Source organism: Anabrus simplex, chromosome 1, assembly GCF_040414725.1.
Source record: "Anabrus simplex isolate iqAnaSimp1 chromosome 1, ASM4041472v1, whole genome shotgun sequence".
Taxonomy (NCBI): Eukaryota; Metazoa; Arthropoda; class Insecta; order Orthoptera; family Tettigoniidae; genus Anabrus; species Anabrus simplex.
Genome location: NC_090265.1, coordinates 30,253,449 through 30,365,749, shown reverse-complemented (window position 1 = coordinate 30,365,749; position 112,301 = coordinate 30,253,449). Strand labels below are relative to the sequence as shown.

The following is a 112,301-nucleotide window of genomic DNA, read 5'->3' as shown; positions in this document are numbered from 1 at the left end:
TACTGTACAACACACCACGTAACACAGCGCTCAAGCGCCCGGCCATACTCTGGCCAAAGATTGTCTAGATTCTCACCCTAACCCCATTCACCAGCAATATTACAGCCATGGGATTAAATATTAATGACATAGCGCTCAAGACCGGTATCGGTCGACGGGCTAAAAAGTTCTCGCATTGAGCCTACGGCTCAATGCATCGAACATGGGGATGGCATGGCATGGCCTGTTCACTCAGTTACAGCTGCATCGAACATGGGGATGGCATGGCATGGCCTGTTCACTCAGTTACAGCTAAGTAGTCAGCGTGGACACTCTCGCTGCTACTATAGTCGTGTAGTGATAGTCCCGACGAGGAACTCTGTAATTTTCTAAGTATTCATAAAGTGAACTTGTATTTTCTTCGAGTGTGGGAGAACGAATTCTTCCAAGTATTCTCAAGTGGACTTGCAATATTTCGAGTGTTAAGGAACATTTTCTAAGTCTTCATAATTGAACTTACAATATTTACGGGTGTTCGAGACTGGAACTTTTCCAATTATTCATGAAATAGACTTGTATTATTTACGTGTGTTAAACTCATAATTGGACTTGTATTATTTACGTATGTTAAAGAACGAATTCTTCATAAATTGAACCTGCAATACTTGCGAGTGTTAAGAGACTCATTCCTCTAATAAACAGTGATTTACAAACTTTGATAGTGATGATCACTGAATGTGCTCAAAGTTCCCGTAAGCATAAATTTGTGATTTTGCCGGTACTGGTTCAAAGACTTATAAACTTTGCCGGTGATGAACTCTAACTTCATTCAACGTCTTTAAAACATAAATTTAGGATTTCACCTGTGTTTATTCAAAGACTTGGATACCTTGCCAGTGATAGACTGTAAATTTATTCATGTGGATGGACTTGTGTTTTTCGTCCATGTTCACTCAAAGACTTGTACATTCGCCAGTGTTGATTCAAAGACTTATAAATTTCGCCAGTGATAGATTGTAAATTTATTCATGTGGATGGACTTGTGTTTTTCGTATATGTTCACTCAAAGACTTGTACATTCGCCAGTGGTGAACTTTAAATTTGGTCATAGTTTCATGAGAAGGGATTTGTGTTTTTTTTTTTTTTTTTTTGCCAGTATTTATTCAGAGACGAAGACTTTTGCTAGTGGTGAACTCTGAAATTATTTTCCTCGTATACAGAGACATATCATTTTTACGAGTGTTAAATTTTGAAAGTCTTGATGAATAATAACCAGTGACTTCGCTAATAGGTTAATCACCCAAGGTTTTTATGAACTCAGATTTATCAGTACTGCGAGTGAGCTTGGAGACATCAACCCTCTCAGTCACATTGGACTGAGGTAGTAAATGATTATATGCAACATCACCAGGATCATCGGGGTTCAACCTGGGCCTCGAAAGTTCGAGGCATCTCTACCTTCTACCAACCCAGACAGTCCAGCCGCTTCTGTACAGAGTCCCTGGAATCTTCTGGAGCGTGATCCAACCTGCTCGGCTTGGTGAACTGGAGAATCCGACCCATATTATAGGACTATGTGGAAGACAACTTATATCTACCTGGAGGTGATGTGCAATTTCATGTCTTATATGAATAAACTCATGTTCAGTCAAAGACAAAGTTTTCTTGTAGATAGGACCCTACCTCCTGTACCGAGCCCTAGCTACTAGTCACCCAGTTTTTGCCCTGAGAAATATATACTTGCTTACTTTAAAATATAATCTGAGAGTCGGGCTCTTTTACCGGTACAGTATATTATTACATAATACAGATTCATAAATATATATTTATGATACAATTTCACAGTTTAATATTCAACCACAAACAACTAATATTAAGAAATCATCCTATTATTAAAATGACTCTCTTGTATGACTAGCATCAAGGCATGCACTGAGCTTCCCACGACAAAACAACCGTACGGCAAAAAAACCGTTGCAGCGTGAAAGCAACATCCACGGCAAAAGAGCCGTACGGTCTTTTTGCCGCACGGTCGAAACCATGCAGTGTGAAAGGAGCCTAAGTGAACCGACTGACGCAATAACTTAACCAACAGTATGCTGAATCAGAAAACCAGTGGGCTACTGTACATCTCGGGTAGCCTATACAAAATATGACGTTAAGATGGTTTTCCGTAGTTTCTCCATTTTCACACCAGGAAATGCTGGGACTGTACCTTAATTAAGGCCATGGCTGCTACCTTCCTAATCCCAGACCTTTCCCATCCTGCGTCGCCGGAAACCTTCGGTGTATTAGAGTGACTAGCATTTGAGCTATGACAATTATTATTATTATTATTATTATTATTATTATTATTATTATTATTATTATTATTATTATTATTAACAACTACGTGAGATTTTTACTGTAGTATTACAATATAGTACTGCACAACTACCTATTCTTTTCTGCATTTCTTTTTTTAACTTACTTGTTTTGTACTTACCGTGAATAGGCCTACAATGAAATTTACAAGTTCTTTGAAATCATATAAGAAACGACTTACCGAGCACGATAGCTGCAGTCGCTTAAGTGCGGCCAGTATCCAGTATTCGGGAGATAGTAGGTTCGAACCCCACTGTCGGCAGCCCTGAAAATGGTTTTCCGTGGTTTCCCATTTTCACACCAGGCAAATGCTGGGGCTGTACCTTAATTAAGGCCACGGCCGCTTCCTTCCCACTCCCAGCCCTTACCTGTCCCATCATCGCCATAATACCTATCTGTGTCGGCGCGACGTAAAAAACTAGAAAAAAAAAAGAAAGAAACGACTAGGCAAGCAATTGATAGGGAATCTCCCACCTGGGTGATAGTTCTAAATGCAGATCATTGATTATTGTGTGTACAGATGTTTTCTATTTAATTTTGTCACTGTGGAGGAAAGGCCTTGTAACATCAACACTCGATGCGAAGAGCAACCTGAACCTTAAAGATAGACGACGCACAAGAAAGGAGTTCATAGTGTGAAGACCAGATGGCAGCAGCAAGCAGCGAGCACTGAATGCCGTTGCTGCCGTCTTACCACACCAGTACATACTACGCAGATGCAGTAGGAGCGATGAATCTAATGTGCCGTGAATCGGATCACTGTATCGATTCAGTAACGTGAACGGAATCAATTGAATCGATTCAGTAAAATGAATCGAATGTCCCATCACTATACCATACGTCTGGCGAGGATCACGACCACTGAGCAACAGCCTCCTCGCAGATTACGATCCTCAGAGTTGAGGGAACGATAAGAGTGAGAAAGGGTCATTTTCAGTCTGTCGGTGTTTTTATTTAGGACCTACCGGTCTGTCCCGGCCCAACTAAAACCCTGTATCAACGAGCTAGAATAACATAGAGAGGCGGAAGCGCTGCCTGGGTGAAGCTAATAAAACGAAAGTCCGCCATGTTTCCTGTGGACACACAAGCAAGGGGGCATGGCCTTTAAATGACGAAAAGTGTATAAAATACGCATTTTAGAATCACTGGGGGAGAATTAAAGACCGTTGCCGATAGCTTGAAGCATTAAAGCGAATACAGCCACTTCATCATATTGCGGCACGAGGCCAACATCACGATCAGTTGATTGTAGGGTAGTTCGAAATCATCGCACAGTGACATACGAATAGGCCTCGAAATCGGAACAAGAGCGTTACCCTGCTTGGCTGTTGTGGTTAAGCGTAAATTAGAATAAAAGTGATGGACATAAATATTTATGACAGGAAGCCTTAAAATCATAGGGACCTACAATAGGTTACAACCTCATTCTGTTAATATTTTTAAAATTATTGCATCCTCATGAGTACTGTGTTCTCTGTTTACCCTCCCGGGTTGGTTTTTCCCACGGACTCAACGACGGATCCCAGCTCTATCACCTCAAGGACAGTGTTCTGGAGCGTGAGACATTGGGTCGGGGGAGACAACTGTGAGGGACGGCTGCACCTGCTATGCTGAACAGGGGCCTTGTGGGGGAGGAGAAGGAAGCGGCCGTGGCCTTAAGTTAGGTACCATCCCGACATTTGCCTGGATGAGAAGTGGGAAACCACGGAAAATCACTTCGAGGATGGCTGAGGTGGGAGTCGAACCCACTTCTACTCAGTTGACCTCCCCAGGCTGATAGAATCCCGTTCCAGCCCTCGTGCCCCTTTTCAAATTTCGTGGCGGAGCCGGGAATCGAACCCGGGCTTCCAGGGGTGGCAGCTGCTCACGCTAACCAGTACACCACAGAGGCGGCCCATGAATACTTTACCACAATAATCTTTTAGTGTAATTATTTATTATAATATAGGGGGGATATCATGTTTCTCCCATTACCATATCATACTGGGATTACTAGCTGAAAGTTAGGCTTGAAAGTTGTCCATTATGAAGTGTGGTATAGTTTTAAAAACCAAGACAACAGACATCTACAGTAAAGGCTGTATACATTTCAAAAATTTTACGGCTGGCATTCTTGAAAGCGAGAATCTATGTTTTCACTTCTTGAAACTTAGGGAATTAAATTGGCATGCACGATCTCCCTGTCACCTCAACATATGCTCTCGCGTCAATTCGCTTTGTTTTGACAACCGTTAACATGGCTGCCCCTTATCAACTTGCTTCAAGCAGGGAGCGCTGCTGACAGGCATACAGCCCCTCTATGTTATTCTAGCTCGTTGCCCTGTATAGAACGACACGGCCTAAAAATACACTCTTAAAAATCAATGAACTAATAGTTATCGGCTATAAAACAGTTCTGAGTAATTATTTTCTTTCTATAGACTAGTATTTTGCAGTTCCATTGTTCCTATCAATGCGCTAGTTCATGGAGGTTTGTGATCTTCATCTTCGTACAGAACCTAGGGAAGTTTTTCATTCCCCTCTCCAAATGGGAGGAGCGGGCCACCTAGAAGGTAACGCCTTCTCTCTGGCCGGGAGATTTGGCGGGTTTGGACGATGATGGAGTTTTTGAGAGGGGGAATGGGGCTTTGATGTGGTGAAGGAGTGGGGAGGGGGTTTCGACCTCTTGGCTAAGTGTTTTATTGATTCTTCAGTTTGTACAATGGGGTTACAATTTACATATTTTGTGGTTTTACAATTTGTTTTTGCAGTGTTACAATGACTGTTTCACGTTTTTCGTTTTCCTTGCTGAGTTATTGGGACATTACATGATTACAATATAGGATTTTACAGTTTGTGTTTTGAAGTATATCCCTTGCCCCCGGTTTTTTTTTTTCGGATAAAGTGCGTGCCCTCTGTAACTTACTCTCTCACCACTGTATACTCTGAGCTGGTGTTTGGACCTTGCGGAGAGAGGAGCGCATCTTTCCTCCACCACCCCGCTCCAGTCATCGAGCTGGCGGAAGGGAAAGAAAACAAAAATTCCTGGGTGAGACAAGTTACAGACTGCCTCCCTGTCAGAACAAGTAGACTACTTTCGCCTTCTAGCGGGGCGATCAGCGAAGCACTCATCTGCTGTCATCATGCAGCTAGGGTTGCCATAAGGTTCAGGATGAAATTCAGGACACCAACATCGACAAGTTAAAATCATAGGCTCCCATACCACGGGAGCACTTGCCCCCATACATATAGTGGTACGGGGACGCAATCGTGGTTTGCTACCGCAAGAATATCTGATATGGGAGGAGCGGGCCACCTAGAAGGTAACGCCTTCTCTCTGGCCGGGAGATTTGGCGGGTTTGGACGATGATGGAGTTTATGAGAGGGGGAATGGGGCTTTGATGTGGTGAAGGAGTGGGGATGGGGTTTCGACCTCTTGGCTAAGTGTTTTATTGATTCTTCAGTTTGTACAATGGGGTTACAATTTACATAAACGAGTGTTCTTTTTTTTTTGCAATTGGCTTTACGTCGCACGACACAGATAGGTCTTATGGCGACGATGGGATAGGAAAGGCCTAGGAGTTGGAAGGAAGCGACCGTGGACTTAATTAAGGTACAGCCCCAGCATTTGCCTGGTGTGAAAATGGGAAACCACGGAAAACCCTCTTCAGGGCTGCCGACAGTGGGATTCGAACCCATTATCTCCCGGATGTAGGCCTAAGCGCCTCTAACCGCAACGAGTGTATTTGGTTAATTCCATTACCAAAATACACTTGTTATACGATGTTAATGTTAAAAATCAAATAGAGAAATAATAAGAAATCATACGATACTTTATGTAAAACACTTTACAGACCACTCCGAAATTATATAATATTCAATGTTATTTGCATAGATTTTTTTAAGTAACGTGGAATTACTCATTTCTCAATAACACGAATGAATGAAAACTAAAAACAGTATTTATTTACCTTCGATTAAAGATATTTATGACACAGAAGTGCCCTGATGCTGATGCCAATCATACTTTTCTGAACTTGACTCTCTTTTCAGCAACTTATCAAAGTTTTAAAAAATAATCATGAAATACCTGCCAAGATATTTCTTTAAAATTGTATTGCAGAAATAATATTGATTTAACAGATTCTACTTTCAGTCTGTATCTGTTATCTGTCCATTGTGATTTCATTAAAGAAACACATCTTTCTATACATGCATTATGGCCAGGTAAACAGAAATTGGACTGAGCCAGCTTAAGCGATTCAGAATATTGCTCACTGGGTTTACATTGCTTTAAAAACTAAACGTTTTTTTTTTTTACTAGCTAACATGGATAGCCTATATAATCATCTTCATCATTATTAAACACGCTGCTCCCAGGCGGAAGTAGATAGCGTCAGCGTAGGACAAGCCTGTTACCATGGCAATGTCAGATAATGACGTCATACTCTGCTTCAGGATGACCAAAACAAATCCATTCCCTTTCAAAAAATTGAGCAAAATTTTAAATAATTTGCTCTGATTATTAAAATTCAGGAAATTAAGGGACTTTTTAAAAATTCAGTCAGGACGTCGGGACACATGTTCAAATTCAGGACAATCCCGCTTCTTCAGGACGTATGGCAACCCTACGTGTAGCACATATCAAATAGAGATTATTGTTGATCTAACACAATAATAACAGCGGATAAACTTGTTATGATGTTCATGTTCAATCGTATTTCTTAGGGTAGGCATTGCCTCAGATGATTCCAAGTAGTTTCGCCACTGCGAAATGGACTCTGTTATGGAGGGTAGCCTATAATAGAGGCAGAGGGAGACCAAAACGACGATCGTTAGACTCAGTTTATAACCATTTCTACTATTTCACATGAATCCATCTGGACAGTGTAGAGACGTAAGGTGGCGGTAGCCGCACGCTTCCGGCTTCAGAATCCTGCTGCTGATTGCCAGTCTAAATCTATATGTCTGTGCAGCACTCTCTATCATAGTATTGGTGCTAGTGAAGCCGGAAACATGCGGCCGCCGCCATCTTACGTCACTAAAGAGCAATTGTAAACTTGAATGTTACTGCGTTACGTGCAGACTTGTTTATTGTTGCTTTTTAATGCACATTTTAATTAATGTTTTGGAAAACCACCCTGTAGCAGAATGGTGAATACTTACATAGCGTTTGGTTGTAGTTTTTCCTATTCATGAAGAAGATCCTGTACAGTAAATCTTGAACTAGGTACTGTTTACATTTGTGGATAATAGAAGAATATTGTAAATATTCAGAAATGCACAGATAAGCAGGTATTTCGTTTTATCAACGACCCAGGAATGTAACCCAAAGTGAAATCCATCCAATTATGAAATGAAATAATAGTTTAACGCAATCGTAACCTCTAACATGTAGCGGTGTTTTAATCTTCAATGTGTAGAAAATTGCTTGCCCAAACCTGTGGTGTAGTGATTAGCTGCCACCCCCAGAGACCGAGATTTGATTCTCGGCTCTACCACGAAATTTAAAAAAGTGGTACGAGGTCTGGAACTGGGTCCACTCAGCCTCGGGAGGTCAACTGAGAGAGGGGGTTAATTCCCACCTCAGCCATCCTCGAAGTGGTTTTCTGTGATTTCCCACTTCTCCTCCAGGCAAATGTTGGGATGGTACCTAACTTAAGGCCACGGCCGTTTACTTCTCTCTTCTTTGTCTATCCCTTTCAAACTTCCAAAAGTGTCGCGCTCCAGAACACTGTCCATCAGGTGGTAGAGGTGGGATCCCTCACTGAGTCTGGGGGAAAGCCAATCACGGAGGATAAATGGATTAAGAATGAATAATAATAATAATAATAATAATAATAATAATAATAATAATAATAATAATAATAATAATTGTACCGGGAGGTACACCTCTACGCCACTCACTTAAATCTTGCGCCTAAAAGAACTCCTCTTCTGGAGAAATCGTGAACTTGAAACTACACCTACTCAAACCGTTACTCAGAATATGTCACTACAGAAATCTAATAAAATTTTGTTATTTTGAAGTTTCATGTACTGTATGAAATTCTACGTATTTTGTTTACCATTTATCAAAAAGTTGGGACTTTTTTCAACAGATGACACTGCTAATAAACTATGATCATGCACCCTGGTGCGAAGTGGAAGAACTTTGATTTGAAGAAGTTTTGTTTTCATAAGTTATTTTTTTACTAAATTATGTTCATTCATTTTTGGGTTGGCAATATTGATCTTTTCTTTCCGCCAGTTTTGAATTTAGCCAATCACGAATATCTGTAATTAATTTTCCACCTATCGCAGGCTTCTTCTTCGATTCTGAGTATCACTTTTGATGGGGTTTTTTTAATTTCAATATAGGCACCTGAGCTAAGGCTCTTCTTGGTGCAATACAAATTAATGACAATGGCAGCTATATTCAAAATCTGATTACAAAATAAAATACAGTAAGTATATAATTTAACACGATGTAATAAATAAGATAGGACAAAGCTTCCTAACCATAATTACCATACTACTTCAAGTATTTAGTTACATTACTCTTGAAGATAGATAAAGTTGGTAACATTTTTATATTTTTTGGAAGCGAGTTATACATAGTTATACAAAAATGCCAAAGAGAATTTTGACCATAACTAGTGGAATGAATCTGATTGTAGTGAATATTATAAATAATTCTTGTTTCATAATTATGAATCTGTGAATTGGTAATTACTGATGTGTTTGAGCGGACCAATTTGTTTTGAATTTTATAGATCATAATTATAGAAGCCTTTATGCGGAGGTTTGGAAGTGATAATATATTGCTATATATATACAGATATTTAGTCGGTGTCAGAATGGGCAGTTTGAAAATTATCTTTAGTTCTCTCTTCCTAAGGACCTCTACCTTTCCAAATAATTCTTTATTACAGCATGCCCAGACATGTATCATATAAGAGATGTGGCTTTCAATAAGAGCATAATAAATACCCTTCAACAACCCACGAGAAAACTTATATCGCAATCTACTGAGGATACCAATCACAGGGATAATTTTATTACAAATAGTCTCCACGTGATTACTCCACGACAGATTTTCATCTATAATCAGTCCTAAGAATTTAGTACTGTGCACTTTCATTACTCTTTGATTGAAGAAAAGCAGATTTTTATCCAAATTTAATACATATAAAGGTTTGTGAAAATTTATGAGGTTTGTTTTTGTTAGATTGATAGTTAATCGGTTGGAATTAAGCCATGTTTCAAGTAACCGAATATCCTGCTGCATATTTTGTTGAAGTTCATGATTGCTACAGCCTGTATAAAAAATATTAGTGTCATTAACAAAAATGGATAGTCTTCCATTTAATTTAAGGTGACCAATATCATTAATGAAGATAAGAAACAATAAAGGCCCAAGCACAGAACCCTGAGGCACAACAATTGAGATCACCTTCACATTACTCTGATTATTATTACATGTAACAAACTGCTCCCTATTAGAGAGGTAATCAACAAACCAGTCCAATGCAATACCTCTAATGCCTGCTACTTCTAATTTATGTAATAAAATTTTATGATCAACTGTGTCAAAAGCCTTTTTAAGATCTATAAATAAACCAGCTGCTAACATACCCGAGTCTAAAGCTTGTTGTAGTTTAATAATAATATCCTCAATAGCATCACTGGTACTCGAGTGAGGTAGGAAACCATACTGAAATTGATTATTTATTATTTAACAAAAAATCTAATATTTTTTTTTAACCACTTGTTCTAAAATCTTAGATAAAGGAGGTAGTACCGAGATTGGTCTGTAATTACTTACATCAAATTTATTCATGCCTTTATAGATTGGTACAACTCTGGCGATTTTAAGTTTGGCTGGTACTTTACCCTCTGATAGAGATTTGTTAACTAATTTTGTGATGTGAGGTATAATAAATTTAGAGAGTTTCTTTACAAGAATATTACTAATACCAAAACAGTCAACACTACAACTGTTTTTATGATTATTAATTATTTGTTCAATTTCATTTTCATTAGTAGGGGTTAAAAATAAGGAATTAGATGGGCCAGGTTCAAGGTGAGGGTATTTACACTGAGGAATATTCTTAGCTAAAGACAGACCCATATCAGTGAAATAGTCATTAAATATAGTAGAAATTTGACTAGAATCAGTCACCAACTTATTATTTACTTTCTGTTGTATTTCTTCATTGTTACTGTTATTAGTTGTTAGAATATTATTAATAACTTTCCACTGATTATTTGTGCTGTTTAACTTATTGATATAATAATTCTTTTCTAGAACTCTTTACATTCTAGTAACCCTGTTACGTATGTCTTTATAGTCTTGTATTAACTGCTGTGAAACATAGCCACATCCCATACTAAATCTCATCTGTTGTCTTTTAATTTTATAATATAAATTATTTTTTGTTTGATTAAATTTAACAGCTCTGAAGTAAACCATGGGAAAAAGGGTCTAACTTTCTTATTTAAATTAAGACTTTCAGTTTTAACTAAAGCACTACTTTCTTTAAAATATGTCATTGATTTATTTGTTATGATATCCGAGCTATCCTCTTCATTTATAGTTAATGGCGTTTGAGACATGTATTTTTCAATAGATGGAACTTGGTATTTTGTAGGTTGCATTACATAATTTCTTTGTGTATTCATTTTGGGTGTAATATTAATATCCAAGATTAATAAATTGTGATCACTCAGATCATTTATTATGTTACCGTATATATTTTATATTTGCAGATTCTGTTTATGTAAAAATGATCTATAAGTGTACTAGTTGTCAATGAAATTCTAGTAGGAAAGACAGTGTTACGTGAACTCTGATTATAACACCCACAGAGATTCTGAAGCTCAGTAGATATATGACTATTTTCTAATTTATTTATATTAAAGTCACCAACAGTAATACAAAATGTTTTACCACTTTTATTCCAAATATCTTCTAAACATTTTAGAAATTTTTTGGAAAATTTGGTATGAGGGTTATATACTGCTACTAAGTGAATGTCATTCACAAAACCCTTTATCTCGATTAATAATATACTATATGAACTGGCATTACTTTTAATAGATAATAATACATTAGCCTTATACGGTTCCTTTATATAAATGGCAATTCCACCACCCCTATTATGTGATCTAGAGAAAAAGAGATCATCATATCCATTTAGATTAAAATATTTTTCTTCCTCAGGAGAAACCCATGTTTTAACAATTACAATGATTTCAGGATGTTGTGCTTCCTGTATTGTATAAAGTAAATTACTCCACATATTACGAATACTTTGGGAGTTGATGTATAGAATTCTAATTCCATCTTTGTTAGTAAGCTCCTGTAGTTCACTTAGTTGGAATTCAGAACCTTCCATAAAGAATAACGTGGATTATTCATGTACATACAAGTAAATAGCCTACCTAAGTCCCAAGGGGAAGAGAGAGCTAAGACATCATCTATGTTTTTGATATGTATAATGCTAGAAGTATCATTTCTCCTTACAAAAATTCTCCCATCCCTTGACCACACATACTTGAAGCCTTTCGCTCTAAGGTATTTAGCTCTATTAAGAAGACCTTTAGATTTAGCTGTTAGGTGGTCATTGATGTAAATAGTACGGTTAGTGGCATTAATAATTAAGTCCAGTGGATGAAAGTTGCCTAACATTTTTCTTTGCAACCATAAGATCATCTTCTTCCATCTATTCACGAACTTAACCACAATAGGTCTAGGCAGAGATTTATTGGATGTTGGAATTCTATGAGCAATGTCAATGTCTGTTTTATTGATTACACAGCCAACTGCTGACCCAATATCCGTGACTAATTTATATACATCTTCACTTTGTAGTTCTGGTATACCATGAATTTCCACGTTATTACGTCGTGAGTATTGATTAAGTTGATCAATATCGTCACAAGATTTGGATTTCATAGTTTCAAGTTCTAGTTGCAGTTCCTTTATTTTTGTATCTTTTTCATTTACTACCTTTCTAAGATCTTCAATAATCTTCGTATTGAAGTCGATGCTGTCCTTAAGCCTATCAATTACTTTATCGATTAGTCGCTCAAGGATACAATCGAAGAACGTAGAAGTACTCAGTATTTCACGAACAATTGATTCTAGATTGTCAAGTCCACTTTCAGCAACTCGGATGTTAGTTTCGTCCACTTCGAGACACTTTAACTGACCCTGTGTATCCATCATGCTGCTGTTCTTGTTCTTATTCTTTTGCTTTTGCTTATTCCGTGACATAACCTACAATTACACTACCACAAAACGAGAATAAGAAATTATATAATTACACAGCACTTTAAGGTTAGCCAGCAGAACGTGATTTTTCCTTTCAATAGTCACTAGGAAATGTACATTACTATATCGTAGGAAAACTTCAAACTCCTTTAATTACCCGCCACAAACACTATTTTAAGAGACAAACATACATCACACAATATTAGAGCCGCCATGTGGGTGTGTCTTCATTATTCATGAAAGGTCTCGAACTTTCCCCGAGGGTTTATAAACTGTGGATTTTTACGTCTCTTGGCCATTTGATCGTCATCTAAGTGTGTGTGTGAAGCAGGAGGCGGGAGGCGGCTCTTTCATCAGGCAGCAGTTCTTCAGCAAGGTAATGGCCAATTAACATCTATATTTCTTGCTAGCTCCGCAGCTTAACCCGAGGGAGAGGTCCGAAACTTTAACTATGTAACCTACTTTCTGAAAATGTAATTTCTGCCGGCTTATGTAATAACTGCATAATATATTAACTGTAAATCGGGGATAGAGAGTGATGTACCCTCTCGAGCTCCCCTTCATGTTGGTTTGAGGTGACTGCGTTCTGTAACTGGTTTTCATCCTTTCCGTTATTCTTATACGAGTCACCTCCATAGTTTGGGAATAGCCCCTGTTTCATCGGCCTAGTGCCCTTTAGGTTCTAAGAATTCATGTCTAGGAGTGCAAGCATTCTCCTCCTTTCATTTTGTGTTCGGGCCATTTATTTAACTGTTATTTCTTTTATTCGAAGGCCCTATAGGTTGGGTATTTGATACCCCTGTTTCAATTTGTAAGCTGGGCCATGGAAGGCCAAAAGGTGTAAGATATTTTTGATGTTGCCTTGAATAGGCTTGAAAACTGAGAGCCTATTAGCTCTTTTTCAAAGTAAGATTTTCTTTTTTTTTTGCTATTTGCTTTACGTCGCACCAACACAGATAGATCTTATGACGACGATGGGATAGGAAAGGCCTAGGAATGGGAAGGAAGTGGCCGTGGCCTTAATTAAAGTACAGCCCAAGCATTTACTTGGTGTGAAAATGGGAAACCACGGAAAACCATCTTCAGGGCTGCCGACAGTGGGGTTCGAACCCACTATCTCCCGATTACTGGATCCTGGTCGCACATAAGCGACTGCAGACATCGAGCTCGGTAAAAGTAAGATTACTGAATGCCATTTGAAGGCTTGATATTGTGAGTTGGGAGCCAGCGCTCCATGTATTGAGGGATTTCTGCCCTGGTATAAATTTGTACTCTTTTGTAATTTTGAGCTGGGAACTCAAAAATTGTAAAAATAGGGGCTTGTAGCCCAAGAGCGTGAAAATTCTGAAATCTTGGATGCTTCTAAGTCTTGTTTTTAAATTGCTATGTCATTGTTATCTCACTAAATGAAAAGTTGTTAAAGTTTGTTGTTCCTTTAAAAATATAACCTTTGCTAAAGTTTTAAAACAATTCGTGATATTGTAGTTAGACCCATTAACCCCGGCACCTTCTTTCACCTCTGCTGGTCCACAGGTAACCCAATAATAATAATAATAATAATAATAATAATAATAATAATAATAATAATAATAATAATAATAATAATAATAATAATAATAATAATAATAAAGTACTATGATACGGGTGAAGATTTTGTTTTGGTTATGTTAGTAATTGAATAATAGTGGTCTCGGTCAATCAATCACTACTGATCTGTATTTAGGGCAGTCGCCCAGGTGGCAGATTCCCTATCTGCTGTTTTCCTAGCATTTTCTTAAATGATTGCAAAGAATTTCGAAATTTATTGAACATCTCCCTTAGTAAGTTATTCCGATCCCTAACTCCCCTTCCTATAAACGAATATTTGCCCCAATTTGTCCTCTTGAATTCCAACTTTATCTTCATACTGTGATCTTTCCTACTTTTAAAGACACCACTGAAACTTATTCTATACTGATGTCCTCCCACGCCATCACTCCACTGACAGCTTGGAACATGCCACTTAGTCGAGCAGCTCGTCTCCTTTCTCCCAAGTCTTCCCAGCCCAAACGTTGCAACATTTTTGTAACGCTACTCTCTTGTCGGAAATCGCCCAGAACAAATCGAGCTGCTTTTCTTTGGATTTTTTCCAGTTCTTGAATCAAGTAATCCTGTTGAGAGTCCCATATACTGTAACCATACTCTAGTTGGGGTCTTACCAGAGACTTATATGCCCTCTCCTTTACATCCTTACTACAACCGTTAAATACCCTCATAACCATGTGCAGAGATCTGTACCCTTTATTTACAATCATATTTATGTGCTTACCCCAATGGAAGATCTCTCCTTATATTAATACCTAGGTGTTCACAATGATCCCCAAAAATAACTTTCACCCCATCAACGCAGTAATTAAAATTGAGAGGACTTTTCCTATTTGTGAAACTCACAACACGACCTTTAACCCCGTTTATAATGATACCATTGCCTGCTGTCCATCTCACAACATTATCGAGGTCATTTTGCAGTTGCTCACAATCTTCTAACTTATTCATTACTCTGTACAGAATAACATTATCTGCAAAAAGCCTTATATCTGATTCCACTTCTTTACACATAACATTGATATATATAAGGAAATATAAAGGTCCAATAATACTTCCTTGAGCCATTCCGCTCTTAATTATTATAAGGACAGATAAAGCTTCGCCTACTCTAATTCTCTTGAGTTCTATTTTCTAGAAATAGAGCCACCCATTCAGTCACTCATTTGTCAAGTCCAATGGCACTCATTTTTGCCAGTAGTCGCCCATGATCTACCCTATCAAATGCCTTAGGCAGATCAATCGCAATACAATCCAATTGACCTCCTGTATCCACGATATCTGCTATATCTTGCTGGAATCCTGCAAGTTGAGCTTCAGTGGAATACACTTTTCTAAACCCAAACTGCCCTCTATCAAACCAGTTATTAATTTCGCAAACATATCTTATATAATCAGAGAGAATGCTTTCCCAAAGATTACATGCAATGCACGTCAAACGGATTGGCTTGTAATTTTCAGCTTTATGTCTGTCACCCTTGCCTTTATACACAGGGGCTACTCTAGCAACTCTTCATTCATTTGGTATAGTTCCTTCATGCAAACAATAATCAAATAAGTACTTCAGATATGGTACTACATCACAACCCATTGTCTTTAGTATATCCCCCGAAACCTTATCAATTCCAGCTGCTTTTCTAGTTTTCAACTTTTGTATCTTACCATAAATATCATTGCTGTTATAGGTAAATTTTAATACTTCTTTAGTATTAGTATTAGTATTAGTATTAGTATTAGTAATAGTATTAGTATTAGTATTAGTATTAGTATTAGTATTAGTATTAGTATTAGTATTAGTATTAGTATTAGTATTAGTATTAGTATTAGTATTAGTATTAGTACTGCTGACTGAACAATTCTGCCTTTTGAAGATACTCGCATACACACTCCCCTTGTTCATTCATGATTCCTGGAATGTCCTTCTTGGAACCTGTTTCTGCCTTAAAGTACCTATACTGTACATACTCTACCATTTTCACTAAAATTTGTACGGCCGCCAATTATGCTTGCCAGCATGTTATCCTTAGCTGACTTCTTTGTTAGATTCTATTTCCTAGTCAGTTCCTTCAATTCCTCCTTACTTCCATAACCATTTCTAACTCTATTTCTTTGCAACCTGCACTTCCTTCTTAGTCTCTTTACTTCTCTGTTATAATATAGTGGATCTTTACCACTCCTTACCACCTTTAAAGGTATAAAACTATTTTCACATTCCTCAACCATTTCTGTAAACCCACCCTAGAGTCTGTTTACATTTTTATTTACAGTTTTCCACCGATCATAGTTACTTTTTTAAACTCACCCATGTCTGTTTTATCAGCCAAATGGTATTGTCTAATAGACCTAATTTTAATACCTTCCTTTCTTTCACATTTATATTTAACTACCACAAAAACAGCTTCGTGATCACTAACACCATCTATTACTTCGGTTTCTCTATAGAGCTCATCTGGTTTTACCAAGACCACATCCAGAATATTCTTCCCTCTAGTTGGTTCCATCACATTCTGAATCAGATGCTCTTCCCATATTAAGTTATTTGCTATTTGTTAGTCATGCTTCCTGTCGTTCGTATTACCTTCCCAATTGACATTTGGTAAATTGAGCTCACCCGCTACAAAGACGTTCCTTTCCTTATCGTTTCCCACATAGCTAATTTTCTTATCAAATAAGTCTGAATCAGTGTCTGCGCCACCTTTTCCTGGTCTGTACACTCCAAAGACATCAAGTTGCCTATTATCTTTAGAGATGAGCCTTACCCCTAGAATTTCGTGTTTGTCACCTTTAACTTTTTCGTAACTTCTTCTTTCACCAGAATGATTACCCCCCCCCCCTCCAACTATTCCTATCCTATCTCTACGATACACCATCCAGTTCCGTGAGAAAAATTCTGCATCCATTATATCATTTCTCAGTCATGATTCAACTCCTATTGCAATATCTGGTAAGTATATATCTATTAAATTACTTAATTCTATTCCTTTCTTTACAATAATTCTACAGTTGAGCACTAACATTTTTATGTCTACTTGATTTCCAGTTCCCTGTTCCCTGCCTTTAATTATTTTAATTATCTCCTGTTCAGTATTCCCGTTTCGGGTACTATTTTACATCAATGCATTCAGATAGTGTCGAGACGTAAATTGGCGTCGGCCGCACGCTTCCGGCTTCAGAATCGTGTTGCTCATTGCCAGTCTAAATCTATATGTCTGTGTCTTGACATCACAACAGGTGGTGGTGGTGATTATTGTTTTAAGAGGAAGTACAACTAGGCAACCATCCTCTATATAACACTAATCAGAGAAAAAAGGAAGGGGTCGGACACTTCGAAAAAATGAATGTATCGGCCAAAGGAAGACAAGGGCCACGAAGGGCGTGAAAATGAGAGACTCCCTAGGCCTCCATACGTAATACCGTCGGGGTCTGAAAAGAACAAGAGTTGACCAAGGGGGGTCGGATAGGATAGATAAAAGTGAGAAGTCTGGCACAAGTAAGTGGAAGCAATGCCAGGACTCAGCTAAGGGCTCCGTGGTTGCCAACCCATGCTCCAACGTTCAGAGCCCCTGCGGCCCCTTTTAGTCGCCTCTTACGACAGGCAGGGAATACCGTGGGTGTTATTCTACCGCCCCCATCCACAGGGGGTGACATCACAACAGTAAAAAGTACGTAAACCGTGCGCTATATTTCCATCAACGAGATAGAATCAAAGAGAATAAGTGGATAAAATAGCATAGAAAGAAGCGGTGTGGACAGGACGACTGCGATCGACGCGACAACTTACGGTGAATTTTTCTTGTCTTCTGCTGCGTAATGACAGTCTAATATACACAGTCTCGAACCTCCTTAGCGACGAAATGGCAACCTGTTGACAGACGGAACGACACCAGCGCTCGTAGCGGGCAGCAAGCCAGTAATGTTCTCTACCGAAAAGCTGATTGCACCTTCCCATGTAAATTGTAAACTGTGACCACCTGAACAAGTATATTAATCTATATTTTACGAAAACACGTTGATACACTATACTACTTATTGCTACAGCGTGGTAATAATACCGAAGGAAAACAACAACAGTTTATTTTCGAAGGAACATCTGATCACTCGAATTCACCACTTCCAGCCCACGTACCGATTTTCAAATTTCGTGGCAGAGCGGGGAATCGAACCCGGGCCCCCGGAGGTGGCAGCTAATCACACTAACCGATACAGCACAAAGGCGGTCTTCTCCTTAAACATACAGGAAATTCTTAACAACAGGCAAATGCTGGGGTGTGCCTCAATTAAGGCCACGCCCGCTTTCTTCCAACTCCTTGCCCTTTCCTATCCCATTGTTGCAATAAGACCTATCTGTGTCGGTGCGACGTAAAGCCAGTAGCCAAAAAGATCTGTTTTACCAACTCTTTATGTTTTATTGTCTCCAGTTTACGCTGCTGATCGAGTTGCAAATCTATTCTGGTCGTTCCCAAAGTTGTTAACAGAATTTCAGCTCGGATATGTGTTTGTGATTGCTGATGACGCTGGGATGCTTTAAGCACGTTATTCATGTCATCGAATCCTACACCGTTCCACACCCCCTTTTCATTTGAAAATAGAACGCAAGGCCAACAGTAGAGCTTTGATGTTTTTGACAACCACATACTGCTCTGTAGGTATTAACGTGTCGAACACAACGTTTCGTTTCAGTTTTAACACCCGGTATATTAGGCATTGGTCTGCCACCGAAAATTATATTATTCTTCTCTTGAAAAGCCCTCGAACTCATGCCCTGGATTAAGAGAGATTGTAATATGAATCGGAGGTAAGGCTTTTTGCGGATGATGTTATTCTCTATAGAGTGATAAATAAGTTACAAGATTGTGAGCAACTGCAACGTGACCTCGAAAATGTTGTGAGATGGACAGCAGGCAATGGTATGTTGATAAACGGGGCTAAAAGTCAGGTTGTGAGTTTCACAAATAGGAAAAGTCCTCTCAGTTTTAATTACTGCGTTGATGGGGTGAAAGTTCCTTTTGGGGATCATTGTAAGTATCTAGGTGTTAATATAAGGAAAGATCTTCACTGGGGTAATCACATAAATGGGATTGTAAATAAAGGGTACCGATCTCTACACATGGTTATGAGGGTGTTTAGGGGTTGTAGTAAGGATGTAAAGGAAAGTGCATATAAGTCTCTGGTAAGACCCCAACTAGAGTATGGTTCCAGTGTATGGGACCCTCACCAGGATTACCTGATTCAAGAACTGGAAAAAATCCAAAGAAAAGCAGCTCGATTTGTTCTGGGTGATTTCCGACAAAAGAGTAGCGTTACAAAAATGTTGCAATGTTTGGGTTGGGAAGAATTGAGAGAAAGAAGAAGAGCTGCTCGACTAAGTGGTATGTTCCGAGCTGTCAGCGGAGAGATGGCGTGGAATGACATTAGTAGACGAATAGGTTTGAATGGCGTTTATAAAAGTAGGAAAGATCACAATATGAAGATAAAGTTGGAATTCAAGAGGACAAACTGGGGCAAATATTCATTTATAGGAAGGGGAGTTAGGGATTGGAATAACTTACCAAGGGAGATGTTCAATAAATTTCCAATTTCTTTGAAATCATTTCGGAAAAGGCTAGGAAAGCAACAGATAGGGAATCTGCCACCTGGGCGACTGCCCTAAATGCAGATCAGTATTGATTGATTGATTGATTGATTTGATTTCACATTCCCCTCCGCTCTCCTCACTCGCGCCGACAGTTGTCATGCTTTAGAGACTCAAAGCAGGGAATGAGCACAGTCAATGCATTCCCTTCTAAGTCGGCAGAATCGCAGTAGTTCCTTTAATTTATATCTGTGCACGTACATTTGGTGTAATTTTTACAAATAACATAAGGTAAATTAAGTGGTATAACTCACTGTACGATATTTCACTTCAGTTGAAAACACAAACACAATTAAACCTTTTTCTCACAAGTTTTATCGCATACAAATACTCTCGAACGGAATGAGTCGTCAGATGCATTCCCTTGAGCGGAGCTTCCCGAACCCAAGCGAGTAATTACGAAGGGACCAGAGTGAAGCTATGGTCGAGCCTGACGAACGACTTTGATACGTGTAATCCGCGAACCTTTTCTTGAGCCCTAGTTCCCATTTAGCGCTATGCGCAGCTCTTGGGGACAGGCGTATGTTTACAACTCTCAACTGCCCATGCATCACTGTCACGTTAAGTTAATTATACATTGTATAAAACGACACAAAATTTAAAATAAACACTGGCTGCAATAACATACCGTACTAAAACTTTTTTCTTTGTGTAATAATTTTCAAGGGGATGACTCATTCCCTTCATTCCATGGAATAACCGCCCCTGCTAAACATCAACACACTCTGGAAAACTGGGAAGTTAAAGCAATTAACAGACATGTTATATAACTTAAACATCCAAATTTTAGCACTTCAGGAAACCAGATACACAGATGAAAACCCTTTTGACTCAGGAAATTATATAGTTTACAAAGGCAAGCCATCAATCTTCCTTTATAAGAAGCCATTACAATTTGGCACTAGATTCACTGTAAGAAGAAACATTATTAACTCAATAGTTCAATACTTAACATTTCTTCACCTTCTGAAAGAATTTCAACATTATCCATTAAATCAGGAAACAAAGCTTATACATTGATTAATGCCATTGCTCCCGCCAATAACTACAATCGAGAAGTTCCACAAATGATGGAAGACTTCTGGGAATTGCTAGAACAAACTATAACCACAATTCCAAAACATCACATAAAATTCCAATGGACAGATTTTAATGCCCAAATTGGTATAGCAAAGAAATTCAGGACCATTGTAGGACTATACCCAGAGCACAATACGACTAGTAAAATGGATAACGATTAATTGACTTTGAAAATTTTTTATCTCAAATTAATGTCAACAATTTTCCGGGCGCTTCCGCACAAGAAAAACCTGGAGATCACCAAATTTTCACTAGGGAGAATTTCAAAGGGATCGTGTGGCTATTTCCAAGGACAAAGAAATTATTTTGAATGTTAAAGAAAATAATTATGGACTCTGACTATATTTATCCTTAATCAAGGTAAACTTTCAACCAAACAGGTCCAAACCAAGAATAACAAGTACCCTGCGGATCGATCCGCAATTTCTTAGACAGAACACCAGTACTTTCGTTGAAAGTATCCCTATTCGCTATCTTTCGAACTGGGTAGAACTCAAAGACATACTTTTGAAGTTTTCTCAAAATTTTCGCACACCACCCAGGAATCGCAAACATAGGCGGTTGAATGAAATCTGCGACAAGGCCATAAACCTTAGAATTAAACCCTGGCAGAAATGGAATTCTCATAAAACTGAATTAACCTGGCGGGAATTGACTAAAATACAGAAACAAACATCAAAAATCATCAGCTGTGAGAAACGCAAATATGGTCACTACAGATTGGCAGAAGAATACAGACAACTTCTACAAAACTTTTCGATAAAAAATATCACATTATCAGACATCTGGTCTTTGCTTCAAACGCCCGAATGGAAGATTAGAAACGAGTAATCAAGAAAATTGCCAACTTCTAGCAGTGTATTTCAAGGATCGTTTAGAGTGTGAATCCCCTAGAGAACAACTCACCTTAGAAACACCCTCATCTAATCAAGATTCAAAATCCCCAACATTAGAAGAAGTGAAAGAAATAATCCATGGTCTCAAAAATAACAAAGCCCTCGGGGAAGATGACATCATTGCGGAAATTCTAAATATAGAGGGTGAGAGCGTAGCGCTTAAAATCCACTCGATTCTTGAAAACATCTGGATGACTGAAGAAATCCCTGAAATTTGGAAATGTGTGCTAATCCATCAACTACACAAAAAAAGGGGATACAACCAACATCAATAATTACAGGGGAATTAGCTTCATACAAGTTGCTTACAACATTTTTCCAAAGCCTTGCTCACTATACTTGAGAAACAGACCACCTAATTGGTGAATACCAGGCAGGTTTCCGAAAAGGAAAATCTTGCACAGAACAAGTCCTTAATCTTAAAACTATCCAACAAATACGCAAAACCATACAAACTGTCATTACTTTTGTAGATTTTAAGAAAGCATATGACTCTATATCCGATCTAGAAAGCCAAGAATAACGGCCGAGAGGATTCGTCGTGATGACCACACGACACCTCGTAATCTGCAGGCCTTCGGGCTGAGCAGCGGTCGCTTGGTAGGCCAAGGCCCTTCAAGGGTTGTAGTGACATGGGGTTTGGTTTGGTTTGGTTTGGTTATATGACTCTATATACCGTCAAACACTTTTCGGTACACCAGAAGAATTTCAAGTGGATAAAGAAACAAGGGCATTAATCAGACAAACATCAACTGGCACTACTTCAATAGTTAAATTCCTAGGCGAAATATCTTAGCCTTTTACTATTAACACCGGGGTCCGTCAAAGAGACGGATTATCTCTGTTAATGTTCAATTTCGTACTTGAGAAAGTAATCAGGACCTGGGAAAAATAAATTAAAGCAGTAGGCTTAACCCTTGGCAGACTACTTAAAGATAGATGTCACTTGCACTGTTCCGCCTTTGCGGATTACATAGCAATTCTTTCAAATAACAGGCAAGAAGGGATTCATTTCATTGAAAAATTACATGAAATTTCTATCAAAACGGGACTTCAAATCTCGTATGAGAAAACTCAATACATGGAAGGAGCTCCACGATATTTAGATGGACAACTTATGATAACTAAATTCGAAAAAATATGTCTGGCGAACCAATTCAAATATTTGGGAGAAATTATTCAGCCCTCTGTTTTAAACCTTGAAGCAAATAAAGAAAGAATTTCCAAGTTGCAGATAGCTTTCAGGATCACTTGGAACAGGTACAATAAAAAATCGATATTTGGAAAGCAAAACTTTAATACAGTAATCAAACTTGAAGCGTTATATGCTTCAGAAACATTAATCATAGTTGGCGGATCTCTAAAGACATAGAGGAACAGGAAAGAAAAATGTTAAGAACAATTTTTGGCTCAGTTTGAATGGTACCTTACTGCGTCATTAATAAATAGAAAAGTGGATCACAGAGTGAGAAGGCACATCTTACCAAATTAATCCTGTCCTCTTCTTACCTGGCTAGTCAGCGGCGAGTCCGCGGACCTTCGATGCCTTGATCAAATACACTAAATAAAACTTATAAAGGGGCCGGAATTCGTCAAAAATAACACAGTCGCCTCAAGAATTTGTACACGTAAAATACAAAAACACATCAGTGGCCATGAAGTGCCAACCTAATCAAATAATCTTGTCGAAATCCGTGAATAAATTTACATTATCACTTATATATATCTTGATAAATTCGAACACATTCACTTCTGAACTTGTCGTAACGAAACATCCTGATACACAAGATTAGGAACAGGAATTCTTCGCATAAAGAAATTAAATCTAACATTACTCTCTTAAATTCGAGATACAAATATACATGAACACAAATACAGGACTACATATTTCCCCAAACGCACTGAAGTTAAGATGAGCCCGCGCTCATATGCACAGACGAGTCTAGAACTCGCGACCCCTAGCTAGCACACGAGCTATACCTCTAACAAAACATAATCAGTTGACAAACACTCAACACAAATATAAAACCATACACAACAAAATAACACGGTGTAAATCGAAAAGTCATTGCACCTGAAACAAAATTTACAAAGAAATGCACTCATCATGCGGGTTTCGTGAAACAGGTCGTCGTCCATCGTCTCTGTGGGTGAAAATATCGACATTCCTTGAGGAGAAAGAGGTGGCAAGGTCTCCGGGCCCTCGGGTACAAATCTGACTTCCGCTACACGGCCGAATCTTTCAAACAGCTGACTTATGTCATGTGGCTGCCTGGCTGGCCTCTCACCCCATTCCATTGAGCTATCAGCTGGCCAAACAATCGTCCCTTCAAAACATGGGCATCTCCCAGGCTCTCTCTGTCTTCCGATAATATAACAAATCATTACTTCTTGTATAAGAGTCACTTTCCTCAGACTCTTAAGGTTTGTTCCAACACGATTCCGAATCGATCCTGAATCTGCTCATGCGCAGTAATTCGACGGGCGTTCCAACATAAATGAGGGTCGGTTCTGACTGGTCCTGTATTCCCAGTTTGCTGTTCCAACTCAATTCGGAACTGGTTCGTAACGGTTCCGAACCGGTGAAAACGATTCTCGGTCTAAAGCGAGAACTAGACGTTCTGGTCATGCGCACTAGAAAGTTTGTTCCAATAAGAGTTCGAAACGCAATCTGCGTATTTAGATCTGCACTGCACTTCCTCTGTAACACTCGCGGCCGAGATGACCCTACAATTATTGAGATTTTGGAAAGTAAGGAAAGTGAGTGATTTAGATGGTGACAGTGACCTCTATGAGGAAAGCTCAAGTGATGAGAATGAGTTAGATATGAACATTAGCAGAAAAAACAATGAAAATTATTAGGTACGGTATCTAACAATTCAAGCTTTATAATTAGGTTAGGCCTATAATATTGAAGCCGAGGTTACGAATAATGGAAGCCTTCACCTTCCACCATTCCAAGGGCCTTCATGGCCTGTACGGAGATGACTGTTATAATACTGAATATTTTAACTTGATTGCATAACGTTTTTTCACGAGATTTTAATCCTAATGTAAACATATCAATATAGGTACCTCCGTCCAGACAAGTATTGCGATTTGCTGAGCTCCGATAAATGTCTCGTTTTCGGCCAGATTACGGTCACGCATCTGTGAGTTTGAATTCGGAAGTTAGTGGGTTCGAACTCCCACTGTCGGCAGCCCTGAAGTTGGTTATTCGTGATCTCCTATTTTCAAACCAGGGAAATGTTGTAACTTACTTTCATTAAGGTCACGGCTGGTACCGGTACCTTTACAAAATAAAATAAATTCTGCCTTCTGTAAATCCTCGCATGTAAACTTGCCTTGTCCATTAATGTTCCCTGGAATGTCCTTCCTGACGCCTGTTTATGGAGGTCCCACCAAGATATGATCTCATATCGCTGGATTCAGAGTCCAGAGTGCTAACCTTTACACCGTAGTCGCTTACCCAATCAACTATGTCTATGCCTACTTTCAAGCGTAAGATGCTCTGGTTATGTGGGTTGGACCTTGTCTTTAATTTCCTTTTTGAATTGCCCAGCTGTGATACTGAGGGGATGTTTTTCCAATTTATAGGAAGAATAGGGGAAGCAGGGGTGCTGGGGGTTTCTTATTAGATATAAATAATTTTGCAAGTCATTAAATATTAAAATGTAATAAAAACGAAATTTTATATATTAGACTTCACATCAACAGCACAAGCTTTTCTTGAGAGTAAGCTAGTAAAAGGGGGACAGTGTGGAGAAATATGTACAGCTATATTAAAATGGGAGACAATTCGCAGGTGGCGTTCCTAGTGACTTGACCTGGAAATTCGCGCTAAATTTAAATATCAGTGAACATGTATATAAGGAAACGGATAAATAAATTACGTCTAGAAAGAAAGTGTTACTAAGACATTAATTTCAAAGTTGCTAAAGCAATTCTGGATAAATGAATGAAGGATTATTTAACAGGTTATTATTTAAAGACTGAAATTAGACTTATAATCAAGATGTGAAATGGACTGCTGTGATAGGGCTTGATCTTTCATTTATGCATTAATTTTTTAGTTCTGGCATTCCTGCACGAACTTTCACGCTAAATTTGTCTTTTTTCTCACTTAAAAGCATTGTATTTCCGCATTAAAGTACTTGTCAATAAAAATATCGGTGTATTCCTTACGCACATGATTCCATGAATTTACATTTAAGAGCTGGACAATTTTCCTTTTATCTTGAAGCCTACTAACAGAAGGAGAATCTATAAATTTAGCCTCAAAAACAATCAACTTTCCCTATAAGCAATACTTGCCATTACATTAGGGTAAAGCAAATTTACATCATCATATTGTGTCAACAAAATATGTACATTTCTTAAATCACCCATATCTTCTTCAGTGCTTGACAATGCATTACGGCATTCCAAATGGGGTAACTAGAAACACAACCAGCCACACACATATGTAAATGCATTTTACTTAATTTAATCAAACCCACAGATCACACCTACAACAACACATCGGTATTGAAGGTTAACTGCTGCACTATACAATAAAATATGCGTATTATATTTTAAGTCAGTTAAAATATTGGTCGCGCAGGTCAGAACTTTAGGAAGTACTATAAAAATATATTTGTCACTGGAGGAATATATCTGCAAACACAATATTTACTTACATTTTCTTGTCACGAGGTAAACGGAAGAAAGACCGCGAATCCTTCTGCACTTCATAATTATTGCAGCCAAACACAGCACATACATTTCCACTCATATTGAGAGAAGATATAAAGGAATGACACGAGCTACTATTTACTTATGTCAACTTAATGCAAACGCATAAATAACCTCAAAAACTTCACAAACAAATACACGTACTCTTATGACAGAATCAGCAACTCCAGGTCACTCCGCTAGGTAGGGCTCTAATTGCTGTCCCTCGATATATCGCAGAGTGTCGCGTATTGTCTCTACTGTATTTGCTAAAGGCCGGTCTCCACTGATTAACATTTAACACCAACATGTTAAATTTAACATGTTACAATTGGGATGTATATTGTGATTGTGTCTTCCAATTGACTTTGCATGTTAACTCAGAATGTTGAGGTTAACACTTTTAACATGTTGGCGTGTTTTCCACTCCGAGCGGATAACATGTCAAGTCAATTCGTTGTTCGTGAGATGTCGGCACAGCTTCGGAAACTTCCATGCTGTTTCCATTCCAACGGATGGCCTAAACGACACAAACGACGTACTTCTCGTGAAGTACGATTATAGTTACAACACTCCGCAATACTCATTCTCTTTGTTATAAGCTACAAATACAGTACGCGCACGTATGTCGTTCTCTTTGCACTATACCGGTACTAAAATTAATAGTCAGAAATTGAATGGAGCAAGGAGATTACTCTCGACTTAATTAATGATACAATAGAAAGGCCTTGTTTGTGAGATGTCTCATCAAAGGAATACAGAGATAAAGCGAAGAAAGCCGACAGTTTCCAGGAACGCGAAATTATATATAATTGTTCCCGCGAGTGCATCGAAAGAAAAGCGTCCCTCCGCTACCAGTACGGTACAGTCGAGAATTGCAACAAGTTCAGAAAATTCGGGGTCGGCAGCGTACGAAGTTTATACTTCAAAGTGGTTTACTTTTGAAACAATGAGCAGGATGAGGTGAGGAAATGTGCCCAATAAAACTGCATTTCTAAATCATAACAAGAAACAACAGTGGCAATAACAAAGGCCAAATACTCTTCATCTTTTTTCATTTTGCAAGTTGCTTTACGTCGCACCGAAAAAGATAGGTCTTATAGCGATGACGGGATAGGAAAGGCCTAGGATTTGGAAGGAAGCGACCGTGGCCTTAATTAAGGTACTGTCCCCTTCAAATTTGGTGATCTTGAGAATATTTACGACAAGTTAACATTAAAAGTTTTATTGTTCGCCGGGAACTATATTTGTCATTTGTGAAGCAGTCAGCGAGCTCCAAACCAGTTTTTTCGTCATTCAGAGGGGCGATGTATTGATCCACGTTCGACCAAGGGCAAGGTAAATCACGTGACGAGCCTGTGTTTCCAGCCTGCCACGCGCGGACGACCTGACTGCCAGCAAGCTTCTCGAACAGTCATAGCCAATTATAAGAGACCCCGGGAACCAATGATCGTCTTCAAAAGGTACACGCCTCCCAAGCCAAGGATATAAAAAGCCATGTTCAATGTAAATCGCTCTCTACTCTGCTGTACTCTACTCTGATCTACTATGCTGTACTCCACTCTGATGTACTCTGCTCTACTGGTGTTCATCGTGACCACGTGGGAGTGAACTTTGCCGTACGACCAGACGTCCGTTCTCCCGAATTTAATGGAAATTATTTATTAACTCTTATGGAGTAAATTCCAACTTAGGAGATCCAAATTAAGTGTATTTATCTAGGAGAACATTCAGTGATTCTGCGTGTGTGAATATATCTTAATATTTGTCGTCTCAGTTACAGCCTGCACTTCTGGAACGCGACAGAAGTCATCCCGGTGATCGCGTGTACATCAAGATGGATTATTCCTCTATAATGTGCATCTTAACTTCATCGTGGGACGCCTACTGCCGTGTCTCCATGACCTTCTAAGTATGTGAGGCGTATCTGGACAGAGAAGTTGTCTGACCGGGGAAATGCTGGAATGACTGACTACAACCTGGGATCGAACCTCATCTAAAACTTGAGTACCATTTAAAAGTTTATTTCTTTCTCATCTTTGAAAAGCTAGAATATCTTTCTTCTTTAAATCATAGATCTATTAGTTTTTTGTAGATAGAAGCATTTCATTTTTCCATTTCTTGAGGTGTCTTGGTAGTCGAGTTTCATGTGTGTGACTGAAATTTGGAACCTGTTAGATTAGATGTGTAGTCTGTCTTTGAGTGAGTTCCCATGCATATGAGTTAGATATATCTAAAATTACTGACCACGCGATAAACTTTATGTACTTGCCTGTGATATTCAAAATTAATCTGATTTGGAGTTATGTGTACAATTTGTGAGATAGGATCGAACCTAGTGTCATTTTAAGATCACTTGTATTCTTTAGGATCGAGTCATCTAATTTTACGATATTTCATGAGGATTGATAGATGTAATAATCACTTGGGTAATGATAAAATCAAGTAAAGATCAGGTTAAAATGGAATTAAACGGTCGTGAGCTATAAATTATCTTAGATGCCTTATATGTGAGATTTAATGTGCTCAGTTCATGATGTGCCTGGAATACGACAATCCTGCGGGATGTATGTAATTTATTAATTGGAGAATTTTTTATTGGTGAATGACTTGTTGTTGTGTCTTTGGGAGCACAATGGAATTTATTGTAAGTGGAGCACGTGTTGCGTATGTATTTCACGAATAGGGAATAATAATAATGCGATTGAGGTTCTCGAACGCGATGTTTGTGACTCGTAACCCATGTGATGGTGATGATTATGGAATCTTATTGGAATCTTCAAATAAATTTCAGGAATTTAGATGAATCTCCATCGTTGTGTGAGAACATTTCAACCCAAGTGATATTCCGAATTTCGATCACTAGCCAATATTGAAGAAAGAGTATTTTCAGTACACGAATTTATCCTCTGCATACTGTTGACGTGACCATGCTTAAAAATAAAGAATAAAATTAATAGGGGCAGGATTCGCTGTAAATAATGTATATAAAAGTACGTGTTACCTTGTATGAATGTGGTGTGTGTGTGTGTGTGTGTGTGTGTGTGTGTGTGTGTGTGTTGTAAATATGAATATTTTCCATGTCTTTTGATTATTCAATTTGATTTAATCTGGTCGTGCATTTATGACGACACAGATTGTGTTCAACGTTGTGTGCCACCTTGAGAATTTATTTTTGTGCACCTTAAGGAAGAATTTAATGAGTTTTATGTCGAAGAAGACTAGAATAGGATTTTATTTTGCTGTTTATTATGATTTAAGGGAAAGATCGTCTCGTTATTTTTCCGCAAAGGCAAGCGATTTGTAAATTAATATTTTAATTAACTCACACGTGGATAAGAAAATTTCCAATACATTTATATTCAAATTCCGAAACATTTTAAATTAATTTGAAAATTTGAATGCTATGTAAATGTCGGAATTAAATGTTCACAAATGGCATAATTAACTTGAATTCTACTAATAATGAGTCATAGTAATTAACTGAAGAATATTATTTAAAAGTGTGAATTATAATTGCCATGTGGATTATTCAGTGAGATACACTAGTTAGAAAACACGATCTGTGATGATAAAGGAAAATGTTACACAGACAAGGTTAGAGATTATTACTAATAATAATAATTAATTAATTATAAAATTTTGAAATTAATTTTGATTTTCACTAAAGCTTCTACTGGTGTTTTTGACGAATATTATACACTTTAAATATTGAGATTCATCAGAATTCAACTTTGACCTCGTGTTGAGATTACTGTAAATTCATGGAACCTTTAGCAACTTTTCCTGTGAAATAATAAGTGAGACAGCTGTCTAAAAATATTGTAAAAACCTTTATTGAAGTCTTGAACTCCAGTAAATATTTTAATTTTAAAGGCAGTACAGGCCTAATTTTTCTTTGTTAATTTTCATTCCAGAACAGTAAGGCTGGAGGACGAGAAATACATGTGGTTCTAAAACACTACTGAAGAATGAGATATTATGGAAGTTCGTTGTAAAAAAAATCCAGCAAGAATATTTTTTGTTGTGAAATGCTTATGTTAATAAATGTAAGAGTGCTGTTTTTGAAATTTTATTTTGCTTGGACGTCAACCCCTTTACCCTTAAATGCCTCTAGAAAACGGAAGCCAGGAAAGAACGGTCCACCTCGGGATCTCTCGCTCACTGGCTGGGCTTAGCCAGGCAATAATGGGGGCAGTACAGCCCCAGCATTTGCCTGGTGTGAAAATGGGAAACCTTGGAAAACCTTCTTCAGGGCTGCCGACAGTGAGAATCGAACGCACTATCTCCCAGATGCAAGCTCACACCCGCGTGTCCCTAACCGCACGGATAACTCGCCCAGTAATCCTCTTTATCTGAGTCCATTGTCCTTGTTTCAAAATACTAGGCACCACCTAAATGTATTACCACAAATTGATATAATGAACTACCTGTATATAGAAAAAAGGAAGTCAAGTTTAACATGTTTATTAAGTGTGGACACAATGTTAAATGAAACCGTATTCAATATTTAACGTTTAACATGTTAATGGTGTCACCAGTTAACTTCTAACACTTTTAAAATTTAACATGTTGTTGTTAAATGTTAATCAGTGGAGACCGGCCATAAGACATCTATATATATAAAATAAGAGTTTTGTCTGTACATTGCTCAGAATTTGAAAATAATGGTATTTCTGTATCGGTCATGTCCATAGTAACAAGAAAATGCACTTTTTACTTTTCCGTAATTTCTGTCTGTCTGTCTGTCTGTCTGTCTGTCTGTCTGTACACGCGTCACGAGAAAACGGTTGAAGAGAATTTAATGAAAATCAGTATGCGAAGTCAGGAGATGAGCCTCTACAATCTAGGCTATAAATCATTTTACTCACGCTGAGTGAAATGGTAGTTTAGGGGAAGGCCTAAAATTGAATTCTCAATTATTTATGTTATTAGTGGTCTAATGAAAATCGGTAAGTGAAGTCGGGGGATGAGCCTCTACAATCTAGGCTATAAATCATTTTACTCACGCTGAGTGAAATGGTAGTTTAGGGGAAGGCCTAAAATTGAATTCTCAACTATTTATGTTATTAGTGGTCGTATTTTAAAGAAAATGGGTATGCAAAGTTGGGGAATAAGTTGCTACAATCTAGGCTACCAATAATTGTATTCACGCTGAGAAAAATGGTAGTTTAGGGGAAGGCCTAAAATATAATTCTCAAATATTGTTGTTATTAGTAGTTCTATCTTGATGAAAATCGGTGTGCAGTCAGGAAATAAGTCGCTATAGTCTAGGCTGTAAATTATTTTATTCACGCTGAGTGAAATGGTAGTTTAGGGGAAGGCCTAAAATGTAATTCTCAAATATTTCTTATTAGAGGTGTAATCGATGAATGCTACATAACTAGGGTTATATAGTATTAAATTTCCTATTATTCATGTCTTATACATTGTTACCGGACTGGCTATGATCACAAAGATATTCATGATTTTCGATTTTTGTTACCAAGTCCATATCAGCGCCGAGTAACCAGAAATGGGTAAATAGTATTTAATGAAAATCGGTATGTAAAGTCGGAGAATAAGAAACTACAGTTTATGGTATAAAATATTTTACAAATCACGGAGTCGAAAGGAAACTAAATGTGAAGGCCTACAATATAGAAAGCTCATAACATTGATCAACAATAACATTATATTGACCATTAATTGTCGTGATGTGCTTTGTGTCATCTGTTGCCCTTCATCTCCGGTAGATAGGATTACTGCTGCGTACAGAGTATTTTTATTTGATTTACGTCGCACCGACATAGATAGGTTTTATGGCGACGATGGGATAGGAAAGGGCTAGGAGTGCCTTAGGCCTTAATTAAGGTACAGGCCCAGCATTTGACTGGTGTGGACGTGGGAAACCACGGAATACCATCATCAGCGCTGCCGACAATGGGGTTCGAATCCACTATCTCTCGGATGTAAGCTCACAGCTGCGCCCCGTTAACCACACGGTCAACTCGTCCAGTCATACAGAGTGTAACAGCCTGCCTGAATATTGATGGGAAGTAGCTGGGGAGTAAGATAACTTTCTTCTTTAGCATGACATTCCCCTGGTTTATAAATTTTCTGATACTACTGGTACGTAACACACTGGATTATCATAGCATTCGGGCTATTTAATCCCTACTCTGAGGCACTGATTGGAATGAACAGTGTGCATATTTAGCGGAATAATGGCAGATGTGTTTTCATGGCAATCTGTGGCCTGGTTATCCCAGCTCTGGAACTTTGGACTATTAGATTGGTACCGCAATCTAACCGCAGCACTGTTCGTTAAAAGTGATAAAACGTGCGGCTTTCCATTTGATTGAGTACTTTATATGATAACATTGCTTTTAATCGCTACATTCATACTTACGTTTTTGTAATGACCTATGTTGATTTCAGGTTAAGAAAACCACAAAGTCAGTCTTTCTGAGAATCCCGTAGCGAAGCACGGGTACATCAGCTAGTGTGATAATAAAACTGGCAGTGCACGGCTACCACCATAAAATATGTCTTACCACGACCCAAATGAAAACTGAGTGCTCGTTGTGTGATTAGTTCTGTGCAGTTCTGTAGTTGGCTATGGTTCTGTGACATATATCACATCACAAGATGTAAAATCAAGGACAAATCTCTATGTGTTTATAGCAAAGACTAAAATGGTCAATAATCTATATAATGCACAATCGTGAGCATTTGTCAGAATAATAATGTATCTCCTTTTTTGTCTAAGCATCGCCCTGTACTATGACTGCGCTAATACGCCTTCCCAATTCAGCAATATGAGCGATATGGGCCTAGTTCCCATTTTTACCACCGAGCGCTGCTTCGCTGGCATTGAAACACGATTGGGCATTACAGCACACGTTAAGTGTTTTGTATATTTCTGTTCAAATATATAGTCAATCGCTCAATAGACATATTTGAATCACACCTCACACCTTAATAAAGAAATTAATTGAGTAACGTAACCCTCCGCAGGAAAAAAACCGTACAAAATAATGTCAACGGTGGGTAGTAAATACTGTAGAAAATAATAATTTCACACACTTTTCTGTATAAATGTTTCGCGTTCTCGCTTTCACATCTTTCAAATATCTATGTTACTTATGTGACTATGTTATTTGCGAATACAGGAATAGCACAGTCGCAATAACTTCACTCAGTACCTATGAATGTCCGATTTCAGGACAACTGAAGTGAGAAAAATCACGCAACACAGGCACTAAATAGTCACTCTTAGACGCAACAGGACTTTTATGCACAAATGGTTGAGCTTTCAATACAAAATCATGAATAACTTCCAAAATCCACAGTGGTAAATCAGATGGGTACTGCAGCCTGCTGTTTTAATCTCTTTCATAAATCAAGTCCATTGGTACAGTTTAACACCTTGGTCTTTGTCAAAAGAATCAAGCATCTTGTCCGGCTGCAATGTTGCACATTTGTGCTACTGACATGTATGTCGAATCGGCTTTTTTTTTATCGATAACATGTATTTGACAGTGGTACCTGCATTAAAAAATCGTGAATATCTATATACGTACGGTCTTCTAAATTTTCTAGGGCTGTTATTACTTCAGTCGCGAAAATTGCTTTCGGGCGCCACACATTCATTTTCTTAAACTTAGACGATTCGATGCTTTTGCATGTAAGAAAAATGAACCGGTTTCACAGTTTCATTTGATTGCAACTGATACAGCTTCTTGATAAAATCACCATTTATATCCTGGGAACCATCAAACATAGATTTTTTGAGTAAAGAATTTCTTACTCTTCAGAATGTGACATTGTCGAAAGCAAGAAGAGGCATTTAACTATCAACAGGATGACAGGTCTTCGGTTTAATGTGTTTTGAAGAAGACATTCTCCTTATTCTCCTTATTCTCCTTATTCTCCTTATCCTTGTCACTCACAATGCGCAACACGAAAAAACCGCAAGCTTCGACTTCCTTTGTTGTTTTGAGTGTTAAGGTATGTAGCTCTGTACCTAAAAGCCTCTTAAAGAAGAAAAATGTTGCTGTAACCTTTATTTTGTAGTCATAGCAGAAATTATAAAATAGAAAAAGTTATTGACTAGGGTAATTCGATTTTTTACTTTCGCTTGCATGACAGTCATCTTGAGTAGTTTTTATTCGCTTAACATGGAATAAAGCGTCTCTGTCGAGTTTCTTGTCATATAATATCTGTTGTTCGATGGACTACCAACAATCACAATCTCTCTGCTTCAGTTAGGCACTGACTTTCATCTAAGAGGCGCTCCTTTACTAAGAGTGTTATTCCAGTCTCGCAGTTCAAATCTCCTGCGTACCGTGAAAGTGTGGATTTATTCGGTGTGGCAAACATATCATTTCTATGTTCTCGAATTGAAATTCGGCGAGAAATCCTTTCTTGAAATAACATTTAGCCATTCCATTATTGGAATATGCAAACAGTGTTTGGAATCCTCACCAAGAATACCTAATAAAAGAACTAGATGGTGTGCAGAGGAAAACAGCAAGGTTTGTAACAGGGGATATCAGGAGAAAGAGTAGTGTATCAGAAATGTTAAAGGAACTTGGGTGGGAAACATTAAGTAAGAGAAGGGAGAAAACTAGACTTATAGGATTATATAGAGCCTATACAGGAGAAGAAGCATGGGGAGATATCCGTGAGAGGCTTCGGTTGGAAAATAATTATATTGGTAGAACTGACCACAAGTACAAAATTAGAAGGAATTTTAGCAGAAGCGATTGGGGTAAATTTTCTTTCATTGGGAAGGGCGTGAAGGAGAGGAACAGTTTACCAGGGGTAGTGTTTGATCCTTTTCCAAAATCTGTACAGATATTCAAGAAGAGAATAAACAACAACAGAGATAATAAATTAAATGTTAGAGGGCATTCGACCAGTGCAGGATATTGTAAATAATAAATGTGTGTGATCAAATTAATTCCATCCCCTGGTCTAAGGAGTTTGAACAGCCCAAGTAGGGGACTGCCTGTAGGGGTGAAGTACAGTGGGGACTTCGAGGGCCCTGGGACCGCTACGATAGCTGTGAAGGCCCTTCAGGAACTCTGAAAAGTGGTGGCAAAAGGGGCTCTGGTTAAGACGCAGCAGGTCGTTATGCTACTTAGGTTCCAAAATGGTTAAAATATAAATATGTAAATAAATTCAATGTTAATTTTAATCTTATACCAGTTGTATAGTATTATTAGAAGTAATTTCACATACCGAACTGTATATGAGTTGACTATGTTTGTAAGATATTATAAGTAGAATTTTGTAAACAATATAAATTTATTAAGGATGATGTGTGTGTTTAATAGCAATAATTATTAGCGTAAATTGTATAATATTGAATTCTAGGAAAATTTTCTTCGTCTCCTGTTTAATCTAAAATTTAGTGCTTGACAATAATGTATTTTAGTGTACCATTTGCCACCGAGGTAGACACCTCATTTGCAAATAAAGAGATTTTTTATTTTGATTTTTGATTTATGACGTCGCTCGTTGAGATGAAATTCATCTTACATTAAGGCACACATCCGTAAACAATATTATGTACATACACATTAAGACGGTTCGCGACCAAAGAAACAATCCAAATAATTTAAACATAGGCTAAAATTACTCCAGAACTCTTAGCAATGATCACCGAGCGTGTCTCGTCAAGCAGACTAACGCCAGCTTCTCAGCGCTCCAAGCGTCTGAACTTGTAACTACGCCGTGTTCGCTCGTTTACATGTTTGACTGGGCGAATGAGAAGGCGTGTTAGCGCAGTCATATTAGTAGAGGGCGATGGATTAAGCCGTTGCCTACGCTATAACAGAAGGCCTGGACAAGCCGACACATTTCTGGGCGAACAAAGTAGTTCAGGCAATGGCCGCTTGGATGGCGTTTATGTTCTGATGTGATCATGTTCTGTCTATATCCTTACATTGAAGATTAATACAATAACGTGAAATAATACATTTTATTATCATTATGCCCGGTGTGAATCAGATATAAATATATATAAAACAACTTAGAACACACTACATACATTTCTTTCATTTTGCACTTGATTATCACACAAGAATAAAGAATATGGAAATAGGCCTAAATAGAAGTACTCACACGATTTTTCCCTAATTTCAACACTTTTCTGCTCAGAGGCTTTCTCTTGACCATGTTTAATAAATCACAGTCTTTAGTCACTTTCTTTGCATTAGTATAAAGAACAGGCCTGAAAAATGTTGTAAGTATAACGTATGTGATGTGTGGTTGATCGCAGTCGCGGCACTGAAACGTCTCTTTAAACTTTGGAGCGGTACGGAATTTCAGCTTTCGGACAAGGTTACATATTCCGAGATATTCTAACGCCCGCGTTGTAAATATTAATACATTTCTAAGAAGAAGACGAATTTGCGTCGGCACTTTGTCGGGGAGCAGAATACCCCTCACTGTACTTACACTGTAATCTGATTCGACAAAGTGCAAGCTACACATTCTGGAGTTATCATTAGGAGCCCAAAGAAATCCTTTTCTGCTGCCCTGTCAAGAAATAGCAAGCCTCCATTTGTCCCATAAACTCGGATCTTTAGGGAAAAGGTGAAAATTTATATTTGTGTATATTTCTTTGCTGTGTCAGATGTGCAGTTAGGCACGCAACAATAAACCACCTTAACCTACAGAATGGAAAGAGAAACTTGACGCCAATTGTACCCAGGGGCTCTGAAATTTTGAGCGTGGGTTGGCGACCACGGGGCACTTAGCTGAGTCCTGGCATTTCTTCCACTTACTTGTGCCAGGCTCCTAACTTTCATGTATCCTATCCGATCTTCCTTGGTCAACTCTGGTTCTTTGCCGACCCCAACACTATTAGGTTTCCGAGAGGTAGGGAGTCTTTCATTTTCACGCCCTTTGTGGCCCTTATCTTCCTTTGGCCGATACTTTCATTTTTCGAAGTGTCTGGTCCCTTCCAGTTCCTCTCTCTGATTAGTGTTATACAGAGGATGGTTGCCTACTATAGTTGTACTTCCTCTTAAAACAATAATCACTATCACCAGCTTGGCGGTAATTTGGAAGCACATAACTAAACAAATGTTAAGTGCACCTCATCAACCATCCATATATTGCAAATCGTGAGACCAAATAAATTTAAAAGGGACAAAACTCTTCATATTTTATGTTAGATAAGGCCTTGCCTTATAAAACGAAGTTTAATATGGTATTTCTTCTCATAAAACATGTTGCAGTAACATACGTAATCATAGAATTCGCGTCAAACAACAGAACATAAACGCGAACCTAGCTGTGGGAAAGAGCATCGCCCTCTACTATGACTGCGCTAATACGCCTTCTCATTCGCCCGGTCACACATGTAAACGAACGAACACGGCGTAGTTACCAGTTCAGGCGCTTGGAGCGCTGAGAAGCTGGCATTAGTCTGCTTGATGAGACACGCTCAGTGATCATTGCTAAGAGTGCTGGTGTCATTTGAGCCTGCGTTTACCTTATTTGGTTATTTCTTTGGTCGTGAACCGTTTTAATGTTTATGAAATAATATTGTGTGCCTTAATGTAAGATGAAAAGCAGATTGCAAAGTGGGATTCCGTTTCACGAATTTCTTATCAACGAGCAACAACGTCATAAATGGCTAAATGTTATTTCAAGAAAGGATTCTTTCCGAATTTCAATTCAAGATCATCGAAACGATATGTTTGCCACGCCGAATAAATCCACGCTTTCACGCTACGTAGGAGATATAAACTGCGAGACTGGAATGGTAACACTCTAAGTAAAGGAGTGTCTCTTAGCAGAAAGTCAGTGCCTAAATGAAGCAGAAACATTGTGACTTGTTAGAAGTCCATCGAACAGCGGATGTTGTATGACAAGAAACTCGACACCTTCTTTCAACAGAAAGACGCTTCATTCCATGTTGAGCGAATAAAAACTACTCAAGATGACCATCATCCAAGCGAAAGTAGAAATCGAATTACCCTAGTTAATAACCTTTTCTGTTTTACAATTTCTGCTGTAACCACAAAATAAAGGTTACAGCCGCATTTTTCTTCTTTAAGAGGCTTTTAGGTACAGAGAACTGCATACTTTAACATTCAAAACAATAACGGAAATCGAAGCTTGCAGTTTTTTCGTGTTGCGCATTGTGAGTGACAATCATAAGACTAATGTTAGCAGGATAAAAAGAATTTATTCTTCAAAACACATTGAATTTATGATTTGTCATCCTGTTGATAGTGAAATGCTTCTCCTTGCTTTCGACAAATGGCACATTCTGAAAAACAAGAAATTCTTTACTCAAAAAATCTATGTTTGATGGTTCCCATGATTTAAATGGTGATTTTATCAAGAAACTGCATCAGATGCAATCAAATGAAACTGTGAAACCGGTTCATTTACGTGCAAAAACATCGAGCCGTCTAAGTTTAAGAAAATGAATGTGCTGCGCGCGAAATATATTTTTGTGACCGAAGTAATAACAGCCCTATAATATTTAAAAGACGATTCGTATACAGATATGCACGATTTTTTAATGCAGGTACCACTGTCAAATACAAGTTATCGATAAAAAACTGATTCGACGTACGTGTCAGTAGCACAAATGTAGCAACATTGCAGCCGGACAAGATGCTTGATTCTTTTGACAAGACAAAGGTAAAAGTTTCAAACAAATTTATTAAAAAACTACCATTCCAATACAGTGGTTGTAACACTCAAAGAAATTTATTGAAAAAAACACCATTCCAATACAGTGGTTGCAACACTCAAAGTAATTTATTGAAAAAACCACCATTCCAATACAGTGGTTGTAACACTCTTTTCATCGTCTCTAAAGCCACTGGAGGTTGATCAAAGTTATCTTTAAATAATAAGATAAAACTAAGCTGGAGTCAAGCGTGATCAGAATTTTTTGAACCGATAGTATCATACCATTGGACACAGGATTACAAGGCAATGTAAAGTATTGGCATGGTGGTTTTTTAATAAATTTGTTTGAAACTTTTACATTCTGTGCTCCAATACGGCTGTGATAATGAGACTCGTAACATGTCATAACAAGACCAAGGTATTCAACAGTGTTATGGACTTGATTTACTCGTATAAAAGAGATTAAAACAGCAGGCTGCAGTACACATCTGATTTGCCACTGTAGATTTTGAAAGTTATTCATGATTTTGTATTGAAAGCACAACCATTTGTGCATAAAAATCCTGTTGCGTCTGTGAGTGACTTTAGTTGCCTGTGTTGCGTGATTTTCCTCACTACAGTTTTCCTGAAATCGGACATTCATATTTGAGTGAAGTTATTTGCGAGTGTGCTATTCCCGTATTCTTAAATAACATAGCCACATCAATAACAGAGATCTTTGAAAGATTTGAACGCGAGAACGGGAAACACTTAAACAGAAAAGTGTGTGAATATATTTATTTTCTACAGTATTTACTACCTGCCGTTAACTTTATTTTGTACGGTTTTGCCGCTGCGGAGGGATACGTTCTTCACTGAATTTCTTTATTAAGGTGTATGGTGCGATTCAAATATGTTTATTGAGTGATTGGCTTTATATTTGAACAGAAATATACAAAATACTTAACGTGTGCTGTTATGAACAATCGTGTTTCAATGCCAGCGAAGCAGCGCTCGGTGGTATAAATGGGAACTAGGCCCATATCGCTCATATTGCTGTATTGGGAAGGCGTATTAGCGCAGTCATAGTAGAGGGCGATGGAAAGAGAAAAACTATTACCCCTCTTTTAATGCAAGAAATTGGCTCTCTGTCCAGGCCTTCTAGTATCTAGTACGCTTTGTCTAAGCTTGTTTCAAGTGAAGCCTGTCCTTTTACTCTTTGCCTTTATTTGTGTTCAGTCCATGGAGTAAGTGCGTGTGTTTGTGTATCTTGGTTAGCTGTTTGCGGTTTCCCGCGTCCGCGTGTCTGTTTCGTGTCTTCGTGTGGATTTATAGCATTAAACCAGTCATTTTAGACGAAATATATCCAGAAATTTTGCGTGTTAATCGTCTCTACTGAAACCGCTACAATGAGTAAAGCTCATCCCCCTGAACTTAAAAAGTAAGTTATATTTTAGTTTTAATGTTCAGAGTTTTTTATTTTGGTTAAGTAAGTTGTATTTTACATTCATGTTAAGAGGTTTTTAATTTCCTTTCTGCTGTAGTAGCCTATTAAGCGGAATCGGTGGATACATTCCGGCAAAATCGAACGTTATTTAAGATTGCTTGAGTATGAGATTTACACGCATGCTTAGAAACCTTTAGCTGAGATTACCGGTAATCTTTAACCTTTTGTAGCTCTTTCTCAGTTCAGTATTTTGCATTTGTATATTGCGAGAGAAGGGTACCGCTATACCTTTCAATGTATGCATAAGTCTGTCTAATGCATATTTGCGCGCATTTATTTATTTATTTATTTATTATGGGTTCTTTCATGTGGCAAAGTTGGGGCACACGGCCCTCTCTTACACTTAACCACAATACAACAAATAATATTAAGGCTGCCTATTACTAATTATACTATTTCCTAATTAAGCTTAGTTACACACCCACACAATATGCAGCTTATTAGCTCGTTAATTCAGTCCTTTTTTCTATCCCACACAGACACTTGCGCACCTACACACACACACACACACACACACTTACAGTCTACACACTTATCAACTACCCGTACGTTTACATTATATAAAACTAACAGAAACAATTTTTAATTTTACAATTACCGGTCACACGCACACAATACACACTTCAATCGGTAACTCTTAACAGGAAGTCTCGGCAAGATATTTTAAATTTGAGGGAAGAGTCAGTGCCTCTTGACACTTACTGGCAGGGAATTCTAAAGCCTGGAACCGGTCACAATAAAAGATTTATTATACACAGAAGAGTGGTGAAGAGGAATAGCTAGAGTGGAGCCTGAGTGAATGTTACGGTTATGGAAGGAAGAGAGGAAGTGAAGTTTAGATGAAATATACTGGGGGGAGTTACTATGCAGGAGTTTGTGTTTTAAGACAAGTATATGATATTCACGTCTCTGTGCTTGATAATAAGGAGTAATATGCACATCATACCATAGGTTAAAAATTAATCTAAGGCAACAATTCATAAGACGCTGCAGTTTCCTAGTTTGTTGTTTAGTAGTGTCTACCAAGATTACATCGCTGTAGTCAAGGATAGGAAGAATTAGGGTCTGTGTTAATCTTTGCCGCATATTTAGTGGTATAATATCTTTATTTAATTTCAGTGGGTGTAGAGTAGCAAACACCTTCAGACTTATACGTTTTTGATATGTTCTGCCCAATTTAGATTTTCAGTCAAAGTCACCCCAAGATTTCTCACTGTTTTACTGTACAGGATTGTGCTATTATTTGTTTGTAGAGGAGAAATGATCGAATCGTTGATCTTGTGTAGAAGCTTCTGGGAACCGACAGTGATAGCTTGCGATTTTTATGGATTTATGAGAAGTCTGTTTGCGAGAGCATATTCACTGAGTTTTTTCATGTCATCATTTATGCATTTTACTGCGTTTGGTAATTCACTTAAACTGCAATGGTAATAAATTTGGAGATCATCAGCATATAGGTGATAATTACACGTTTTTAGAGAAGATGAAATGTCAATGATATACAATGTAAAAAGCAACGGTCCTAAAATACTACCTTGTGGCGTGCCAACTTTCTTGGTACGCCATTCTGAATTTCTTTTGCGAGTTATCACCCGCTGCCTCCGATCTTTCAAATATGATGTAAAAAACTTAAGTACTAAAGTTTTATTTATCATATTATCCATGCAATTCTGGGAAGGGTAGTTGCTCTGCGACTGCATTTGGGGCTCGATGGCGCGGAGGCCTTTATGGAGTCGATGATGCTGCTATAATGGTTTCTGTTATTGAAAAGCAGTGTAACTGTGGTGGGGTTAAAAAAAAAAATTAACCTCTTAGTATTGCTGTGGGCTTTTAGAGTTTCATAGTTTTCTCATTATTGATAATAATAGATAATAGAGATAAGGTGTATGGTTCATGGTGTGGGTTACTGTAGTCACGTCCTAGTTCGTGAACCATGGGCAACAGCTGAGTGGCCTAGTAAGTGGCTCTAAGAGTCTGGATACCAGTTGCTACAGAATGGGAGTGGGCATCCCGGACATATTCTGAGGGCAAAAATTCAGACCAACTTACATTTTCCAGCGCACGCATCTGGGAATGACGTCATATCCCATTGTGTCTCAATGCTGGTACATAGTTAGGCGATGGAGTATGGCGCGTGATAAATTCTATTACGGTACGTTATAAAAGTAAAATTTACTTCAGGAGGACGGTGGGGGGGGGGGGGGGTTCTTAACTGTCCTCTACAATGTATTCCACTTAAGATTTCCAACATATTACATCCTTATCATGCTATAAAAGTAATGTAAGTTTTACCTGAATTTCTACCCAGCAGGTGATCCATGTAAAATACAAACAGCAAAGGTGAAAGATTACAGCCTTGTCTAACTCCTGTAAGTACCCTGAACCAAGAACTCATTCCACCATCAATTCTCACTGAAGCCCAATTGTCAGCATAAATGCCTTTGGTTGATTTCAGTAATCTACCTTTAATTCCATAGTCCCCCAGTATGGCGAACATTTTTTCCCTCAGTACCCTGTCATATGCTTTCTCTAGATCTAAGAAACATAAACACAACTGCCTATTCGTCTCGTAGCATTTTTCAGTTACGTGGCACATACTGAAAATCTGATCCTGACAGCATCTCTGTGGTCTGAAACCACACTGGATTTCATCCAACTTCCTCTCAATGACTGATCGCACCCTCTCTTCCAAGATGCCAGTGAATACTTTGCCTGGTATACTAATCAATGAGATACCTCGATAGTTGTTGCAATCCTTCCTGTTCCCTTGCTTATAGATAGGTGCAATTACTGCTTTTGTCCAGTCTGAAGGTACCTTACCAACACTCCATGCTAATGTTACTACTCTATGAAGCCATTTCATCCCTGTCTTCCCACTATACTTCACCATTTCAGGTCTAAGTTCATCTATTTCTGTTGATTTATGACTGGAGTTTATTTACCATCCTTTCCACTTCCTGAAGCGTAATTTCACTAACATCATTTTTCTCCTCCCCATGAGCTTGACTGTTCGCAACACCACCAGGAAGATTTCCTTTTACGTTGAGATGTTCAAAATATTCCCTCCACCTGTCCAGTGATTCCCTGGGATCTATTATGAGTTCACCTGAATTACTCAAAACACTGTTCATTTCCTTCTTCCCCCCCTTCCTAAGATTTTTTATTACTGTCCAGAAAGGTTTCCCTGCTGCTTGACGTAGCCTTTCCAGGTTATTACCAAAATCTTCCCATGACTTCTTTTTGGATTCAACAACTATTTGTTTCGCTCTGTTTCTTTCATCTACATACAAATCCTTGTCTGCCTTGGCCCTTGTTTGGAGCCATTTCTGATAAGCCTACTTTTTACGTTACAAGCTGCTCTCACTTTATCATTCTACCAAGATGTTCTTTTTCTACTACAGGATCCCTGTATGTCACCCATTCTCTTTCTATAGCCTGATAATAATAATAATAATAATAATAATAATGTAAAAATATCTGTGTTTACAATATGTGGACTACATATTAACATAAAACAAATGTTAAAAATGAAATGAATTTAAAATTTTCTCTCTGGTACATCAGTACTTCCTTATTAAGTTTCTGTACAAAAATTACATACCGAATAATAATAATGATAATAATAATAGCAAACCATATGACCTTGCCACCGTGGGGGGGCTTGTGTGTCCCAGTGAAGCAGATAGCCGAGCCACAGGTGCAACCATGTTGAATGGGTATCTTTCGAAAGACCAGACTAACAGATGGTTCATTGAAAGGGGGGTAGCAGCCTTTCGGAAGTTGGAAGGGCGGCGGTCTGGATGATTGACTGGTATGGCCTTGTTATAATACTCAACATGGCTTAGCTGTATTGATTCTGCTACATGGCTGAAAGCAACGGGAAACTACATCCGTAACTAACTCCCGAAGACATGCAGCTCTCTCTGTATGAATGATGTACTGATGATGGCTTCCTCCCGGGTAAAATATTTCCAGAGGTAAAATAGTCCACCATTCGGATCTCCGGATGGGGCCTACGCAAGAGGGAAGATGGATACTGACATTTTGCAAGTTGGAGTGTGGAATGTTAGAAGTTTGAAATGGAACGGTTAGCACAGGATAGGCTGGCATGGCGAGCTGCTTCGAACCAGTCTTTGGACTGATGACTCAAAACAACAATAACAACTGACATAACTTACATTTTATACATTAACTTATGGTTTTTCACAGTTCTCTGAAAGTCACAACTCTATTATATATACAAAATAAGATGTAAAAATACCTGTGTTCATAATAAGTAGCCTAAATATTAAATATAAATCAAATTAGCTGGTTTACGTCGCACCGACACGTAGGTTCTATGGCAACGATGGGATAGGAAAGGGCTAGGATTTTGAAGGAAGTGGCCTCGGCCGTAATTAAGGTACAGCCCCATCATATGCCTGGTGTGACAATGGGAAACAACGGAAAACCCATCTTAACGGCTGTCAACAGTAGGATTCGAACCCACCATCCCCCAACTGCAAGCTCATAGCTATGCCCCCCTAACCGCACGGCCAACTCGCTTGGTCATCTTTGAAAATATGTCTTTTATTTCTATCAGCAGAGAGATTTTTATATCATCATATTTTGTATAGGCTACCTGAGATGTACAGTAGCCTACTGATTTTTTGATTCAGCATCTTTTTATTTAAGCTCTTCCATCAGGCGGCTTACTTACTCACTGTCCACATACACCTATTGTTTCGTGATTCAGTTATTGAAGTATTACGCAGTAATGTGACATACAAACTAAGGGAATACTGAGCGGTTCTTACCAATATAAAACAGACAATTTTGAGTGGTCATGAGCATGACTCATAGTATAGGGTAGGCTAGAGAGCTGAGTTAAATTAATTGTTGGATGTCAACGAAATTATAATACTGATTCATTAAACGAATAAATAGAATAACCTAATAGCCTACCTACTTACTAGGTAGGTGCTTTGGAATTATGTTTTGACTACCTTTTTAACACTGCAGATAAATCCATCTATTATTTAAACCTCCCTGTAAGAAGAAGACAGTGAATGCAAGTGGGTATTATTTTCAAATGAGCTGAGAGCAAGAGTCTGTTATAGCATATGATTCTTTCGGTGTGCCATGGCGCTGTATGTCTTGCTGCAGCAGAAGTTTGGCTCCCTGCCAATATCAGTAGAAATACTGTCCGTGCTTACCAAGCTTAGTAGCATTATTAGGAAGTAGAATTTAAGCAAATCTTACTTGGAATCCCATCATAGGAGAAATGTGTTCATTGCGGTGTCCTGGAACCCACCACCCCGTCCCAAAATTTGTTTACTTTTATAACCTAGGGAAGAGGAACACTTGGCCATTGTCCATTGCTAAACTACAAACTTTCATTCCTATTGGCCAACGTAAAGTCTCATGTGACATCAGTCATAATAAGTAGATTGTATTTCCAACCTGGCAGAATAAAAACACGTAAAAACAGGACATATAAAGGAAACAATGCTGAATACAGGATAGGAATGATTTTATATCAAACTTACCTTACTGGAAGGAGGATTCAGTGCTGCAGCGGCGGTAAGGAATTCGTGTACTCTCTGTTCTGGGGGAAGGAGCTCTTGAACAAGGAACTAGAGGCCTAACGCTGCTTCCCGGCAGCACTAGCCTGAGGGCATATGTTCCCAGACCCCTTTTGCTTGTCCCCAAATCACTGATATTGTCCACCCCTACCCTAACCTATCCAGACCAATAGTTTTGTCTACTCGTATCCTAACCAATCCAGACCAGTGATCTTGTCCAGGCCAGTGGTGTTTACACAGGAAACTAGAGGCCCAGCGCCGCTTTCCGGCGGCTTTCAACTGGGGGCGTATGCCCCCAGACCCTCTTTGTTTTAGTTCTTAACTAGAGAGGTTGGCAGCCATGTCAACCGCCCCGACCATATCTTCCATTAGAAGGTAGCGAGAAGTAAACAAAAGATAGTCTCTCCATGTGGAGCCGGGGCCCTAATATTGGTGAGCACGGATATGCACTAGCCATGAGTCTTTGTAGGTGTGCTATTTACCAACTTATGAGCCCAACTTAGCACACTGGGATGAAGCACTGGCAACCAGGAATGAGTTATCTCGAAAATTTATAATGTCCGATAACGGACCAAGAACAGTATATTGGTATGGTAGTATTGTGTACTATTGTGTGGTATAGTGTACTAAAAAGTCTCACTGATCCGTGAGTGTGCCACTCGGCACTGTCTGCTGCGAATCAGTTGAATTGTGTGCTGTGAGGTTGCTGTTGCTGTGAATCGAATCACTTGGAGATTTGACTGAATTGATACACTGCTTTTAATCATTCACTCACTAGCCGACACTGCATTCCAGTCCATCAGCTTTCTGCAAGAATTCCTGAGGCTCTGGATGGTTCCATTGTGTTTTCTTCGGTATAATCGTTATGTGATCATCTTGGTACCTGGTTTGTAGTCCGGCTCCATGGCTAAATGGTTAGCGTGCTGGCCTTTGGTCACAGGGGTCCCAGGTTTGATTCCCGGCTGGGCCGGGAATTTTAACCATCATTGGTTAATTTTTCTGGCACTGGTTGTATGTGTCGTCTTCATCATCATTTCATCCTCATCATGACGCGTCAGATCGAAAGACCTGCACCTGGTGAGCCAAACATGTCCTCAGACACTCCCGCCACTAAAAGTCATATGCCATTTCATTTACCTCGTTTGTGAACTGAGCTACTGTTTTGAAATGAGCAGGTAGGCATTTATGGCTAATACTAGCTGATATACACGTGCTTTGCTACAGAATTCTGCACTGTATACAGAATTTTAGGCTAGGGAGTGTTCACATTGTGAGCAAGATTGTATTAAATTGCATAGCTCTTAATGTTACCCTAGAAACGCGACGGGGAAGTCACAAAACGTCTTTTATCCTATGAAGACTGAGGGAATTTTCATTGTAATGGTAGGCCTGCTTGCCTACCATCAGTCACAATCAGGTTGGGGAGTTTTCATTATAATGGCAGATACTCGCTCTCCACCTGCCTTTTTACATCCTCAGAAAGACTTTCTAAGTGGTTTTCCCAACTGAAATGACCATGACGTCAATAGGAATGGCGTGATTAAAAGCAATGCTTTCATATGTAATACTCGATCAAATGAAAAAACACACATTTTCTTACTGTCAGCGAACAGTGCTACGCTGCCATTCTAACAGTCCAAAGTTCCGGAGCTGGAATGACCAAGCCGCATACAGCCGTGATCCGTAAACGTCTTTTTCCGGCGGGGGGGAAGGGGTCGAATAGTGGAGAGTCCGAGGCAAAAACTATGCCCTTTTACTAATATATTTCCAAGGAGTACCCAATGAGTCGGAACATCTCAATTCACTACACTGGTGACGGGAAAATCTATCTGACGGGAAGCAAATTTTTCCTCCAAGCCAGAGAAGAACCCCTCCCCCCCTTTTTTTTTCACTGCTAATTTGGAATAAAATGAATGTATAATAATTTAATAAAACTGAAGAAGAAGCTTTTCGTAAGAAATGGCTCGTTTCAGGGTTGAATTTTGAGTTATTTAGTGAATTGTGGGGCTATAATTTGGAATAGGCATAAATTGTAATTCTGGACCAGGTCATGCTGCTACTACTACTACTACTACTACTACTACTACTATTATTAAGTGAGCCTCTGCCATAAGTGTGCACACTGCTCATTCAAAACAGTGCATCAGAGTAGGGATCAAATAGCTGCAATACTATGATCAACCAGTGTGTTACGTACCAGCAGCTTCAGAAAATGTATGAACCAGAGGAATGGCCTGCTAAAGAAGAACGTTTTCTAACTCCTCAGCTATTTCCCTCCAATCTTCAGTCAGGCCGTTATACTCAGTACGCAGCAGTAATCCCATCTATCGAAGTTGAGTGGCAGCATTAGAGACAAAGAACATCATAACAAAAAATGGTCAATGTAATGTTATTGTTGATCAGTGTTATGCGCTTTCGATATTGTAGGTCTTCACATTTAGTTTTCTTCTGACTCCGAAATACCACTCTTATCATAGTCGGTACGGTAAAACTGAATAAAACATAAATGACCGGAAATTGTATTCTTTATAACTTTTGTTATATAGTCCTTTTCGATAAGGCCAATAACATAGGTATTTAAAAATTATATTTTAGGCACCTTCCCCTAAACTACAATTTCATTCAGGGTGAATAAAATTGTTTATAGCTTAAACTGTAGTTACTTATTCCCCGACTCTATATACCGGTTTTCATTAAATTCTGTTTACCCATTTTCTCGTGGCTCGGGGTTGATATGGACTTAGCAACAAAAATACAAATTCGTTAATATCTCTGTTAGCATAGCCGGTACGGTAAAATGTATCAGACATAAATGATTGGAAATTTAATTCTGTATAACTTTATTTATGTACTGTTTATCAATAGAACCACTAATATAAATATTTGAGAATTAAATTTTAGGCCTTCCCCTAAACTACCATTTTACTCAGCGTGTATAAAATAATTTACAGTCTAGATTGTAGTGGCTCACCCCGATTTTCATTAAATTCTCTTCAGCCGTTTTCTCGTGATGCGTGTGTACATACAGACAGACAGAAATTACGGAAAAGTAAAAAAGTGCATTTCCTTGTTACTGTGGGCATGACTTGATAGAGAAATACCACTTTTCAAATTCTGAGCAATGCACAGACAAAACTCTTTTTTTATGTATATATATACAGTCGAACCTCCCTTCTGCGGACACCGTCGGTTCCGAGGGAAAATGTCCGTTACGAGAAGTGTCCGCTAAAATAAGTTTGTAAAAATAATCAAACATTTTAACGGCAAAGAACATCCACCTTAAATATAAGCATACATATCTTTATTTTTATTATTCTAAGTCATTTCTGTGTTAGTATTTCATAGAGAGTTATTATAAGTGATTTTACATCATTTACAAACATTACAGCTTCGTGAAGTAATCGTGAGGTTTCATCTGTGTAAATTTAGCACGTTTTCTTAACCGCGATATTCTCGAAAACGGAATAAAGTCTGTTAAATGGTTCCATAGTGTTCTCGCGGTCCAGCGTGATACACAAATTCTTTATCTGTTTAAGCATATTTAGTCCCTGCTTCATTGTCAGAACTTCTTGTTCTTCTACCGCCTCACTGTCATCGTCACTTTTTGTTCCTGATTCGGGCTCTGTAAAACGATAAAAAGTTTTATTCAAAATGGTCCTTTTGTACGACTAATGAAGGCTGCTATGGACAGCTAGAAATATTTGCGAAGTGCAGTGAACTAAATGAAAACTGAAAATTTAGCTTAAAGGAATTAAAAGCTGTCTATCACAAGAAAATGAATGAGGAGTTGAGGTGCAAACAAACATGGACCTTACGATACGTGTAACACACAATTACTGTATAACTTGATAACACCGAAAGCTTACCGTAAAGTGCGTCCTGGAGTCGGGACTGCCAGTCGCCCTCGAGATCGTCACAGCAAGGAATATTCTCTTCTTCGGCTTCAATATCATACGTCAATCCAGCTGTCGATGCTAAAGTCGGAAGTTCATCATATTCATTTTGAACCTCTACCTCTGCTTGTTCTTCAACTGTAGAATTAAAAATGCCGCATTTTGCAAAGCATTTCGTGATTGTGGTTTCGCTGACTGCATTCCAGGCTGCCTTTGTCCACGAAACTGCATCGCCAACATTGATCTTCATCAAATCAAAAGCTGAGTCTGCTTCATCCATGTGTGCCACTAACGACCGTAAAACCCTCTTACGATAGTCTAATTTGAATGCTTGAATGATTCCTTGATCCAGTGGCTGAAGATGAGAAGTGGTATTGGGTGGAAGGAACAAGAGTTTTACATTTGAAAGCCGTATTTCTGGATGGCATTATCTAGCAATAAGATCACGTTACGGTTTCTGGCCTTCATCATGGAATCCAAAGCTAAGAGCCAATTCTCGAATATTGCTGACGTCATCCATGCCTTTTTATTCGCATGCCATTCAACACCAAGACAATTTAAGTCCATGTTTTTAAAGCACCTGGGTCTCAGGGATTTTCCGATTATTAGAGGATTTTCCTTTACACCGAGTGCGTTACAACAAAACATGATGGTGATAATTTCTTTTGACATTTTCCCACCCTTGCAACTTTCATTCGGCAAAGTCAGTGACTTCTTCGGGATCGCCCTAAAGAACAGACCAGTTTCATCAACATTCTAAATGTCTTTCAGTTCGTAACTATTCAAAATGTCTGGTAACCTATCTTTCCAATCCGCTACTTCAGTCGCAGACTCATCACCACCTTCTCCACAGACTGTTTTGAAACTAACGTCATGACGTTTTCTAAAACAATCTAACCAACCATTGCTAGCTACAAAATTCTCAACTTTCAGATTATTTGCGATTTCTCGAGCTTTTTCTTGTAACATTGGTCCACTCGCACACAATTTCTTCACTCGAGCACACTTGAACCACTCATATACCGCAACGTTCACTTCTGAAAAACTGACTCCCGCTTTCATTTCACTCCTCGATTCCTATTTTCCTCCCACTCCTTTAAAATTTCAGTTCTGTTCTTCACAATAGTGTTTATTTGAGTTTTCCCGCAGTTGAATTTTTCGGCAAGCTTTCTCACTGAAAGTCCCTTGTCACTTTCTGTAATTACATTTCTTCTTGCCTCGAGATCTAAACACGATCGTCCCTTGTTACTTGTGTTTAACAGACAACTGAACTGCTACGGTATTTCTGTCTCACTAATTAGTGCCTGTATTGTCTTTTCCTTCTCAAGTTGACTACCTGAGCTCAGCCGTATCAGCGACAATCCGAGTTATGAATAGAATGATGCGAGAAGGGACGAAAATCCCCAGGTAACTTGTGAGTCAACAGTCTCTGACAGCATTTCTGGGCAATTAGAATTCTCGGAATAGGCCTATACACCACTAGGTAGAACTGCATTCCGATGTACACTCTCTCCCCTTGCACCCGAAATAGTACAAACATTTAAAAGGGATTTCCTTATGACTGAAGAATGGTTTTAAAAGAAAGAATGATGTGTAGTCCGGCGTAATAAGTTGTCCTGCAACGTGTAAAGTGTCCGCTTAAGTCAAGTGGACGGGACAAATGGCGCTGTCCGTAGTTCAAGGTGTCAGCTTAAATGAGGCCAATTTAACACTTGTCTTATGTAAAATAAAATCGGTTCCGAGGAAAATTGTCCATATAGGGAGGTGTCTGCTGAATAAGGGTGTCCGTTAGGACAGGTTCGACTGTATATATATCTAGTCTCAAGTAGCATTCATACTCTTTTCTTGATTTTATATTCTAATCCCACAGTAAATTACATCCATAGTTTGGTTTCTGCAGTTCTCATACTTCTTTTTCATGGCTCCGTTTGCTGGCAAGAAATCGGTCAGGTTGAAACTAGTATTGCCAATGCGCTGAAGCAAAAGTCTATCACCACTCCCACATAAGTCTGTTATTAACAAAATTATTATGATGCTTCCTATTAGTTTGTTGAAAATGTGGTAAATATCAATTTATACAGAATAAATAATAAATTCATTTACTTTTTTTGCATATTTGCTTACCTTTTAATGCTGTAAGGATAATAATCTTGTATATTCACTAAATAGTGCTAAGATGCAAGACTATCCCAGTTTTATGGACATATCCTCAGAATGAAGACAGGCTGACGCGACAGATCCTGACCCACTTGAAAGGAAAATCCGTAAGGATTTGGAGAAAATGAGCATTGGGTAAAAAGATATTACGGATCAAAGTAAATGTAGAAGAATAGTATCATATTTCATTGGTTTCCGAGAGGAAGTTGGAAGTAAACCTTCAAAGCTGGTCTTTTTGGAAGAACGAAGGAAAGAAATAAGCAACCAAATGAAGGAATAGTGGTGAAACATGAAAGCCAATGGAGGAAGATGAATGCATACCCATTTGTGATACAAAATCTCGTACCTTTACTGGCACCGGTTCATACTGTTCCGTGCCACCTTCGACACCGTGCCAAGGCACTGATGTCGCGGCCCTGCCAGTACCTACGACTCGAAATGTCCTGTTGCATAGTTTATGTAGCACATGTGGGCGAGTATAGGGCTACGTTTTATTTATACACTGATTAGAGCATTATTAAGTGGCTCTCTCTCTTATTAAATATCTCCACACCGAGCTCGATAGTTGCAGTCGCTTAAGTGCGGCCAGTATCCAGTAATCGGGAGATAGTGGGTTCGAGCCCCACTGTCGGCAGCCCTGAAGATGGTTTTCCGTGGTTTCCCATTTTCACACCAGGCAAATGCCGGGGCTGTACCTTAATTAAGGCCACGGCTGCTTCCTTCCAATTCCTAGGCCTTTCCTATCCCATCGTCGCCATAAGACATATCTGTGTCGGTGCGATGTAAAGCAAATAGCAAAAAAAAAAAATTTATCTCCACATGGGATTGGTTTTAAGTTTACCCGCCATCTCATAAAGGTAAAAGTAAATACTGTAACGTGTTGGCAGGGTAGATAAATAAATGAGTACAGAACCTGGTAGCAACCCATTTCTAAGATTTATTAATTAAGCACTACAATTACAGATTTACACACACACAGACGATAGCCGAGCTTACAACTTACACACGTACACGGTTCGCGCGCTCTCTCTCTTAGTTTCTCTTATGTTCCATCTACAATGACACACATACAGAGTCAGCGATTATTTACACTACACTCACTCAGTCACACTCGTTAGCGCTGTCATGGTCCACAGCTTACACGTCAGTCTCGCAGATCGGAACAGTATCCGCTGTTCACTCAATCCGTCGAACCCCGTTCGCAGTCCGCACACGTCGGCACCCATTCTTCCCTTCGCGCTGCTCCAGAACACTCCAGGTTCTCCTCCAGCAGCCGACCTCAAGGGACACACACACACGACATCAGGGAAACAGGAACGAGTCCTCGGCTCCAACAGGCAGATACTCTATCAGGCTGACATATCTACCCAGGCTATCACTGACTGCGCTCTTCGCCAACTCACACCAGTGAACTCAATCTCGCTCTCACTGACTGTCACTCCAAGTTACTCCTCTCCTTATATACCTGCTCTGGGCCTTCCAGAACAGTCCGGATGCTAGATGTATCCAGGAACCTCGCGAGATAGAAGACTCCAGAGTAATAGTCGAGTAATTTCCGTCGTCCTCTGCTGCGGACGGAGGCGAGAGGGCCGGCCTAGCACCAAGTGTTGCTCGTGATTGGTGCGCTCGAGCGTAAGGGGGGTTGGGGCCGAAACAATGACGCCCCCGGCGCCTAGTTACTTGGCCATACCGTGCCGTCGGATTAAATGTGAGTGGGTATTTCTGCTCATATGCAGTAACCGCCTGGTTGTCCCTTCAGGACCGTTCCACTGGCACTGTCGAGACGAACACAGTTTTCGTTACGTATTCTTTCCTCTCACTTGAGTTTCAAGTAAAGTCTGTGGTGCCTGTATTCCTCCTGTGGCTCGTTAGCACCACGTTCATAGAATGGATTTTGTTATTAATAGGAAGTAAGGATTGTAAATATCCACTCTGTTCATGCGATATAGTGCCACTGGCACTGGTGCCGAAGCACGGTGCTAGTGCATTTTTTCAATCACTAATACCCAGTATGCTGAAACTGTTATTACCCAGTCAATAAGGCCAGAATCAAATTTGGAGTGCAGTTTACTTGCAAGATTTTTGGTCGTTTCACCATTTACCACACTCTTTCTTCCATTCTTGCAGTATAGGAATGAAAAATACAGTTTGCCTATACAACCAAAATACTTCTGAAATATGAAAGGAAAGAATGAATAATTAACTATGCAGGGGTAGTCCCAGTTCCAAAAATAATTCACCGACAGAGTCAAGAGTAAGTTATAACACGTTCCTTTAAATCCAGGAAATTTTGTTTTGCATGTAATAAGCTTCATAAAGGTGGATTTAATACATCTCTTATAAAGTGATTAGTGAAATTCTGCTACATACTGTCTGCTCTGCTGCAAAACTCAATTCTGCCATGTACAGCAAAACTTTGCTACGGTTGGCAATGCGTGTTGTAATCTTGTTGGACATGGTTCTTTCCTGAGCTCATTTGCAGCAGTTCCAACATACAAAGTTATCAGCTGGAATTGTATTTATCTCTTTTAGTTTGGGAAGGATTGATCTTGCAATTAAGTTCTTTGTTCCTAATGGATTTGATGAATGAAATGACCAGGGTGTCCACCCGTATGGAAAACCTGGGAAACAGGGAAATGTCAGGGAATTTGATAAATAACTGGAAAACCTGGAAATGTCAGGGAATTCAGGAAAAATTCTGGAAATTCATTCTTCTGCCAGATCCATGTAATATAAACACATTTTTCAGTTTTTATAACATTACTCTAGGGCATGTCTTTTATGCCAGGAATAAATCATAATGAAAAGTTAATAAAGTGTGATCTCGAATGTGAAGTAACCAATAATATCAATAGCTATATGATAGATTGATCGAATTTTCAATGTTTTGATCTGCTTACTATTGAATATTCTGTGTTGTTGAGGAATGGCGAGCTTGATGAATTTGGCCTATATTGTGTTCTCAGTTTTTCTAATCGCTTAAATGCATGGCTTCCACAACAATATATGCATATAGACAAAATTCCACAACCCAACGGATGACTGTGTTTGTTTAGTATGTAATGACTTGTGCGATAGTTATTTACCTCGTAAAATGTAAAAACAGACACAAAACACTGACTGAATGCAGAAAAGTGTGAAATTCTCTTAAACTTAATACTCATTCGAGTGCTCATGATCATTATTATTATTAAATGCGCTGACGTAGGTAAGCCTTATGTAAATGTGTAGTGCATCGCAACACCGTTTGGGCTGCACCACGTTGAGTTTCCAACCTATCTTTCGCGTGAGGGGTTCGGAAGTTTTGAGGCACGACTAGTAGCTTGTAATATCATGTGTAATTTTGTGAATACAGAACAAGATTTAAAATAGTGACATCACATTGTGAGGTGAAGGTTACCGGGCAAGTTGGCCGTACGGTTAGGAGCGCGCAGCTGTGAGCTCGCATTCAGGAGATAGTGGGTTTGAATCCCACTGTCGGCAGCCCTGAAGATGGTTTTCCGTGGTTTCTCATTTTCACATCAGGCAAATGCGGGAGGCTGTACCTTAATTAAGGCCACGGCCGCTTCCTTCCAACTCCCAAGCCTTTCCTATCCCATCGTCGCCATAAGACCTATCTGTGTCGGTGCGACGTAAAGCCCCTAGCAAAAAAAAAAAGACCTATCTGTGTCAGTGCGACGTAAAAAAAAGGATGAAGGTTGTTTGTTGGTTAAGAGATTTTGAGTTTGTGAAGTATGTTTGGATGTATTTGGTCTTGATCCAGCCAATCCCAAGCTGCCACTCATATCGATTTATATCGGTTGAGTGCAATTTCGAAACCTGGCTGACAGTTGTATTGTCTACATCACCATGTGGTTAAACTACCTCACTCTGTGTGTGTGGTATAGGTTTAATAGTGTTCATTGTAGATGGAATTGTATTTACACCCGTGTGTTGGTTAGTATATAGTTAGTCTGTGTATCATACCTCAGTATAGTTCATGAAAGCCAAGTGGCAAGAATGTGACTCAGCAAAAATTGGCACCGTGGTCTCGATCAGCCATATAACATCCTTCCCATGCCAGTCATTAGTCGCGAATAATTTATTTCTTTTATTATTAATAATGTACCTATTCTTGTTTGTGTCGGATATTGTTAGGAAGTGCATGCACTATTTTAGAAGGATTTGCGAATTTGTTTTCACTTGTGATTCGCGTGTGATTTTTGTAGTACGGTATTACATTTTACAAGGGCTGTGTGCCGCATTTATATTGCATCAGCTGTTATTGAAGCAGTAGAGTGCTGGCAGCATAGATAAGGCAATGCTCACAGGTTTTACGAACTGTCAGTTTAGAAGAATGCTGTGCGGAATTTAGGACTATTTAAAAGATTTTTACAATATCCTTATCTTTCTTCTTTTTTCAGCTAACAATATCTTCATCAAAGCCAAGGAAAACTTTGTTTAATGAAAGGTGGCTGCTTGATGGTACTTTCAGAACATGGTTGAAACCCATGCCTCAAGACAAATTTTCAGCATATTGCATAATATTGTAATCTGCATAATATGTAAAACATCATTTACTGTTAGCAACATGGGGAAGCAGGCATTAAAAAGTCACATGGCAGGAAAGATCATGCCAGTAGTGTCAAGTTCAGCCAGTTCTCATCATCCCTTTCAAGTTATTTTAAAAAGGAATATTCGAATAGTGAAGTAACAAGAGACTTAAACTCAGTAGAGAATACCTGGCCGCGCACAAGTTGCCCTCTGCCTGCCACAGCTACCACAACAAACTTTATCACATATGACTCCACTTCTTCTTCTTCCATTAAAGAAGGTTCACCAGAGACGAGATGTCTACAGAATTATCTTTCAAGAGAGCAAGTAACCAAAGCTGAGATTATATGGTGCATGCATACTGTCATGCAACACCATTCTTTACGTGCCAGTGAAGCTAGTGTACGTTTGTTTCCAGTAATGTTTCCAGACTCTGAAACAACTTCGAAAGTTCAACTGCACAGAACAAAAGTTGCGTATAGAATCACTCATGGTTTAGCTATTTCCATAAACAAGTTCTTGAGTAAGTGCACACATTTCACCGTTGGGTTTGACGAGTCACTGAATAAAGTTTCTCAGAGGGACCAAATGGATCCTGTAGTTCATAGTTTCAATCCTGATACTAATGAAGTATGCACTTCTTATTTTGATTCCATGTTTCTTGGTCACTCTACCTCCTCAGATTTGTTAAATGTTTTTTTTTTTTTTTTTTTTTTTTTTTTTTTTTTTTTTTTTTTTTTTTTTTTTTTTTTTTTGCAAGCACAGCAAGGACTCTATCTAAAAAAACTTACAAATTTCAATGGATAGTCCAAATGTTTATAAAAAGTTCCTTCAGAATTTTGGTAATTTATTAAATGATGATCTAGATGCTCCTATTTGCTCCTATTTTGTTGAACATTGGATCTTGTGGCTTTTATACTGTGCACAATTCATATAAAATGGCAGTAAAAGAAATCCTAAAAGTTTCAGACAGATCTTCCATTTGCATCACTCCTTTATGAATCTTTTATTGATGATAAATGTCATGACAAGGTTTGTTAAGTCTGAGTTGCTGCAGTCTTCAGAAAATGTCCTAAAACAAATTTAGACAGTAAAGAAAATCTTCTGCCTGCACCTAAAATTGACATAGGTTCTGCTGCTAAAGCAGCACTTCATGGCACTCCTGGATTAAATCATAGAGATATGTTAGTGTTTCGCACAGATTGTCTAAGAGGAATGGTAGCTTTATGCCAGAAGTTACTGGAAAGGTCACCGCTGGTATATAAACTGACTAAATTAATTTCTTGTTTCGATCTAAGTGTAGCCAAGAAGCCTGTAAGCAGCAGGCTGCTAAGGATAGCTTTAAATGCCTTTGTTGAAAACAAATGGATCTCGGGTAATGAAGCCGATCATGTACATAGGGGGTTCACTTTTGTTTGTGAGAATGATACTTTGAAAGAAGAAGTGAATTCTTTGACTTCTAAAGATGAGAGGTTAGATCGCTTTTGGCTTCACTGTTTTTCCAACAGTAAATTTGAAAACAGTAGTGGCCTTCATTTCTCAAAATGATACTAATATTGTTTCATGAAAATGCTTCACTTGAACGTGGTTTTACTTTTAATAAAGAAATTATAGTCAAGAACATGCTACAAGTATCCCTTGTAGCATAAAGAATAATATATGATGCTATCCCAAACCCTGGTGGAACTGAAAAGGTCTCCATTAATAAGAACATGCTCCATGCTGCAAGGAGTGCTCATGCTTTGTATGTTCAAAATCTAAAGGAGAAACATGAAGCATTGGAAGTAGAAGATTCTTTGCAAAATAATAATAATAATAAGAGAAAGGCCGCTTTGTTGCTGAAAGAGTTAGAAGAAAAGAAGCGGAGGGTGAAGGCAGAAGTTCGACAGTCATTGGTGGCTATGATGAAATTTCTTCGCTGAAGCAGTAATGGTAGTACATTAAAAAAAAAAATTAAAGTGAATTTAATTAGACTAAATTAAACTTCCAAGTTTTAAAATTTAATATGCACATTAATTGCTTTTTTAAAAATGTATTTTAATATTACTGATACTTCCTTCATAATTTTGTTTTATGTCAGGGAAAAAACTCGTTTTTATGTCTGGAAAACAGGGAAATGTCACGGAATTTTAAAATCTGGATTTGGTGGACACCCTGATGGTATTTATGTATTAGTCGAGCCCACAGTGACAAGGAAATGCACTTTTTACTTTTCCGTGATTTCTGTCTGTATGTATGTACATGCATCATGAGAAAACGGCTGAAGAGAATTTAATGAAAATCTGTGTACAAAGTCGGGTAGTAAGTCGCTACAATCTATCCCATAAATAATTTTATTCACACTAACTGAAGTGGTATTTTAGGGGAAGGCCTAAAATTTAATTCTCAAATAATTATTTATGTTATTAGTGGTCATTTCTTAATGGAAATCAGTATACGAAGTCGGGGAATAAGTCGCTATAATCTAGGCCATAAACAATTTTACTCACGCTGAGTGAAATGGTAGTTTAGGGGAAGACCTGAAATTTAATCCTCAAATATTTGTTATTAATGGCCGTATCGTAACGAAAATCGGTAGGGGAAATCGAGGAATAAGTCACTACAATCTAGGCCATAAATAATTGTATTCATGCTGAGGAAAATGATAGTTTATGGGAAGGCCTACAATGGAATTCTCAAATATTTATGTTATTAGTGGTCCTATCTTAATGAAAATCGGTATGCAAAGTCGGGGAATAAGTCGCTATAATTTTACTCACACTGAATGAAATGGTAGTTTAGGGGTAGGCCTAAAATTTAATTCCCAAATAATTATGGTGTTAGCGGTCGTATGTCTTATACGTTACCATACCAGCTATGATCAGAGATATTCATGAATTTGGATTTTTGTTACTAAATCCTTATCAGCGCCGAGTCACAAGAAATGGGTGAACAGGATTTAATGAAAATCGGTATGTAAAGTCGGAGAATAAGGAACTACAGTCTACACTATAAATAATTTTATAAGGCGCCCTAATATCACAGAGTCTAAAGAAAACTAAATGTGAAGAACTACAATATAGAAAGCTCATAATATTGATCAACATTAACATTACATTGACCATTGTTTGTGTTGATGTGCTTTGTTTTCTGTTGCCACTCGTCTCCGATAGATGGGATTACTGCTGCGTACCACCGAGTATATTTTAAAAATTTGCCTTACGTCGCACCGACACAGTTAAGTCTGATGGCGGCGATTGGATAGTAAAGGGCTGAGTGTGAAGGAAGCAGCCTTGGCCTTAATTAAAATACAGCCCCAGCATTTGACTAGTGTGAAAATGGGAATCCATGGAATAACATCTTCAGGGCTGCCGATAGTGGAGCTCGAATCCACTATCTCCTGGATGCAAGCTCACAGCTGCGTGCCCCTAACCACATGGCCAACTCGCCCAGTTGTACAAGTGCAATAGTCTGCCCAGACATGCCAAGTCTCCCGATTTGAGCGGGAGACTCCCGATTTTTCATCGTTCCTCCCGATCTCCCGATCGCCGGGTCCGATCTCACGATTTTCAGAGCAATATCCGTAATTTTCGTATTATTTTAAACTCCCGCGTATTTCCTCGTTCTATCGATATATGGCTCAGTATGACTTTACAAGGAGGCCTTGAACAACGATCTTACTTGATATCATACGTGGTGTTTAATAATGCAGATCACGAAAATTATAACTTCCGTAATGCCATTTAATCAAAATTAGGGTGCAAGAATATGTTCTACGTAAGTAGTAGTGTTGTCTGTCTTGTGCGATCTTCCTGTTAAGAGATTCTTCATTTAATTGTGAAATTAAATTAGTGCCAAAGTCAACAGCCATCTTTATTTTATTGCTTGGCATTGATTACACATTGTTCTTCTCGAGGCAGACTAACTTAAACGTTACCAAATCTTGGAAGTTATAACGCACTACCATCTGGCGGAATTCGCATTAGTTACATCTGACATCATATGGAGTGGGTATATCTACCCGTTTGTATATTCTACGTACCTCGTATACATTATATTTACAATGTTTTTTTTTTTTTTTCAGTATTCAGCACGTCCAATCTATCTTATATTCTCAAAATTATCATTGATCCAGCGCTAAGAATACTTACAGCTCCGATATCTACCTTAATAACTCTATGAAAAACAAAATAATATTCATCTCTTGCCACGTTCAAATAAATGTAATGAATTAAAATGCCCAACGTTGATTCACAGTCTGGTGACGAAATTCCATGTCCTATCTGTAATAAATGTTGTAAGTCTACGTTAGGAGTAAATATTCACATAGGAAAAGCTCACCCTGAGAAAAGGAGAAATAAACTCTCAACACAATATGCTAATACCGGTAACATGAATGTTGGGGAAAGCTTACAGTTGACAGAAGACACCCCAGTGGTCGCTGATCATGAAAATGAAAATATTAATCCTATGAAAAATTGGGAGGATAGGATTTCAAACATTATGCAAAACGGTGATGCTAATCAGCTGGAATCTTTTACTTCTGAGGTTATGCAGTTCTTTGCTGATCAGGTAAATGAATTACCTGGCCCTCAACATCCTGCTGTTAGATTTTACAAAAGTAGAAAATTACAAAATAATCGTAAATATGACCATAAAACCTCTAGTAACCCACAGCGGAGGTCTAAAAGGCAACGAGAGAAAAACAGAGAGCGTTATGCCTACGAGGTAGCCCAATATCATTTCTATAATCAGAGGCGGAAAATTGCTCGCAAAATTTTGAACAAAACGAATAAGGCCCATTCTTGTAAAATCCCAATAACTACGATTTCGGATCATTTTGAAAAGACTTTTGGTACCGAAAATAACAATTCTCCTCTTTTTATTATGGAAAAAAGCAATGACTTACCTGCTGATATTAATATTTCAGTAGATGATGTCCATAAAGCATTATACAACATTAAAGTTGACACCTCACCAGGCCCAGATCATATTACAGTTCGTGTATTAAGGCACCTCAAGGCTACAAAATTTCTGACGTTACTCATCAACACGATGCTTCATTTTTCCTACGTACCTACAAAACTCAAAATGGCCAGAACAATTTTAATACATAAGGGTGGAGACATAAATGATATTAAAGAATGGAGACCTATAACCATATATTCGGTGATTAGGAGAATAACTGAACGAGTACTAGATATGAGACTGCGTTCATATGTCACACTAAGTCCTCACCAGCGTGGCTTCGTGCCATTACCTGGAACTCATGTCAACGCTTCCCTCGTGAATGGTTGCCTCCAAGATGCGAAACGCAACAAAAAGGATTGTTGCATCATTTTTTTTAGATGTCACAAAAGCATTTGACTCTATCGGACATGAACATATCAAACGATCTCTTCGACAATCTGAAATTCCTCCTAACTTATGTAGATTAATTGAAGCATTTCTTACAAAGAACACAATTCAAGTGGAAGCTGATAATAAGAAATCAAAACCCATCGAAATTAAGTGTGGCGTAGCTCAAGGGCCCCCTATCTCACCACTGCTGTTCAATTTAGCAATCAATACTGTAATACAAAATCTCACCGACCATGACATATGCCAACGTTATGGCTATACTTTATCTGATGATCTACCGCCGTTATCCTCATTTGCTTTCGCAGATGACCTAGTCATACTCAGCAAAACTGAAAATGATGCTACTACCTTGTTAAATTTAGCTGAAAGCAGCTTTGCAGAAATTGGATTACATATCCATCCTCATAAAAGCAAATCTATAATCCTGAAGAAAGGAAAATTAACTGAAGGAAACGTCACTACACTTGAGGGATCAACAATCCCATCGATAAAAACACACAATGAACGAATCCAGTATTTAGGAATTGACTTCAACAGTGAAATTTCTCTTGACAGACATAAACTAATAAGCACAATAACTTCTGACTTAAATAATCTGGTAAAAACAAAGCTTCTAAAACCAGAGCAAAAGATCAAGATTATTAACGAGTTTGTTTGGCCGGGTTTGATCTATCCTCTACAATGTGCCCCTCTGACACAACTATCAAACACTTTTCTTAAAGATCTGGACAAAATTATAAGAAGTTCTGTAAAAGAAATAATGATGCTGCCAGATGATACTCCAAATTCGATGCTGTATAGTGCAAGGAAGGTCAGAGGGATGGGAATAATTTGCGCAGAATGGGAAGCAAATATACAGCATTACAATATTTGTACTCGCTTACTCCATGTTCAGGACGTTCATCTACCATACGTAAGGAAGTTACCTGAAGAACAAGATATGGCACTCCACAGACTTGACATTAAAAAAGAAAGTCTTCCTTCAAAGTCTGACGGAAGAAAACTACGTGAAATTATGAGAAATCGATCCTTTCAGTCGTGGTGCCAGCTACCACATAAAGGAAAAGGAGTAGTGTTATATTCAGACTGCCCGAAAGCAAACTCCTGGATGACTCGTAAATCACCTCTGTCCTCTTCTGAATACATAAACGCAGTGAAGATGACATGCAACCTCACCGCAGTCAGGTCGGTTCCCGGTAGGTCATTCAACACAACCCGTTGCCGCCAAAATGGCTGCAACGAGACAGAAACCCTTGGACATGTGTTGGGATTCTGCCGGAGTACTGAGCTAATGCGCAACCATCGCCACCATCGTGTAAGAACGTCGATTGCTCAAGGCTTGAGACAGCGTGGATGGGAGGTGCACGAGGAGGTTCACTGCATCTCTACCGATGACTCTAATCGGAGGGCGGACATCGTAGCCATCAACAGAGAGGACATGAAAGCGATGGTCTTAGATCCCACCATTCGCTTTGAAAGAGACCTTAATCAGGCGCGGGATGTGGACCTAGAAAAGCAAGCTATTTATGTTCCATGCTTGCCTTACCTTTCATCTAAGTATTAAATACCTATTGATCGGTGGATTGTCACAGGCCTGCTTTTCGGAGCAAGAGGCACCCTCCCTAGTCAGACATCGAACTTCCTACAAAATTTGAAAGTTCCATTCTGCGAGCTAGAAAAAATAGTAATACAGATACTGAGGGACTCGCTGCAAATCATTCATTTCCACCTATACCTGAGAACGTGAGTTACATTCCTCCCCAACTAACCCTGGAAAAAAGAAGATAACAGCATTAACGATTAAATGTTCATCTTTTGATATTTTTAAACCATTGAAATTGAAACTGTATTCCGGATCCAAATGGTCACCCTCATTGGAGGACGGATGATTTATTTCTTTAATAAATCTCTCTCTCTAATGAAACCAGATGGCAGTACGGGGCACGGTGGTTAGTCATGTGCTGCTCTTTGATCTATAATACAGTCATTCTCTTTGCAAGCGAGTCAAGCGAGTAACATTCTCTTTGGAGTAACCTAACCTCAGAAGTAGCACACCATAGTTGTTTTACCCGTAGAAGTGCTCGTGTTGTGCCTTAATATTTGTTTTGGCCAAAATGTCAAAAAAGAAATATGATGCAGTGTTTAAAAGTGCTTATAGGGAAGAGTTTCCGTGTTTGAGTGAATCCAGAAAGGGACCAACGTTCACATTCTGTACTATATGTAGGTGTGAATTTTCAGTTGCACATGGCGGGAAATGCGATATACTCAAGCATATGCAAACGAAAAAAACATAAGGAGAGTGTCCAGTGTGTAGAAAGAAACCAGAAACTGAACTTTTCATGTAAAAACCAAGATGTAAATCCTGTGACGAATGCCGAGGCGTTATTTACGTCATTTATAGTAGAACATAACCTGCCTGTAAATTGTGCCGATCACGCCGGGCCTTTGTTTCGCAAAATGTTTCCTGATTCGGAAATCGCTAAACGATATGGGTGTGCTAGAACGAAAACAGCGGCTATCATTACAGAAATGTGCATGGAAGAAAGGAAGAAAATTGTATCACATTTGCAGGTGAATGCATTTTCTGTTGCTACTGATGGTAGCAATAAAAGCGACTTGCCCCAGTGGAAGTAGCACGATCGACCTGATTTTCAGTAACAGGATTGGACCAAGAACAATAAGACCCTCAGTATTAAGAGATGTGGCAATTAGGAAACACCTGCCAGTAGAAATTACTCTCTCAGGCTTCATCGACCCACCTATCATCATCGCCCCCCCTGAAACCACCGGTGCGGAAACTGGGTTTGTTCAAACTGGAGGCTTACTCTGATTCGGTGAAAGCGATTATGGAAATAATACATCTCGGCGACCTGAATGGATCCCTTCGAGCTATAGAAGATATCATCAAGGATTCTGTTATACCAAGAAGTTTGCAGGAAAGGAAAGCTAAGCCCTGGTTTAACCGAACTTGCTACATTAAAAGGAAAGAAACATTACGAGCCCTTCATCAAATAATGGAAAGCCAAACTCAGGAAAGACTCACAGAATATGCAGTAAGAAGAAAAGAATACAAAAGGGTAGTTAAAGAAGCAAAGAAACAGTTCCAGAAAATATCTGAGGAAAATCTACTAAAGAAAGCCGAAGAAGAGCCTTTTTCAATTCTGAAGCAGAGGCAGCCGAAATTCACAAGACAGATCCCATTGGAAGTCTGGGAAGATCACTTCACCTCACTACTCCAAGAAAAGAGACGCGAGACTTGATCGACGAAGACGGCAATGACAGAGCTCCAATCAAACTTTTTACGACAGATGAATTAGAAGACATCGTCCGGAACAGTAAAAAACGGTAAAGCAGGGGGACCTGATAATATATTTTACGAACATATTAAAGACAGCTGGGCTATACTAAAGGACTCAATTACAGAACTCTTGAATCAATGTCTCAGACAAGGGAAAATTCCAGATAAGTGGAGAGAATCAAATATAAAGGTGATGTATAAAGGCAAAGGAGATGTGAACAACCCAGATTCATACCGAGGAATTGCTTTAGAGTGTACACTTTTGAAGATATTAACGAAGGCTCTAGCAAACCGTCTGAATGATCTACTAGATGACAAATTACCGGAAGAACAATTCGGGTTCAGAAGAGGTCGTTCAACTTTGCAGGCAGTACATTGTTTGATGGAAGACATTCAAGAGGCACTTAAAGTACAGAAAGGAAAATTGTATGCAGTGTTTGTTGACTTTCGCAAAGCATTCGATTCTACAAGTAGGAAATTGATCCTCCAGAAATTAAGAGAGATTTGCGGTGAAAACTGTTACATAAAATTGATAAAAAATATATTATCGGAAAATTATGTAAGAATTGATGATGACTTAACAAAGTCTAAGCCAATCCTACAGACTATAGGAGTTCTTCAAGGAGATCCTTTGAGTCCACTACTCTTTAATGTCGCAACATATGACATAACGAAAGCCATCGTTACAGAGCAGACAAGTATCTATCTATACGCAGACGACATGGTTATTGTCGCGTCTTGTAGAGAAGAACTACAAACAGCACTTGATAGACTGTCAAAATGGTGTGAAGAGGCCGGTTTGGAAGTTAACAAAGAGAAAACAGTAGTGATGGTTTTTAGAAGAGGAGGAAAACGAGCGGCTGCAGATACTTTCTATTTTGAAGATTCTCTTCTAAATTCTGTGAACTCTTTCAAATACCTTGGAATAACTCTCCAAATGAACGGCAAAACATTCTCAGCTCACGTTAAAGAAAGATCTCTTGCAGCAATAATAGCAATAAATGATATAGAGCACATCAATCAATTATCAATTGAGACAGCAATGAAACTGTTTCATCTAAAGATTTCTCCAATTGCAACTTACGGTTTAGAACTAATATGGACCTTCTTGAAAAAGAAAGACCTAAAGGAATTAGAAAGGGTTAAAGCTACCTTCCTTAAACGAATCCTTTGTGTGTCTAAATACACGCCTTCGAGACTTGTTTACGAACTGACAAGAGAACTGTTTTTCATCGAAGACCTACGGTTTTCTATGACCCTGCAATCGACGACAGAATACCAAGACTTCCTGCATAATTTGAAATTTAAAAAGACCGAAATATGGAGTGACTTCTACACAACCGACACAATGACTACAACTTACTGGCAACAAAGTTGTTTTGAACTGAGACACACGGTGACCCGTGCAGCGGTCCACGGATTTCACCACAAGGCTTGTGCTACTCTCCGCTTTCACGATCCGAATAGTGACTGTGTATGTCGATGGTGCAATAGACTTTGTGGCCGTTACCACGCTTTGGAGTGTCCAAAGAGAGCCTACTCTCTGAAAAGTCTCTGTAGTGAATAGTGCTATGTATTCTATTCTTTTATTTGACCATTGGTTGCAATAAAGATTTATATAAAAGCGACTTGAAGATATATCCCATTGTTGTAACATTTTTTAGGCCTGAACTCAATGAAATTCAGAGTTGTCTTCTCTCTGTGCCTAATTTAGAAGGGGATGCTACTGGAGCTAACATTGCCAATCTTTTGCTCTCAACTTTTCGGGAATTCTGCATTCCATTAAAAAACTGCCTAGCTCTTGGTGCTGATAATGCTCCAGTAATGGTAGGATTAAAGAATGGTGTGGCAGGATGTTTGAAGCGGGAAAATAGTAACATAATCATCGTAGGCTGCTCTTGTCACCTAATTAATCTTGCTGCCGAGAAGGGTGCTGCGTGCTTGCCCGTAAATGTAGATGAAAGTATAATTGATATATTTTATTATCTGGAAAGGAGTGCAAAGAGGAAAGAAAAGTTCAGAGAATTTCAAACTTTACACAACACTGAGATCAGGAAAATTCTGAAGCATGTGCCTACTCGATGGTTATCACTAAGAAGGTGTTTAGATAGGATTTTGCTTTTGGTTACATTATTCAGGAGCGAAATTGTGAGTAAGGATTCTCAGATGGGAACTTTGAAGACTTACAAAATTCCTAAGCGCAGTTTAAGTGCAGATGTGTCTTGTTTGTCTGAAAACATTAAGGAATGTCATAACATTTCACCTCACTCCTCAGTTAAAAGGAAAACCCAGTCATCAGTTTCACTAAAAAAAAATGAAACTACTGATCACACTAAGAGCCATGCATTGTCACGTGAAGAACGACTTTTCATGTTCCTTTCATCAAATTTACATAAATCTTTTTGCCATTTTCTCTCAAGTTTTATGGATATCTTTGAGAATCCAAACGTAGCTCTTCAGTCAAGTATGCCGCACATCCACTTATTGAGGTCAGTTTTGGAGGAACTATTGAAGAATGTGATGGCAAGGTTTGTGAAACCAGACGTTATTAAAAGATCCTCCTCTCTCCTTGATGTAGATTATCATACTCCAGCAAATCAAAAGGATGATTGCGATTTGATGATAGGGAACTCTGCGTTTGTTTTAGTGAACACCTTGAAGTCTGAGGAAAAGTGCGTATTCTTTAAGTCTGTTAGAAAGTGTTTCTCTGCATCGTGTGACTACATGGTTCACAAATTTCCATTCAAAGATGAAGTTTTAATTAATGCAGAAGTTGCAAATATTTCTGCTATAAGTAAGGCATCATTTTCTAGCCTTAGATTTTTCATTAACAAGTGTCCGAACATTTTGACTAGTGAAACGGATCATTTGGATAAAGAAACTGATATTCTGCACTCCCAGTTCTGTAACTTTCAGCTCGAAGAAACAGACCTGGCAAAAGGAAGAATTGATGCTCAATGGGCATTGGTAGGTCAGATGAAATCAGCTGATGGTGTACTTAAATATGACAGACTCTCTAAGGTGATGCTTGCTATTTTATCAATTCCACATAGCAATGCAGAATGTGAAAGGATTTTTAGCAGAGTCACAAAGACAAAAACACAGTTCAGATCCTTGCTGTCTGAACAAACTTTGGAGAAACTTTTAACCTTGAAATCAGTTCAGCAAGGCAAGTGCTTTGAGCAAAAATTTAGTTCCGAGTTTCTGAAGAGGGCTAAGTCAGCTACTGGTGTGTTGAACAACAATTAGTCATAATGTGAGTGATCACCATGTTGAAGGATGAGAAGTCACATGTTTCTACAGTTCAGGTATGTCCAGTATTTAGTATTCACATGTAAATGATGAAAAAAAAATATATGGGCAAATAGAATTGTTAATGTATTGAATTATAATGAATTTGTACATGTTTTGCCATCAGTGATGTGTCGTAATACGTCGCGATTCGCTGCGAAATTTCTCCTGATTTTTCACATTTGAAAGTTGGCATGTCTGTCTGCCTAAATATTGACGGGAAGTAGCTGGAGAGTTAGGTAACTTTCTTCTTTAGCACGCCATTCCTCTGTTTCATAAATTTTCCGATACTACTGGTACGTAACACACTGGTTCATCATAGCATTCAAGCTATTCAATCCCTACTCTGAGGCACTGATTTGAATGAAAAGTGTGCATATTTAACGGAATAATGGAAGAGAAGTGTCTGTCACCTGGTCAGAGCTGGAACTTTGGACTCTTAGATCGGCACCGTAGTACAGTACTGTTCGTTAAAAGTGAGAAAATGTGTAGTTTTTCATTTGATCAAGTATTTTATGTGATAACATTGCTTCTAATCGCTACATTCCTACTGATGTTTTTGTAATGACGTATGTTGACTTCAGTTAGGAAAACCACAAAGTCAGTCTTTCTGAGAATTCCGTAGCGAAGCACGGGTACGGTACATCAGCTAGTTCAAATATATAATTATGTTCTACATAGTGTGCTTATATACAGTTACCGTATTTACATAGGCATATTTACATAATACTCACAAGACCTGTTCAACATTCAAGTAATTCGACACACACACACTCTCTCTAGAATCCCCACATATACTTTAGCTAGGCCGGCTCACTCATACCCACATACAGTCTCACTCACTCGGGATCCCATAAACTTTCATCCGTCTTCCCACTTATACTGAACATTCACACAGTAGAAAAATTATGTTATGTACAGAAGGTTTCGTTATATATATCCTTTTCACCTCTTTACACAAATTTTCTGCAGGTAGTTCTTTTATCTGTGGTGAGAGTTCATTCCACAGCCGAACAGAACGAATAAAGAAGCCACTTTGACATGATGCTGTTCTTACAAATGGAGGGAAAAGGGGCACACCTCGACCTCTTTGAGCGGAACGTTAGTTCCGCTGTAAGCGGTTGAAAGGGTTTATATGAATGTTTCCTGCGAAGGATTTACTCAGGAAAGCAATATGTATTTATTTACAGAGGGTTGTTACAGAGGGCAGTGACCTGGCTGAATTTAAATGACCGTGTTGAGTAATAAGTCATTCTGCTCGACGTTGAACTCCCTCTAGTTTCATCATGTTCTCCACTGTAGTAGGGTGCCAGGAAGAAAGCCCGTACAACAGCATTGGCTGTACTAATGACAAATAGGCTGTCTAAACTTTCTTCCTGGCTCCTAGTAGAGACCTGCGGATGAATCCCAGGTCTCTGTATGCTTTGCACCTTATTTCCTCAACATGCTTGTTCCATTTTAAACTGTTGCAAATATGAATGCCAAGAAATTTTATTAAGGTACAAGGCATCAGGTTTTTACCACACAGTAAAATTTGGTGTTGTAACTGTGATGTTCTCTAGTTAGGTGGATATATTTACATTTCTGTACATTTATAGTCAGTCTATTTATTTTGCAACACAGAGTCACATTATCCAGATCTGACTGTAACTTATTTACGTTGTTCTCATTGCGAATGACTCTGTAAATGATGGTGTCATCAGCGTACTGTGCCATAGAAGAAGATACACAACCTGGCAGATCCAGCGTAAATATCGTGTACAGAAGCGGTCCTATCACACTACCTTGAATCACACCCGAGGTGACTAAAGTTTGTTCTAACCTGGCCCCACTGAACACAGCGCTCTGCGTCTGACCTATCAGGAATGATCGAAAACATGCCTGCAGGTTGCCTTGAATGCCATACTTGTTACGTTTTAACAACAGTCGTTGATGAGATACCTGATCAAAGGCCTTACTCCAGTTGAGAGTTAAGCAGTCCACTTGGGATATATTAGACTGGTCCAAGGAATGTTGCCACTCATCAATTACTGTTAAAAGTACATGATGTTGAAAAGAATTTCATGCTTGATATTGAGTAATCATATACTTTTTTTTCTTTTTTTCCAGGTTCATGGATAAGAAACTTTCTTGTAAGTATAACCAGATTGATATTAATATTGTTCTCTGCAGTAAGTAAAGAAGTGTTGCTTAGAGTTGAATGCTGGGCTGAGTGGTGCAGATAGTAAAAGCACTGGCCTCCTGAGCCCAAGTTGGCCGGTTCGACCCCAGCTCAGTCCAGTAATAGTATCGCCAGGGCTATTAGATCTCCAATCAGCAGTCGTTGAGTTGTTGCAAAATATTTGCATTTGTCCGTTGAGTGGGGGACACTTCTGAGTTTTGTTAGTCTTGCGATTTTCATCTCATATTCAGCATATTTTTTGAGCTCATTTATATTGTCTAAATGTTAAATTTGTGGTAACTATTGAGGGTGAACAGACATTAAATTTCATTTATGCCTATACACAGTTGAGTCACATTTTCATGACTGAGCTAATATCCGTAGTTATTGTTGTGTGCTGCATAAACCCGGGCGAAAGTTTACAAGGCCGTGGTAAGCCCAGCAGCTATCTACAGGGCAGAATGTCGTCCAATGACAAAAAAAGCACGAGCAGACTCTTCATACAATGGAAATGAAGATGTTCGACAAAGACTTGGCGTCACTCATTGTGGACATAGTGTATTTTTTAAAAATCCTCTGTATTTCCTCTTATCAGTATGCTGCTGGTAGGGACAAATATATTTTATGTGTATTTTACTCTCCACTTTTATCACCTGGTTCCATTGCTTAATACTCCTTGACACACACATACTATGTACTGATTGTAGGTAAATTAAGTTTTTGTATAATTGTGAGCATCTTACAAAATTGTAAAACATTATGTTGATATCCTTCTAGTCAGTATTAACCCATATCTGCCCAAATTATTTTTCTGTGGAATATTGCGATATATTTCGTAAGTACAGATGTCTGTAACCTAAATGAAAGGCTTATGATGATTTTAGGTTTCATTAACATATTTTCGCGGAGATGTACCGTGTCGACATATGTCGACAGTGAGCATGAACGGGTAGGGTAAGAGACATGCTCAAAAAAGGAACTTTTCTTCGCATTTTAAGCTTATATGAATGTAATAGGCCTAATTAATCAGTTAGTGAATATTAGTCACATAAGTGTTGAAGAAGCAGAAAATATTTAAAAAAACATGATTCAGAACATAAATGAGGAACAGTTTCGCCTCAATTTAGAATGCATACTGTTTCAAAACAAAAGGACAATATTCGTATGTTTATAGTACTTGTTATACACACAGTACCAAATTTTGCGCAAGTATGATCACTCTGAAAATAGCAAAAGAGGAAAACTACGAGTAGAATTTCAAAACAGTTTAGTCTGCGTTTTGAGGTTACACTCTGCTTCTCTTCATCCAGTCTGGTTTAGCGTGAGTGAAATGGCTCGAAGCAAAGGACGTGGTGGCCAACGTTACATTTTTACACTGTTTCCTGGCAGCTTTACCACAGTGAGCGCACCGCACTTGCTTCCCTCTTGTTTTGAGGTAGTGGGATACCCCATTGGAACGTACTTCTGGCAACACGCATGAAGATACTTTCGTACTCGGTCTTCATGCGTTAGGACCCGTAGCGGCACGAGATAGGATATATGTCCCAACGATGTAGCGTGTGAAGCCGAGAAGGTCTAAATTGGGGTCAAACGGTAAAGTTGCCATTCATTGTCCATGGAGACGTTCAGAAGGAACACACTTAGAGGCCAGTACCATTTCTTGTTTTTGATGCTGATGCAGTAACAAGATACATTTTGATCCAATTGATCGACGCTCCCCATGTGCATATTATGCAGAATTATACATACTGGATGAATTACTGTTATGTATTTCATTTCAGCATTACCATTATACCATTTTCACTTATTTTTGTACACACTAGTTTAGCATCAGCGCGGAGTTGATTACCAGAGAGTCTGTAAATATCTCCACAAGACTCATCATCATCATCGCTATCCCCGTCACTATGGAAAGCCTTTTCAGGTTGTTCTATGTATATATTAGCATCTAGGATGTTTTGTGATTCCTTTAGGATGATTACGATCTGATCGACGGTCACTCTGAGAAGAATAAATGAAAATTGTATATCAGTACTGAGGCAGTCCCATTCGCGCCCACTGTCGACATATCTCGACGTGAAAATTTTTTGCTCTGCTAGTCAAAAGCAACTATAAATCAGCCATAAATGAATTCAAAATCTGTTAAAGGCATGTTTCGTTATTACATTTACCACAACACTCCGATCTTGCTTTCAACTGTAACAATATTATAAGAAAATATTACTCAGCGCGACGGAAGCGTCATCCTCTTGAGTGTATATGGAATGATATTTCACACGCAGCCACGATATAAGGCGCGAAAACAAGTGATTCTTGTTTTCGTGCTGTGCAGTAAGTATCAAACTATGAACTGTAAACAATGCACCTCAAAAATAGGTTTACCGATATAAGATCGACAATATTCAGATACTAGCGAATGTACCCATGCTTCCCTACGGTATTCTACATTGTATTCGAATATCGAAGTAAATAGTGTACATGCAGTAAATAAGATTGTTTTAAAATTGCATGTCTCTTAGCGTTATCCGAGAAAGAGCATGGGGAGGTCCCCGTACGTTGTTTCCAATGTAAGGTGTTTGTTATGGATTTGTGATATAACGGCAGGCTCACTTGCCTACTGCCATTCACAATTGAGTTGGGAAGTTTACATTATAATTGCAGGCCCCATTGCCTACTACGCGGACAGAATCGATTTGGGGAGTTTTCGTTAAAATGGCAGCCCCCTTTCCTACTTCCAGACAGATTACAGTTGAGGAGTCTTTATTATAATAGCAGGCAATTACCCTACTATCACTCGAAATTGAGTTGTGCAGTTATCATTATAATGCCAGGCCCATTTTCCTACTGCCAGCCAGCTTACTGCCAGTCACACCAAGTTGGTGAGTTTCCATCAAAATAGCAGGCCACTATGCCTAATGCCAGTCACATTTTAGATGAGGACATTTCTTTATAACGGTGGGCACCCTTGCCTACTGCCAAACACAATCGGGTAGGGGAGTTTTAAACAAAACCGCATGCTCACTTGCCTTCTGCAAGTCAAATAGAGAAGTGAACTATTCATTACAATTGTAGGCCTTCCTTACTAATGACAGTTACACAGGAGTTGGAGAAGGAACCCTTTCCTACTGCCAGTCAAAGTCGGTGTGGGGAGTACTGATTACAATAGCAGACCCACCCTTTCTCAGTCGCTACAAATCGACATCAGTGAATATATATAGATCAACATACGAAAGTACATGCGTGTTTACAATATTGAAGACCTTCATTTACAGATTAACTGCTACTAAACGTACGTCATATCGACAAAGGATTATACCATAAAACACGCCGGATTTAGTGGCCTAAATGGCTGGTCCTATGATATGTCATCTATTCTTGGGTCAGATTGAGTTAGAAACGTGGAACAGGGTAAAGGTTTTGTAAGATTATCTCACATTACATTACTTTTCGGATAATTATGTGACAGCTACATACATAGCATTTGGCTCACATATGGCTACTGGGTGGGCCAATTTTCGTGAAGAGTTTGATGATTCTGTATTTGATATAAGTAATTGAAAGTATGAATTATGCATGTGAAAATTCCAAATTGACTTAACATCGATTAATAGAGAAAAATCAAACGTAAAAGGGATACAGATACGGCAAAAGTCATAAGACCAAGGTTGTAGACCATTCCAAATTGAACGGAGATTGTGCAGTCCGTTATGTGATAGGAATTTCCGAAGGTCAGCACCATCATTAAAATTGCCTGCATATTTCGATATTCTTCGCGGATAAAAAGTGAAAAATTTAATGATCTTGGATGTTTTCCGTTCGTTACAGGCTAATTTTGTCAAATTTCAATTATCTTCTTTTTGTTCTGGCAGATTATGCCGCAATCTGGATTGTGGGCGAGGCGGGTAAAAATTAGGACTTTCAGGAAACTAAACCAAAAATTATGGAGATGGTCATTATTACCCCTTAAACGGAAAGCTGTACGAAAATTTCGCTAAAATAGTCAGTGTAGAGGCACACAGTCGTTACGATTTGATTTATATAGATAAGGAATCTGCTCCATGTAAAACACCTTTTGGGCTATGTCCGCTGGACTTAACCTGCAAAAGTGACCATTCATGATATCTCCCTTATTAATCCTCCTGACGAAAATGCACATGAAAAAAAGGTTTAGAGGTGGAATTCCATCACGTTTGGTCGATTTCCAGTCAGGTTGGTCTTGTTCTGTATATATTGTGGAAGAGTCAAATCACCATTTCGGTTCCCTATAAACCGCCAGTCCATTCCGGAACATGAAATGTTATTTACATTTAAAACCTACCTTTGGACAGGTGGATGCTAAATATAAATTTTGGTTGGAATGTCTTCAGTAGTTTTCAAGTTGTAAGGAATACACTTTACACGCACCTGCTCGTGAGTTAAGTCTCCCTTATTAATCCTCGTATCGAAATGATGCACATGAGAAAAAAGGTTTAGAAATTAATTTCTACCAAGGTAGGTAGATTTCCATTAAGTTTTGTTGTGTATATTTTGTGGAAGTGCAAAATCACTGTTTCGGTTTCGTATAAACCCCCAGTCAGTTCAGGGATTTATTAACAATATTTGCCCTAAAACCTATCAAGGACAGGTGTATTCTAAATATGAATCTTGGTGGAAATACGTCCAATAGTTTCTAGCACTCGCGTACATACGGCGTAATTAAGGAAGAAAATAATACAGTTAAGAAAGTCGAAAGTAATAGAAAATGGATTATAACTGAGGACAGCCGGATAACGACAAATATGTAAATGCCAACTGAATGTATTGGAAAATCAAATGTCCCTCAATAAATTATGCCAGTGTGAGTTATGGATATAATAAAGCGGTAACAGAGGAGAAATTTAGGTCCAGTGATTCTTAGGTAAACAAATAATATGATGACTAATGGTGTTATTACTTAATCTATTGGAGGGCTGTTATAACCTCCAACGATATTCCTCCAATATCCCGCAGGTAGGCCGATTGACGCCTCTATTGCCTTCTACCCAAGGAACAACCACGAATTTAAAAGCATGATGAGGAAAATGGCAATACTTTACTTCCCTGCTGGCATGCAGTCAGAGACGTTGCCATGGTAACCTGTAGGTTCGTTGTCGGTCTGTCGGTCACTCAATGCAGAGCATGGTACCAGCAGAAAATTGTAAATTTCTCCGTCATGTGAAGAGTAAGGTAAATTATGAACAAAACGAAAGTTGTTTATAATGAAGAGATGTTTCACTTACGGTAAATGAAGTTTACAGAAAATCAATAGTATAAGAGAAAATGGTGGAAAACCATTCTGGTTTTCCTATAAACCCCCCGTCTATTCAAAGATTTTAAAATGATATGTATATTGAAACCTTCCATGGGTTGAGTATACTCTAAATATGAAGCTTGGTTGAGATCTATCCAGCCGTTTCGACGTGATGGTGGAAAAACCATTCTGGTTTTCCTATAAACCCCCCGTCTATTCAAAGATTTTTAAATGATATGCATATCGAAACCTTCCCTGGGATGAGTATACTCTAAATATGAAGTTTGGTTGAGATCTATCCAGCCGTTTCGACGTGATGGTGGAACAGACAAACAGACACGAAAAGTAAAAACCACCGATTCGGTCTTGAGTTGACCTAAAACAGATAAATATCTGAAAAATTGGCAAAACAAAAGAAATTAGAGACAGCGGACCCCCTACAATTTTATTTATATAGATTAATGTCGACAGTGGGCACATATGGGTTAAGACGAAACTTTACATAGACATGCTTTGATCCGGCATAGGGTTGTCCTCAGTAAGGCATATATAATAAATTAAAAACATCAGACACACAGTGTTAAGTGATAATTAAAAAGTTTTTCTTAAGAAAGATTGATGACAATAGTTGAGCTGGAGGCCTTTTTGTTTCAATGTTTTCGTTTTCCCCTGATGTAGTTCAGCTGATAACTGTACACTGTTGACTTAGTTATTATGTTCAGTCATAGGCTGATATACATAAGTTGTTGTTGAAAACTACATTAGGGGACAACGAAAACATTGAAACAAAAAGGCCTCCAACTCAAGACTGTTTCAACAATCACCACCTCACGTTTTTTTTAAATTGCCACCATGCTTTTTAAGAAAAACTTTTTAACCATCACTTCATATTGTGCATCTGATGTTTTTAATTTATTATTTATTTCCTACTGAGGATGACACTATGCTGGGTCAAAATATGTCTATATAAAGTTTCACCTTAATTGGATACAAATATTATTGTATTGACTAAGAGGATATCAACATAATTTTGTACAATGTTGTAAGAAATTCAACTGTCAATACGGATCTAACATGAGATTTATAGTCTGCAATTGTGAGCATTCAACTGTTTGAAACATCAAAAGATTTGCAGCATGAAACAAAATTATTATATTATTATTATTATTATTATTATTATTATTATTATTATTATTATTATTATTACTCTACGCAATCACTTGGACAATTGTGGCATATTGCCCCTTTATAAGATGTACAGAAATGGTCAAAATTTAATGATCTTTGTTCATTTTTCCATAGTGAAACTCAATGGGGGACGCCATGTTGTTGGAATTCTTCGTGGATTTGATCCATTCATGAATCTTGTGGTGGATGAGACCATTGAAGAGTGCAAGGATGGCACAAAGAACAGCATTGGGATGGTGGTGAGTATGGAGTAAAAGATTAATTGTTGAGAAGTTGAGCCGGAATTTGTGTTTACAAATTTAAAAGTGAGAAAATGTCACTTTATTTCGTCTTTCAATTAGGTGGGTCAGTATATTAACATAACAGCAGCAGTAATGAAATATTTTTATCACGGATTCTATTATTCTTAAAAAGCAGGTCGATGGGTTCAAATCCCACCATCGGCAGCCCTGATGGGTTTCCATTTTCATATTAGGCAAATGCTGTGGCTGTCCCTTAATTAAGGCCACAACTGCTATCTTCCCAATTCTAACCCTTTCCCTTCGTTATTTCGCCAGAAACTTGCAGATCGAAGCAAGTTATTTTGTATGGGAGTATCTTCTTCATGGAAGAGGTAAAGCAAGAATGGGCATTAGTTAAAGAAATTGCAGGTGGCACTCTCCTCTTCCATTTCTTTGCCAAGGATCATACTTTCTTACTACTGTATGTAGATGGTCATTCTGAATTGTAGATTCAACTTTGGCATTTAAAAGAGTTATCGATTGGCTGTCTCCTAAAGGTTTGTGTAGAAGTCTTCCAATTTGGTCCCATCTGTGTCACAAGTTGAATCATACACTTAAGATCACATGCAGTTTACATGGCTTTGCAAATATCATAAGATATAACATGACTATTTATCAGCTTATATCTTTAAGAGACACAAATTTCATATTGGTCCATATTGAACTGAGATTACAATAAATTAAGTATATATTTTGGTTCCACCTATTCAATACAAGAATATTATTATTTATTTTCCTTAAATTGTACATGTGCAATTTAGGGGTGGTAGATGGAGAAAGGGCAAGCCCCACATACACGGAAGTGCCTCCATCTCCACATGTGTACATAAACTCTACTGAATATTTACATACAAACTTATGTAGACAATTTTAAATTTACATATTTACACTACAAACACTGTACCCTTAGAATAATAATTATCTTGATTTATCCTGAAAATATTAGAGTAAGAACACCCAGCCATTTATACTCTCACTCAGACCCCTGTATACACACTCATTCACAACCACTCACACACGCGCACGCATACACATTCGCCCACATACACCTGTACTTGCACCCATCCTTCTTGCAATTCTAATTTATACAAGTTATATACATCACATATAGGTTTATATTTACATATACATTTTCTTTACTTCGCAGAGGAAGTGAGGAAGAGGAAGTAGCTTTACCTCAGATGGTATAAGGTTCCACGTACGAGCAGCCCTTGAGTAAAACCCATTTAAATATGAGGTTGTTCTAGCGAAGGGAGGGACAAGAGTAACTCCTTGGCCTCTTTTAACAGAGCGGTAATTGAGCTGCAGGCGGTGGAAAGGGGAGAGGTGTGTGTGATCTGTCAGGGATTTCCTAAGGAAGGCTACATCTATTTGTGTACATAGCGAGTTCACTGGTGGCAATGACCTGGCTGTGTTTAAGGGGATGTGTTTGTTAATTAAACGTTCTGCTCGTCGCTGGATACCTTCTAGTTTCCTCATATTTTCCGTTGTAGTTGGATGCCAGGAAGGAAGGTCATATAATAGTATGGGCCGCACAAGGGAAATATAAGCCGTTCGTAGGGCTTTACTTCTTCCTCCCGAGAGACATCTATGGACGAAACCTAGCGCCCGGTATGCAAGTTACATCACATATCGTTTACAAATGGTACTGGTTTCGACTCCAGATCTGGATCATCATCAGCCGGTAGTTAAAAAAGTGCAAGATACAAAAAACAAAAAATCCATGCACAGACACATAACAAGAAGCAAAAAGGCAAAAACTTAATGGTTAATAATAATTGTTTGTGGTGAAAGTTCACGTGGAGTTGTATATCATATCAGTATGATGTGTTAGGCTGGGGAATTAAAAATATTTAATATCTTGATGTGAGGATAAACAAGTACAGTGATAAATCTTACAAAACATGTGAAAGATAGATGAATCTGGGTCATTAAAACTTTAAAATACATATAGCTATTTGACTTGCTGCGAGGAAATTGAAGGCGTCAAAGTGTTAATATAAAATGCAGGTTTCAGCAACAAATAAGGATCATAGTTGACATTCAACGGTATCTTTAATATCTATGTCACCAGGCGAGTTGGCCGTGCGGTCAGGGGCGTGCCGTTCTGAGCTTGCATCCGGGAGATAGTGGGTTCGAATCCCGCTGTCGGCAGCCCTGAAGATGGTTTTCCGTGGTTTCCCATTTTCACACCAGGCTGTACCTTAATTAAGGCCACGGCCGCTTCCTTCCAACTCCTAGGCCTTTCCTATCCCATCGTCGCCATAAGACCTATCTGTGTCGGTGTGACGTAAAGCCGATAGCAAAAAAAACTAAGATCTATGTCCAAGTAATGCTCATCGGAGTGTTACATGGAATATGAGGATATAATTGAAGCGATGCGCCGAAAAGGGATCTGACATTTTTTCTGAATGTGAGGTTTCATCGGAATAAGGCTCTATATGGACGTTCCTGCATGGTGGCGTAGTCATGTGGAAGAATTCAGAACTTGTTGCTGTGCTAGAGGGTGGAGAACTTCTGTCTTGCGCGGAAAAGGGATCTAACTCCAGTCCAAGAGTGTGTTTCTTGCAATTAACTCATAATTGAGATTTTGGTGGTTAGACCCCTATTCGGCGCATCGCTTCAATTGTTTCATATACGGTACGAGCATTTCAAGATTAAGGTATTTCTGGTTCCGCATCGAACTGGGACTAACAACAAGCATTGTTCAATAAAATGTTCATATGAACACCTTGCTACTTCAAGAATACTTGGACATAGATCTTAAAGATACTGTCGAATGTCAACTATGATTCTTATTTGTTGCTGAAACCTGCATTTTATATTAATCAACACTTTGGTATTTGCCTTCAATTTTCCTCGTATCAAGTCAAATAGTTATATGTATTTTAAAGTTTTAATGACTCAGATTCATCTATCTTTCACATGTTTTGTACGATTTATCATCGTACTCGTTTAGCCTCACATGAAGATATTAAGTATTTTTTAATTCCCCAGCTTAACACATCATACTGATATGATATACAACTCCACGTGAACGTTCGCCACAAACAGTTATTATTAACTATTAAGTTTTTGCCTTTTTGCTTCTTGTTATGTGTCTGTGCATGGATTTTGTGTTTTTTGTATCTTGCACTTTTTGAACTATCGGCTGATGATGATCCAGATCTGGAGTCAACCGGTACCATTTGTAAACGATATGTGATGTAACTCACATAAATATTCTTGTATTGAATAGGTGGAACCAAAATATATTCTTAATTTATTGCAGCTTATATCCCTCAATAAATCTTGCAAGCTTTCTCTCCACCACCTAGTTTGCCAATGGTATTGTTGCCAGAGTTGTACACCAGGTGGCCTCCAGATTCAGAATGTCCTTTCCCTCTCCAGTGTGTTTCTGAGATTCCACATGTAGGAATTTGTCGCCTGAGTTCTTCCTTAACAATCTGTAATTAACCATTTTAGGGCAAATCTTTAATGGAAGACTGGATACTCTTGAAGTGTTTGACGGGTCATAGATTTCCCATGCAGCGTCCAGTCAGCTCCCTTTGTATGCCCAATCACCCATTTCACACCATCCGGCCTGAACCCGATTGGTGCCGCTCAAAACTCAGATTGCTTGGCAAAGAACATTCCTGGTTTCTAGCCCACCTGGTAGCCATGATTGTTAAGGCATCATGTCTGTGTGGTTTGAGACTGTGGTTAGCAAGTTTTAGTCCTATTGGTAAAAAGAAAAATTATCATCAGAATATTACCTGGGAGGGTAGGAGTCAGACAAAATTTCTTATAAATAAATCCATTCACAATCAGTACATGTTTGACCCTAACCGGGCCTCCATCATCTCATCTCGTTAACTCCTCTGATAAGGCGGATGTCAGCCGAACATGTATGGGATAAACATGAGTGAGCATCAGAAGAGACAGAAGTGGAAAATGAAACTAAGATAAACATAAAAACACAATCTTCACACACTGTTGTCATCAGATCGAGGGGCTCTCTCATCAACCCAAATTCTTCATTTGTTTCTTTGCAGATGAACTAACCTCATAATTATTACAGTAGAAGTCCGCTATAGCTAGTACCGCATATAACAAGAACCCCGTTATAACGCCAATTTTTTGCTGTCCCTTCAAAATTCCGATATTAAACTGTGTATTATCCTTCGGTTACAGCGAGAGCTCTATCACTGATGCATCCGTTATTACGAGCGCTTAAGCACATGCTATTTTTCCCGTTACCAATATTTATGCACCCCAGCGATTATGTTGCGTGTGATCGATTACCTTCTGTATCGTTTCCTCGCTATTTCCACTAGCGAGTTCTCTCATCGACATTTGAAGGCGATGTCGGGGTCATTTAGTAACACCCGTCGACTGCTGTTCCATAAAGAAAATTTGAAATGAAAGAGGACATTTTCGTAATAAATGCGTAAATAACGTGTCCAATAACTCTTAACTTATTAAAAATAAAGGCTGACTAAATGATTGCTTAATTTTAGTGCTAAATACTGCAATTGAGTAAGAATGGGATAACCCCAAGATATGGCAGAGTGCATTATTGATTTCATAGGTTAGTTTATATTTTCTCACATCTGGTTAAATTACAGAAAGCCTATTATCATGAAAATTTATACTGGTGCTCGAAGCGTGTTTTCATCATATGTATAGTATGGTTAGGTTAGTATAGGTGACGCTGTTTGAATAAGAAAACTGAAACGTTTGCCACAAAATGCGATCAATCATCTTTGGTACGGTATAGTTTTCTCACGTATGTGCTTTTGCAAGCTTTCTCGTCGAAATTCGAAAGCGATGTTGGAGTCGACTAGTAATACCCGTTGACTGCTGTAATCTAAAGAAAATTCGAAATGGAAGAGGATAACACGTTTTCTTAATAAACACGTAAATATTGTGGTCAATAGCAGTTGTTACTCATTAAAAATAAAGGCTGAAGTTAAGTAAGAATATGATACACCTCAAGATATGGTAGAGTACATAACTATTTTCAGAGGATAGTTCATATTTTCTCGCGTTTAGTTACATTTCGGAAAGGCTGTCCACATGTAAATTTTTAGCAACGAGGTTATCATTTCTCTACGTGCATTACAAATATGTTTTCATGATACATATATGTTTACCACGAACCTACTACACTGGCGTAGCAGGGGGAGAGGTGATACTCCCACGTGGCGCGTCCCAGTTGGTGGATAGCGGGGTCCTAACCGGTTTGCCGGCGGACTTGAGGGAAATAAAATACCTCTCGCGGACCAAACATACAACCCCCTGTGGGTGGGGGATGCAGGCGAAGAATACACCCACGGTATCCTCTGCCTGTCATAAGAGGCGACCAGGGGATGATTGGATTAGAACCATGAAACTACTTGTGATTAGTACCACCACGCGGGGAACACCATAGGTCGCTATTACTTGCGCGTTGCACCACTATCAATAAGTATAATTCAAGAACCACCTAATCGGTACTTTATTTTTTGCGTTGGGCAAAATTAAATGTACATTATCACTCACAGAACATGTTTCGGCCACTTAGTGGTCTACATCAAAGAAAGGACAATAAGTTCCCGATTGTCCTTTCTTTGATATAAATCTTGTTTCAATACGGAACCTAAGTATGAAATTCTTAACGTTAAATCACTTAGTGGTTATCATCAGCTGTATAAGGAAAACTTAGATGGAAAATATTGGACAATAAGCACAAGCGTTAATCTTTAGGTTATGGAAAAAATATTTGCTGTGTTGATTGTTTGATTGGTAAAAGTTCTTTGGTATCTTCACTGTTGTAAAATGGAGGTCATCTGGTTAGGGCAGTTTGCCTCACGTTATCATGTCTTGGAAAGATGTTTATTCCGTGCTGCCTTGGGGATCTGTCTTTGTGCACGACCTAGTGTAGTAGCGATGTGACACGGTTCGAATGTTCGTGCAATCCACAGAAGAAAAGGGAAGTGGAGTTGTGTCATCATCTAGTACGTCATTTGAGGGAGGAGGGAGACTTAGCAGTGATTCTGCGACGTCGTGCTTGATTATTTCATTTTTTTGTCTTATTTGTTGTCTGTTTGTCTGTCAACCCATTCCATGTATTTACTGATGTGCTCGTATAAGAGGTCTTTTTGCTCATTCATTTTGTTAAGATTCCGTTCCCCAATATTTTTCGTCTAAGTTTTCCTTATACAGCTGATGATGACCACTAAGTGGTCGAAACATGTTCTGTGAGTGATAATGTATATTTAATTTTGCCCAACGCAAAAAATAAAGTATCGATTAGGTGGTTCTTCAATTATACTTATTGATTATACTCATCGATATGGTCATGAAGTGGACAACTTGCAATAGTACCACTATGTTAGGTACAAAATAGGTTTGTGATTAGTAGCGCTATATGAGCGACACCAGGGTTCTGGCTTGCCTATGATTAGTACCCACTATATAAGGAACACCACGGGATAGTACGAGTCGCTGTGGTTAGTACATTTATGTGATTAAAACCATAGGTTTGCGTTGCCTGTAAATGGCGCCGCTATGTGCGGAATACCATAGGTCTCTATTACATGTGTGAATTTCATAACCTGTCAGTAATACCATAATGTGTGGAATGCCACGAGTCTACGATACTTTTGATTAGTACTGCACCATGACAAATACCATGGTTCTACTTTCCAAGCGATAAGTACCATTATGAGAGGCCGATAACCTATATTTTGGACCCCTTTAGCTTGCAAGTATCACCGATTCAGTATTGAGCTATAGAAGCAGTCCCTTGGTGGGTATTGCTATTGTTTTCCGTCAGTTTCTGAGACTGAGGCACTGCGGGTTGGCTCCACTGATTGTTTTAAGTTCATATCCATCCATTCATTTTTTGTCCTCACGCTTTGAATTCTGGTCAGTGGAGGATTTTGGATTTTATTTTTTTCATTGCATTTCGTCTCATTTCGTACCATTAGGGGCCGATGACCTAGATGTTAGGCCCCGTAAAACAACAAGCATCATCATATACGGTTAGGTTAGGCAACGCCGTTTGAAGAAGAAATCTGAAATGTTCGCCACAGAAGCCTCTGATGAGTGATACCGTATTTCTCCGAAACCAAGACGTTTTCTTCTCAGAATTTCATGTGAAAAAATCAAGTGTTGTCTGGCATTCTTGGCTTAACAGTAACGAATACCACTGGCAACTGCTCTGGTAAACACGCTGCTTCTTTTCACTCCCGCACGCGCACTTATACACAAAATTCGTTGACAATAAACGATTGCCTCTGTATTATACATCGCTAGCCGCGTCAACCGGTTGTACAGTGCCCGTGTGTAACGTCACTGGATCTTGGGAAATAGTGAAGAGAGAACGACGTTCTTTTAGCCTCTACAAAAACGTTTCTCAAATCTGCAGAATGGCATCAAAGCATGCGAGCCTTCGAATTCATAAAAAGGCCACGGCTACTCACTGGCAGAATTATAACGCGTCTACTGTACCTGACACTTAGTAAAATTAAGTTTTGTAGATAGCAGGAACATTTTCATGATGGATAGTCGTTTTGTAAAGATACGTGGAACAGGTATTGCCGGCAAATTAAAAACGGGTTCTCGTCGATATTATGATGCCAATTTTAAGTTAATGGTTATTAAACATTCGGAAATGTAGAATAATTTTGCATAGGCCTAACTAAAGCCAATATCTGACGTCAGCGTGAAGACAAAGATAGCTTAAAAATGCTTACTGTACAAAAAATGCGATAAGGACGCTTTAAAGAGTCTAAAATGAAATTGTGAGGTATGTGCACAAAAAACTCAAGGGCAGTATGACCATACTGTGGTGCAATAAACTCTTTACTTGACTTTCAACATCCGCGATTAGGCCTATACATCGCTAGCCGCTAAAGTTGGCCGAACCCAGCAAGCGAGACGTGCGCATGGTGGTTGCCGGTTATATCTGACGCTGAGTAAAAGTAACAGTTTTATAGGCAGCAATAATATTTTCCTGCTGGTCGTCGTATTGTAGAAACGCATGGAATAGGTATTGCCGGCAAATTTCCAACGGGTTCTCTTCGGTATTACGATGCCAATTTTAAGTTAATGGTCATTAAACCCGCATAAATAAAGAATAATTGTGCAGCTGCAAAAAAATACGGCATAACGAAAGCCAGTGTTCGGCGTCTAAAATGCGTACTGTACAACAAAGGCATTCATATTATTTTACGAGCACTTTTTGAGCCTGATTTACATTTTTGAATGAAAAAGTGGGGTTTGTCTTTGATTCGGAGAAATACTTTACTATAATTTTTTCAGAATGAAATTAAACTCACACTTTCACGAAAAATAACAAACAAGTGATCCATAGCGTGGATACCATCCGCGGAAATGCAAGTTTTGAACAAACTGATTGCCTTTTCATACCGATTTTAACCCTTTGGATGCCAACCCATAATAGGTCATCATATGCATAGAATGCCAAGCATGTTTCAATGGATTTTGCATCACTGTATAAAATGTTTTATTTACGTCTCAGGTTAAAAGATATGGAGGTAAAATTTGGTATGTGAGCTTGATATACTCCAAGGAATATAAACATGTGACTTGCAGTTCAAAAAACAAAATTTCGTGGAATAATGTGCACAAAAATATTATTATTTTTATTTAAAAAAAGGAAAAACATATTTTGAAATTAATTAGCACATTTTACACTAAACCCAATGTGACTAAGTGAAGATATTCAATCTTAACTCATATCTGGGATTATATATACCAATTTATGTTGTTAATGTAGGTCTACTTTACAATTTATAAACTAATTTCAAAAAACATTGAACATGTGGAGAGAAAGACACGAACAGTATAACCTGTCAACGACTGAATATTTTATGAATTTTGGGAGAGTAATAGTTATCATTTGAGAGAACTGTGTCTAGTAGCAGTATTTGTTACTACAGAACACTTCAGAAGATCAGAACAACATACAAAATCAACTAATAGTGTCAGAAATGAAAGTGTAAAAAACATATTGAAATATTCTATGGGCGGAGCATCAGATTGAGGTAGGCCTACGTGTTTAGGCCCTGGGATTTGATAAAAATGGTGGGGATGGACAACATTAATTTCAGGGAATATGCATTCAGTCCAAGAATCATCTAATTCACTGTCACTGTCATTTTCATTAGCACTGTCACTATAACACTTTGCCATTGTACGAAATGTTGTTAGCCCATTAGCCAATGGCACGGCTGCATCATTCTCTGGTGCGCTACTTGAAGACCCCAAAAATATCATAATCAACACTTTCGATAAAATTAGAGTCGCTTACATCTTCAAAGCAACCCAAAAGTTCCTCAATTTCTTCTCCCGAATTAGGCCTACGTGACGACGTGCCTTGTTGTGATAATTGTACTATTTACAACTTTACTACGACCTAAATAAATTGCTAGGTAATTATAACTGCAGTAGAAATAATAACAACATTAATATATTACGATAAATAACTGAAATACGTCAATTAGAACGTAAAATTTTTGAAAACAAGTCACAACAAGCGGACACAAACAAACAAGGAGGCTGCCATATTGGATCATAGATGTCAAGCACTCACAGATCATACACTCGCAATTGACGAGTAAATTAGCAAAATTGAAGCTATGTCAGTGCCATCTAATGACATAAGAAGGAATTATAAACACTTTATCTTCTTTCTACTTGATTTGTGACGCAATCTAGCGCCTTACTACATAACTACACCACTTATAAGAGGGTGCCGATGTAATCGGCATCCTGGCATTTTTCGTACAGAATGTACGTGCCGATGCATCGGCATCTTGGCACTGTAAGAGTTAATGTGCATGGGGGCTCTTCCGACTTGTATACAAAAATCGGGTATAACGACAATCCGTTATAGCGAGTAAATTTTTCGCTATTATGAATTCTCACTATAACGGACTTCTCCTGTATATTAAATTGTTTCAGAAAATTTATTTTAGTCTGACAGAATCATTAATCAGTCACTCTCTGGCTGCCATGTTTGTTTGCAAATTAATGGATGTTTATAACTGTTTTAAGTTTATTTTTGTTGCTTTCTTTGGATTTGATACTTACAGGGGTTAGATAAGACTGTAATCTTTCAACGTTATTGTTCATACTTTACATGGATTCTCTACAAAAAGGTACAAAAGTAGAACTGTTGATGTGTTTCAAAGTTTCGAAATCAAAGTCTTTAGAGCATAAAAGTTTTGCTTTGAAACTGCATTGGACACATTCCTGTTTCAACGACGCAAAGCTTTGAAAGTTGGTATTACATGATGTTACCTGAAGTAAAGTATCCAAAACCCTGATCAGCAAGACTTTAAAAAACTGTCTTGTACTCTAAAACTGTAAATTACCCATGAAATAAATTGATTTCCTTTTAATAAACCATTAAAGCTGGAAATTGCAAGAAATAATGTTTCATCAGTTAAGAAAGACATTTCCTGAAGAGCATACCTTCTGGACAAGCCTGTACATGTAATGGTCAAGAAGTCCAAATACATTAGGACCAAAATTGCATCATTTAACTGTATGTTATAAAATGGGACATTAACATTTTTATATTCAGTATGAAACTTCAAACATTAATCTTCAAAACGCATCAACTTATTTTAACCATACAATTTGACGTTCATGCCTTTTGAAAAACTAGCAAAATTAAGATTTCATTCTGAGAGATTACCTTTTTACTATCTTACTGCAATTAAATTACTTTATACTATTACTTTTCCTAGTTGCATTTTCTCATCCATTATTTTTTTTCTTTTCAGGTGATTCGTGGGAACAGTATCATAATGTTAGAAGCACTGGACAGGGTATAACAGTGATAGATATAAGGAGGACATGAGTGAGTGTTGTGAATGTTTGTGTGTTAAAGTGATGTTCAAATAAGTGAAGCTAACGTGTAATTTTGTATCAGAGACTTCCTTTTAGTTTACTGTGAACTTAATTGTATCTGTAAAATAAAGAAAATGAATGTGTAATCCATAACATAATGATAGTGCCCAATATTTTAACCTTAGCCTATCCTTTGTAAACCAAACTGCTGATTGACATATCCAAGTCATTTCAGCTTCTGTTTTAAAAGTTATCTATTAATATGGACTCCAAGCATAATGTTCAAAGAAATAGAAGAAAGAGGTCAAGAATGTGAAGGAGGCTTGTTTTCTGTAGGTAATTGTTCAATTCATGCTGTTTTCCCAATATTTTGTGATGAATAATGGATTGCATTCAAATGATGTATAGGGAGATCTTGTGTTTGTTTCTATTAATTTAATTATTACTGTATAGATTTTAATGCAATAAAATTGCGTATAATACAAAACCAACCAAATTATATGATTCTTAATAATACATATCTCTCTTCTTTTTTAAAAATTTGTTTTACGTCACACCGACACAGGTAGGTCTTACAGTGACGATAGGATGGGAAAGGTCTAGGAATGGGAAGGCCGTGGCCTTAATTAAGGTACAGTCTTGGCATTTGCCTGGTGTGAAAATGGGAAAACCATCTTCAGGGCTGCAGACAGTGGAACTCAAACCCACTATCTTCCAGATGCAAGCTCACAGCTGCGTGCATCTAACCGAACGGCCAGCTCGCGTGGTACATAACTTTTACAAAAACTCTGTTATGGAATTATGCTTCTTCTTTGCGTTTAGACCATCTGTGGACCACGGTGCTTGTGTTCTAGCTGTGTTTTTGTTGTCATCTGCCCCTTTTAGCATACTGCATTGTGTTCTTAGTTGCCTCTTGAGCCTTCCTGTTGGCCCAGTATTCCTTCATTTTATTGCTGAATTCTTTCCTGTGCTCCTCTGACCAATTCCCAGCTCCTTTGTGGCTAGCTGATGTAAGGGACGTTAACACATGGGTGACGGGCCCCGAGAAATTTCGTAGTACGCTCGCCAGCGGTAGGTGACGGGCCCCGAGAATTCTCGATTTTATTCACGACATTGTTTTCGGTCTTCTTGTGACATCTCTTGACCATATCTTGAACTATTTCGGACGTTCACATTGAGTAGAATAAATCGTAGGTGTATATCTGCCACTTTTCTTTCATTCACGGCCTCTTTTATTCTTTGATTTACTTTCGAAACGTTGACTTTCTTTCTGCCGGTTCATTGACAAGATGGAGCGCCCGCAGAATACGGTGTTAGCTGACGACGATATTTTAGAAGAATTATATGCCGATGATCGTTCAAATGGAAATAGTCTAATGAATTAGTGGAAACTGAATGTGAGAGTGATAGTGTAAGTGATATCAAGCGTGTACAGGCCGTAATTTACCTAGAGTACTTACTTATTCAAGTGATTCTGACGATAACGATGTAAACATTAATGATGTGTTAGGAATTGACGCTGAAGATGGTTTTGTGAAGGCAGATCCACTACTACTAGGGGCATTGGAGAGTACCCATACCAACTTTAAAGATAAAATATTGACTGGTTTCATATTTTTGTACATTTTTATAATCAAGTGCACTGTAGTATGTTTAGTAGAAAAATGTCTGGTCCACAGGGTATGTGACAAACTCAAGCATCCGGTCAGCAATGTGTTAAGAAAGGTTTAGTTTTGACCATTGAACGGTATGCATTCCTGTCAGTAATGGCGGCTTGATTAATATTAAGCTCTGCAAGATCTTTGTCCACTTGTTTGGTCCTGGGGAATCCAGTAGCTTTGCCTTTGTTAGCAACGTTGAAGATTTTATGGGATAATCTATTAGGATCCATTCTGTATAGGTGTCCATAGAAAGTCAGACGTTTTCTTCTGATGGCATCTATGAGGTTTTCTTGATGCTGGTAGAGCTCATAGTTGGGTTTGTACCATCGCCTTCCATCTGGTAGGATCCTTGGCCCTATTATTCTTCTCAGGCATTTCCGTTCTTGCACTTCCAGGGCTCTCAGTGGGGTCTTTTTAGTTAAGGATAGGCATTCTGTTGCGTAGAGGACTGATGGTCTGACTACTGCATTATAGTGTCTCAGTTTTACATTCTTTGATGAACACTTTGAGGCATACAGTTTTCTGCAGGCATGGTAGGCCTTGTCTAGTTTGATTTTCCTTTGTTCAAGAGCCATCGTTTCACTTAGGTCCTTCGATATCCGCTCTCCGAGGTACTTCACATTTTTAGCTCTCTCGATATGCTTTGTATCACTGACTCCCATTGTTGTAGGGGCATCTTTGATGGTGATAAACTCGGTTTTCCCAATGTTGATCATGAGGCCTGCTTTAGCTGCTATAGAGTGCAGTGTTTGAAGCTGCATAGTGGCCTCATGCATGTCGTTTGCTAATAAAGTAAGGTCATCAGCAAAGGCCAGGCATGGAATCCTCAGGTTGTCTGATTTAAACCCCATCCTTAATCCGGTGTTCTCAGGTAATGAACTGGTCCATTCTCTTATGATCTTTTCCAGGACACAGTTAAATAATATGCATGAGATACCATCTCCTTGCCTCACCCTTGTTTTGATTGTGAAGCTCTCTGATAATTGACCTCTAAACTTAACTTTGGAAGTGGTGGTGTGCAGAGTGGCTTGCACCAACCTATTAATTTTTTCGTTTAGTCCCAGCTTTGTTGTTCTTGAGAAGTTGAATGGTCTCCCTTACTTCTTCATAGGTGGGAGGAGGGATGTCTTTGGTGTCCGGGTTAGCTGGTTCTCTAACTGGGAGGCGCTGCACAGGTTCTTCAGCATTCAAGAGTGTGATTCTATCCATGGAGTCATATGCCTTCTGAAAGTCGACAAAGATAGCTACCCACTGTCGGCATCTTTTCTTGCTATATTGAAGAATGGTCTTCAGATTTTGTATCTGTTCAGCACAAGACCTTGCAGTTCTGAACCCTGCTTGATATTCTCCTAATTCTTTATCCAGTTGTCTTGTTATGTGCCGTTCCAGAATCTTGGAAAAGACTAAAGATACTGAAAGGAGTGATATTCCTCTATAGTTGCTGGGATCTGTTTTGCTTCCCTTCTTGTGGATTGGGTGGATAACGGCTGATGTCCAATCATCTGGGAGCCTTTCCTTAGCCCATATGTCCAGGATTACTTTGTGTATGTGCCTGAATATTTGCTAACCAGCTTGTTTCAACATTTCTGCTACTATTCCGTCTTCTCCAGGAGCTTTGTTGTTCTTGAGAAGTTGAATGGTCTCCCTTACTTCTTCATAGGTGGGAGGAGGGATGTCTTTGGTGTCCGGGTTAGCTGGTTCTCTAACTGGGAGGCGCTGCGCTGGTTCTTCAGCATTCAAAAGACCTTGGAAATAATCAGCTAGGGTCTTGATGCAGTCATCATCATTGAGGCACAGTGATCCATCTGTTCTCTGGAAGTGTAAAGTTTGGGGTGTGAACTGGGTCGTCTGTTGTTTTAGACCTTTGTATAAGTCTCTGGAGTTGTTTCTTCCAAAATCCTCCTCGGCTTGCGTAATCAGTTCTTGGTTGTATTTTCTTTTCGCCCCTCTTATGATGCTGGAGGGGTTCTTTCTTTGTGTAATAAAGGCGTGTAGGTTGGTTTCGTTTTCATGATGTTTCCATTTGAGCCATGCTAGTTGCCTGGCTTCTATAGCCTCATCGCATTCTTTAGACCACCATAGGCGCTTGTTTCCTTTAGGTCTATTGGAGATCGTCTTCCGAGCAGCGTCTGGGAGGAGTCCTTGTGGTTCCGGGCAATTGGGAGTGAAATGCGTCGTCGTCGGGTATCTGCAACATAAAATATTGGATTCAGCAAGAGAATCCAACTAGCCTCTTTCACTCCAACTCCAGCACGTAACCTACAAGAGGTGTCCCTGTTAAGCTGAGCAATCCAGTGGAAGATTGGGTAAACAATCCCAACGGGAAACTGGGTCAGTGAACCGATCAGTGCTGGAGGCTTCAAGGCTTACAACCTTGATAGTCAACAACTCGTCACTTTCGGGTGACCAACTATATACACACTTGTGTGATAGACTGTATCAAACATGAAGTATGGAATTATACAATAAATAAATATTGCATTGAATAAAAATAACTCAAACTCTAATATTACTACGAGTAATGTACAGTTATCTATAGAACATTCCATGTTAAGAAAACAGTATTCCTACACTTATGACAACAGGGTTGCCATATCAAACAACTCTACTCAACAGCATCTTGGGAAGACGGTGGCACGTACATTTGTGAAACTCGGTATTTAAGTTTAAGGTAAAAGGGGGAAGAAGCTAAGCTGAAAAGTATTTTTATGAACTCAAGGAGATTTAGAGGGGGTTCATTTTGGTATTCACAGCATAATGGGAAAACGGCGATATGTACATTGGTGGAAGTCCGTATTTACGTTGAAAACAAGAGGTGGAAGAAACTAAGCTGAAAATTACATCCGTGAACTCTAGGGGGGGGGGGAGTGGCTGTGAGCTTGCATCTGGGAGATAGTGGGTTTGAATGCCACTGTCGGCAACCCTGAAGATGGTTTTCCGCGGTTTCCCATTTTCACACCAGGCAAATGCTGGGGCTGTACCTTAAATAAGGCCACGGCCGCTTCCTTCCAAATCGTAGGCCTTTCCTATCCCATCGTCGCCATAAGACCTATCTGTGTCGGTGCTAAGTAAAGCCACTGGCACTTTTGAAGACAAGTGGCGCTGATCATGACCACTTGTCTTGCACTATGAAAATAACAATATCTAACTTTGCAGCGAACTACAAGAGAAATGTGGAAATTGAGAGAAGTCTACAAGTCACTTCCCATGAATCACAATACACTACAGGCTACAGTAGAAGAAGACGAGATCAAATAGAGCACTATGGGCGTGAAGGAGAGGCTTTCTTACACTGGATGAGACGTGGGCCATATTGTACAAACCACAACTGAAACTAAAATCAGAGGAATGGCATCATTACTGGTCATCACTTAGATTGTAAGTTCGTCAAAACCCCTGCAGTGTGAAAGTTACGGTTATTCTCGTGTATGACTGTGATGGTGTTATCCTAATGCGTTACGTTCCTCCGCAGCAGACCGTCAGTACACAGTATTACTGTTCTTTAGAACATAACCTCATAACCTGCGACCAGTTTTGAGAAAGAAGCAGCGACACTTTTTGCAGAACTCACCCATCATTTTGCACACAATGCTTGGCCACGTACAGCACAAGCTGTGGCTGATTTGTCCAGTCGATGGGGCTAGGAATTGCTGTACTGTCCATCATACTCGCTGGACTTAAGTCCTTCTGACATTAACTTTATTCCTAAGATGAAGGAACCACTTCGTGGCATTTGCTTCAGAACTGTTCCAGAGATTCATCAAGCAGTAGACCACTCTGTTCGAACTATCGACACAACAGGCTCTGCTAAAAGTATCCTACGACTTCCACATTGCTGGCAATGCATTGTACACAATACTGGTGACTACTTTGAAGGACAGTAAAACGAGGTAACGTGTATCAGTTGTAATTAAATATTTGCTACTATTAAAGTTCCAACTTTCATAATTATTGAAACCAGATTGCGAGCAGTGATAGAACCTGTCCTGGTAGAAGAATAGCATGGATTCAGAGCCAATAGAACAACAACAGAGTTGATCTTCATCCTAAGGATGTTAATGGAACAGCACTGGGAGAGAGGGAAAGACCTAATTGTAGTAGGGATAGCTAGAACGAGTGTGGGAGAGAGTGTACGAGTGCAAGGGAGTGAAAGTGGGATAAATAGCAAGTGTGAAAGAGTGTGCCGGCCCCATGGTGTAGGGGTAACGTGCCTGCCTCTTACCCGGAGGCCCCGGGTTCGATTCTCGGCCAGGTCAGGGATTTTTCCCTGGACCTGAGGGCTGGTTCGAGGTCCACTCAGCCTACGTGATTAAAATTGAGGAGCTATCTGACGGTGAGATGGAGGCTCCGGTCTAGAAAGCCAAGAATAACGGCCGAAAGGATTTGTCGTGCTAACCACACGACACCTCGTAATCTGCAGGCCTTCGGACTGAGCAGCGGTCGCTTGGTAGGCCGAGGCCCTTTGGGCTGTAGTGCCATGGAGGGGGGGGCGGTGAAATAGTGTAAGAAGGAGTGTAAATTTGTGTGTGGGATATTGCGAAACTGCAAGAGCGAGTGTGGGATTGGGTGAAACTGTGGCTGGAATTGCAAGGGTATAACTGTGAGTGACTGCGATCGAGTGAAACTGTGAGAGTGAATGAATTGCATTTTCAAGTAGGGTAGAGTGAGGTTGATAGCGGCGACTGGTAACGACAGATTCCTCGGAGTGAAACTTGACACCGACGACATCTCGGAATATGATCCCGCCACCACAACAACTGAACAAACCAACGGTGACTACATGACTGGCAACCACCAACTGAACCAGTTTCAGTCGGAGTGGTTGGACGTGTTCAGTGCCATTAAGAACTGGGAGGCCTTTAGAAAGCTTGCGAGTACCTTGTTGTAACCGTTTGTACTGCCACTATTAAACCTGCGTCTGATGCGAAATCAACAGCCCAATTGGAACTGACCAAACCAACGGCGACTAAGAGAGGTGCCCTTATTCTACCCCGAGGAAGCTGCCAAATTTCCAACGCCTCTACCGCACGGACCGCAGGAAGGGTCTGAGGAAAATCGTCAACCAAGAGTCTCCCCTCTGCACGGCCCCTAAAGAAGAGCTGGAATCACACTTCGAGGGAGTACACAGGGCCAGGAATGGCTGCAAAGATCCGGCACCAGTGGCTATACCTGCGCCGCTAACAACTGAAGACTCCGTTACTATCATCATCATCTCACCAGAGGAAGTCATGATGAAACTGGTTAAGGCACCCAACACTGCTCCTGGACCTGATGCCATCACATACTCCAATTGGCACCAGGTTGATACTAGCCACTGTCTACAAGATATGCCTGAATTATTCTATGGTCCCGACGTCCTGGAAGCAGAGTAAAACCGTCCTCATTCACAAGGAGGAAAAGCAGCAGGACCTCTCTAATTGGAGGCCCATTGTTAGAGGCATGATTTTTTCGCATTAACGATAAACGCGACAAAAAATATTTTGAAGTGATTTTGCGATATCTTTACGAATCATATATTTCTGGTTTAGAAAATATGGATATTATCTTCGCGAATTAAAGCGATAAGGCTATTTAAAGCGAAATTCAATTATTTCGCGATAAGCACGATATTACAGCGAAATCTGTAGTGAATAACGAACTTGACATTGTTCTTGACATTGACCTCCTTTCTAAAGGAATATTCAAATCCAACACGATCGACTTTAACCACAGTCCCGGTTTTGCAACAATATACTTATGATAATGACCATAAACACCTTTGAACGAACCAGCTGTAAAAACTTCAGCCTAATGTTCATCCATAGAGTTGGAGAAGCCCCAATTCACGCTGTGATCCATCTCTAGTCAAACAGTTGGAGAAACTCCAATTCACGCTGCGATCAATCTCTAGCCAATACGCACACATTTGCATGAAATTTCATCCAGACGTTTTCTAGTCATTATAAAATAAAATATTTTATTGCTTCCTTGTTCACAAATTCTGGCATTTAGTTAATGTACATATTGAAAACTATGTAAATATCACCTAAAACTTTGTAATAAGCATAAGACCATTGTATTTAGTATTTGATATTAATTTAAGTTTAGTATTAAGTTCCAATGTTAACAGATTTAAGACTTGACCTTAAGATTAGTATTAGGCTGAAGATGCCCAAAATTAGGGCAAAACATGTCCCTAATTAGTGTTTAGATTTCATGTAGAATTTAATCTCTACAAAATATAATTGTATTGAATAGGTGGACACAATAATTTTATTCAAGAAAGAATTTTACTTAAGGAGGTCTTAGTCGCCTGGCTCAACCTAGCCAACGCCTTTTCATCTGAACCCCCACTCCACCATCTTGAAGGCGCTCAGCGACATCAACGGAGGTCGGCACTTTCTGTTAATTGTAAAGGACCTGTACACTGGGAGCACCACGAGGATCCAATCCATGTTGGGAAGACCAGCACAATTCCGTTTAACTCCATCATGATGGAGTACCTCTTGCGTACAGCGTCGCCCACCTAGCGATTCTGTGTTAGGGGCCACACTACCTCATGGCCAAATCGGCAGTGAGTATGAAAATCTTGCTGAGAAGGCACTACGGCGAGTTGGCTTGGCGTACGATTCAAGCCGCAGAAAAATCAGTCACTTCGTCTCTGGAAGAGGAAGGCCGTCAACACTGAATTCTTCATCACTGGGGGGGCCATCAGCACCTTGGGGTCCCCACTGGCTTACACGTTGACCAGACGCCTAATGACACCATTCTGCAGATTGAGAAAGAGGTCGACACTGTCCTGGAGAGTCTCTTAGCGCCGTGGCAAAAACTTGATGCCTTGCGTACCTTCAACCATCCGCAGCTCGAGTTCGCACTACGGACATCACGAGTGAAGAAGACGATATTTGTCCAGGTCAAGAAGATCAGGAATGGAGCTAAGGCCACTCTTAACCTTCTACAACATGCCAGCCCGGAGGAGGTATACTGTACCTCCCGCTCAACATGGCACAGGACTTCTACCGCTAGCGGACATCTCGGACGTGGCAGCCTTAAAACATGCCTTCAGGCTGCTAAGCTCTTCTGATAAGAGCATCGCTAAGCCGGTGCAAGAGGTTAAGAAGAGGATTGGAAAGAATCCTACACCATGGCATGTGGCCACTTACCTCTACGGGTCCATGGAGGAACCATTCAACCGGGACTCTGGGGACGTAGGAACACTGTGGTCATATGCCAGATCTGCAACTTGCTGACTCCAGGCGCGCATCCTAGGACTTGAGTGGGGATGGGCCGAAACTTTGAAGAGATGGGATCTCCATCTTCCCCATCCTGAGAAAAATACCAGCCACACCTCACGACCATCCAGAGAAGGCACATCCAGGAAGAACCAGCAAGTTCCTTTCCTGGAGCTGGTTGGATCAGGCCCAGACGACATCCCTCAAGACATCCAGACACTGAGGCCTGGCCTAGTCGTCGTTGTCAGACCATAGCCATTGTGGATGTAACTGTACCCTTTGAGGACGGGTATCGGTCACTACAGGCGCCTCGAAATTGCCAAATACGAGCCTATCGCCAACGTTCTACACGACGCAGGCTACAAGGTCAAGCTTGAACCTTTCGTAGTGGGCTCGCTCAACATGTGGAATGGAATTAACGCCAGGGCCCTGCACTACCTGGGTATCTCCAAGGGATACTCCAAAATGATGTCCAACCTGTGTGTCTCCAGCACTGTCAGATGGTCCAGGGATGTTTATGTTGAACACCTGACAGGGCATCGCCAGTACATCTAGGGTGACTGCAGTGTGGTGCACTAAGTGAAGTGCTAGTGAGATAGTATCAATCAATCATTCATACTGATCTGCATTTAGGGCAGTCGCCCACGTGGCAGATTCCCTATCTGTTGTTTTCCTAGCCTTTTCTTAAGTGATTGCAAGGAAATTTATTAAACATCTCCCTTGGTAAGTTATTCCAATCCCTAACTCCCCTTCCTATAAACGAATATTTGCCCCAATTTGTCCTCTTGAATTCCAACTTTATCTTCATATTGTGATCCTCCCTACTTTTAAAGACATCACCCAAACTTATTCATCTACTGATGTCCTCCCACACCATCTCTCCACTGACAGCTGGAAACATACCACTTAGTCAACCAGCTTGTCTCCTTTCCCCCAAGTCTACCCAGCCCAAACTTTGCAACATTTTTGTAACGCTACTCTTTTGTCGGAAATCGCCCAGAACAGATCGAGCTGCTTTTCTTTTGGATTTTTTCCAGTTCCTGAGTCAAGTAATCCTGGTGAGGGTCCCATACACTGTATCCATACTCTAATTGGGGTCTTACCAGAGACTTATATGCCCTCTCCTTTACGTCCTTACTACAACCGCTAAATACCCTCACAACCATATGCAGAGATCTGTATCCTTTATTTACAATCATATTTATGTGATTACCCCAATGAAGATCTTTCCTAGGTAATTACAATGATCCCCAAAGGGAACTTTCACCTCATCAACGCAGTAATTAAAACTGAGAGGACTTTCCTATTTGTGAAACTGACTTTTATCCCCGTTTATCATCATACCATTGCCTGCTGTCCATCTCACAACATTATCAAGGTCATTTTGCAGTTGCTCACAATCTTGTAACTTTTTTATTACTCTGTACAGAATAACATCATCTGTGAAAAACCTTATCTCTGATTCCACTTCTTTACACATATCATTGATATATATGAGGAAACATAAAGGCCAATAATACTTCCTGAGGAATTCCCCTCTTAATTATTACAGGGACAGATAAAGCTTCACGTACTCTAATTCTCTGAGTTCTATTTTCTAGAAACAGAGCCACCCATTCAGTCACTCTTTCATCAAGTCCAATTGCACTCATTTTTGCCAGTAGTCTCCCATGATCCACCCTATCAAATGCCTTAGACAGGTCAATCGTGATACAGTCCAATTGACCTCCTGAATCCAGGATATCTGCTATATCTTGCTGGAATCCTACGGGCTTCAGTGGAATAACCTTTCCTAAACCCAATCTGCCTTCTATCAAACCAGTGATTAATTTCGCAAACATGTCTTATATAATCAGAAAGAATGTTTTCCCAAAGCTTACATACAACGCATGTCAAACTTACTGGCCTGTGATTTTCAGCTTTATGTCTATCACCCTTTCCTTTATATACAGGGGCTACTATATCAACTCTCCATTCATTTGGTGAAGTTCCTTTATGCAAACAATAATCAAACAAGTACTTCAGATATGGTACTATATCCCAATCCATTGTCTTTAGTATATCCCCCGAAACTTGATCAATTCCAGCTGCTTTTCTAGTTTTCAACTTTTGTATCTTACTGAAAATATCATTGCTGTCATAGGTAAATTTTAATACTTCTTTAGTATTAGTTACCTCCTCTATCTGGACATTATCCTTGTAACCAACAATCTTTACATACTGCTGACTAAATACTTCTGCCTTTTGAAGATCCTTGCATACACACTCCCCTTGTTCATTAATGATTCCTGGAATGTCCTTCATGGAACCTGTTTCTGCCTTAAAGTACCTAAAATTAATATGGCCACCAGTTATGCTTGCCATCATGTTATCCTTAGATAACTTCTTTGTTAGATTCAATTTCCTAGTAAGTTCTTTCAATATCTCCTTACTTCCTCAGCCATTTCTAACTCTGTTTCTGCCGGGCTGAGTGGCTCAGGCGCTGGCCTTCTAACCCCAACTTGGCCGGTTCGATCCTGGCTCAGTACGGTGGTATTTGAAGGTGCTCAAATACGACAGCCTCATGTTGGTAGATTTACTGGCACGTAAAAGAACTCCTGCGGGACTAAATTCCAGCACCTCGGCATCTCCGAAGACCGTAAAAGTAGTTAGTGGGACGTAAAGCAAATATCATTATTATTTGCACCTCCTTCTTAGTCTCTTTACTTCCCTGTTATAATATAGTGGTTCTTTACCATTCCTTACCACCTTTAAAGGTACAAACCTATTTGCACATTCCTCAACAATTGCTTTAAACCCATCCCAGAGTCTGTTTACATTTTTATGTACCATTTTCCACCGATCATAGTTACGTATTAAAAACTCCCTCGTGCCTGATTTTATCAGCCATATGGTACTGCCTAATAGTCCTAATTTTAATCTCTTACTTTCTTTCACATTTATTTTTAATTACCACAAAAACAGCTTCATGATCACTAATACCATCTTTTACTTCGGTTTCTTTATAGAGCTCATCTGGTTTTACCAGCACCACATCCAGAACATTCTTCCCTCTAGTTGGTTCCATCACTTTGTGAATCAGGTGCCCTTCCCATATTAACTTATTTGCCATTTGTTGTTCATGCTTCCTGTCGTTCTCATTACCTTCCCAATTGACATTTGGTAAATTGAGATTACCCGCTACAATCACGTTCCTTTCCTTATCATTTCCCACATAGCTGATTATCTTATCAAATAATTCTGAATCAGCATCTGCGCTACCCTTTCCTGGTCTGTACACTCCAAAGACTTCAAGTTGCCTATTATCTTTACAGATGAGCCTTACCCCTTGAATTTGGTGTTTTTCATCTTTAAATTTTTCGTAGTTTACACTTTCTTCTTTCACGAGAATGAATACTCCCCCTCCTACCATTCCTATCCTATCTCTACACCCTCCAGTTCCATGAGAAAATTTCTTCATCCGTTATATCATTTCTCAGCCATGATTCAACTCCTATTACAATATCTGGTAAGTATATATCTATTAAATTACTTAATTCTATTCCTTTCTTTACAATACTTCTACAGTTGAGCACTAACAGTTTTATGTCATCCCTACTTGATTTCCAGTTCCCTTAACACCGCTCCCTAGGTCACCCTGTTTCCCTGAATGTACCTCCCTATAACCCTTCTAAAAAAATTTCCTAACTTATATGTACCACTACGGTTTAAGTGAAGGCCATCTGAGCGCAGATCCCTATCTCCTACCTACCCATTAGGATCTAGAAATTTCACTCCCAGTTTCCCACATACCCACTCCATAGTCTCATTTAAATCCCCAATCACCTTCCAGTCAGTATCCCTCCTACACAGTATTCGACTGATAATAATCTCCGCTTCCTTAAATTTCACCCGTGCTACATTTACCAGATCCCACACATCCCCAACTATGTTGGTACTTATACCTGCTTGTCTTACGTTGTTAGTACCAACGTGAAACACTACCACCTTCTCCTTTCCCTCCTCCTTCTCTTCTACTTTCTTCAACATCTGCCTTAACCTAATTCCTGGATAACACTCTACCCTGGTACCCGTTCCTCCACACACTTTCCCGACATGTCTATCAATAGAATCCCCCATGACCAGAGCCTCAACCCTACCCATCTCATTTGATCCCCTCCCCCCTGGTCAGTCCTATTTTTTCTGACAGCTGAAGAAGCTACTTCCTCCTTCCTTTTCTCCATCCCATGACCCTGTTCACCTGTCTTTTCCTCTCCACTACTCCACATTTCCCTTTCCTACCTCTTTCCTTTCTCCTACTTCCACACTTCTCGGCAACAATTCCCTGTTCTTCATCTTCCCTGGGTTGTTTTTCCTGTAGTGACTCGTACCGATTTCTCACGGACACCTCTCCTGAATTTTGATCCCGAATGGAGCCCTTAGCCTGCAATCTCCTTCCCCTTAAAACATTAGTCCACCTGTCTTCTACAATTCCCCCATTTGCTTCCCATCCCTCTATTACACCTACTGTATGCTGTACATTGTTTGGAGGCCTACTTTCCTTCCTGTCGTCTGAGAGAATCCTAGTTATCTCCCTCATGCTCTCCAACTCCTCCCTCATACTCCTTAATGCCTGGCCACACCCACAGTTCCTACACTCGCACTGCTTAGTAATTTTTGCTAAATAATGAAAAGAAAAGGAAAAATAAGATGACTTATTCTGTGCAAAATAAAAATGAAAGGAAAGAAATATTGTCTAGGTTAGTTCACAAAGATCACATGACAGTAAGTTAGTTAATATTCGCTACTACTTAACTGTACGATTTTTTATTCCTACAACACGCTAACGGGATGAAAATTGCTGTTAATTACTGGAAACAGAGAATATTACACAAGAATTACACAATTCTTAACTGCAGTTAAGTCTACCCTAGTTACAACAGAATTTTAGTAAGAGAGTTACTACAGATACCACAGAAATGGTACTATACTACACAAATATTTCACAGTACCGGTAATAGAATAAACACACTATTTTCTAGTAAGATGCTATAATACACAACAATAATTTTAAACTACTTTCAGACTAAGTACAGATAGTACAATACACTACAATAATTTTAAACTACATTCAGACTTATTCTAATTACAATAGGTTAGTACCAAGCAAAAACAGAAAAGAAAATTACCATTAAAGTTTGAAATTTGCAGAACTACTCAAAATAATAGAATAGGCACTCTAATTTGTAATAAGTTACTATACTACACTGCAATAATGTTAAAACTACGTTGAGACGTATCCTAGCTTCTTACTAAGCACAAATAGAAATAAAAAATCCAATTAGGCCTAAATTTAGATATTCGCAAGAACTACCGGTAGGTAGGTACTCAAAGATTACCAACAAAGTTAAACACGTATACAGATTAATATTAGTACTACTTTATCCTATTCTTCTTCGTTTTGCCTCATGACTGAGGTGCCGTGACTATCATAATATTCAGCCCTCTAGCCGATGAACCATACTCCGCCATTCTTCCCTACCTAAAGCTTTCAATGTGGTTACTCTGAGAGAACACTGTAGGGGACCGTTCACCATGTCAATCCATCGCGTTGGTATTCGTCCTCGTTGTCTGGTTCCCTGGACTTTGCCCTCAACAATCAGCTTTTGAAGACTACCATCTCGGCACATTATATGTCCAAAGTAGCGTACAATCCGCTGAGAGACCTTACACGATAGACGAACTTTTATCTGAAGTTGGTTCAGGATTGATGTGTTCTTGCGATGAGCTGTCCAAGGAATCCTTAACATTTTCCTCCAGCACCACATTTCAAAGCTTTCTATCCGTTCACGATCACGTTTGAGGATGGTCCACGTCTCTGCGCCATACAAGAAGACTGAGAAGACTAGAGATTCAACGAGCTTCTTTTTTGTCTTAATGGTGATGTTATCTTTCCAGATCTTCCGCAGACGGATCATTGCTACCTTTGCTATTTCAATTCTTCGCTTTATTTCATCTTTGGAACCACCAGAATTGGATAGTAAGGAGCCTAGATATACATACTGATGTACAACTTCACACCCTCCAATCTGTTTGATATGTGGACTGTTGTTGTTCTTACGATCAACAATCATGACTTTGGTTTTCTGTCGATTTAGGCGTAATCCAATTTCTAGGCTTGCTTCCTCCACTCTCTTGATCAGCTCTGTCAACTCCTCTTCAGATGATGCTATCAAGGTGGTGTCATCAGCAAATCTCAAGTTGTTGATCTTGCATCCCCCAATGGAAAACCCTTTGTCCCAGCCATCTAATGCAGTTCTCATTGCATATTCACCATAGATATTGAAAAGTAACGGTGACAGGATACATCCCTGGCGAACTCCAGCCCTTGTATGAAACTGCTGAGACTGTTTGTTTTGAATCTTCACAGTGGCTGTATTTTCCTCATACAAGGACTTGAGGAGATCAATCAAATGGAGTGGCAAACCCATGTCATCCAAAATTTTCCAAAGATGGTTCCATTTGACAGTATCGAAGGCCTTTTGGTAGTCAATAAAGCACAGATATACCGGAACATTGAATTCTCTAGCCTTTTCTATGATTTGTCTTAGGCTTAAGATCTGTTCTCGAGTACCTTTTCCTTTCATAAATCCAGTCTGGACTTCAGGAATTTGATACTCTAGAAATGCGCGGAGTCTCTTGTGCAGGATATGAAGCATAACTTTACTGGCATGTGAAATCAAAGCAATTAAGCGATAATTTCCACATTTTTTCCTTGATCCTTTCTTGTGGATTGGGACAAAGATGGACTGTACCCATTCCTCGGGCCATCTTCTAGAATTCCATATTGCTTGGCAGATTTTCAACAGCATTTCAATTCCAGCATCATCTGTAGCTTTCAAGACTTCTGCACTTATTCCATCAGGTCCACACGCTTTTCCAGTTCTCAGCATTTTCAAAGCCATTTCTACTTCATCTCGGAGAATGTCAGGTTCAGGATCTGACTGCTTGTCTATCTATTATGCTGTAATAGAAATGGGGATACTCTTTTCGTCATTCTATCCATATTCATCCTGATTACATGTCCCGCAAACCTTGCTCTTTTCAGTCTGATTTCTTCTGAGATTGTCCTCATGTTCCGGTATAGTTCTTCCCTGGGTCTCCTCATCCATCTCTCACCTCCTCTCTTAGGGCCTAGTATTTTCCTCAATATTTTTCTCTCCTTTTTTTCTAGTTGTTTGCACAAAAACACACACAAATATAACAGGCAAGATACTATCTAATATACCGTATCTACACTACAATTCTCAACTGAAATGTGGTTATGTGATCTTTACAGATGGTGGATTACTATTATTTTCCTGACTCCGTGGGACAGAGAATAAAAGTGTCCTTAAATGCTGAAAAATATGAGGTGGTTTACAATAATTTCTCAAAAGTATTTCTGTCTAATCTACGCCAGTATTGTGATCATAGGTAATAAATTTCATAATAATCCGTATTGAAGAGCAATATAGTGTAAAACTAAAGCTAAAGGTTACCACCTTCTTCTTCTTCTTCTTCTTCTTCTTGCGTTACGGCCTCTGTAGGACCACGGACAGCTCCTTCATGGATTGCATTTTCTTCTTCTCCTCCCAGAACCTCTTCATCCTTTCTCTTCTTCTCTTCCGCTCTTCTTCCGAGATATTCAGTATCCTCTTCTCTTGTCTACTCCTCTGGTGACTCTCAATCCTTTTCCTGTATCCATCCCTATCATTGATCTCTGGCATATTAGTCAGTATGTACTTGCTTCTCCAATTTTCCTTTTCTTCCACCTTGATCACCAATTCCGACCAATCTTTCCGGAGTTCAACTACCCACTTGGTTCCTGTCTTTCCTCGTGTCCTCGCTGTTGTTTCCCATACTCTTTTCGTCATTCTATCCATATTCATCCTGATTACATGTCCCGCAAACCTTGCTCTTTTCAGTCTGATTTCTTCTGAGATTGTCCTCATGTTCTGGTATAGTTCTTCCCTGGGTCTCCTCATCCATCTCTCACCTCCTCTCTTGGGGCCTAGTATTTTTCTCAATATTTTTCTTTCCTTTTTCTCTAGTTGTTCCGCACCATTTCTTCCAAGTGCTATTGTCTCAGCAGCATATAATATAGCATTTCTCACCGTTGCCTTGTAATGTCTAATCTTTGCGTCTGTAGATATATCTCTGGTCATACAGAAGGCTGATCGCATCTTCATCCTCGCTGTTATTCCCTCATTGCTCCTATTCCTTCCTGTTATAAATTCTCCTAGGTACTTGAATTTGTCCACCTTTTGCACGGTGCCTTCTGGTGTTGTCCAATCCTCAGTGGTATGCAATGTCTTTGTCTTGTTGTAGGCGATCCTCAGTCCTACCCTTCCGGCTATATTGCTTAAGTTGTTGAGTTGTGTCTATGCATCTTCTTCTGGTCAGTCCTATTTTTTCTGAGAGCTGAAGAAGCTACTTCCTCCTTCCTTTTCTCCATCCCATGACCCTGTTCCACCTGTCTTTTCCTCTCCACTACTCCACATTTCCCTTTCCTACCTCTTTCCTTTCTCCTACTTCCACACTTCTCGGCAACAGTTCCCTGTTCCTCATCTTCCCTGGGTTGTTGTACCTGTAGTGACTCGTACCACCTATTCAACACTATTTGTTGTAACCTTTAAAAAATGTACATATATCTTGAAACTAGTTTCGGTCTTACTAGAGACCATCATCAGTCAAAATCAAACTTAAGGCAAGACATGAATATAGATAAACTTAGCATGAAATTTAATGCAAGATAAGTAAAGATTTGAAAAACACTCATCAGAATCATGTCCTGTGCAAGCTCTTGAGGCGGTAGAGGTGCGATCCCTCACTGAGTCTGAGGGAAAACCAACCTGAACGGCAAACGGACTAAGAAAGAAAGAAAAACCAAACCCCATAGTGCAACAGCCTCATAGGGCCATGGCTTACCATGCGGCCGCTACTCAGCCCGAAGCCCTGCAGATTATAAGGAGTTCTGTGGTCACCACGACGAACTCTTTCGGCCATTATTCTTGGCTTTCTAGACCAGGGTCACTATCTTTTCGTCAGTTAGCTCTCAGCTGGTGTGTGTGCAAATACAAATAAGTGGATGAACGATCTAGTAATGGTGAGGAGCAAATGCGAAGAGTGGGAGAGTGACAGTTAGGGTAGATCAGGCCATCACCCATGCTCTGGAAGGGTCCCATGCAATATTCAGCTATGGTAACAAGAAGGTGGGGTACCGCTCAACCTAACCCACTCCCTTTTATGCATTTTAAGGGGTCCCACAGGTAGGATTGGGTGGGAGTCAATGGGATCACTTCCAGAAGCTTGTTAGCTATCATACCATCTCGATACAAGGCCCACAATACTACTACTACCACCACCACCAGCGAGTACATGGCATGATTGAATGGAAGTATACAAAGGATCACGAATCCCTAGTCCCGGGTCTACTCCCCACCTATTATTTCACTACTATGTATATAAATAAGCTAATATGGCTACACGAACATTATATAGACATACCAAGTGAAACTTGGCCAGCTCTGAAAAATCCATTGTATCTAATTGATGAACACATTATGTAATAATTGACATATTTAATTAAAAACTTTTATTGTAGTATTCTTATCACATCTCTGCCTCTTGGTTAAGATCAAAGTGTTTTACATGATGCCTGATCGCTCTCCCCCTACGATCAGTCCCTTCTTCTCCACCAACCACCTGTCCATCCCAAACCCCGACAGTCCCAACCACTATCTTTTACCACTCCCAGGCCAACGAAAGAAGATCTGGAAAGCCCTCCAAACACCACAGTGGTGGATCAGCCAATCGAAGAACTACATACAGGCTCCACCTAGGAATGTGTTTGAGGCGCAGGCAGCCTTCCCAGGAGGACATCCATCCAGCTCACCACCATCAGCGCTGGAGACCTGGAGACACCACCAACATGACAGCACCGAGTGAGCCCAATGGACCAAGTACGACATCTCCGACCATAGACAATAATGGAGGCTTGGATGAGCTAGAATGTGGCACCCAGAAACAACATCTACACAGGCGACATCCTCCAGACAGGACAGGAATGTTCCAACTACTAGCAACCAACAACCTAGCCAATTTGTGCAGAAGTGGCTGGAGGTATTTAACAATATCAATGAATGGGAGATTTTAGAGAAAGCCTGTGGTGACCTCACCGAACCCATTCACAGAATGACTTGTAAACCACCAACCACTGTGAACAAACCGAGGAACAATGAGGATCAACAACGGAACCACGATCAATCATTTCATCATCAAAGATGCAGAGGGATGCCACAGTTCGACCCCAAGGAAGTAACCAAGATCCAATAACTCTACCACGTGGACCGAAGAAAAGAATTGAGGCAGGTCCTGAAACATGAACCTCCCTTTTGTAAGGCCCCCAAGAAGAGCTGGAGCTGCACTTCGTGGGAATTCACTGGGCCAGGGATGGCTGCAACACCGATCCAGCAGTAGAGAGAGTACCAAAGCTACCAAGAACAGAGGATTCTCACCATCGAGGACATCCAGCCAGGAGGAGTCGCCGCAAAGCTGTCCAAGGCCCCCAACACTGCACCTGGGCTTGACTCCCTCACTTATTTTAACTGGAGGCAGGTCAACAAAAGTGGAATCACCATAGCAGCTGTGTATAACGTCTGTCTTCGCCGTTAACATACGCACAAAAAACAGATACAATGCGAGACTCAGAGCCAACAGAAGGGCTGTTACTAACACAACGGTAGATAACAAGTAACAACTTAAAACAAACACTGAACATTATTCCAGAATCCACCGGCATCTCTCGACAAAGGTCTCTGACAATGTTTCCTACCTGTACAAAGGGCCACTACTTCTATGATAATTCAACTGATGTTTCAGTTTTGCCTTTACATTTTCGAATGTTTTAATACCTTCATGCTTACGACTTTAACAGCGGCCTTGAACATATTATGTACATGACATACGTTTTTTGTGCTTATGTTAACGCCCTCATTTTGTTGCCAATATGCACATTGGTGAATCCACAAACAATTTTATTTGAACGATTTTAATTAGAACTACGTATTTTTAATGGAGGAAGTTTTAGTCTCTGACAAGATAGTTTTAGCATGATCATTGACAGTGTTCCATTAACATGTTTTTATTAATGTATCAATATTCACATTATATGTACCAAATTTTAGTAAGTAGCTAATATTTTAGCTTCTATTTGTAATATTAATTTGTACTTTTGAAGATTATTTTAGGCTGAAGGTGCCTTAAATTAAGGGCAAAACATGTCCCAAATAAGTGTTATAATGTTTATGTAACCACTATAAGTGGAAATAAAGTGTTGAATAGGTGGATTAAAGAACACTTTTATTACTTTTGATCTTGAGCCTTGGCCGGGGTAAGGGATCTCTTCTCGGCCAAAGCTTGCATCTCCTTGATATGCTGCTGCTGCCACTCTGCTAGGGAAACAGCTGCATCATCTTGACCAGAAGTGGGTGATAGATGAATTTCCCAATCCCTGGTGCCGTATAGCTGTCGACCAAGGAACAGCTCCACTGGGGATTAGCCAGTTATACGGTTGATGCGTCGTCGCAGGGCAAAGAGTGACTGCGGTATCTGACGGACCCACAGTCGATGTTCCTCGTCTATTAGGTGGACCCGTAGCATCCTTTTTATCTCCTAGTTCCATCATTACCGGGCTGAGTGGCTCAGACGGTTAAGGCGCTGGTCATCTAACCCCAACTTGGCAGGTTCGATCCTGGCTCAGTCCAGTGGTATTTGAAGGTGCTCAAATACGACAGCCTCGTGTCGGTAGATTTACAGGCACGTAAAAGAACTCCTGCGGGACTAAATTCCGGCACCTCGGCGTCTCCGAAGACCATAAAAGTAGTTAGTGGGACGTAACGTAAATAACATTATTATTATTATTATTATTATTATTATTAGTTCCATTGTTCCATTGGATTGGTCCTTGGGTTGTAGATAGGGGTGGTCCAGTGCACCACACCCCATTCAGTCATCATTTTCTGTCACTTCCTTGACGTGAACTGGCTCCCGTTGTCTGGCGGAATGCACTGTAGATAACCGTAGTGGCTGAATACGTCATCCTGTAGAAGACTGCTGATGCGTCCCGTCGTGACTTCCGGTATTGGAAAGGCCTCAGTCCATCTTGTGAAGAGGTCGGTGATTACTAGCAGTCCTGTTTTACCCCTTGGTGTTCTAGGATAAAGACCCATCAAGTCCAGGGCTATGACCTCCCAAGCCTACGGGCATCAAATCAAAGGACCTGCACCTGGCTAGCCGAACCCATCCTGGGATTTCCTGGCCCTAAAAGCCATATGCCATTTCATTTACCTCCCAAGGGAGTTGTAGCCGTCTTCCTCGCTGACTGAAATCTGCCTTCCTGGTGCTTGCCTTGGTGCAAGCGCAGATATAACACCCTTTCACATAAGGGTATCTGTGCATATTGACCCAGACTGATATGTCTCTTCACCTCCTGGATGTCCATCGTGTGCTGTCTAGGGATCACCAGTACTGCAGGCATGTCAGAAAGTTGAGATCTGTACATCAAGAATCCTCCGTCAACCCGGAAGTTCTTACAGCACATCTTGAATTTCCTCGGGACGAGTAGACTATCTGTGTTGTTCTGTCCCTTAATCCACTGCTTCATGGTCCTACAGGGCTTGTCTTGTTCCTGCCATTGTTTGATTACTCCCAGATCAAGTTCAGTCTTGATCATAAGGACAGGTTCATTGGGTTCGCTCTGGTGATTTTGTGGAATCTCCCTCTTGATAATGGTGCTCCTAACTTCAGGCTCCATCGCCAGGTGCGTAGATATGTGTGCTCCTATGTTCGTCGCCCCTTGGACGTGACACACATCAAAGTCAAATTCTGTGATTAACAAAGCCCATCGCATCAATTTAGATTTTGAGCCAGAAACCAAGTTCAGCAATTTGAGAGCTGCGTTATCGGTATAGAGCTGGAACTTCCCTCCCTCCAAGTAGCCTCGAAATTTGCCCATGGTGCACACAAAGGCTAAGGCTTCCTTCTCGGCAGTGCAGTAGTGTTGTTCAGTGGGAGATAGCTTTTTGCTGGCTACTCGATGATGTCCCTTCTGCCGTCAATCCTATTCTGGAATAACGTTGTTCCTAAGCCGAAGTCACTGGCGTCCATCTGCAGGCACATTTTCCGTTGAGGGTCGGGATGAGCTAGACCGGGAGCGTTGCATATCGCAGCCTTAATACCTTGGAATGCCGCCTGTTCCTTGCTGGTGCATCAGAACAGGCGGTTGTTATGGAGTAGATCGGTGAGTGGTATTGCCTTCTCTTCAAAGTGTGGCACGAAGCTGCTATACCATCCACACAAGCCACACCTACTTGTCGCTTGATCCATGGGCTTTCAGCTCCCACGATAGCTCTATTCTCGTCCGGTTGTCTTTCTAAGCCTTCAGATGTTAGGAAATGGCCAAGATATTCTACGCGGGACTGGGTGAAGTGGCACTTGTCCAGTTGGCAGGTCAATCCATGAATTTTCAGTCGTTTCAGCCCTTTCTTCAGGTGTACAAGGTGTTCTTGAAAATTCTTGCTGTGGGTGAAGATGTCAAGATACACTTGGCAGAAATCTCCAGCATATCCTGACAATAGCTTATCCATCAGTCGCACGAAGGTTGCAGGAGCATTCTTCAATCCAAAAGGCATTACTCTAAACTGGTACAATCCTCTCGGTGTCATGAAGGCAGTCAGTGGTCTAGAACTTTCCTCGACCTCCACTTGCCAGTATCCAGAGTTGAGATCCAGCGTGCTGAAAACCCTAGACCCATTTACTTGTTTCAGTGAGTCTTTCAGGTCAGGCATGGGGTAGGTGTCACTAATGGTCTTCTCGTCCAACTTGCGGAAGTCCACACACACAATCGATACTCCCCATTCTTCTTTTTCGGTAGGACGAAAGGCGAAGCCCAACAGGATGTAGAGGGTTCGATGAGACTGTGCCCTTCCATCTCTTAAATCTTCGGAAGGACGATGTTATGCGTATCCGGGTTGATAATACCAATATAAATGGCCCGTTATTGGACATTATAAATTTTCCAGCTAACTCATTCCTGGTTGCCAGCATTTCGCCCTCGTGTGCTAGGTTGGGCTTGTCAATTGGTACCTAGCACACCTACCATGGCTAGTGCATACCGTGGAGGCCACTGCGTAGGCTACTTGAAGCCACCGGCAGTGCCAATGCACTATGAGAGACCTTGTCTCTCTACCAAAAATTGATGCCTGCTTGGCCATCAGATGCTATAGATGTTGATTCCCATAGGGAAACTGAAATATTTATCCCGAATGATTAAATTTATAACACCAATATAAATGGTCCGTTATCGATTCGAGTGTGGAAGAATGGGACACCTGAACACAAATGCCCAAACTTGGCATTGGAAAACTAGGTCTGGCGTGATTCGGGTTGATTCGATAGGGGCCTTGCTTGATTGGTGAGGAAGTGCTGCATTCAATGATGTGCGTTACGGTGGTAGTCCAGCCTATTTCATTGTTGATGACTTCTGGAAAGTCCTTTCAGGCGTGTCTCAGTTCCTCTTCTTCACTTGGTTGAAGACTTGAACGATATCTCCTAGGTGTACGTCGACTTCCACATCCTTGTGAGTCCGGAGATTTCCATCGGGCCAAGCGACCCTCAGACTTCTGTCTTTTCCCAAAAAGACTTCATGAGTTATATAGTCTGGGATCACCTTGTATTCTACCAGAAATTCATGACCTAATACGATGTCAGGTATTAGGTTCTGAATCACTGCAATGTTAATTATAATAGGCAGGTCCATGCATTTAGCAGTAAGGTTAGTCTGTCCTTGGATGGAATAGGCTACCCGTCCGCTGCTCCCACTACCCTTCCGAGATGGTGAGACTTCTTAGGCGGTAGTAATCTAGCAACAGTCTCATTTACAAATGAATGGCCTGCTTGGCTGTCGA

The 112,301-nt window shown here is 39.5% G+C and overlaps 1 protein-coding gene across 1 annotated transcript; it reads left to right on the top strand.

Moving 5' to 3' along the window:
• The first annotated feature begins 40,379 nt into the window (after positions 1-40,379).
• Positions 40,380-88,600, top strand: SNRPG (small nuclear ribonucleoprotein G). Its single transcript, XM_067138741.1, has 4 exons — positions 40,380-40,553; positions 70,805-70,827; positions 77,428-77,552; positions 88,376-88,600. Exons 1-4 carry the CDS (start codon positions 40,522-40,524, stop codon positions 88,424-88,426), a joined length of 231 nt encoding a protein of 76 aa, XP_066994842.1. The 5' UTR covers positions 40,380-40,521; the 3' UTR covers positions 88,427-88,600.
• Positions 88,601-112,301: the final 23,701 nt, after the last annotated feature.

Excerpts from the sequence above, each read along its gene's own strand:
- SNRPG (XM_067138741.1), top strand. The coding sequence starts at position 40,522 with ATGAGTAAAGCTCATCCCCCTGAACTTAAAAA. Across the intron at positions 70,828-77,427 it reads CATGGATAAGAAACTTTCTT|TGAAACTCAATGGGGGACGC; the intron begins GTAAGTATAACC and ends ATTTTTCCATAG. Across the intron at positions 77,553-88,375 it reads AGAACAGCATTGGGATGGTG|GTGATTCGTGGGAACAGTAT; the intron begins GTGAGTATGGAG and ends TTTTCTTTTCAG.